Below are 140,350 nucleotides of genomic sequence, written 5' to 3'. Positions count from 1 at the left end.
GGGACCAAAATCGAACATTGGTCCCTGGCACTGTGAGTGCTAACCACTATGCCACCATGCCGCCCCACTGCTGGCTGTAGCAGGTCAGATAGCTCGCCTTAGGGTAAATTCATCCCTACTCTGTCCGTCAAACCTCAGCTGGTAACACCATTGCAGATGTGGTGCATTATGCATTGTTACGTCCCACCCTTGTACTCAAAGCTAACACTCACCTTGAGATCCACTCCGGGAATCAGTCCTATGGATGTTGGGGCCCTGTGGTCACAAATGAATGGGACTTTGTGCTCTCGCATCAATGAAGCTGCAATTGTTGCCATTGCTCAGTTTGAGTGTACTGCTCCCTGTCCTCATTGTAAGTGACAAGAGTAGGCAGCTGCCAGGACCAAAGATGGAGCTGCTCAAATTGTCACTTCACTGTTTTGGGCAGCAGCGCCATTTTGTCCATCCTTAGGGTGTCTTTAGTAGCTCCATAAAGTTAACTCTACAGATCCAAATCCAGTCGACAGGGACAATCTGTGGGATTCTACGGCTTCGCTTGAACAAGATCTTAAAATCCCACCTGAGGCTAACAGAGATTTCCATTCCGGGAATCTCGCCTGTCCGGAATTGGGTGGGTGAGGAGGTAGAGTTTCATTTAACTATATCAATATGTATACAACCAATTATTTAAAATCACAGCATTTTAATCCCAGGGAGACAGAAGTGGATGAAACAGACAATTTGGAGAAAAGTTCTGAATTGTCACCTGTTTCATTTTCCTACATATGAAGTTTTTCTAGTTTCAAAATGTCTGTGCAGTATTTATAGAATAACATGTTGCTGCCATGTGGGAGGCACGGTGGCACAGCGGTTAACACTGCTGCCCCTTAGCTTCAGGGACCCAGGTTTTATTCCATCTTTGTGTGACTGTGTGTGGAATCTGCATGTTTAGCAAGAAATTGCCCCTTAGTGTCCAGGGATGCATAGGTTAGAGGGATTAGTGGGTATAATATGTAGGGATATGGGGGTAGGGCTTGGGTGGGATTGCGTTCAGTGCAGACTTGATGGGCCAAAGGGCCTCTTTCTGCACTGTACAGTTCTATGTTCTATGTCTCCGTGGGTTCCCTTTGGGTGCTGTGGTTTCCTCCCACAGTCTAAAGATATGGAGGTTAGGTGGTTTGGCCAAGCTAAATTGCCCCTTAGTGTCCCAACATTTGTAGTTTAGGGGGATTAGAGTGGTAAATATGTGGGGTTTGTGGGGATAGGGCAGGGATGGGCCTGGGTAAGATGCTCTGCCAGAGAGTTGGTGCAGGCTTGATAGGCCGAATGGCCTCCTCTGCACTGTAGGGATTCTCATGTCTCTGAGGAGGCCTGCACGAGGGTGTACTGACGTCACAGCACATGCGCAGAGAGATTTGTTTTTATTCATTCATTGGCTAGCCAGCATTTGTTGCCCATCCCTAGATGCCAAGCTATTGAGAATCAACGCCATTGCTGTGGCTCTGGAGTCACATGTAGGCCAGACCGGGTAAGGATGGCAGCTTTCCTTCCCTAAAGGACATTAGTAAATCAGATGGGTGTTTCCAACAATCAACAATGGTTTCACGGTCAGCAGTAGATTCTTAATTTCAGATATTTTTTATTGAATTCAAATTCAACCATCTAGAATAATATCTGGGACAATATCTTTTAAAACTCAAGTTGGTTGGTGCTCGCTGTTCCCCTCTTTGCTCTCGGTCTTTGCCTCTCTCTCTCTCTGTCCCCTTCCCGCTTGCTCACACCGGCCGTTGAACCTGGAACCCTGGGTTTTGGATTAATAGTCGAGTGATAATACCACGAGGCCATCTCCTCTGGCGGCTTGGGGCTGGGCACAGTGGAATGGTGTCATTGGTTTCCTGCACATGTGCAAACTGGTATTGGCAGCCATCTTGCATTGCAAAAGGTGACACTGTGTACAAACAGCACTCTGACTTAGATCACATCATCTGCCACACCATTTCAAGAAGGCGTTGAGTGAGAGAGGCAATGACAGAGGTGGTGGCACACCTCAGGCCACACTCATCTCCGAAAGCTCAGAACCCTGTTAGTCACAGATCGGACTAGGTTATCAGTCTGTTCTCTGAGCCTGGGATGGCAATTGGAGATTGCCACTCCTACCAGTATTAGTGCATAGACTGCACCGAACTAACCTACAACTCTTTTCTGACACATCCACAGGTTGGCATCACCAGTTTTGGAAGGACGCCTATTTGTGGAGTGAACTTCATGGGGTTTTACAGTCGAGTACCCAAACTGATGAGGTGGATTAAAGAGAGAGTCACAGACCTGGAATATGAATAAACAGTCAACAAGCACACACACTGACTGAATATACCACGGGCAGGTGCTTTATAAACTGGAACTTCCTGATCAAAGGCTGAGTACCTCAGCTATGCAACCCAATCTAGACATTTACAGAGTTGTGAATTAAATAATACTAGTTAAAAATTACAGCCTAAACGTTACTGCTGGTGATGTTGGAGAACAAATAATCAACATATTTTTGTGATATTCCTTATCGGTTGTTTTAACACAAATGTTAACTTGTGTATTTTAAGTCAGTTGACATAGACAGAGCTATTTTACACTGTGTGTTACATATTCATCCACCGAGACCAGCGACTGTCATGAAAAAGCTTAATCGAAAAAAGTCTTGCTTCATAAATCCATGATGTGAAGATAAGCCTGGGAGACCTAACCGGAAACTCTGTGTCAGGGATACGAAGCAAATGTGAGATTTTGTGTAAAGATGAGAAGTGTTTGTTTTTAGACAACTCCATCACCACAGACAGACAGATTTATCTCTGCTTACTGGAGTATTGCTAACGTAACGAGGCAGCCATTAGCATGGAGGGTGGCAACACAATTATCCCACATGATGTGGAGATGCCAGCATTGGACTACAGTGGGCACAGTAAGAAGTCTCACAACATCAGCTTACAGAGCAACACTTGGAATCATGAGCTTTCAGAGCGCTGCTCCTTCATCAAGTCAGTCAGTGCTCCGAAAGCTTGTGATACCAAATAAACCTGTTAGACTTTAACCTGGTGTTGTGAGACTTCTTACTGTTCATAAATGCAAATATTTGAATCAGATTGATGAGAATCATTTAAAGAAGAGAGCAGTGCTTCAGGTCATTCGAGCACTATTAGGTACATGTCACTGAGCTGGTCCACACCTATCCCCCTGTATCCTTTATATTCTCCCTTATTCAATCCACTTTCAAATTATGTTTCTAATTCAATATTGACTTCAAATAATGCAATCTGTATGGACATATGGATTAGGAACAGGAGTAAGCCACTGGAGTCTGCTCCACCATTCAGTAAGATCATAGACAGAAAGAATCATAGAAACCCTACAGTGCAGAAAGAGGCCATTTGGCCCATCAAGTCTGCGCCAACCACAATCCCACCCAGGCCCTACCCTCATATTCCTACATATTTACCCACTAATCCCTCTAAGGACACTAAAGGAAATTTTTTTTTTAGCATAGCCAATCAACCTAACCTGCACATCTTTGGGAGGAAACCCACACAGACACAAGGAGAACGTGCAAACTCCACACAGACAGTAACCTGAGCCGGGAATAGAACCCAGGTCCCTGGAGCTGTGAAGCAGCAGTGCTAACCATTGTGCTACTGTGCCACCCAATTCTTGGCTGAACTAATTGTAGCCTCAATCCCAAATCTACCTACCCCAATAATCTTTCACCCCTTTATCTTATCAGGAATCTCTCCACTTCTGCCCTAAAGATTTTCAAATAATCTGCCTTAACCACCTTTTGGGGGAGAGAGTTCCAAAGTCTCACAACCTTCAGCGAAAGAACATTTCCTCATCTCCATCTTAAATGGGTGGATCCTTTATGTTAAACAATGGCCCCTTGTTCTCCCACAAGAGGAAACATCCTCTCCATATCCACCGTGTCAAGACCTGCCAGGATCTTACCTGTTTAAATCAAGTTATCTCTTATTCTTCTAAATTCCAGTAGGTACTTTCCTAGCCTGACCAGCCTTTCCTCAGACAATCCACCCATTCCTAGTATTAGCCGGTAAGTTGTCTTCTAACTGCTACCAATGTGTTGACATTTTCTTCTTAACTAAGGAGATCAAAACTGTACGCGATACTCCAGATGTGATCTTACCAATGCCCTGTACATCCGAAATATAACCTTCATACTTTGGTATTCAGTTCCTCTCACAATAAATGATAACATTCTATCCAAATTACTTTTTGCGCCTGCATGCTATTGCCATTTTGGCAACCTTTTTGCCATCCATGCACTTGGACACCCACATGCCTCTGCATCTCCAAGGTCTGCAATCTCTCACCCTTGAGATAATATGCCTTTTTTTATTTGTCCTGCCAAAATGGACAACCTCATAGTTTCCCCTATTATATTTCAGATACTTGCCCATTCACCTAACCTTTTGTTGTCCCTTTATGTCCTCTTCGCAATGTACTTTCTTACCTATCATGGTGTCATCAACAAATGTAGCAACCGTATCTTTATCTCCTTCATCCAAATCATTTGTATAAATTGTAAAAAGTTGAGGCCCCAGCACTGATCCTAGTGACACACCCCATGCCACATCTTGCCAACCAAAAAAAAGACCCATTTATGTCTAATTTGTTTCCTGTTAGCTAACCAATCATCAATCAATGCCAATATGTTATCCGCTTTCTAATAACACTCTGCATTATTTCTTCCTCTCTCCTTTGTGTGAGACCTGGGATGTATTCCACTTTTAATATTTTATGGACAGCTATTTACCATTTTCCAACTTTTCAGAATTTTGAAAACTTCCATTAAATCTGTTCTTCTCCAATTTTTCTTGAACCTTTCTTTATCTCTGTGATCTCTCATCCTAGTGTCGTTCTAATGAATCTTTACTATAATCTCACCCAAGTTGGACAATCCATTCTGTAATGGAATTGTCTGCATTGCTTATAACATTCCAAACTTGGCCTTAATAACGCTTTGCCCAAATTCAACATCAGTTTCGGCAAGATTAAGGAACGTGTTTAAATGGACAGCACAGTATTGTTTATTTTTGTACAAAAACAGTGGCCGGAATTCTCCAGCCTTGCCCTGGACTGGGATTCTCCAGTCCTGCTGCAGTGAACAGAGATTTGGACAAGCACCAAATTCTCCATTCTTGCTGGCAGAGGTGATGGGGCATGCGAGATTGGAGAGTCCGAGCCGGTGTGTTGTTATATGAAGATATACAGATCAAACACTGCCGTGTTCCTGGGATGATCTGTGCTGTAGTTACTGAGCATCAATCTAGAGTTTTAGTGGACATTGGTACTTACGCATTGGAGCAAAGATAAATCTTCTATTAATTGGTATTTAACCGCTCCTACTGGTGGCCATGACTGAGTTTATATAGACATACATTCATCTCTCTCAATGTAAATACAAGCTCCCCCTCTTACTGTTAAGTTCAATAACTACTCTGAACTAGTTCCTCCGATAACATGATTGGCGCACACTGCAACAACTAAAACTAAAATAGATAAAGCCTGCACTTATTCAATGATTCAAACCTCGGAAAATGTTAATGCTCATGATGGAAGGAACTTCCTTCCCAGTGACTGAACAGGCAAAAATCCCCACTTGGTGCAAAGGGTTTAGCTCTTAAAGGGTAATTTCATCACAGCTACCAGTGTGTTTCCCAATTACAATTACAGCTTTCGTCATAAGCTTCAGGTGAGGACTGAGTTCACATGCCACTCAGATCAGATTCGCATCTGCACTCTGGAATTCCATGGATTTGATCATTTCTAAAGGACACATGTTTACAGGATAAAACTGCCTTTTATCATCAGTGTGAGAGTTCTTAGCTCAGACACCAAGCGCTAGATGTTCACGGAGTTGTCGAGACTCCACACCTTATCCCTCCAATTTTCAACACATCCTATTTTTTTTGAGTATGGGATTGGGGGCAGGAAAGGGGACTGACTCACACATGGGAAACCCAAACCCAGCCATTTGACCTCGGCGCAATCATTTTGCTGGAGTGAGGATTTTATCCCACCACATGTGACTTGCAATATTTTTTAAGAGTTGACGTAAATGCTCATAAAGGGAGGATAATGTCTATGGAACTGTCAAGCTTCCAAGTTATTTAAATTCCCTGCCCTTTAACTTCTGAAAAAACATGGCTTGTCTGTATCACTGACTTGAAAAGAATTGCTTGCAATCTCAACATCAGTTTGTTGACTTAACCCCAAGGGTTTTTATAGTATTATTACTGATTCCCCAACCCTGTCATTATCACAGTGAGGGACAGGGGTGAGCTTTAAATATATGGTTTGATAACTACAATAATTTATTAAGGGTTTAGTTGCCTTTGGTGTAGGGTTATGAATACAAATGTTTCTTAAGGGATGAAGTATTTGTGGGCATTTAAATGTAGTGAGTAAGGTGAGTGCTAGAGAACAGAATATTGAACAATACAAGTAGAATGAAGTCCTAGGGACCCGAGACTCGACAGTCAGCAACCTCTGTGTCTGCCTCTGAACTGTCAGACTCCAGAATGCACCCACCTCACAAATGTAATCCCACAATTTGGGCACATTTTTTTTTGAGGTGGGTGCAGTGAGCCAGGAAACAACCCAACTCTGCACACCCATGTCAGAAACAAATCCAGAGAAGAGTCATGTTTGACTCAAAATATTAACTATGAGCCAAATTCTCCCAAAAAACAATTGTGTCATCTTCAGCGGGAAAAGCAGTGAGAATTCCACCGGGTGGGCCAATGCAATCCAGACCATAATGCACCAACCCTTAGTCATGTTATTGGAGCTTGGGTAGATTCCCGTCGGCAAAGTGCAGGACTGAAGGATGCCAGCAAGACCAGCTCCTTGGAGATTGAGGCTCCATTTTTAATGCTGTGGCCCTGATTATCCGAGGGCTACAATGATCATTGAGGCCTCACCAGTGTGGTCGTCGCATTTGGTCTCTGTTTGTGGAGACCTGTAATGAATCCTATCAGCTTCCCATTATGCTGGTGGGTTGGTGAACTGGCTGAATCTGGCTAAACCTTGGAAATGCATATTTAAATCCTAAGTTAAATACTCTAGTGTGGCTCTCACCCTCCCTGGCTGTGAACCATGTGGGTGGTGGTCAGGGAGAAACCCAAAGCAAGTGCAAATTGTATTTGACCCATCTCGCACAATTCTCTGGCCCTCACAGGATGTGTGTCAGGCCACACGGGGCCTTGGTGTTTCACAGGATACGCACCATGGAAAAGTCAGCCATTTTACTGTCGGCAGGGTGTTTGATTGGCTCAGGATGAGATTTCCACCCACATCTTGGGAGGAGGTCCCACCTGAGAGAGTTGTCAGCCAATCTGATTGGTCGACAGTTCGACGATGCCACAGTGCCAGCTTTGAGCACTGGTAGGTGCTGGGGCTATAGGCAGTGCCCTGAACAAAAGGAGAGCGTGGGAATGGGGCTGAACATAATCCTGGGGCATTTTTGGGGCCAGGCTGGCATTCCTCAGCAAGAGGCTTGAGGGAGGTTGGTAATGGAGGAGAGAGGGGAGGGGAAGGTTTGAGAGGCTGAGGGTAGGTTTAAAGGTGGAGTATATCTTGTGGAGGGTGGGGGGGTAGTGGAGATGTATCTGATAGATGTCGCAAGGAGGTTTCCCCCACTTCTTGCCCGACATCACCTTGCCCAGTACAAGCTATCAGGCTACTTGCTAGGCCAGAGTCTCCCCCAACCGTGGACACAATAGAGGTGGAGTGGGATGAGGCCCTTTATTGGCCACCAAAAGTCCTCAAAGTGGCCAAGCGTGGGCAGGCCACCAAATACCCCAAAACCCATGCCTAGGGCTAGGTTGAGGGTCGAGGGTGGAGGGAGAAGCAATGGGTATCTTATCAGTTGCCCTCCAAAATTCTCCACCACCATCAGCCTACCACCCTCCTCCTCACCCCACCACCCTCAAGCACACCAGTGCAAAAATCTAACCCAATGTTTCAGAACTTTCATCAGAATTATTCTGCTGATGAAACAGTTTTGATAAAAGGTCACCAGGCTGAAGCATTAACTCTGTTTCCCTCTCCACTGGCACTGTTGGGTCTACTGAGTTTCCAACATTTTCTGGGAGTTTTTTTGCCAATTTAACTGAAGGGAATGCAGATTCTCAAAGTACTGTCTGGACTGGAATTTCTCTGGCTCAATCCCAAACTTTCAGATCACTAGCTGAGCAACATAACCACTACACTACTATATAGCTGCACATAGACTCTGGAGATGTGAAACACAGAAACCCTACAGTGCAGAAAGAGGCCATTAGGCCCATCGAGTCTGTACCGACCACAATCCCACCCAGGCCCTATTCCCGTAACCCCACAGATTTACCCTGTTAATCCCCCTGACACTAGGGTCAATTTAGCATGGCCAATTCACCAAACCCGCACACCTTTAGACTGTGGAAACTGGAGTACTTGGAGGAAACCCACACCGACTCAGGGAGAATGTGCAAACAGACAGTGACCCCAGGCCAAAATTGAACCTGGTCCCTAGTGCTGTGAGGCAGCAATGCTAACCACTGATGAAGGCATGTAAAATCACCGGCTCCACACACCCCTCGTGATGAATGAGCTCAATGCATTCTACACCCGTTTTGTACAAGAGGTCAGCAAAAGCATGGAAGCCCTGGGTGAACCTGTATAGGGGGCCACCATTGCCAATGTCAGAGCAACTTTCTCAAATGTCAACACACACAGAAAGTGACTGGCCTGCACTCAGATCCTGTGTGGATCAGCTGGCGGGGGTATTCGCAGACATCGTCATCCTCTCTTTACACCAATCTGAGGTCTCTGTCTGCTTCAAGAAGACGACCATCATCCCGGTTCCTAAGAAAAACCAAGCAGTGTGCCTTAATGACTATTGGCCAGTGGCTCTGACATCCATCATTATGAAGTGCTTCAAAAGGTTAGTCATGACACAAAGCAATTCCAGCCTCCCGGACTACCTGGATCCACTACAGTTCGCTTATGACCGCAACAGATCCACAGCAGACACCACCTCTCTGGCCCTGCACTCAATCCTGGAATACCTAGATAACAAGGACACCTATGTCAGACTCCTATTTATTGATTATAGCTCAGCCTTCAACATCACTATTCCCACAAAATCTATCTCCAAACTCCATGGTCAGGGGCTCTGCTCCTGACTCTGCGACTGGATCCTGAACTTCCTAACTCACAGACCACAATCAGTAAGGATAGGCAGCAGCACCTCCTCCACAATCATCCTCAACAGCCGTGCCCTACAAGGCTGTGTTCTCAGCCTCCTACTATGTTTGTTATGCAGCTATGGCTGTGTGGCCAAATTCCCCTCCAGTTTGATTTTCAAGTTTGCTGACAATACCACAGATCTCAAACAATGTACAGGACAGAGTACAGGATGAGATAGAGAATTTGGTGAACTGGTGCGTCAACAATAATCTCACTCTCAATTACAGTAAAACAAAGAGATTGTCATCAACTTCAGGAAGCGTACAGAAGAACATGCCCCTATCTACATCAACTGAAATGAAGTAGAAAGGGTCGAGAGCTTCAAGTTTTTAGGCATCCAGATCACTAACAACCTATCCTGGTCCTCCCATGCTGATACTATAGTTAAGAAAGCCCACCAACATCTCTATTTTCTCAGAAATCTAAGGAAATTTGGCATGTTAGCTACTCTCACCAACTTTTACAGATGCATCATAGAAAGCATTCTTTCTGGTTGTATCACAGCTTGGTATGGTTCTGCCCAAGACCACAAGAAACTACAAAAAGTCATGAATGTAGCCCAATCCATCACACAAACCAGAATCCCATCCATTGACTCTGTCTACACTTTCCTTGGCAAAGCAGCCAGCATAATTAAGGACCCCACGCACCCCAGACATTCTCTGTTCTACCTTCTTCCGTCAGGAAAAAGATACAAAATTCTGAGGTCACATACCAACCAACTCAAGAACAGCTTCTTCCCTGCTGCCATCACACTTTTGAATGGACCTACCTTGCATTAGGTTGATCTTTCTCTACACCCTGGCTATGACTGTAATGCTACATTCTGCACGCTATTCTTTCCTTCTCTACGAACGGTATGCTTTGTCTGTATAGTGTGCAAGAAACAATACTTTTCACTGTATGTTACAATGATAAATCAAATCAAATCAATATCAAACCACTGTGCCACGTGCTGCCCTGAGAGAAAGGGAAATTCAGTGTGTCCATACAGAAAAGCCAAACGCTGAGAATTGTAAATAAATTCTGATTTTCTTGCAATGTTAGAGTGGGTAAACAATCTGGAAAAGAAATGGGCAGGTTAACCAGAGCTCCTGCTTACGACACTTTGAATCTTTCAGATACACACGGACTTTACTGAATTTCCACTATTATAAAATGTACCAGTTGGTAGTTTGAACACTCACCAGATGCCGATTTCCTCCCCATCTTTGACCTTCTGCTTTTTTTTTGTAAAGTTTCGTTATCATCAGGAATAGTAACAATTGTGAAATGAGCTTTGAAAAACACGCGCACTCTCGACCACAGCACCATCCTGGCCGGAAGGTGAAGAACATCAGGACCTATTGTCCAGTAAGTATTTTGCAAAATTTAATCTTTCAGTGAGTATTTGTCAAACAGAGGAGAATAGGAGAGTGAGGAATCTAACACAGGAATCTTTATTGGTTCAGTATTTGGAAGACACTGGATTGGAAACCACAGAACATGGTGTATGCATTAGTTTGTCCTGGATCAGGACAACTGTTTGAAGCACAGGCTGATGTATGGTTAAACGGGGAGAATTTGGATGTGAGTGTTAAGAGAGGAATAATCAAAGGAACCAGCTGGGACAAGCCAAAATCAATAAGATCACTAGTGTAGTAGGGCAAAACCTAGGGAGCATGGGCTGCAGCAGGAGAGGAATGTATGGAAAGGGTTAAATAGACAGCACTGGAGTATCCACACTCACTACAGACAGGACAAAATACCAGTAACCATATCTCAGAGCGCACTAAAGCCCAGGTGGTATTGCTGCAACGTTACAACATGGTGGCATGGTGACACAGTGGTTGGGGCGACAGGGTGGCATAGTGGTTAGCACTGCTGCCTCACAGTGCCAAGGACTTGGATTCGATTCCCAGATTAGGTCATTGTCTGCATGGAGGTTGCATGTTCTCCCTGTGTCTGTGTGGGTTTCCTCTGGGTGCTCTGGTTTCCTCCCACAGTCTAAAGATGAGCAATTTAGGTGGATTGGTCATACTAAATTAACCCTTAGTTTCGGGGTACTGGTTGGGGTAAGTGCATGGGGTTGTGGGGATAGGGCTGGGTGGGATTGTGCTCAGTGCAGACTCGATGGGCTGAATGACCTCCTTCTGCACTGTAGGATTCTATGAGACAACCATTTGAGAATTGATATCAATTATCAAAAGCCCAAAAGGTCTAGAGGAACCATTGTGCCTCCGAAAATTTAATCAAATATCCAGGAGATGGGACAATTAACACCCCATCAAAATCAGTTTGACAAACGCAATGCTTTGATATTATAAACAGGAGGTGCCCAGAAAACAATTAAAAACTAAAGCACACAAGACAATGGAACTGTATGATGTAATCAAAAACTATTTCAAAGTAACAGTATGACAACCTGAAGTGGATGTAATGCTTTGTAATGTAAAGAAAGGTCTATAAGAACCTGTAAGAACCAATGCTGAATGGAGGAGCTTAGAAGCAAGATATACTTACAGCCACATGTTCTGCTCTCCCTCATGCATGTTGAACAAAGCTGTTTGTGTTGAAGTTCCAGGTGGTTCGTTCATTCCCTCCTACAACCAGGGAGATGTGAAAATTCAAACGGAACACCTGGGTTTGATGACTAAAGCTAAACTGAAAGGTATACAAGAAAGGGAAACAGCCGACAGAGGCACAAGTTAAGATGGAGGCTATGGGCGGGATTTTGCCAATGAAGGCTTACCATTGTAATCCATTGTGATCTTACCAGGCTGGCCCACTGGTCGATTGTTGCGTCAAGCTGGTATGAGAGGGCAAGAGGCGAAAAACCGAGTTCGTGCCCGGTTTCTTGCCTCTCACAATCTTACCGGCACTGTTTTGACAGAGAAATCGGCCTTGTGACAGAAAGGGCGTGAAGCCAATCTTAATATTAATGAGATGATTCACATGCCATTAACATGTCCCAGATGCCATCATCCAGGCTCACTTACCTTTGCCCCCTCACCAGTCGAGCTCCTCACCGACAGGAATCACTGATGGTCCCCACAAATTGGGGGTGGGGGGGGGGGGGTGCAGGGTTGGGCAGGCTGGCAGTGCATTCCTGGCACCTTGGCACTGCCCACCTGGCAACTTGATGGTGTCAAGGGAACAGGGGGTGGAGCCTGAGAAGGAATGGAGCCTGATGGTCGAGAGGTAGGGGAAGCTTTGTACAGCGGGGATGGAAGGGGTGAACTCTGCAGAGGAGGCAGTTGATTGGTGGAGGTGGTGATTGGGGGGGGGGGGGACGGTGGTGGCTGGCAGGGTGGGGGGGCAATGTCTATGGGGAGGGGTCATGTGGTGGACTGACAGGGAGATCTCCCACTGGGAGATCAGGGTGCCTGCACTGTGGCACCCTAGGGTTCAGCAGCTGGTTTCACCCCCGAGCTAAGCCACCTCCTCCTCCTACTGGTGAGAATCACTTGACGGTTTCTATTTTGCATAGAGTGCCATAAATTCCTGATAGTTGCCTCACTTAAATAAAAAACGAGAAATCCTACCTTTTCTCACCCATTAGAATTTTTTAGAAAAATCTTTGGCCTAAGTGTCAAAACAGCAAGAAACTGGAATGATCCGTGCTGGTCTGCCAAGCTCGCTCTGGACCAGAATTGTCCCACACACCCCTACAGACGTCATGCTCCCCCCCCACCCCCACCGCACCAGCGGGATGCTTCCCTACCCAGCACTGGGGCCCTTGAGATTGCCAGATGCAATAGATGGATGAAGCAATGTGGAAAGTGTTAATCAGTAAGTTTAGAGAGCAAGTTTTTGCGTGGAATGTTGTCATCGCTGGTTTTGTAAGGCTGTTTGGTGTCTCACTAAGAAGTCTAGAGGTTTGTAATAGTTGTACACAAACCACTCATCAGTAACTCCTAATTATATACATATCCCCAAGGTGCAAACGTTGCCTGGGTGCAGTCCTATTGCTGGCCGCTTCTTTCCTACATCTATTTATTCTTTCATGAGATGTGAGATCAGTATTTCTTGGCCATCCCTAGTTGCCTTGGAATTGAGTGTTTTGCTCGGTCATCTCAGAGAAGCAGTTGAGAGTCAACCACATTACTGTGACTCTGGAGTCACATGTAGGCCAGACTAGGTAAGGATGGCGGATTTCCTTCCCTAAAGGGCATTAGTGAACCAGATGGGTTTTTACAACAATCGATGATTGTCATAGTCGTCATTACTGGGACTAGTTTTCCAATTGCAGATTCCATTAAATGAATTTAAATTCCACCAGTTGGTGCAGTAGGATTTGAACCCATGATCCCAAAGTGTTAGCCTCTAGATTACTAACCCAGTCCCACTATTTCACTGGCTCCCCAAGGAAGGGACATGTGTACAGACAGAAGGAGGGGTGGGAGATGTTGAGGGTTGAGGGTGGATCTTAGCGATTTTATTAGTTTCAGGAAATGAGCTTTCTCAGGTTAATGATATGACCAGATTAACATCAGATCTTAAAGGTGAACAGAACAGCCAGGAACTGTGGGGCAGCACCGTGGCACAGTGGTTAGCCACATACCATCGGGGACCCAGGTTCAATTCACGGCTTGGGTCACTGCCTGTGTGGAGTCTGCACATTCTCCCCGTGTCTGCGTGTTTTTTTCCCACAGTGCGAAAGACGTGCTGCTTACGTGCTTTGACCACACTAACTTCTCCATCAGTGCACCCGAACAGGCGTCAGAATGTGGCAACTAGGGGATTTCCACAGTAACTTCATTGCAGTGTTAATGTACGCCTACTTGTGACACTAATAAATAGACTTTAAATTTAAAATTAATGACAATGTAAAGCCAAGGAAACAGGCAAAACAGGGTGGAAATCCTAAGTAAAATCCTGAGAGCTTTTTGTTTGCAAACAGAGATCAGCCACTGCCAAACATTGATAAAGTTGATTAAGTCTCAGCAGCAAAGACAGTCAGAAAGGGCGAGAGAACCAGTTTGCACAAAGATATCTGCTGGAATTTACTGTCCTTCCACTGCAAGCAAGGACAGAGAATTTGGCGCTCAGCTCTATTCACTGCAGCTGGCCTGGAGAATCCCACCCACATGAACAGCAGGTAAATTCCAGCCATCAGAGCTAAATCACAGAGTGATCCATGTGAAGGAAATTCACGGCTCAGGAAAATGATCCAGCAACAACATCCCGGCTCACAAAGCAACAGGAAGGGTAAGGAGACTCCAGGGCATGAAAAGTAATACCTGAGGACAGCACAAGTTGGTGGCAGAACATATCAGTACTGTGATGCCGTAGGACCTCACAGGCGCGTGCCAGCAATCTGCTGTGCCGTGCTGGGACATTTGGAAAGATGTGTAAGTTAGAGACATGGGGAGGATCCCAAAGGAGTCCTGGATATAGACAAGTCACAACATGAAACCCAATAACACTTCTTGGGACAAATCAATGATCCCAGATTCACATCTTGGAACACTGGCATATCTGTAAATGGTCAAGACGCAAATTTCAAGTTAGACACAGAAGGCAGTATGATGGTCCTGTCACATCAGGAACAGTGGATAAAAGACCTCTGGCTACAGACAACAGACTTATCTCCATAAGGTCCCAAAGGAATCCAAATACCAGGCTTTGGCACGATTCAAGAGCTGCTCTGCTGTGGCAACAAGCAAATAATTAACATTCTATATGTCATCCGCAATCCTGAGCACAGATGCCTGTGTTGTACACCCTCCTCAAAATAGCAGAAGATGTCAAAGCAAATATTGTAGTCAACTACTTTAAGTTGGAGACTCCTGAGAGGTCCACCAGTGCTGATGCTCTTCACTAAGGCTTCAGTTCAGAATTGTCTTCAGTCTTTACAGAGGCAGTGGTTTCAGATCCTCTACAGACAGCAGAAAATGTTCTTCTTTAGTCAGAGCAGTCAAAGCTCCAGACAAGCATCAACATACTTCATACAGAAGATACGGAGGAGAAGGAGCAGTAGCAGAAATTTGAGCCCGAACCTCAAAGACAAACAGTTACTGTCACAGAACCAGGAAAAACTACAGTAATGAATCTGAAGCTAATCCTGGAGCATGAAAATAGTGACCATCTCACCAAGACAAAACTTAGAGAGGTACACGTTTACAAAACAGTATGACTGAGATGGTGCTTTCCAGTCCATTGAGGAGGGTAAATACGTGGGGTTACCGGGATAAGGCCTGGGTGGGATTGTTGTCGATGCAGACTTGATGGGCCGAATGGCCTCTTTCTGCACTGTAGGGATTCAATGGTTCTTTCTTTGCGGGAGTGGCCACTCAACTGGTCTGTGGGAAGCCCCACGGTGTGATGTGACAAGCTTCAACTTCCAGAACGCACCAAGAGAAGTCCCACACAAAATTAAGATAAAGACAAAATACTGCCGATACTGGAATCTGAAACAAAAACAGAAAGTGCTAGAAAATCTCAGCGGGTCTGACAGCATCTGTGGAGACAGAATAGAACCAACATTGAGCCTTTGTCAGAGCCCAGCTGAAAGCTTAATGTTGTCGCTGTTCTCTCTCCACGGATGTTGTCAGACCTGCTGGGATTTTCCAGCATTTTTTGTTTTTGCTTGCCACACAAAATCAAACCTGAAGGAACAGGGATTTGAGAGTAAACTCAGGGAATGGAGAAGGAATTTAATGGACAATACATGTTAATTGTGGTCAGAGTGGAGGAAGGGGGGGAACATTGATCAGGGTAATGCAGGATTCAGTAATGGGGCCATTACTATTTTGAAATTAGATTACTACCCTGAACTCAAGAACTGAGCAGATTGCAAAGGCCTATTAGGGCACATATTAACTAAGAAAGCTTAGGGATTATAGAAGACAAGTGTGTTTTCTGTCAACAGTTGTGATATTATTTATAATTATTAAATGCAGAGAATCGCAGTCAAACACATCTCCTGACATTCACTCTGTGGGTGCTGGAAATCTGAAATAAAAATGGGAAATGCTGGAATGGCTCAGCATGTCCGATAGCAGCTGTGGAGAAAGAGAAACAGTTCATGTTTCAGATCATGACCTTTCATCAAGAACTCTGGCCATTATCAGCAGGTTCTGATGAAAACCTGTCGCTGTGAAAGAGAATTTTTAATGAGCTCTATTCACATGCAGCAGAACATGAGGGGGAGAGGAAGGTGGTCAGACCACGGGCTGTGAACCAGATTCCTGCTGGGACCAGCCTGTGTGTGGTTCCTTCACATGGCTGTTTGTAACCAGCTTCCTGCTTTCTCCACCAAACACAGATGTTGATGATCTGTCAGTGGAAAGACTTTTAAAGGCTCAGAATGGCTTCATTTGGTCACAGGAATAGAAGACCAAAGGCTGCCTTCTGTTTCATAGAATCATGGAATCCCTCCTGTGCAGGAGGACGTTTGGCCCATCGTGTCAGCGCCAACTCACCAACAGAGATTTTACCCAGGCTCACTCCCCCGCCCTATTCTTGTAACCCCATTCATCCCACTAATCCCCTTAATCTACACATTTTGAGACACCAAGGGGCAATTTATCCTGGCCAATCCACTTAACTGTCATATCTTTGGACTGAGGGAGAAAGCTGGAGCATCCAAAGGAAACCCACACAGACATGGGGACAATGTGCGAACTCAGCACAATCACCCAAGACTGGAATCAAACCTGGGTCCCTGGCACTGTGAGGCAGCAGTGCTAACCTGTGTGCCGCCTGTGTCTCTGATGCTGTGAGGGTCCACAGAGAGGGACTGTTTCCTGTGGACAGGGGGAGGGGGCTAGTATGGTTGGAAGTGGCAAAGAGATAGGGGTCAGTAATGAACACCCTAACAGCTTTCAGTGCTGCAGGGGGTTCAATAACTTCACACGGGCAGGAAAAGTAAGTGATATTCCCCAATCAGATTCCAAAGCCACCCCTCCAACATTCCCTGCACGGCACTCCTCAGACCAGCACACCTTTCAGTTCCACTGGTCCCTCTCTCATGAGGAACTTCCTCATATCCCCATCAGCCTGATCTTACTAATGTTGCTGGACTACTAATCCAGAGGCCCAGGCCAATACTGGGGTGGAGGGGCCGGGGGGTGGTGGGGAGGGTGTCGTAGGTTCAAATCCTATCACAGCAGCTTGTGGAATTTAAATTCAATTAATAAATCTGGAAATAAAGCCAGTCTCAGTAACCATGACAACTATTATCGGTTGTTGCTAAAACCCACCCATCTGCCATCCTTACCTGGTCTGGCCTACATGTGACTCCAGACCCACAGTGATGTGGTTGACTCTTATACACCCTCTGAAATGGCCTAATAACTGCTGAGTTCCACGCAGCTCAAGGACAATTAGGGTAACAAATGTTGGCCCAGGCAGTGATGCCTACGACCCATGAAAGAATTTTTTAAAAATGACAATAACATCTCACACTCACCCCCACAGTCATCCCCCTCAAAATATTGCCTTCCTCTCCTTTCCACATAAACCATTCCTCTATCACAACTCTCTACTCTCTCTTCCTGTAGGAGTTACAGGAATAGACCAGGTGGCACTGAGTTTATAGTCACCTCGATGGTCATTGGCAATACTACGTGCCCACTTGGTCTGCTGGAAAGATATTGTACCAGGTTACAGATATCCCAATGACCAAGAGAAGTGAGCCTTCCCAGACACTGGTGCTCGGACTTAAAATCATAGAATCATAGAATGCCCGTAGTGCAAAAGGAGGCCATTGGGCCCATCGGGTCTGCACTGATCACAATCCCACCCAGACCTTACTGTCGTAACCCTGCCTGCTAGTCCCCCTGACACGAAGGGGCAATTAAGCATTGCCAATCCACCTAACCTGCATATCTTTGGAGTGCTGAAGGAAACCGGAACACCCAGAGGAAATCCACATAGACATGAGGAGAACGTGCAAACTCCATATCTACAGTAATCCGAGGTTTCTGTCAATGCATTCATAAGCAACAAAATTGGTGTCATTGCCATGGAGACACAGACTGGGTAGAGGTCTTGTACCTTCTTCAACAACATTTCCTTCCCAAAGTTCTGAGTTGTCATTGCTACACAATTCTATGCCCGTTCCTTCCCTTCTTCAAATTTCTATACTCCATCATAGAATCTCTACAGTGCAGAAGGCCATTCGGCCCATTGAGCCTGCATAGACAACAATCCCACCAAGGCTGTATCCCCGGAACCCCCATGTATTTACCCTTAAGCGTGGCCAATCCACCTAACCCGCACATCTTTCAGACTGCGGGAGGGAACTGGATCACCCAGAGGAAACCCATGCAGACACAGGGAGAATGTGCAGACTCCATGCAGACAGTGACCCAAGCTGGGAATCGAACCCAGGTCCCTGGCACTATGAAGCAGCAATGCCACCGTGTCGCCCCATTTGTTGGGAGGACAGATCCTCTCTGGCTACGTACACAGGATTGGGAGGTTGGGGATATCTCCTCCTTTGAGCTGTCTATCCCCTTAGTCACGGGGAGTGATGTTTGGCTAAGGGCGAAACAAAGCTGGTGTTGTGCTGCTGTTTTTCCTGCTTCTCCCTAAGTGTTGGTGTCACTGCTCCCTGTCAGCAGAGCTCCCAGGATGCAGTGAAGACCAGCAGTAGGGATGTGCCAATCGATGTGAGAGACACCCATGGTTTCCAGACTGTTAGAAGTCACCCATAAAGCAGTGAAACAATGCTGTCATAACAAATCTTTCAGATAGGTAAGGAAGCAGGTATGTTGTATCAGACTTTCAAGGTTTGCCAGCCTGTATATTTCACAGAGCGATGAATCACCATTGGGCCCTTGCTGTCAAAACCAGAATGCTGGGTTAAAATAAAACTTAAGTGCTTTGTTGCAAATTCAGATAACAGACTCTTTTCTTTGACTGCCCCACACTTGCACCAGTTGAAGTGAAAGTAGCAGGGTTACGTTGAGTTTCCAAAAGGCCAGCATTCCGTAAAACCATAAGATATAGGAGCAGGATTAGGCCATTCAGCCCATTGAGTCTGCTATGCCATTTGATCATGGCTGATAAGTTTCTCAACCTCGCATTAGACATCAACATAGAATTCGTACTGTGCAGAAGGAAGCCTTTTGGCCCATCAAGTTTGCACTGACTCTCCAATAGAGGATCTTACTCAGGCAAACCACCAGCCCTATCCCCATAGCCCCACACATTCACCCCACTAATCCCCCTAACTTGCACATCCTTGGACATTACGGGGCAATTTTGCATTGCCAATCCTCCTAGCCTATACATTTTTGGACGGTGGGAGGAAACCGGAGCACCCAGAGGAAACTCTCAGGTTAATCTCTCTACCCCAGTTTAGATCACTCCTTGTACTAATCCCTCTACCCCAGTCTAGATCACTCCGTGTTAATCCCTCTAGCTCAGTCTGGATCTCTCACGGTGTTAATCCCCCTGTCCTGCTCTAAGATCCCTCCTGCCCATCCTAGCTCCCTTGGTGGGCTCGATTCTCTTCTCCTCATTGTGCCTGTGCCTCAAGCTTTGCTTATTGAAGAGTGCAGGCACCATTGCTCAGAGTTTGCCTGCGTAGTGTTGAAGAGAGTTACAGTGAGCTGGTGCGCATGGTCTGAAAGCAGTGAGTCGCCCTCAGGGGAAGATCAGTTTCTTCCTCAGGGTGTGTCGGAGAACCAGGGGGATGGGCTCCTCCCCAGCCAAGTGGTGGTTTCTCAGCATTGTTTGCCTGTTCATCTCTGTTAGCATCAACACCACATCACACATTCTCCTGCCTTTTCCCCATAATCTTTGATCCCCTTACCAATCAAGAATATGTCTATCTCTGTCTTAAATACACTCAATGACCTAGTCTCCACAACTTCTGTGGCAATGAATTCCAAAGATTCACCACCCTTTGGCCGAAGAAATTCATCTCTCTTCATCTCGATTCTAAAGGGTTGTCTCTTTACCCTCTTTACTCTGAGACTGTGCCCTCAGATCCTCATCTCTGCTACCAACGAAAACATCCTCACCACATCCACTCTATCCAGGCCTTTCAGTATTCTAAGTTTCAATAAGATCCCCCCTCATCCTTCTAAACTCCATCAAATACAGAATCCTCAAACCCTCCTCATTCCCATGATCATTCTCGTGAACCTCCTCTGGACCAAAGGCCAGCACATCCTTCCTTAGATACAGGGCCCAAGATTGCTCACAATACTCCAAATGGGGTCTGACCAGAGCCTTTGCAGCCTCAGCAGTACATCCCTGCTTTTGTATTCTAGTCCTCTTGAAATGAATGCTAACATTGCATTTGCCTTCCTAATTACCAACTCAACCTGCAAGTTAACCGTTCTTTGAATCTTTAAACCGAACGCATAAATCTGTGTCCACCTTGCCACTTAAAATTCTGCCATAGCTGCCTTGTGTATCCAATGTTTTCTGTTTCTATCCCAGAGATATAGCACTCTTTTACAACACCGTATTCGCTTGGTTCCCAAAGTTAGTACAATCTACCACAGCATTGCTGCGGGATCATCAGTCAAGAAGTTCAATAAATGACTCGTATTTTTGCATTTCTAGGTTGCTCCTCCTGAAGAAATGAATAATTCACTTGTTACAATTGCAGCCAATGCATCATGTCTGTTGGATGAGACGTTCCTCACATTAATGATGCCCCCAGCCCTTTCAATCTTCTTCGTTTTAGCTGCCAGCTTCAACAGCCTCACCCTCTGGATATTGTGCTTCCATGTAAAGAAGAAGACTCCCATTGATATTCTGATGGTCAATTTATGTGTGGGAGACCTGCTTTTCTCGCTAACCTACCCCTTGGTCGTTATTTACCACAGCAACAACAATCATTGGATATTTGGAAACTTCATGTGCAAACTCCAAACATTCCTCATCTACTCCACTCTGTTAACAAGCGTCTTCTTCTTGATGTTTATCAGCAATTATCGCTGTTACATGATTATCCAACCATTGCAGTCCCGGTGCAGAATAACTAAGAAATTCACCATCGTCCTGTGTGTTGTGATCTGGTTGTTGGCTGGTGGGTTCATGAGTACAACCTTTCTGAGGGTCAGGGTCTTCGAAATGAATGGGAAACTCTATTGCATGAGTTTCAATCAATCAAATGTACTGAAGCAATTCCAATCTTCCACTTTTCTATTATTTGTTCTGACCTTTGTGATTCCGTTTGGATCCCTGCTGGTCTCCACTTTGCTTATCCAAAAGAAACTGGCCAATTCTCCAGTAACATCCCAATCCCAAAGAGGCCAACATGCTATTAAGATGCTGATAGTAGTATTGTGCATCTTCATTATATGCTTCCTTCCTGCAAATATAATACGTCTCACCCTGGCTGTTGTGGACCGTAGTGACTGCGCCCTGTTACAAAAGCTTGTGATAGTTTACTACTCATGTGTTCTCGGCCTCTATTTCAACGGTGTCCTGGACCCGATTGTGTATTTTTACGCTGGCACCAAATACAGGTCAAAGCTCATTCAGGTTTTTAAAGGCTTTAACTTTTGTAACAAACTCTCTGCAGTCTCCAGCAGTACCCACTCTACCACTGAGGGAAAACCGTGACGCAGTCCTGCAAATAGCCGTGGATTTGGAACGTGTTAACATAGAACCAGATTCACTTCAAAGGAATGTAACTTTTGCAGTAATTCCATAACTTTAGTTACACCATTAACCTACAGACCAGCTTTAAACTAAGGCCAGTTGTCCTATTCCCATGTTTCACGATCAACCTTCTGGAACATAAGTTTATTCATTTTATCAGGTGTGGGTATCCCTGGCTGGGCCCAGCATTTACTGCCCATCCCTAATTGCCCTCCATTTCAGAGGGCTTTTGAAAGTCAACCACATCGCTGTGCCTCTGGAATCACATGTAGACCAGACCAAGTAAGGATGGTAGATTTCCTTCCCTAAAGGGCATTAGCAAACCAGATGGTTTTTTACAATAATCAACAATAGTTTCATGGTCCAGATTTTCAATTCCACATTTTTACTGGATTCAAATGTCACCATCTGCTGTGGTGGGATTATGAACCCTGGGTCTCTGTATTCTAGTCTAGTGACAAGACCACTGCACCATTGCTTCCTCATAGAGGAAGGGCAAATTCACACAGTATCCTGGCCAACATTCTTCCTGTTACTAACAGATTAGCAGGGCATTCTTCCCATTTATTAGTGGCAACTTATTGCTCTGTGCATAGTGGCTGGCGTATTCACCCAATAACAATGGCTTGAACATCAAAACTGAATCATTATGACTAGCTTTGGAAAACCTCTGAAATATGCAAGAATATTCTCTCTAAATATATATATATGGAAATTCTTTGCAAAACTGTGACTACATTTTTGGCTTTATAATATACCAATGTATTTTTGCAAGTACTTTTGTTATGTATCAATAAAATTTTTGAATCCGGCATATTTCCAATCTGAAACTGTTATTAGGATTAGAGCTGGTTTAAACAATTTATATTTGCATTGTGGATATTAGAAATAAAATATCAGTTTACGTTTGAGCTTATTTGGTGTTTCTATATTTGTGTGTTACGAAAAGGTTGAAATTTCAGTTGGCCTCACATTTAACAAAGATGCTTGCATGTCTATAGATTTTAGTTTCACTTTAAATTGCGAAGTCAGGTGCAGAGCGAGGTTCCCAGTTAAAGGCAATGCTGCAAGAGGCAGGCCTTGTGAAGTTGGCTAGCAACAAGCCAGAAGTCTGAAGTAATCCTAAGGTTAGTATCACCTTAATACAGCCTGTGAAGCATTGGTGTTGTTGACGTGATTGGGTACCTGAAAAATTACGTGGAGGCTTGAATACACATGGCAATCCAGAGCAGAGGAGTACGGAAAGAAGAGATTGAAATCCTGGAGATGGATCCTTGGTGAAGACATCGAAGAGAAAGCCTCGTGTGGAAGAAAATTTCAAGTGTTCTTTGAGAATGGAATTTGGAAACACTCGTATGGAAATCAGAGTTCCAGTGAGACCAGTTGGTTCACAGTGTAGCATCTAGGGGAATTTGGTGAGAAATTTACAGATGTTGTACTGGGTGGCATCTGTCTCTTGGTTTCAGAGTACAGTGTGTCAGACTACATTTCACCTATTGGTTTATGTGGACTGTGGACTTACTGAGATCATTAGAATAAAAGATATGTTGTGACATGTATAATCTTTTATTAACCTGTACATAACTATAAAGGTATAGTGGAGTGAAGGAGCAGTGTAATATAGCTAATCTTTTCTTGCTTAACAAACATTCATTCTTTTGTTAAAAGTTAATTGGCATCCTGTGACTTTTTCATCCACATTTCTAAACAAAGACAAAAGTTATGATTTACTGAGCTAGAGTTCCACTCTGGGACCTGAGTGTTCAGCTGGGATCCTAACCCTGTGATTTCAAAGCCATCACAATAACAAATCAGGTGAAAATAAATGTCATTGGTTAAATATGAAAGATACAATTGAGTAATATAGCAATTTTAGTACAGAACACATAATATGCCATCAAGGACAAATTAATAAAATGTTAAGGGAATTTTAGAGTGCATTCTAAGGAGGCTTGATTTAATACGTTGGAGCTTTCAGAAGATTTTAAATGGAAGCGAGATGGCAGTAGGGCAGCACGTTGGCACAGTGGTTAGCACAGCTGCCTCACTGTGCCAGGGACCTAGGCTCAATTCCCAGCATGGGTCACTGTCTGTGGAGTCTGCATGTTCTCCCCATGTCTGCATGGGTATCTTCTAGGCGCTCTGGTTTCCTCCACAGTCCAAAAGACATGCCGGTTAGATGCATTGGTCATGCTAAATTTTCCCTCCGTGTATCCGGACAGGCGCCAGAGTGTGGATTTTCACAGTAACTCCATTACAGCGTTGATGTAAGCCTACTTGTGACACTAATAAATAAACTTTAAACTTTAAAAATGTTAAGGCTTAGAGAGAAGCTTCAGAAAGCAGAACAAAACTGGTGGGATGAAACTAAATACCTAAAATCTAATTTTAAGGTCATACGTTCTTGTTCTGAATCTCATTACCAATGGAAAACATTATTTCAGCATCTATGTTATTCTTTGGTGGGATATGGGTGTCACTGGTTAGACAAGTGTTTGTTGTTCATTCATAATTGCTCTCGGGAATGTGCTGGTGGGCCGCTTTCTTGAACTGCTGTGGTCTGTGTGGTTCCTCTATTAGTTACAGCCCCTTTCATAAAGTTTAAGGTTTATTTAGTATTGGCATAAATAGGTTTACATTAACACTGCAATGAAGTTACTGTGAAAATAATGTTAGAGTCAGATCTTGCTCCATTCAAAGAGAAGGTCACACAGCTCCGTACCACTGCTTGAGCTGCTGACTGTTCCTGAAAACATTAGGATGATAATTGAGAAGAACACACTTGCTTGACAATTAACTTTCCAGGAAATGGAAAGATGGTGAAAAGGGGAAGAGATTTTCCCTGCTGCATGCTGCAATAAGTACAATACATGCGATACATAGGTGGGTGTGGTTAGCACTGCAGCCTCACAACCTCTGGTGGTTATCACAAGCACATCAGTGGGAGATTGGACACTTTCTAAATTAAGATACTGAGGCAGCTAAGGTCTTTCTTCACCGTTCAACTATTGGTGAATCTCAGTGAGAAAGACAGGTGAATATATTGATCAAAATTCTTGACCAAGACATTAAGCTGCCTCTTTATTTAACAGCATTTCTGTTTCTGTTCAAAGAAGCAGCACTTTCCATTGCCCAGTTTGTCAAATCAATGGTCCACTTCTGACCTGTAGCCTGAAATGCAGAAATCTTTCCCAGTCTAGGCTGACACTATTGAGTGCAATATTGAGAGTGCTGCACTGATCGAGGTGCCATCTTTTGGGTGAGATGTTGATCCAAGGCTCCACCTGCCATTCTGGTCAACGTAAGAGATCCCATGGCACTATTTTGAAGAAAAAAGCAACGGTATTTAAATCTTGTCCGATTTTCCTTGTGTTCAGCTCTGACAAAAGGGTCATTCTGATGGCTCTTTCCCCGCAGATGCTGTCAGACCTGCTGAGATTTTTCAGCATTTTTTGTTTTTGTTTCAGGTTCCAGCACCTGTAGTAATTTGCGTCCATCTTGGTATTTAATTGCCAATGTGCTGGTCAATGCTTACCCTCAACGTTGCAAAACCAGATTGAGCTGCCACTATCACTGTTACAATCATGTCAGAAGTGGTAGAATGGTTCTCGTCTTATCCTACTCTTTGTTTGACTGTACCAGCTTCTTTTTAAAGAATATGTTTGCCAATTCAGTAAATGTTTTAACTCTATGTGCTGTGACTGTAAAAGACACACACGTACAGGTTTTTGAGAAAGCTTTCAAAAATAGCATTTATTGCACATAACACCCTACCTAAACAAAAAATGCTTTGACACATCACACAGACAGCAGTTGCTGGGCTGATTTTTAAAACACTGCTTGCAGTGTGTGGATAGTCAAACAGGCAGGATGGATGGAGAGAGAGAGCGACTGAGAGTGAGAGAGAACCCATACACAGGGTCCTGTTTCTTCTGCATCTCATTTGCTTCTGTTCTGTGGCTTGAAAAAAAAGTTTCTTAAATCACAAAACAGGGTCAGTTGTCGCATCACAAATTCCCTCGAGCTAACTGACCAGTTCCCAAGCATGGTCATAGCAAGTTGATTCCAGATCATGAATAGATTATGGCTGTAAGTGTTCCCATTTCAGGCAGGGCCCATTGTCCTAAGCAATTATTTCTAATAGCTTGTTCCTCACCCAGTTGAATACACAGGTGATTGTCTGAATGGCCAATTTCCTGAACCATTCACATTCTTCGAAGGTGACTGTCTCTGATGGGTTCTTCCAGAAACCCAGATTCCATTTTAATTGCTTTTGAATTTGCGGATTACTGGGTGTCCTCTTGGAAGCTGCTGCCTTGATTCACTGAAATTCTATTGCTCCATTGAAAACTCAGCTCATGGCTTCAGCCCAATAAATAAAAGTGTTTTTTGATATGAGGCACTGATTGCCACCAGTCACTGTGCTGAGTTTCCTGTGTGCATATTGGCTGCCTCATTTCCTACATTACATTAGTGACGTCAAAACTTACTTCATTTGCTGAAGAGTGCCAAACACTACAGAGGTGTTTTTTTTCCAAATTATGTCATCACTGTTGAGAGGTATAGTAATAATTGCAAAACAAAGTTCAACGTTCATTATTTGCAGCATTATCACGCGTGTAAGCTGAAGCACAGACAGAAGACAATCTGGTAAGGTGATTGAATTTTGTCACTTCTATCAGTAATTGCAAAATAGTGAAATGTGTTTATGCTTGTCCCCCAACAGGACCAAAATAAAACTCAGTAGCAAGGTTTTAGGTTCAATGTCACATTCAGTTAGAAGTCTCACAACACCAGGTTAAAGTTCAACAAGTTTATTTGATAGTAAACCCACAAGCTTTCGGGGTTTGCCCCTTAATCAGGTGAATGGAGAGTTCTGGTCTCAATAGAGCATATAAAGGCACACACAATTTACACAATACCGTGTTGTGAATACTGTGTAACCTGGTGTTGTAAGACTTCTTACTGGGTTGACCCCAGTCCAACGCCGGCATCTCCACATCATGATATTCAGTTAACCAGTGATGGGGGGATTTCAGATAACTGCAGTGCAACTAGGCAAAGGAGGGATAAATGTTCTTTTTTAAAACTCTGTAATCCCTGTACCAAAAGTTTTGTTTTGTGAATGATAGATGATTGAGAGAGAGAGAGACACGCACAGAGAGATAGAACGAGAGAGAGAGAGAGAGAGAGAGAGACACGCACAGAGATAGAACGAGAGAGAGAGACACACACACAGAGATAAAACAAGAGAGAGAGAGAGACACACAGAGAGAGATAAAACGAGAGAGAGACACACAGAGAGATAGAACGAGAGAGAGAGACACGCACAGAGAGATAGAACGAGAGAGAGAGAGAGAGAGAGACACGCACAGAGAGATAGAACGAGAGAGAGAGACACGCACAGAGAGAGAGACACGCACAGAGAGATAGAACGAGAGAGAGAGAGAGAGACACGCACAGAGAGATAGAACGAGAGAGAGAGAGACACGCACAGAGAGATAGAACGAGAGAGAGAGACACGCACAGAGAGATAGAACGAGAGAGAGACACACGCACACACACACAGAGATAAAACGAGAGAGAGAGAGAGACACACAGATAAAACGAGAGGGAGAGAGAGAGAGACACGCAGATAGAACGAGAGAGAGAGAGACACACGCACAGAGATAGAACGAGAGAGAGAGAGAGAGAGAGACACGCACAGAGAGAGAGAGAGAGAGAGAGAGAGACAGGCACAGAGAGATAGAACGAGAGAGAGAGACACGCACAGAGAGATAGAACGAGAGAGAGAGAGAGACACGCACAGAGAGATAGAACGAGAGAGAGAGAGAGAGAGAGAGACACGCACAGAGAGATAGAACGAGAGAGAGAGAGAGACACGCACAGAGAGATAGAACGAGAGAGAGAGAGAGAGACACGCACAGAGAGATAGAACGAGAGAGAGAGAGAGAGACACGCACAGAGATAGAACGAGAGAGAGAGAGAGAGACAGGCACAGAGAGATAGAACGAGAGAGAGAGAGAGAGACACGCACAGAGAGATAGAACGAGAGAGAGAGAGAGAGACACGCACAGAGAGATAGAACGAGAGAGAGAGAGAGAGAGAGACACGCACAGAGAGATAGAACGAGAGAGAGAGAGAGAGAGACACGCACAGAGAGATAGAACGAGAGAGAGAGAGAGAGAGACACGCACAGAGAGATAGAATGAGAGAGAGAGAGAGAGAGACACGCACAGAGAGATAGAACGAGAGAGAGAGAGAGAGAGAGACACGCACAGAGAGATAGAACGAGAGAGAGAGAGAGACACGCACAGAGAGATAGAACGAGAGAGAGAGAGAGAGACACGCACAGAGAGATAGAACGAGAGAGAGAGAGAGAGAGACACGCACAGAGAGATAGAACGAGAGAGAGACACGCACAGAGAGATAGAACGAGAGAGAGAGAGAGACACGCACAGAGAGACAGAACGAGAGAGAGACACGCACAGAGAGACAGAACGAGAGAGAGAGAGACACGCACAGAGAGATAGAACGAGAGAGAGAGAGAGACACGCAGATAGAACGAGAGAGAGAGAGAGACACGCAGAGAGAGAGAGAGAGAGAGAGAGAGAGACAGGCACAGAGAGATAGAACGAGAGAGAGAGACACGCACAGAGAGATAGAACGAGAGAGAGACACGCACAGAGAGATAGAACGAGAGAGAGAGAGAGAGAGAGACACGCACAGAGAGATAGAACGAGAGAGAGAGAGAGACACGCACAGAGAGATAGAACGAGAGAGAGAGAGAGAGACACGCACAGAGAGATAGAACGAGAGAGAGAGAGAGAGAGACACGCACAGAGAGATAGAACGAGAGAGAGAGAGAGAGAGAGAGAGAGAGACACGCACAGAGAGATAGAACGAGAGAGAGACACGCACAGAGAGATAGAACGAGAGAGAGAGAGAGAGAGACACGCACAGAGATAGAACGAGAGAGAGACACGCACAGAGAGATAGAACGAGAGAGAGAGAGAGACACGCAGATAGAACGAGAGAGAGAGAGAGACACGCACAGAGAGAGAGAGAGAGAGAGAGAGAGACAGGCACAGAGAGATAGAACGAGAGAGAGAGACACGCACAGAGAGATAGAACGAGAGAGAGACACGCACAGAGAGATAGAACGAGAGAGAGAGAGAGAGAGAGACACGCACAGAGAGATAGAACGAGAGAGAGAGAGAGACACGCACAGAGAGATAGAACGAGAGAGAGAGAGAGAGACACGCACAGAGATAGAACGAGAGAGAGAGAGAGAGAGACACGCACAGAGAGATAGAACGAGAGAGAGAGAGAGAGAGAGAGAGACACGCACAGAGAGATAGAACGAGAGAGAGACACGCACAGAGAGATAGAACGAGAGAGAGAGAGAGACACGCACAGAGATAGAACGAGAGAGAGACACGCACAGAGAGATAGAACGAGAGAGAGAGAGAGACACGCACAGAGAGATAGAACGAGAGAGAGAGAGAGAGACACGCACAGAGATAGAACGAGAGAGAGACACGCACAGAGAGATAGAACGAGAGAGAGAGAGAGACACGCACAGAGAGATAGAACGAGAGAGAGAGAGACACGCACAGAGAGATAGAACGAGAGAGAGACACGCACAGAGAGATAGAACGAGAGAGAGAGAGACACGCACAGAGAGATAGAACGAGAGAGAGAGAGAGACACGCAGATAGAACGAGAGAGAGAGAGAGACACGCACAGAGAGATAGAACGAGAGAGAGACACGCACAGAGAGATAGAACGAGACAGAGAGACACACAGACATAAAACGAGAGAGAGAGATAAAACGAGAGAGAGAGACACAGACATAAAACGAGAGAGAGAGAGAGAGAGAGACACAGGAGATAAAACGAGAGAGAGAGAGAGACACGCACAGAGAGATAGAACGAGAGAGAGAGAGACACACGCACAGAGAGATAGAACGAGAGAGAGAGAGACACGCACAGAGAGATAGAACGAGAGAGAGACACACACACACACACAGAGATAAAACGAGAGAGAGAGAGACACACACAGAGATAAAACGAGAGGGAGAGAGAGAGAGACACGCAGATAGAACGAGAGAGAGAGAGACACACGCACAGAGATAGAACGAGAGAGAGAGAGAGAGAGACACGCACAGAGAGATAGAACGAGAGAGAGAGACACAGAGATAAAATGAGAGAGAGAGAGAGAGAGACAGAGATAAAACGAGAGAGAGAGAGAGAGAGACACAGAGATAAAACGAGAGAGAGAGAGAGAGAGACACGCACAGAGAGATAGAACGAGAGAGAGAGAGAGAGAGACACGCACAGAGAGATAGAACGAGAGAGAGAGAGAGAGAGACACGCACAGAGAGATAGAACGAGAGAGAGAGAGAGAGAGACACGCACAGAGAGATAGAACGAGAGAGAGAGAGAGAGAGACACGCACAGAGAGATAGAACGAGAGAGAGAGAGAGAGAGACACGCACAGAGAGATAGAACGAGAGAGAGAGAGAGAGAGACACGCACAGAGAGATAGAACGAGAGAGAGAGAGAGAGAGACACGCACAGAGAGATAGAACGAGAGAGAGAGAGAGAGAGACACGCACAGAGAGATAGAACGAGAGAGAGAGAGAGACACGCACAGAGAGATAGAACGAGAGAGAGAGAGAGAGAGACACGCACAGAGAGATAGAACGAGAGAGAGAGAGAGAGAGAGACACGCACAGAGAGATAGAACGAGAGAGAGAGAGAGAGAGACACGCACAGAGAGATAGAACGAGAGAGAGAGAGAGAGAGAGACACGCACAGAGAGATAGAACGAGAGAGAGAGAGAGAGAGACACGCACAGAGAGATAGAACGAGAGAGAGAGAGAGAGAGACACGCACAGAGAGATAGAACGAGAGAGAGAGAGAGAGAGACACGCACAGAGAGATAGAACGAGAGAGAGAGAGAGAGACACGCACAGAGAGATAGAACGAGAGAGAGAGACACAGAGATAAAACGAGAGAGAGAGAGAGAGAGACACAGAGATAAAACGAGAGAGAGAGAGAGAGAGACACAGAGATAAAACGAGAGAGAGAGAGAGAGAGACACAGAGATAAAACGAGAGAGAGAGAGAGAGAGACAGACACAGAGATAAAACGAGAGAGAGAGAGAGAGAGACACAGAGATAAAACGAGAGAGAGAGAGAGACACAGAGATAAAACGAGAGAGAGAGAGAGACACAGAGATAAAACGAGAGAGAGAGAGAGACACAGAGATAAAACGAGAGAGAGAGAGAGACACAGAGATAAAACGAGAGAGAGAGAGAGAGAGACACAGAGATAAAACGAGAGAGAGAGAGAGAGAGAGACACAGAGATAAAACGAGAGAGAGAGAGAGAGAGACACAGAGATAAAACGAGAGAGAGAGAGAGAGAGACACACAGATAAAACGAGAGAGAGAGAGAGAGAGACACACAGATAAAACGAGAGAGAGAGAGAGAGAGACACACAGATAAAACGAGAGAGAGAGAGAGAGAGACACACAGAGATAAAACGAGAGAGAGAGAGAGAGAGAGAGACAGAGATAAAACGAGAGAGAGAGAGAGACACAGAGATAAAACGAGAGAGAGAGAGAGAGAGAGACAGAGATAAAACGAGAGAGAGAGAGAGAGAGAGAGACAGAGATAAAACGAGAGAGAGAGAGAGAGAGAGAGACAGAGATAAAACGAGAGAGAGAGAGAGAGAGAGAGACAGAGATAAAACGAGAGAGAGAGAGAGAGAGAGACAGAGATAAAACGAGAGAGAGAGAGAGAGAGAGACAGAGATAAAACGAGAGAGAGAGAGAGAGAGAGACAGAGATAAAACGAGAGAGAGAGAGAGAGACACAGAGATAAAACGAGAGAGAGAGAGAGAGACACAGAGATAAAACGAGAGAGAGAGAGAGACACAGAGATAAAACGAGAGAGAGAGAGAGACACAGAGGTAAAACGAGAGAGAGAGAGAGAGACACAGAGATAAAACGAGAGAGAGAGAGAGAGAGAGACACAGAGATAAAACGAGAGAGAGAGAGAGACACAGAGATAAAACGAGAGAGAGAGACACAGAGATAAAACGAGAGAGAGAGACACAGAGATAAAACGAGAGAGAGAGAGAGAGAGAGACACAGAGATAAAACGAGAGAGAGAGAGAGAGACACAGATAAAACGAGAGAGAGAGAGAGACACGCACAGAGAGATAGAACGAGAGAGAGAGAGAGAGACACGCACAGAGAGATAGAACGAGAGAGAGAGAGAGAGAGAGAGAGACACGCACAGAGAGATAGAACGAGAGAGAGAGAGAGAGAGAGAGAGACACGCACAGAGAGATAGAACGAGAGAGAGAGAGAGAGAGAGAGAGAGACAGACACGCACAGAGAGATAGAACGAGAGAGAGAGAGAGACACGCACAGAGAGATAGAACGAGAGAGAGAGAGAGAGACACGCACAGAGAGATAGAACGAGAGAGAGAGAGAGACACGCACAGAGAGATAGAACGAGAGAGAGAGAGAGACACGCACAGAGAGATAGAACGAGAGAGAGAGAGAGACACGCACAGAGAGATAGAACGAGAGAGAGAGAGAGACACGCACAGAGAGATAGAACGAGAGAGAGAGAGAGACACGCACAGAGAGATAGAACGAGAGAGAGAGAGAGAGACACGCACAGAGAGATAGAACGAGAGAGAGAGAGAGAGACACGCACAGAGAGATAGAACGAGAGAGAGAGAGAGAGACACGCACAGAGAGATAGAACGAGAGAGAGAGAGAGACACGCACAGAGAGATAGAACGAGAGAGAGAGAGAGACACGCACAGAGAGATAGAACGAGAGAGAGAGAGAGACACGCACAGAGAGATAGAACGAGAGAGAGAGAGAGACACGCACAGAGAGATAGAACGAGAGAGAGAGAGACACGCACAGAGAGATAGAACGAGAGAGAGAGAGAGACACGCACAGAGAGATAGAACGAGAGAGAGAGAGAGACACGCACAGAGAGATAGAACGAGAGAGAGAGAGAGAGACACGCACAGAGAGATAGAACGAGAGAGAGAGAGAGAGACACGCACAGAGAGATAGAACGAGAGAGAGAGAGAGAGACACGCACAGAGAGATAGAACGAGAGAGAGAGAGAGAGACACGCACAGAGAGATAGAACGAGAGAGAGAGAGACACGCACAGAGAGATAGAACGAGAGAGAGAGAGAGAGACACGCACAGAGAGATAGAACGAGAGAGAGAGAGAGAGACACGCACAGAGAGATAGAACGAGAGAGAGAGAGAGACACGCACAGAGAGATAGAACGAGAGAGAGAGAGAGAGAGACACGCACAGAGAGATAGAACGAGAGAGAGAGAGAGACACGCACAGAGAGATAGAACGAGAGAGAGAGAGAGACACGCACAGAGAGATAGAACGAGAGAGAGAGAGACACGCACAGAGAGATAGAACGAGAGAGAGAGAGACACGCACAGAGATAAAACGAGAGGGAGAGAGAGAGAGACACGCACAGAGATAGAACGAGAGAGAGAGAGAGACACGCACAGAGATAGAACGAGAGAGAGAGAGAGACACGCAGATAGAACGAGAGAGAGAGAGAGACACGCACAGAGATAGAACGAGAGAGAGAGAGAGACACGCACAGAGATAGAACGAGAGAGAGAGAGAGACACGCAGATAGAACGAGAGAGAGAGAGAGACACGCACAGAGATAGAACGAGAGAGAGAGAGAGACACGCACAGAGATAGAACGAGAGAGAGAGAGAGACACGCACAGAGATAGAACGAGAGAGAGAGAGAGACACGCACAGAGATAGAACGAGAGAGAGAGAGAGACACGCACAGAGATAGAACGAGAGAGAGAGAGAGACACGCACAGAGATAGAACGAGAGAGAGAGAGAGACACGCACAGAGATAGAACGAGAGAGAGAGAGAGACACGCACAGAGATAGAACGAGAGAGAGAGAGAGACACACAGAGATAGAACGAGAGAGAGAGAGAGACACACAGAGATAGAACGAGAGAGAGAGAGAGACACACAGAGATAGAACGAGAGAGAGAGAGAGAGACACACAGAGATAGAACAAGAGAGAGAGAGACACACAGGAGATAAAACGAGAGAGAGAGAGAGAGAGACACAGATAAAACGAGAGAGAGAGAGAGAGAGAGAGACAGATAAAACGAGAGAGAGAGAGAGAGAGACACAGATAAAACGAGAGAGAGAGAGAGAGAGACACAGATAAAACGAGAGAGAGAGAGAGAGACACAGATAAAACGAGAGAGAGAGAGAGAGAGAGAGACACAGATAAAACGAGAGAGAGAGACACAGATAAAACGAGAGAGAGAGAGAGAGAGAGAGACACAGAGATAAAACGAGAGAGAGAGAGAGAGAGAGACACAGAGATAAAACGAGAGAGAGAGAGAGAGAGAGACACAGAGATAAAACGAGAGAGAGAGAGAGACACACAGAGATAAAACGAGAGAGAGAGAGAGAGAGAGAGACACAGAGATAAAACGAGAGAGAGAGAGAGAGAGACACAGAGATAAAACGAGAGAGAGAGAGAGAGAGACACAGAGATAAAACGAGAGAGAGAGAGAGAGACACAGAGATAAAACGAGAGAGAGAGAGAGAGACACAGAGATAAAACGAGAGAGAGAGAGAGAGAGAGAGAGACAGAGATAAAACGAGAGAGAGAGAGAGAGAGAGACAGAGATAAAACGAGAGAGAGAGAGAGAGAGACAGAGATAAAACGAGAGAGAGAGAGAGAGAGACAGAGATAAAACGAGAGAGAGAGAGAGAGACAGAGATAAAACGAGAGAGAGAGAGAGAGAGAGAGACAGAGATAAAACGAGAGAGAGAGAGACACAGAGATAAAACGAGAGAGAGAGAGAGACACAGAGATAAAACGAGAGAGAGAGAGACACAGAGATAAAACGAGAGAGAGAGAGAGACACAGAGATAAAACGAGAGAGAGAGAGAGAGAGAGAGACACAGAGATAAAACGAGAGAGAGAGAGAGAGAGACACAGAGATAAAACGAGAGAGAGAGACACACAGAGATAAAACGAGAGAGAGAGAGAGACAGAGATAAAACGAGAGAGAGAGAGAGAGACACAGATAAAACGAGAGAGAGAGAGAGACACGCACAGAGAGATAGAACGAGAGAGAGAGAGAGAGAGACACGCACAGAGAGATAGAACGAGAGAGAGAGAGAGAGAGAGAGACACGCACAGAGAGATAGAACGAGAGAGAGAGAGAGAGACACGCACAGAGAGATAGAACGAGAGAGAGAGAGAGAGACACGCACAGAGAGATAGAACGAGAGAGAGAGAGAGACACGCACAGAGAGATAGAACGAGAGAGAGAGAGAGACAGAGATAAAACGAGAGAGAGAGAGAGAGACACAGATAAAACGAGAGAGAGAGAGAGACACGCACAGAGAGATAGAACGAGAGAGAGAGAGAGAGAGACACGCACAGAGAGATAGAACGAGAGAGAGAGAGAGAGAGAGAGAGACACGCACAGAGAGATAGAACGAGAGAGAGAGAGAGAGACACGCACAGAGAGATAGAACGAGAGAGAGAGAGAGAGACACGCACAGAGAGATAGAACGAGAGAGAGAGAGAGACACGCACAGAGAGATAGAACGAGAGAGAGAGAGAGACACGCACAGAGAGATAGAACGAGAGAGAGAGAGAGACACGCACAGAGAGATAGAACGAGAGAGAGAGAGAGACACGCACAGAGAGATAGAACGAGAGAGAGAGAGAGACACGCACAGAGAGATAGAACGAGAGAGAGAGAGAGACACGCACAGAGAGATAGAACGAGAGAGAGAGAGACACGCACAGAGAGATAGAACGAGAGAGAGAGAGAGACACGCACAGAGAGATAGAACGAGAGAGAGAGAGAGACACGCACAGAGAGATAGAACGAGAGAGAGAGAGAGACACGCACAGAGAGATAGAACGAGAGAGAGAGAGAGACACGCACAGAGAGATAGAACGAGAGAGAGAGAGACACGCACAGAGAGATAGAACGAGAGAGAGAGAGACACACGCACAGAGAGATAGAACGAGAGAGAGAGAGACACGCACAGAGAGATAGAACGAGAGAGAGAGAGAGACACGCACAGAGATAGAACGAGAGAGAGAGAGAGACACGCAGATAGAACGAGAGAGAGAGAGAGACACGCAGATAGAACGAGAGAGAGAGAGAGACACGCACAGAGATAGAACGAGAGAGAGAGAGAGACACGCACAGAGATAGAACGAGAGAGAGAGAGAGACACGCACAGAGATAGAACGAGAGAGAGAGAGAGACACGCACAGAGATAGAACGAGAGAGAGAGAGAGACACGCACAGAGATAGAACGAGAGAGAGAGAGAGACACGCACAGAGATAGAACGAGAGAGAGAGAGAGACACGCACAGAGATAGAACGAGAGAGAGAGAGAGACACGCACAGAGATAGAACGAGAGAGAGAGAGAGACACACAGAGATAGAACGAGAGAGAGAGAGAGACACACAGAGATAGAACGAGAGATGAGAGAGACACACAGATAGAACGAGAGAGAGAGAGAGACACAGAGATAGAACGAGAGAGAGAGAGACACAGAGAGATAGAACGAGAGAGAGAGAGAGAGACACGCACAGAGAGATAGAACGAGAGAGAGAGAGAGACACGCACAGAGAGATAGAACGAGAGATAGAACGAGAGAGAGAGAGACACGCACAGAGAGATAGAACGAGAGAGAGAAAGACACGCACAGAGAGATAAAACGAGAGAGAGAGAGAGACACGCACAGAGAGATAGAACGAGAGAGAGAGAGAGACACGCACAGAGAGATAGAACGAGAGAGAGAGAGAGACACGCACAGAGAGATAGAACGAGAGAGAGAGAGAGACACGCACAGAGAGATAGAACGAGAGAGAGAGAGAGACACGCACAGAGAGATAGAACGAGAGAGAGAGAGACACGCACAGAGAGATAGAACGAGAGAGAGAGAGACACACGCACAGAGAGATAGAACGAGAGAGAGAGAGACACGCACAGAGAGATAGAACGAGAGAGAGAGAGACACGCACAGAGAGATAGAACGAGAGAGAGACACGCACAGAGATAGAACGAGAGAGAGACACGCACAGAGATAGAACGAGAGAGAGAGAGAGAGAGACACGCACAGAGAGATAGAACGAGAGAGAGAGAGACACGCACAGAGAGATAGAACGAGAGAGAGAGAGAGACACGCACAGAGAGATAGAACGAGAGAGAGAGAGAGACACGCACAGAGATAAAACGAGAGGGAGAGAGAGAGAGACACGCACAGAGATAGAACGAGAGAGAGAGAGAGACACGCACAGAGATAGAACGAGAGAGAGAGAGAGACACGCAGATAGAACGAGAGAGAGAGAGAGACACGCAGATAGAACGAGAGAGAGAGAGAGACACGCACAGAGATAGAACGAGAGAGAGAGAGAGACACGCACAGAGATAGAACGAGAGAGAGAGAGAGACACGCACAGAGATAGAACGAGAGAGAGAGAGAGACACGCACAGAGATAGAACGAGAGAGAGAGAGAGACACGCACAGAGATAGAACGAGAGAGAGAGAGAGACACGCACAGAGAGATAGAACGAGAGAGAGAGAGAGACACGCACAGAGAGATAGAACGAGAGAGAGAGAGAGACACGCACAGAGAGATAGAACGAGAGAGAGAGAGACACGCACAGAGAGATAGAACGAGAGAGAGAGAGAGACACGCACAGAGAGATAGAACGAGAGAGAGAGAGAGACACGCACAGAGAGATAGAACGAGAGAGAGAGAGAGACACGCACAGAGAGATAGAACGAGAGAGAGAGAGAGACACGCACAGAGAGATAGAACGAGAGAGAGAGAGACACGCACAGAGAGATAGAACGAGAGAGAGAGAGACACACGCACAGAGAGATAGAACGAGAGAGAGAGAGACACGCACAGAGAGATAGAACGAGAGAGAGAGAGAGACACGCACAGAGATAGAACGAGAGAGAGAGAGAGACACGCAGATAGAACGAGAGAGAGAGAGAGACACGCAGATAGAACGAGAGAGAGAGAGAGACACGCACAGAGATAGAACGAGAGAGAGAGAGAGACACGCACAGAGATAGAACGAGAGAGAGAGAGAGACACGCACAGAGATAGAACGAGAGAGAGAGAGAGACACGCACAGAGATAGAACGAGAGAGAGAGAGAGACACGCACAGAGATAGAACGAGAGAGAGAGAGAGACACGCACAGAGATAGAACGAGAGAGAGAGAGAGACACGCACAGAGATAGAACGAGAGAGAGAGAGAGACACACAGAGATAGAACGAGAGAGAGAGAGAGACACACAGAGATAGAACGAGAGATGAGAGAGACACACAGATAGAACGAGAGAGAGAGAGAGACACAGAGATAGAACGAGAGAGAGAGAGACACAGAGAGATAGAACGAGAGAGAGAGAGAGAGACACGCACAGAGAGATAGAACGAGAGAGAGAGAGAGACACGCACAGAGAGATAGAACGAGAGATAGAACGAGAGAGAGAGAGACACGCACAGAGAGATAGAACGAGAGAGAGAGAAAGACACGCACAGAGAGATAAAACGAGAGAGAGAGAGAGACACGCACAGAGAGATAGAACGAGAGAGAGAGAGAGACACGCACAGAGAGATAGAACGAGAGAGAGAGAGAGACACGCACAGAGAGATAGAACGAGAGAGAGAGAGAGACACGCACAGAGAGATAGAACGAGAGAGAGAGAGAGACACGCACAGAGAGATAGAACGAGAGAGAGAGAGACACGCACAGAGAGATAGAACGAGAGAGAGAGAGACACACGCACAGAGAGATAGAACGAGAGAGAGAGAGACACGCACAGAGAGATAGAACGAGAGAGAGAGAGACACGCACAGAGAGATAGAACGAGAGAGAGACACGCACAGAGATAGAACGAGAGAGAGACACGCACAGAGATAGAACGAGAGAGAGAGAGAGAGAGACACGCACAGAGAGATAGAACGAGAGAGAGAGAGACACGCACAGAGAGATAGAACGAGAGAGAGAGAGAGACACGCACAGAGAGATAGAACGAGAGAGAGAGAGAGACACGCACAGAGATAAAACGAGAGGGAGAGAGAGAGAGACACGCACAGAGATAGAACGAGAGAGAGAGAGAGACACGCACAGAGATAGAACGAGAGAGAGAGAGAGACACGCAGATAGAACGAGAGAGAGAGAGAGACACGCAGATAGAACGAGAGAGAGAGAGAGACACGCACAGAGATAGAACGAGAGAGAGAGAGAGACACGCACAGAGATAGAACGAGAGAGAGAGAGAGACACGCACAGAGATAGAACGAGAGAGAGAGAGAGACACGCACAGAGATAGAACGAGAGAGAGAGAGAGACACGCACAGAGATAGAACGAGAGAGAGAGAGAGACACACAGAGATAGAACAAGAGAGAGAGAGACACACAGATAGAACGAGAGAGAGAGAGACACAGAGATAGAACGAGAGAGAGAGAGACACAGAGAGATAGAACGAGAGAGAGAGAGAGAGACACGCACAGAGAGATAGAACGAGAGAGAGAGAGAGAGAGACACGCACAGAGAGATAGAACGAGAGAGAGAGAGAGAGAGACACGCACAGAGAGATAGAACGAGAGAGAGAGAGAGAGACACGCACAGAGAGATAGAACGAGAGAGAGAGAGAGAGAGACACGCACAGAGAGATAGAACGAGAGAGAGAGAGAGAGACACGCACAGAGAGATAGAACGAGAGAGAGAGAGAGAGAGACACGCACAGAGAGATAGAACGAGAGAGAGAGAGAGAGAGAGACACGCACAGAGAGATAGAACGAGAGAGAGAGAGAGAGAGAGAGACACGCACAGAGAGATAGAACGAGAGAGAGAGAGAGACACGCACAGAGAGATAGAACGAGAGAGAGAGAGAGACACGCACAGAGAGATAGAACGAGAGAGAGAGAGAGACGCACAGAGAGATAGAACGAGAGAGAGAGAGACACGCACAGAGAGATAGAACGAGAGAGAGAGAGAGACACGCACAGAGAGATAGAACGAGAGAGAGAGAGAGAGACACGCACAGAGAGATAGAACGAGAGAGAGAGAGAGAGACACGCACAGAGAGATAGAACGAGAGAGAGAGAGAGAGACACGCACAGAGAGATAGAACGAGAGAGAGAGAGACACCCACAGAGAGATAGAACGAGAGAGAGAGACACACAGATAAAACGAGAGAGAGAGACACACACAGACATAAAACGAGAGAGAGAGATAAAACGAGAGAGAGAGACACAGACATAAAACGAGAGAGAGAGAGAGACACACACAGGAGATAAAACGAGAGAGAGAGAGAGAGACACGCTCAGAGATAGAACAAGAGAGAGAGACACGCAGATAGAACGAGAGAGAGAGAGACACACGCACAGAGATAGAACGAGAGAGAGAGACACACACAGAGATAAAACAAGAGAGAGAGAGACACACACAGAGAGATAAAACGAGAGAGACACACAGAGATAAAACGAGAGAGAGAGAGAGAGAGACACAGATAAAACGAGAGAGAGAGACACACAGGAGATAAAACGAGAGAGAGAGACACACAGGAGATAAAACGAGAGAGAGAGAGAGAGAGAGACACAGATAAAACGAGAGAGAGAGAGAGAGAGAGAGACACAGATAAAACGAGAGAGAGAGAGAGAGAGACACAGATAAAACGAGAGAGAGAGAGAGAGAGAGAGACACAGATAAAACGAGAGAGAGAGAGAGAGAGACACAGATAAAACGAGAGAGAGAGACACACAGGAGATAAAACGAGAGAGAGAGACACACAGGAGATAAAACGAGAGAGAGAGAGAGAGAGAGACACAGATAAAACGAGAGAGAGAGAGAGAGAGAGAGACACAGATAAAACGAGAGAGAGAGAGAGAGAGACACAGATAAAACGAGAGAGAGAGAGAGAGAGAGACACAGATAAAACGAGAGAGAGAGAGAGAGAGACACAGATAAAACGAGAGAGAGAGAGAGAGACACAGATAAAACGAGAGAGAGAGAGAGACACAGATAAAACGAGAGAGAGAGAGAGAGAGACACAGATAAAACGAGAGAGAGAGAGAGAGAGAGAGACACAGATAAAACGAGAGAGAGAGAGAGAGAGAGAGAGACACAGATAAAACGAGAGAGAGAGAGAGAGAGAGAGACACAGATAAAACGAGAGAGAGAGAGAGAGAGAGAGAGACACAGATAAAACGAGAGAGAGAGAGAGAGAGACACAGATAAAACGAGAGAGAGAGAGAGAGAGAGAGACACAGATAAAACGAGAGAGAGAGAGAGAGAGAGAGACACAGATAAAACGAGAGAGAGAGAGAGACACACAGATAAAACGAGAGAGAGAGACACAGATAAAACGAGAGAGAGAGACACAGATAAAACGAGAGAGAGAGAGACACAGATAAAACGAGAGAGAGAGAGACACAGATAAAACGAGAGAGAGAGAGAGAGACACATAAAACGAGAGAGAGAGAGAGAGACACAGATAAAACGAGAGAGAGAGAGAGAGACACAGATAAAACGAGAGAGAGAGAGAGAGAGACACACAGATAAAACGAGAGAGAGAGAGAGAGACACACAGATAAAACGAGAGAGAGAGAGAGACACACAGATAAAACGAGAGAGAGAGAGAGAGAGACACAGATAAAACGAGAGAGAGAGAGAGAGACACAGATAAAACGAGAGAGAGAGAGAGAGAGAGACACAGATAAAACGAGAGAGAGAGAGAGAGAGACACAGATAAAACGAGAGAGAGAGAGAGAGAGACACAGATAAAACGAGAGAGAGAGAGAGAGAGACACAGATAAAACGAGAGAGAGAGAGAGACACAGATAAAACGAGAGAGAGAGAGAGAGAGACACAGATAAAACGAGAGAGAGAGAGAGAGAGACACAGATAAAACGAGAGAGAGAGAGAGAGAGAGACACAGATAAAACGAGAGAGAGAGAGAGAGAGAGAGACACAGAGATAAAACGAGAGAGAGAGAGAGAGAGACACAGATAAAACGAGAGAGAGAGAGAGAGAGACACAGATAAAACGAGAGAGAGAGAGAGAGACACAGATAAAACGAGAGAGAGAGAGAGAGACACAGATAAAACGAGAGAGAGAGAGAGAGACACAGATAAAACGAGAGAGAGAGAGAGAGACACACAGATAAAACGAGAGAGAGAGAGAGAGACACACAGATAAAACGAGAGAGAGAGAGAGAGACACACAGATAAAACGAGAGAGAGAGAGAGAGACACACAGATAAAACGAGAGAGAGAGAGAGAGAGACACACAGATAAAACGAGAGAGAGAGAGAGAGACACACAGATAAAACGAGAGAGAGAGAGAGAGACACACAGATAAAACGAGAGAGAGAGAGAGAGACACACAGATAAAACGAGAGAGAGAGAGAGACACACAGATAAAACGAGAGAGAGAGAGACACACAGATAAAACGAGAGAGAGAGAGAGAGAGAGACACAGATAAAACGAGAGAGAGAGAGACACAGATAAAACGAGAGAGAGAGAGAGAGAAACACAGATAAAACGAGAGAGAGAGAGAGAGACACAGATAAAACGAGAGAGAGAGAGAGAGAGACACAGATAAAACGAGAGAGAGAGAGAGAGACACAGATAAAACGAGAGAGAGCGAGACACGCACAGAGAGATAAAACGAGAGAGAGAGAGAGAGACACGCACGCACACAGAACGAGAGAGAGAGAGACACGCACGCACACAGAACGAGAGAGAGAGAGAGAGACACGCACGCACACAGAACGAGAGAGAGAGAGAGAGACACGCACGCACACAGAACGAGAGAGAGAGAGAGAGACGCACGCACACAGAACGAGAGAGAGAGAGAGAGACACGCACGCACACAGAACGAGAGAGAGAGAGACACGCACGCACACAGAACGAGAGAGAGAGAGAGACACGCACGCAGAACGAGAGAGAGAGAGAGACACGCACGCAGAACGAGAGAGAGAGAGAGAGACACGCACGCACACAGAACGAGAGAGAGAGAGAGAGACACGCACGCACACAGAACGAGAGAGAGAGAGAGAGAGAGAAAGACACGCACGCACACAGAACGAGAGAGAGAGAGAGAGAGAGAAAGACACGCACGCACACAGAACGAGAGAGAGAGAGAGAGAGACACGCACGCACACAGAACGAGAGAGAGAGAGAGAGACACGCACGCACACAGAACGAGAGAGAGAGAGAGAGACACACACACGCACACAGAACGAGAGAGAGAGAGACACGCACGCACACAGAACGAGAGAGAGAGAGAGAGAGAGAGACACGCACGCACACAGAACGAGAGAGAGAGAGAGAGAGACACGCACGCACACAGAACGAGAGAGAGAGAGAGAGAGAGACACGCACGCACACAGAACGAGAGAGAGAGAGAGAGAGAGACACGCACGCACACAGAACGAGAGAGAGAGAGAGAGACACGCACACATAGAGACAGAAAGAGAGAGAGAGAGATAGAGTGAGAGGTAGAAAGATGGGGGTTGGTTGGGCGGGCGGGCGGGCGGGCGGGGGGGGGGGGGGGGGGTGGGGGAGGCAGGGGGAGAAAGACATCAGGCTAACTGTTCTGTAAAGCTGAATAACCTCGTTAAACTCACCATTGAGGCAACTTAACAGGCATCAGAGGGAAGTCAATGCTGAAAGAAATACACTCCAATGGATAAAGCACCTTCAGGAGGGGAGGAACATCCTTGGGAGAGGATAGAAGGAATGAAATGGGAGATCAGCAGATATTTCAGTTGGCTGTTCTCCAGTGTGCACAGTGGCAGATAACCTTCCATCGCTCTTGCAAATCCCAATCTTAGATGGTGCAAAGATAATTGGATTAAGTCAAATTGGCATGGCTCTACATTTAATCCAATAACCAGTTACACTTTATTAACAGTAGGCAGCAAGCACCTCCTGACTAAATCTATCTGGAATCATTGCAACATGTAGTTCATGTGAAAAAGGACAACGTTTTGCAAGATTATTCAGTTGTGTCTATAACATGTATAAATTAAAAAGGAAAAACAGCTTATAATAGACCATCTTCATGTGAATGAGTTAATAGCTAGTGGTTTCTGTTTACCAGGTATTGTAGAGGTCCTTACCTCATTCCCCTGTTCTGACTGACCTGCTATAGACATCTTCAACATCCCTTTCAATCTCACCATTCACTCATGCTCCCCTCATCTGTACAGGGTCTAGCAATCAGCACACAAAATGTCAATTCATTCCTTCTTCAGGCACTGTGGGACCATGTGTCAGTAACTTCAATCAGCAAAACCAATCAATTGGTCACCACACTGATTGCTATTTGTGAAATCTTGCTGAATGCTTTATCTCCACCTATTATACAAATTACTGGGCTCCACAACAACTGACTGCTTTAAAGCTGTGCTCAGGTGCTATTCAAAATGCAAATCTTTTCTATTTATTCAAGAGTACAGATGCTGTTAAACCTTTAAATGGTCCTCTATTTGAAAGAGAATGGATATTTCTGGTGAAGTTAAACACTGCGCTTGGTGTGCTACTGAGTCATGGAGACAAGAGAATCGCATTCAATCCTCAAGCTGTGTTAGCTGATTTCAAAGTTGAAAGTAGGGATGTTATAATTTGCTCCAGTGGATTAGAAAGGGGGAAACAAAGATGGTCATAGTTCACACTCTGGCTTGTTGTCTAGTGAGGACAGGTTTGAACCTTACTTGTGGCTGAATGGCTTGGTGATACAGCACTTGAGACCAGTGGACCTCATAATTGTCATCCATCTGTCCTTCGCCTATGGCTCTTGGCAGCTTTGCTTCTTGGGATCATCAGTAAGCAGGGATTGGTGATGCCTGAAAGAGCACAGAGGGAGGCAGGGCAAAAGATGGATGAGGGATGGGAGGAAAATGAGGAGAGGACCTGGTAAGTGTCAAAACAGGCAGAAGTAACTAACTCAGGTCTTACATCACATCCAGTTTTTGCCCACATACGGTTGCTTTTTTGTGGCAACCATAAATTGTAAAAAAGAAAAATTGCCACTAAGGGGGCAATTTCACATGGGCAATCCACCTAACCTGCACATCTTTGGATTGTGGGAGGAAACAGGAGCATCCAGAGGAACTCCACACAGTCACTCAACCCCAGAATCAAACCCGGGTTCCTGGCGCTGTGAGGCAGCAGTGCTAACCCCTGTGCCATCCAAAGAAATGTCCTGGGACAAATAAGGATATAAAAGATGTGTCAAGAGAAGGTGTGAATAGCAGGATAACTATCATCCACACATCAAGTGAAGGAAGTAGGAGGGAAGCGAAAGTAAAAAGCAAAGCCAAAAAAATACATGAAATAAAATTGGGGGCTAAGTTGGTGAAGGTAACGTTGAGGCCAGAAGGCTGTAAGATGCCCGGTTTAAAGATGAGGACTGTTCCTGCAGCATGCACTGAACTTCATTACATCAATATAGCAGACAAAGATCAGAGTGGGAGCAAGGTAGAGTATTAAAATTTCTGGTGACTTACAAATTGAACAGAAATGTTCGACAAAGCCAGTGATCTCTCCAATGTAGAGGAGGCAGTGAATATAGTATACAAAATTAAAAGAAGCACAAGGAAATCAAGTTTCACCTGGGAGGAGTGGTTGGTATCCCGGACAGTGAGAAAGGAGAGGTACCAGGGTGGATATTAAATCTCTTGTCATTGCATGGAAAGGAGTCATGAGAAAGGGTAGGGAGTTTTGGCAGTGATCAAGGGGTTGTATTAGGGTGTCTTGGAGCAAACAGCTCCTTCTGAAATGGTGAGAGGGGGAGACACACCGTGGGCGGCACAATAGCACAGCGGTTAGCACTGCTGCTACACAGCTCCAGGGACCTGGGTTCGATTCACAGCTTGGGTCACTGTGTGGAGTTTGCACATTCACCTTGTGTCTGCGTGGGTTTTCTCCAGGTGCTCCAGTTTCCTCCCACAGTCCAAAGATGTGTGCATTAGGTTGATTGGCCATGCTAAAATTGCCCCTTTGTGTCCTGAGATGCAAAGGTTAGAGGGAATTAGTGGGTAAAATATGTAGGGATATGGGTGGGATTGTGGTTGGTGCAGACTCGATGGGCCGAATAGCCTCTTTCTGTACTGAAGGGTTTCTTTGATTTCTATGAGACATTTGGCAGTAGCATCATTCTGCAGATAGCAGACGATAATCAATTGAATATGGAGGTTGGTGGGATGGAAGCAGAGGACAGACAGAACGTTATCAAGGCTCAGGGATGGAGTAAGGGCAAAGTGTGAAAGCACTTGGTGAGGAAGAATAGACACTATGGAGGGTCCTGCAAACTATGGTGGGAGGAATTTAGGGGGAGATTATCACTGGATTATTAATCCAGAAATTCAGCTAATATTTTGGGACCCCGGGTTCGAATCCCACCATGGCTGATGGTGGAATCTGAATTCAATAAAACAAAAATCTAGAATTAAGAACCTACTAATAATCATGAAACCATTATCGATTGTCAGAAAAATCCATCAGATTCACTAATTTCCTTTAGGGAAGGAAATCTGCCATCCTTGCCCTGTCTGGTCTACATGCGACTCCAGACTCACAGCAATGTAATTAACTCTCAACTGCCCTCCAAGGGCAACTAGGGTGGGGCAATAAATGCTGGCCAGCCAGTAACGCCCATGTCCCACAAAGGAATTTTTAAAAATCTTGGCTGAGGAAGAAAGGAAGCACCAATATGCAAAATTGTGCCATTGGGAAAGATGTGACAGAAACAGAGAAATGGGAGAACGGAATGAAGTCCTTACAGGAAATGGGATGTGAAAAAGTGTTGTTAAGCTTGCTGTGGACATCAGTGATTCATAGTGAATATAAATCTATCCCCAGAAATGGACAAAAGATGACAAGAAGGAGCCAGAGATGGCCATGTGAAAGTGAGAGAAGGTTACAAATTGGAAGCTTTCCAGTTCAGGGAAGAGCAGGAAACAGCGCTGATACAATCACCAGAAAAAAAAGTTGAGGAAGGGGCTGGAGTAGAAGTGGAACTCAGAGTATTCCAATCCACAAAGACAGACATAGCTGGGAGCAGATATTCATGGCAACATCTTTTATTTGGGGGAAGTGAGTTGGGTTAATAAACAGATACCGTTTTTGTCTTTGTTTTAGATTCCAGCAACTGCAGTATTTGCCTTTATCTGAGTTAATAGAGAAGTTGTTCACATTTAGCTGGGAAGAGGAGGGTGGTGGTGTACGCTGACTGTTTGGGGCTTCTATTCAAAGAAGTGAAGAACTCTTTGGTGAGGATGAAAATGTAGAAGAAATGGACATCCATTTTGAAAAGGAAATGAGTTAGGGCCAAGAAAGTGCAAACTGTTAAAGAAACAGAGGGCATTGGAACAGTCACTGTGGCGGATGGGGAGACACTGGACAAGGGAGAAAATATAAATAGGAAGAAAATACCAGCCTCAACAAATAGTGAAATGCTAACAATGCAGCAATCTACATTTACATCACCTTTTAATAAAAGAAGCTTCACGTCCTGTTCTATGAGGGCAGAAGAAACACCTCAGCATACACCCATAAGAGAAATATCAGTTTATAACTCACTCACTACCTCTCTGTCCCTTATTTGAGATTAAAATTAAACTTGTTCAGGGTAACAACCGGACATAACTCACCCTATCAAAATCAAAACACAGGTTTAATAAAAACAGCAGATTGAGACACAGCAACATGCTCACACACACTGAAGCACAGTGGGAATATTTTCAGGGATTGTGGTTTGGGAAGTAACGGCATGCTGCCGTCTTTGTTTTTTTAGTTCATTTTAAAACTTTCTTTTCCCATTGATTATGTTCCTTTAATTCACAAAACCTGATCTCGATACAAGGTGCTGAAATACTTGCAGTCAGTCCCAACAATGCAAGCAGTGGAGAGAGAGTAGGGACATGGTACTGATCTATGGATTGACCACATCCATGTTTCAAGACTCTTTGCAAGTTATGTATGGTACGGGCAGTACGGTGGCACAGTGAGGCTGCTGCCTCATAATGCCAGGAACCTGGATTCAATTCCTGGCCTGGGTGACTGTGTGCAGTTTGCAAGTTCTCCCTGTGTCTACGCGGGTTTCCTCTGGGTGCTCCAGTTTCCTCCCACACTCCAAAGGTGGGCGGGTTAGGTGGATTGGCCTTGCTAAATTGCTCCTTAGTGTCAGGAAGACTAGCTAAGGTAAATGCATGGGGTTTTCGGGATAGGGCCTCGGTGGGATTGTGGCTGGTGCAGGCACGATGGGCCGAATGGCTTCCTTCTGCACTGTAGGATTCTATGATTTGTATGGATAGCACGCAAAACAATACTTTTCACTGTATCTCAGTACGTGACAAAAAGAAATCAAATCAAACTAAATGTGTAACCAAAGGGATGGATTCTAAAGGCAAGTGTTAAAGGGAAGAAGCATATGTGGTGTGTACAGTTAGCCTGGCATCAAAGAGGCTGTGGAGACTGTGAACAAGGTCTGGAGAATGGATCGAGGCAGTAGCACAGACCAGAGCCATTGTGGCTTTGGTTTTCCCAAGTTTGTGGAAGGAAACTACAACTCATCCAAGACTGCTTGCCAGATGAGCAATGTAACAGCGCAGCAGCAGCAAACAAGGTCAAGTGGGGTGAAAGAGCAATCCAGGAGCTAAGTGTAAAAAGACTTTAGTCTGACTGACGATTGTAAACCACTTAACTCCTGTTTGAGAACAACATCCTCTCACTCGACTTTGCTCAGCTCAACTTTCAGCAGTGGTGTGGAGTTGCCGGGTCGGGTAGGCACTGTAAGTACTCACCTGATGAAGGGGCAATGTTCCAAAAGCTCGTGCTACCAAATAAACCTGTTGGACTTCAACCTGATGTTGTGAGACTACTTACTGAACTTTCAGCAAGGCAATGCCACTGGAAAGAACAAGTAGAAATACCGAGAAGTTAACTTTTCAAAACATACCAGAAAATGACAAGAGTCTAAATAATTTGATAAACATTGCAGCAATGCTGATTAGGCTACACAAATATACTAAATACCACAGTACTGCGAGATGTTTCATGATAGAAACATGTTTTTTTTTACAATGCTAATTTTGCTTTCCATCCAAAATGGCTGTGTCTGGTTGTCACATTTTAGAAACTGGCATTCTAACACAGTATATGGCACTTCTATCTTGCAGAAATAGGCTGTTTCAGCTGAAGAAATGGGCAATTCATCCGTCACAAGTGCAGTGAATACAACATGTTTGTTCGATGAAGATTTCCTCATCACAATGATGCCTCCAGTGTTTACAATCTTGTTCATTTTAGCAGCAAGCTTCAACAGTTTCTCATTATGGATATTGTGCTTTCAAATAAAGAAGAAGACTCCCGTTGACATTTTGATGCTCAATCTGTGTGCAGGTGATCTGGGGTTTTCACTCACCAATCCCCTTTTGATCATTTACCACAGTAAGAACAATCAGTGGATGTTTGGAAATTTTATGTGCAAACTCCTAGTATTCTTGATCTTTTCCAGTATGTTGGTCAGTGTCTTCTTCCTGGCGTGCATCAGCAGCTACCAATGTTACATGGTCATCAGACCCATCCAATCTCAAAACAGAATTACAAAGAAATGTACCATTGTCCTCAGTGTAACAATATGGTTGGTGACTTGCGCTTTCATAAGCATGGCCTTTTTCACAACCAACGTTTCTGAAAAGAATGGAAAACTGCATTGTCTGAGCCTTAATGAAGGCATTACATCAGGCAATTTACTGTCATCAACTATTACACTAAGTATTTTGGGTTTTATGATTCCGTTTGGATTTCTGTTCGTGTCTACAATATTAATCCGACAGCAATTGTCCAATCCGGCATTAACATCTCAATCTCAACAAAGAGGCCAACATGCTGTCAAGATGATGGTCATCGTATTGTTCATCTTCATGGTCTGCTTTTTCCCTCCAGTTGTGACACGTCTTTTGGTCGCCACCATGGATCACGGGAACTGTCCACTTTTCCAAAAGGTTGGCAAACTTTACTATTCAAGCCTTCCTTTCCTTCACCTGCATGGCATTCTGAATCCCATTGTGTATTGTTACGCTAGCACCAAGTACAGAGAAAAGGTCATTCAAATCTTGAGAAGGTGGAAATGCGTTAAGAAATCAATGGCTACCAGCAGTAACCTGAATGTTATTGAAGCAAAGCTGTGACACACTTACGAAAACTGGGATGGTTTTGGCACATTGACAACTAGCCCAACAAAACATCGCTACAGTGTCAAAATTCACTCATCTCTGATTTCTCAAAATTATTTGTACCTCTGATATACTATTTCTTCTTTGAAACTTTTCATGTCAACCATGTGGATTATTACATTAGACATTTACATCTGCATGCTGTTCCGGTCTGTAAATCTTCTTTCCAATATTATTAATCTTTGCTCACACTGGTGTTAAATTTTCCAATTGTCGCATATAACAAATTCTGTACCGTGGGGTGGCACACTGGCTCACAGCTCCAGGGAACTGGACTTCAATTCCCAGCTTGGATGACTGCCTGTGTGAAGTTTGCACATTCTCCCACATGCGTGGGTTTCCTCCGGGCTCTCCAGTTTCCCCTCTGTCAAAAGATGTGCTAGATAAGTGTATTGGCCATGCTAAATTGCCCTTTGGTATCACAGGATGTGTAGGTTAGAGGGATTAGCAGGGAAATTGCAAGGGGTTGCAGAGATAGGGCCTAGGTGGCATTGTTGTTGGTGCAGACTCGATGGGCCAAATGGCCTCCTTCTGCACTGTAGGGTTTCTATAATTTCTACTAGCATGATGATCTTATTGAATGGTGGTGCAGGCTAAGTGGCTTCTCCTACTCCTAATTCATATGTCTGTATATAGCATCATAACCCTTTCCAAAGCGAATCACCTCACTTTTTCCGCATTAAACTCCATCTGCCACCTCTCAGCCCAGCTCTGCAGTTTATCTATGTCCCTCTGCAAACTGTAACATCCATCCTCACTGTCTACAACTCCTCCAACTTTAGTGTCATCCGCAAATTTACTAACCCATCCTTCTAAACCCTCATCTAGGTCATTTATAAAAATGACAAACAGCAGTGGCCCCAAAACAGATCCTTGAAGTACACCACTAGTAACTGAACTCCAGGTTGAACATTTCTCATCAACCACCACCCTCTGTCTTCCATCAGCAAGCCAATTTCTGATCCAAACTGCTAAATCACCCTCAATCCCATGCATCTGCATTTTCTGCAGTAGCTTACCATGGGGAACCTTATCAAACGCTTTGCTAAAATCCATATACACCACGTCAGCTGCTTTACCCTTATCCACCTCTTTGGTCACCTTCTCAAAGAATTCAATAAGGTTTGTGAGGCATGACCGATCCTTCACAAAACCGTGTTGACTATCCCTAATCAAATTATTTCTCTCTAGATGATTATAAATCCTATCTCTTATAATCCTTTCCAAAACTTTGCCCACAACAGAAGGCTCACCAGTCTATAATTTCCAGGCTGGTCTCTACTCCCCTTCTTGAACAAGGGGACATTTGCTATCCTCCAGTCTTTTGGCACTATACCTGTAGCCAATGGCATAAAGACCAAAGCCAAAGGCTCTGCAATCTCCTCCCTAGCCTCCCAGAGAATCCTAGGATAAATACCATCCGGCCCAGGGGACTTACTTATTTTCATACTTTCAAGAATTGCTAACACCTCCTCTTTATGTACCTCAATCCCATCTAGTCTAAAAGCCTGTATCTCAGCATTCTCCTCGACTACATTGACTTTTTCCTGCGTGAACACTGACAAAGTATTTATTTAGTGCCTCTCCTATCTCTTCAGGCTCCAAGCACAACTTCCCACTACTGTCCCTGACTGGCCCTAATCAATCTTTTATTCCTGATATATCTATAGAAAGCTTTAGGGCTCTCCTTGATCCTACCTGCCAAAGTCTTCTTATGTCCTCTTCTAGCTCCTCTTAACTCTCTCTTTAGCTTCTTCCTGGCTAAATTTATAACTCTCCAGTGCCCTAACTGAGCCTTCACGTCTCATCTTTACATATGTCTCCTTCCTCTTCACCAGAGGTTCAACTTCCTTAGTACACCACGGTTCCCTTGCTCGACTACTTCCTCCCTGCCTGACAGGAATATATTTATCAAGGACTTGCAGTAGCTGCTCCTTGAACAAGCTCCACATTTCAATTGTTCCCATCCCCTGCAGTTTCCTACTCCAACCTATATATCCTAAATCTCACCTAATGACCTCATAATTTCCTTTCCCCCAGCTATAACTTCTGTCCTTCGGTATATACCTATCCCTTTCCATCACTAAGGTAAACGTAACCAAATTTTGGTCACTATCACCAAAGTGCTCACCTATCTCCAAATCTAACACCTGATCTGGTTCACTACCCAGTACCAAATCCAATGTGGCCTCACCTCTTGTTGGCCTATGTACATACTGTGTCAGGAAACCTTCCTGCACACATTGGACAAAAACTAACCCCTCTAACATACTTGAACTATAGCTTTTCCAATCAATATTTGTAAAGTTAAAGTCCCCCATAACAACTACCCTGTTACTTTCGCTCCTATCCAGAATCATTTTTGCAATCCTTTCCTCTACATCTGTGGAACTTTTTGGAGGCCTATATAAAAAAAATCCCAGCAGGGTGACCTCTAATCTTCCTGTTTCTAATCTCAGCCCATACCAACTCAATAGATGAGTCCACATCAAACGTCCTTTCTGCCACCGTAATACTGTCCTTGACTAACAATGCCTCTTCTACCACCTTCCCTGCTCTGACTGAAACATCTGAACCCCAGAACCGGCAACAACCATTCCTGTCCCTGCTCTATCCATGTCTCCAAAATGGCCACAACATTGAAGTCCCAGGTACTAATCCAGGCTGCAAGTTCATTCATCTTATTCCGTATGCTCCTAGCATTAAAGTATACACACTTCAAACCACCCTCCCACCTGCCAATACACTGCTGCGACCTTGAAACCTTACCATTTAGTCCCTCAATGGCGCAATCCAAAGATCCTGATAATGAAATACCTCCTTGTGTGTACTGGATACTACAATCCTGTGTATTTCTCCCATCTTCCAGAAGGCAGACTAGTGTGCACCTGTCAACTGCAAAGTGAGCAAGCTTACTTCACTATAATACTAATGAATTGAACACATCACTTTTGTGACTTCAAAAATAACTTAGCCCAACACAGACAGAGACACTTCTAAAAGCCAACAATTGCTGAAGACATTCTAGGGAGATTTTCTCCTTTAGTCAATTATACCTTGCAAACATCATGGCAAATTCAACACTTATCATCCATCCCTTGAGGAACCACCTTCTTAAAGTGGGGCAGACTGTGAGGTGTGAGTACACATAAGAGAGCTCCAGGATTTTGGCAGTGATGTTGAAGGAATGACAATATATTTCCCAATTCAGATGGTGTGTGACACAGAAGAACCTGTAACTGGTGACATTCTCATGTGTCTGCTGCCCTTACTCTTTTAGGTGCTAGAGGTCATGGGCTTGGAAGATGCTGTAGCAAGTTTTTGCAGTGTATTTTGTAGATGCTTCACACAACTACCAAAGAGAAGTAGAAAGGTGGAGAGATTTAGGGGCGCATTGCCCAAACCTAGGGCATAGGCAATTGGGAGGCCCACTGTCTATATCAAAGCAATTAAAATGGGGAATACTCAAGAGGCAAGAATTGGTGCAGCAGAAGCATTGGTGGAGTATCTGGTCACTGGAGGATGCCGTAAGGCCGGTTATGATTACAGAAATATGGAGAAACAAAGCCACAAGATTATTTCGAAAGTCTATTGCTAAACTGGAGGTCAATATAGGTCAGCTTTAGATTGTGATCTTTCTCTTCGATCTCAAACACCATTTTTATAAAAATACCCCATACACATATTGCCTCATTGAAATCACCCTCCCCCACCAGGCCATCTGCCTTTTGTTCTTAAAGTTGCTGCTTCTTGTTTAGCAGTTCAGTAAGACTATCAACTAGAGAACAAGGATCTCACTGGCGAGATGAGCTCAGAGAGGGCATATGGGGAGATGGGAGTGAAACTAGATGATGATAAAATTCAGGGTTAAGGCTGAAGCATGTGGATCAAGTTCTGGACTTTGACTGAAGATGGTTGCAAATACTTCAGCCATAGATTTCTCACACATATGCTGAAATCTGCCTTCAAGGATGCGGATGCTTGTGGAGGATCTTTTTCCTGTCAGTTGTTTAATGGTCCAGCACCATTCACAACTGGATATGGAACTATTCCAGTAACATAATCACTGTTTTACAGGAACATGCGGAATAGAAACATGGCAGTTAATCCTTTCAGCCTGTCCTACCATAGCGAGGTTTGATTAATCTGGACCTAAAATCCATTTGCTCCACACCTTTACATCTCAAAATTTACTTTTAATCATCACACAGCCTCAGGAGTACTTTATTAGTTGTGAATTCCTTTAGGATGTCTTGAATTCATGACAGGCAGTGAACTCGGGAAAGTCCTTCCTTTGTTAATGATCTTGTCTTTCACTCTTTCCCATGTCCAAACATGTCACTTTCCCAAGCTCCGGTGTCTGAATTCTGATAGATATTTTGCTCTCTCTTATCTCCCCAAATTGGACAGAAGTCTCAATCTGCTGTAAAGTACTCCCAATTAATCTTGCTTACTAAATCTGATCTTGTGTTGCTCAAAGTTATTAGATATGTTGGCTGGAATTTTCCAGCCATTCATGCCGACGGGAGTCTCTGGTCCCACTGCAGTGAACAGAACATCAAATTCTCCGTCCTCGCTTGCAGCAGTGGCAGGATGTGAAAAGCCAGAGAATTCTGCCCATTGTTTGCCTTCTCTGTGTTGAGTTGCTGGGTGCAACTCTGCCACTTTCCCCTCTTTCCCTTTCTTTATCGACTGTTCTCTGGTCACCAGTATTCACAGCACACCAACCATACGACATACCGTCCCAAATTGCCCCCATCCTGCCTGCTGCCCCTAGTGTTTGTCCATTGGTGATCATTCTGTCCTTTTAGACTCCACATTCTCCTCTTGTTCCTTTCTCATGTTTTGCCTCTGCCTGACCTCACCCTTTTTCTTTCTCTGTTCATCTTCTTCTCCACTTGATCTTTATTCTTCATCCTGCTTCCTTTCGTTTTATTGTTCCCTTCTTTTTTCACCACATCACCCATCCCCCAAACTCCAATTTTCCCCCATTTGTCCATTTGACCCCTAAGGCAGCAAAAGCAGTCTGAGGGAGTTAGGTGTATTTGGGTGACAAAGAACACAGCCAGCAGTTTGCAGAGCCAGAGTCGCTTGTCGGATTTATTTTTGTTGCTACCTTGCCCCCTCACCTGCATTATTAAATGGTGGCAAGTTAGTCTGTTTTTATTAAAAGTATGCTACTTACTGATGTGGAAGGACCAATTGCTCATGACATACTGATCCTCAGAACAACCCAGAAACTGGTTAAAAAAAAAATTACATGAAGTCTTGAACAGTCTAAAACAAAATACATTTTGCATTTGTCAAAGTTAGTCAGTAAACACAAATGTCAGCATTGGGCATACAAATCACTCCAATGAGATGCACTCTTGCAGAGAAATCTTTGTCAGACAAGGAAAAATTTGGGAAGTTTTGGACAGAACGCCAAACAATTTTGCACCCACCTCCCCCCCCCACAAAAATCCTTATTCACATTATTGCAAACTGAGCTTCAATAGGGTACTTTGTAAAGCTGCAAATAGGAGGTACAGAGAGCTGGACAAGAAATAATCTTGAGTGAAGAGAAAAACAGGTTAAAGCAATCCATCCGTTGTGGCTGAAGGAGGAGATCCCTGATGGAGTATGGTTGCAGGAATCCAACAACAAACAAAGTCCTGTGTGCCCATTTGAAGCAACCAATAGTGCATAAGCTGGTCTTGGATTGGGAAACAGAAGAACTGAAATTCAAAGAGTAAGTCAAGAAATTATTTGTCCATCTCCTATTTGTCTTGCAGGCACCAATTCACACCAGGGCACGGATCCACAGTGTCTTGTCCGAGTAGCAATTCTCCAGGTGCTTAGATGTTACCACACTAGGTGGCAGGTGAGACATCACAACTAAATCCTTACATAACACCCACAGGGGTTACAGGAGAGTGATCGGGAACAGGAAAATCCCAGGCCAAGGAACATGGAGGCCATCTATGATAACCCCAACTGCTGCTTGACTAAGACCAGCTAACGCAGTATAGCCCAAAGAATCAAACTATATGGCTCTGAACCACCCCAAGCCATCCAATGGGTGGACCATCAAGCCAAGAGGGAAAAACACCTTCTGCAAAATTTTACCTGAATCCTCGTCTTCAATTAAACCTTGTTCCACAATTTATCACCTAATTTAAGTTCAAGAATCAAAAAGGTCAGGTTATATACAAATGCATTTGTATTGTCAAAAGTCATTCCAAATCGATGTACTTTTAGGGATACTGTAGAATTCAACCAGAAGAATACAATATTTCTGTTAGCTGTAGAAAGTCTCGGTAACTCCAGGTTAAATGCTAGCAACGCTTTACAAGAAGTTGTGCTTCACACTTTGTTCTGTAAGGTAGCATCCCCATAATGACTGTGGGTTGCAATGTACATTCCCATGGCCTCAAATCCAGAGAAGTACAGCATCACAGTACAGTAATCACCTGTATGTGTCACAAAAAAGGAGTGTTAAGAAAGTGAAGGCAATTGCAGCGTCTCCTTGCCTCAGTCTTCCTATTAGGCAAGTCTACAAATGTACACGATGCTAAGCACAGAATTCCAATGTGCCAACATCATTCACTCCCCATGACACAGAAGTCTTAATTACAGGTGTAAAATTTCTTGGAAAATGTACTCAAGTCTGAAATTAGAGATCTTCACCATCTTGTTTTGAGCAGTTATGCTGGAGATTAAAACCTATCAGCATGGCGGAACCAGCTTTCTTTTCTTGATGCACTCCCAGATCCAATTCACAGACACACATTTGGCACATGTATCACCCTTTATGTCACCAACCACATGTGTTGCTGTAGCCAGGTCATATTCTGCAACCAGATCTCCATCGTATGCAATGAAGTACCGGCGGAGTCTGCTGAAGTCTTGCACTGATGCAGGCAAGTAAAGCTTTACTCCTGTAAATATGTTCAGCAGGGTCTGAGGAAAGATAATATTTTGTGAATACGTGAGTTCTCTCAATTTTTAGAAATGATTGAACTAGTCCTGCCCTAATTTCAAATGTCTACTATCAATTACAAACTTTAGCACCTAACTCAGACCAGCAATTACCATCTAGGAGGTCCTAGAAGATCGGGCAGTGGCAAATGTGACAGCCTTACATGAGGAAGGGTGCGAGGGCAGTGCTGGCAAAGCAGGCTGGTTAGTTTAATGTCAATGTTGAGTAAGATTTTAAAATCAAAACCGTGGGAATAAAGTAATAGGCACTTGGAGAGGTTTGAGTTAATTAAGAAGAACTAGCATGGTTTCAGAAGACAGATCATGCTCCACTAATGTAGCTGGATTTTTTTTTTATGAAGTAACAGTGCAAGCGGCAAAGGGAATGAAATGGATGTTGTCAAACACGTCTAAAAGGCTGGTTAACAAAATTGTGACTTTTGGAATTTGAGGCCCAATGTGATCTTGAGTAATAAACAGTCAAGGACAGAAAACAAAGATTTGTGGCAAATGGCTATTTTTCAGGCTGGAGAGTGCTGAACAGTGGGAATTTAACACCAAGAAGTGTGAGTTGATTCATTTGGCAAAATAGTCAGGGTGAGGCAATATTGACCTAATGGTGCAGTTATGAAGGATGAGGGACGCATCCATGGATCTTGGAAAATGGCAGGATACAAAGAGAGTGGTTAGCAAATATAATGTAACATGTAGGTCATGAATTTACAGCACAAATCTTTATAAACTATAGCATTAAGTTAATATTGCTTGGCTTTGCTTACTTTCTTTTACATACAATTTTTTTTAGTATTAAAAACAAGAAATCTTAGGGGGCATAGTTCTACCAGTTAGTGTTTGGATTTCCCCAAATGTCAACAGGCCCTAACAGGAATGTAACACAAAGAATACGGGATCTTGGGCTTCATAAGTAGAGGTCTGAGCAGGGGAACTTTATTGAACTTTTGTAAATTTCTGCTCAGGCCACAGCTGGAGTATTGCATCCAGTTCTGGTCACCACACTTTATGAAGGATGTGAGGTCCCTTTAGCACGGTGCAGACGAGGTTGACCAGAATGCTTCCAGGAACGGGGGATTTTAGCTACAAAGGTAAGTATATTGAAGATGTTCAGGGATGATGAACAGTTATTTGAATTTATTGGTAATATTTGAAGGTCAACTGTAGCTAATGCACTCAGAAATTTAAAACCTTCCTCAGTTCTACAGCACAAGGAACACAGAACACAATTTTTTAAAGAGGAAAAGTAAACTTGCTAGCAAACCTTTAAATTAGGACATCAGGCATGTTGCAACGTTAAGAAAACATCAATGTGCTATGCACATGAGGCAATCAAACTATTTTTGCAAGGCTTTAGCTGCACAGGATATTTAACTGAACATAGAGCACTCAGTGAATTCTACAAATCTCATGAATGAAGAAGTACAATGCAAGTTCCCCCATATAGTTATTGCCACATAACCACCATGACACTATGCCATGATCAAAGTCTAGCAGTGAAATTGCAGAACACAGCAAAGATCTCAGTGACCCAATGCGAATTGAGTCCTAATCTGGTTGGATTTGAACAATGCAAGGATAAAAGAAATTCTCCCAGAAAAGTTCTACAATACCATTTATGATAAATGGCTTAGCATAAACTTTTATTTTAAAACCATAATGCCAGGTGCTGCAGGCCCGAGACTTCTTGAGCAACAATGCCTGCATGGAGTTAATTGGAGTCACTGGGATCACTGTCTGTTTGCACGTTCTCCCCACGTCTGCATGGGTTTCCTCCAGGTGCTCTGGCTGCCTCCCACTCTCCAAAGATGTGCAAGTCAGGTTGATTGGCCATGCTAAACTGCCCTTGGCATTAGGAGGACTAGCTAGAATAAATACATGGGGGTACAGGGATAGTATCTGGGTGGGATTGTGGTCAGTGCAGGCTTGATGGATGAAATGGCCTCCTTCTGCACTGTATGATTATATGAGTAGTATCTACTGCTTCTTGTGGAAGATAATTCTGCCCTTTGCACAAAGTGTTTCTTCAATTCTCTCCTGCCTAACTCCAATTTTAAAATCATTCCCCCTTGTCCTAGACTCCTCCACTGCAGAAAAATAAACTTCTCCCCATCAAAGCTGTCCATTTCTTCCAAAGTGTTAAAAGCCTTGTGGACGTATTGTTGGAACCCACAGTGTAAGGACTGCTAAATAAAAGGCAGAATAATGAAAATTGTAACATTTGAGCCAGATTTCTTCCTTAAAAAAGAATAAAATACCTGGTTAGGAGAAGAAGGCAGAGATGGACTGGAAAAAAAAGAGCCGTTACTCTTTCTGATGCCAGGTGATTTGACCTGCTGTGGAAAATAAAATGTAGGTCAAGTTAAACAGGCACAAATATATTTCCAGTTAAACTCTGTAGGCATGCAGGATGAATTTTAACCAGGTTTCATTTAGGTGTTGTGGTTGAGTGGTCGTGGGCTGATGTGGCAATTCAACAAGTAAATGTCCAGTCTTTCTTCCGCATGAGTCGAGGCCATCAGAAGAGATGGGCACTGTTGTGCAGGGCAGCAGGATAAAGTGTGGATCCTTTAACAGAATGGGGCAGATTAATTTAAGATCCCACTTTTAGTTATTTTATCAATTCTGTGGTCAGTATGGTACCATTGCGATTAAATTGCTCCTTTCAATGTTCACCTCTTGTTCCCACCAAGTTGCGAATTCAACTTCTTCCAAAACACTTCTCTACCACTGGAGTGAAATTAAGAGTCATCACACTGTCTCCTAGTGCAACATACCCTGTACCAGAGTCTGAAAGCTGAGCAAACCCTTTACCATCTTAAGATCATAAGACATAGGAGCAGAATTAGGCCACTCGGCTCATCGAGGTTGCTCTGCCATTCAATCGTGGCTGATATTTTTCTCATCCCCTTTCTCCTGCCTTTTCCCCATAACCCCTGATCCCCTTACCAATCAAGAACCAATTAAAGAAACTCAATGACCTGGCCTCCACAGCCTTCAGTGGCAAAGAGTTCCAAAGGTTCATCACTCTCTGGCTGAAGAAATTCCTCCTCATCTCTGTTTTAAAGGATCGTCCCTTTAGCCTAAGGTTATGCCCTCTGGTTCTAGTTTGTCCTATTAGTGCAAACATCCTCTCCACGTCCAGGCCTTGCTGTATCCTGTAAGTTTCAATAAGATCTCCCCTCATCCTTCTAAACTCCAATAAGTACAGACCCAGAGTCGTCAACTGTTTCTCATATGACAAGCTCTTCATTCCAGGGATCATTATTGTGAACCTCCTGTGGACCCTTTCCAAGGATAGCACATCCTTCCTTAGACATGGGACCCAAAACTGCTCACAATACTCCAAATCTTTCTTCCAACACGTTTTAAGTTGTTTAGAAATAAGCTTAGCATCATTTCAAACACTATTTCCAGCTCTGCTCTGTCTTACTCTATTTTATTCTTTCTAGTCTTGGTTTCTCAATCTAAGAAGCATCTGCCAGCATGGCGACTTTAACATCCAGTCAAAAGGCAACATTATTGTATCTTCCTTCCTCATTTTCTCCCCCATCACTTCTTCTCAGACTCCCTGCTCTGATACGATTTCACATACACCAGCCACCTTGCACTACCTACCTTATTCTGAGTTTTGGCACACATTTGGTATGGGGTATGATGCTGACGTTTCAGGCAAGTCAGGTCCCCACATCATCTAAATCCAACACACGTTCCCAGACATTGGATCAGAGAATCCTGACTAACTGTCCCACCGTCCCCAAACACAACGACAGTGAGTTCTCCTTGCTCTTAATGGTCCCATGAGATTAACTAGCTTTATTGAGAGCAAGCAGAAAGCTGGGGTAACACCAAAGCTCAGTCACTGGATAATCTCACAGCCATTTGGGAAGTACTGTAAACAGCTAGATCAGTATTTACCCTTGGAGAAAACAATAGGGACAACACAACCCAACAAAGTCTGTGGCCTTTCTCCCCATAGAAAAGCTCGTCATCAATCTTTCTGTATGACAGCACAGCTACAAGTGGCATCTCAGTGTGGAAGCACAGGCACTGACCCCAGTCCCCTCCAAGCACCAAAGAATGGGCTATAAAATTCAATCGCTAACACAATACACAGGAACAAACTTTCTCCCTGAAGAAATGAGTTTCACCTTCTTCCCGTTCTGTTCGATTGCCGGTAATTTCCTCTTCACCCCTTTTCCTACTGATGAATCGGGAGTTTCAGATGGTGATTTTTTGGAGGCGCTGTTAGCTGAAATGGTTTCAAACAGAAACATTACATTTTGACAATAACAAAGGAGACATTTTAAAGAAACAGTTTAATTGGGATATAACATAGAACACTACAGCACAAACAGGCCCTTCGGCCCACGAGTTGCACCGATCACATCAACACCTACCAATCTATAGACCTATCTATAACCCCCAATCCCATTAAACCTCATATACTCATCCAGAAGTCTTTTAAAAGACCCCAGCGAGTTCGCCTCCACCACCACTGACGGCAGCCTATTCCATTCACTCACCACCCTCTGAGTGAAAAACTTACCCCTAACATCACTTCTGTACTTTCCTCCCCACACCTTAAATCTGTGTCCTCTCGTAGCGACCATTTCAACCCGGGGAAATAGCCTCTGAGAATCCACCCTATCTATTCCTCTCAACATTTTATAAACTTCTATCAGGTCGCCTCTCAACCTTCGTCTCTCCAGGGAGAAGAGTCCCAGCTCCCTCAACCTAACTTCATAAGGCATGCCTCCCAGTCCAGGCAACATCCTTGTAAATCTCCTCTGTACCCTTTCAATAGCTTCTACGTCTTTCCTATAGTGAGGCGACCAGATGGGTGGAACTTGTGCAGTTAGTAAAACATTGTTACAAATCGGATGTATGAATCGGAGATGCTCAATTCTCTGCTAGTTTCCATTACTCAGAATTGTACCCTACATCGAGTATAACTGATGTCCACCTTTAATAGAAGTTATTTCACCAGAAGGAGCATTATTACTCAGGTCATAACTTGATGCAAGATTTTAATTATATAATTTACTTAAATTCATGTCAGCTTTCCTTTTCCTCCTTAGCCTTTGTTCCCTCACACTCTTTCTCACACTATAATTGTTTGTTTAGTACAGTACTGAGGGAATGCTGTGTTGTCAGAGATGCTGTCTTTCAGAAGGACACTGAACAGAGGACTGGTTTGCCTTTAAAATTACACCTAAAAGATTCCATTTTAGGGAGAGGAATAGGAAGTTCTCCTGGTGTCATCAAGCAATATCCCTGAAACACAAACAGTTAACTACATCATTCTTTGTAGTATACTGTGGGTGGGATTTTCTGGCCTTGCTTGTCCCGAAACCATAAAATCCCTCCTGAGGTCAACTAACCTTTTCATGGTCCACTCCTCACAAGCTCCGGTTTCCGTGGCAGGCGGGGCAGTAAAATTCTGGCCTGTGAGTGCAAACAGGCTGCCATGTTTCCTACATTATAACTATGATTACAAGCAGTCTTTGGCTATAAAGCACTTTTAAGATGTTCTGAAGTTATGAAAGGTGCCATATAATGGAGAATTTCTTTCTTTCATAGAACATAAGAAATAGGAGCAGGAGTAGGCCATCCAGCCCTTCGAGCCTGCCCCGCCATTCAATAAGATCATGGCTGATCTGTCGTGTCTCAGTTCCACATTCCCGCCCTCTCCCCATAACCCTTAATCCCCTCTCTCATCAAAAACCCATCAACCCGCGTCTTAAAAATATTTAGCGAGGCAGCCTCCACCACTTCAACGGGCAGAGAATTCCAGAGATTCACCACCCTTTGAGTGAAGAAGTTCCTCCTCAACTCCGTTCTAAACCGCCCCCCTTTTATCTTGAGGCTGTGCCCCCTAGTCCTACTGTCTTTTTTGAGTGGGAAGAGTCTTTCCACCTCTATCCTATCCATCCCATTCATCATCTTATACGTCTCAAAGAGATCTCCCCTCATTCTTCTAAACTCTAACGAGTACAAGCCCAGTTTATTCAGCCTCTCCTCATAGCTCAACCCCCTCAACTCCAGTATCAGCCTAGTAAACCTCCTCTGCACTCCCTCCAAGGCCAAAATATCTTTGCGCAGGTGCGGCGCCCAAAACTGCACACATCCATCCTGTCCATCAGTCTAGATTGGATTCAAACTCGAACCCCAAGGTTTAAGCTACTGCATCATCATAAAATTAACTTGCTGAACAAGGAGACACTCTCTCACCTTCTTGGTTCTTACTTTTCTTCCCAGGTGATTTTGAAGGGGCTTTTGAACCTCGTGGTGTCACTTCAGTGTTTCCAGAACCAATTGAGGGCCATTCATCATCATCTTTCCCAGAAGTCACAATAATATCAGTCTTTTCTTTAGAAACCCGGTATAATTCCTGCAAAATCCAGTTTATTGAGAAGCTCAGTAAAAGCAAAGGGAATTTTTTTTTAAAAAATGGCTAATTCTTTTAACAATGTGTAATTAAACTTCTATTATTTACAAGTAGACAGAAACACAGAAACCAGTTGGAAGAGGTCACATGAGTGCAACTGCCATGATTAACATCCAGCTGGTATAGCATGATTTGCAAGATATCCAAAAGAATACCCAGCATTCGATTTCCAATGCCACAGACAAACCTCAAAGCTCCAAGCACAACCCACCACCTTCCACTCTCTGCAAGTGCACAGGGGAGTCGATGGCCGAATGGTATCATCTCTAGACTATTAAGCCAGAAATTCCACTAATGTTCTGGGGACCCAGGTTCAAATCCCACCACCAGATGGTGGAATTTGAATTCAATAAAAATTAGCTGCAATTAAGAATCTACTGATGATCATGAAACATTGTCGGTTGTTGGAAAACCCCAGCTAGTTCACTAATGTCCTTTAGGGAAGGAAATCTGCCGTCCTTACCTGGTCTGGCCTACATGGGATTCCAGAGCCACAGCAATATGGCTGACTCTCAAATGCCCTCAGGCAACTAAGTATGGGCAATAAATGCTGGCCAACCAACAGCGCCCATGTCCCACAAATGAACAGAAAACTATTTTACTATTTTGATTCTGAGTGCTGGGCAGACTTGAAACTGGGAGTGTTTCATACCTGTTCTCACGTGCTCCCATACACACACTGCCTGCAAAAATATCAGCAAGTCCGAGTCACACTGCACAAGCCTGTGGGCTGGGTTTAACGCACCCGAAACTCTGCAGTTCCAATCAGTGCCTCCAACTGCGCATGTGCAAGAAAAAAAATAGAATGCGGCTCCCCTGCCACATCCCTCCCATGCTGGATAATGCCTCCCCCTGGCCCCCACAGACATTGCCCCACCCCCACAACATTACTGACCCCCTTATTCCACTGCCCCCCCCCCCCCCGCCACCCCCACCGGCACCCAGACTAATCACAGACCCCTCCCTCCTTTGCTCCTTACTGATCTCAGGCAAAGTGGCAGCGGTCTCCCATCCTCACCGATCTCAAGCAGAGAGCCGTCAGACACTCAGCATTTACCTCCTCACTAACCAGAGCACCCGAATTGGACTTTAGGAGAGCATGTCAGTATCATGCCGAATCTGGATGGGCAAATGCGGTGGTTGAAAGGGGGAAGTGCCCGTAAGGTCGGGCATGCAGCCTACTTTCGAGCCTTGGTAAAGGGGGAACCGGTGCTGAGGCACACGCAGATCGTGCTATTCGCCTCATGCCTGAATTCATCAAGTTTTCGCACCTGAAAACTGGAGCAACTTGATGGTAAAATTGGGCCCGAAGTCTCTCCAAGCATCAGAATGGATGGGAAAAAGTAGGTTGACAACATCAGAATCCAATTCTTAACTCCTGTCAGACATGTTTTTTTTAAAATGTTTTCATAACCTGGACAGTCAATATTACATCTGCAATTGCTTTTCATATTTATCCTGAGTTCTTTGTGAAAACACACCATCAGAATGTTGCACAGTTTGTAAATGCCATTTACCCTGAGCTGAGGGAGATTGGTTGCAGTTTGCCAGTCTTTGTCATCGCGAATGCGTGTGCAACGTGGGAAGCGAATCGAGATGCCATCTGCAGAGTGGGCCTCCGATTTCGAGAACTCAGCCCCCGTGATTTCCCACACTGGCGCTTTCTGCAAGACAGAAATAAAAGCAAGTCTTGAGAGAGGAACTTGTACAGAATTCTGCTGAAATAAGCCTAGAGGACACAGATCTCTTCTTGGAGGAAGTGAAATTTGAAAAAAAGAAACCATAACCCCTACTTGGACATAACAAGTGACAAAAAGAGGGATATTTCACCTAACGCTCAATAGATCAATCCTGTAGAGGGGCCCCTACGGCAATATCTAACGTAGGAACAGATGACAACTTACCTTTGGATCTCTGACAATAAAGTCGGGTATATAGTTCTTACTGACATTTAGCCAACCTGGCACCTTGCTTGGATCCTGCACCAAAAGAACATTTATTCAAACAGCTATAATTAGAAACCAAATTTAATTTTAGCATTTCATAAAAGTTTAAATAATTCTATTAACTTATAGCAGTAACAACAAAAGATCAGAAACATTGCTTTACCTTGCTAATTTTTACCATATCCAGTTCATTCTGCAATCGTGCCAATGTTGCATCATCATGGCCACCTCCACACTTCGTCACTGTGCACCACTGTGAAGAGTCAGGATCGTAGCAGCCCATCAAGAAAATGGACATCATCCCACCTGAAAGAAACCCAATGAATCCATTAAGTTGACTCAAAGTGGGATTCAACAGTAATTTAATAGCTGAGGGCATGTTGCGCAGACAGGACAGTGGAGATCAGTCCACAACCAGATCAGACAGGATCTGATTAAATGGTGGAGTGGGCCCAGGGGGCCAAGTTACCTACTCCTGCTCCTACGTCCCATGTTTCTATATTCCTACTAACTCCACTGACTCACAACCATCCATACAGCAAACGGGACTTGTTTAGGGTAGGAATTTAAAAGAAACATGGAAACAGTGAATAGATCGATCCATCGATGACTGGGGAGAAATAAAAATAGAAACACCTCCTTTGTTTCCAAGAGAACACTAAAAAGCCTGGATAGAGTGAATGTGGCAAAGACGTTTCCATGAGTAGGAGAGACTAGGATCCAAGGGCACAGCCTCAGAGTAAAGGGATAACCTTTTAAAACCAGGATGAGGAGAAATTTCTTCAGCCAGAGGGTTGTGAATCTATGGAATTTATTGCCCCAACAGGCTGTGGTGGTCAGGTCACTGAGTGTATTTAAGACAGGGATAGATAGGTTCTTGATTAGTAAGGGGATCAAAGATTATGGGGAAAAGGCAGGAGAATGGGGTTGAGAAATGATTGAATGGGGTTCAGCTATGATTGAATGGCGGAGCAGACGCGATGGGCCCAATGGCCTAACTCTGCTCCTATATCTTATGGTCATAAGGATTTCTAGAGGTGACTGGCCAATTTGAAGATACATTACCACTAGATTTTCTCACTAAAATTCCTCAACTATTATTTGGTTCACATTAACGGCGATGATGTTCTGTCAATAAGAGCCTTCTCATTAGTTCAACGTACAGGTCTGATTCCTGGCCTCTGCTGAGATTTCACATTTCTACTGGGGCTGTTGTGAGGCTGCTAAAATTGGTTCCAACATTTCTGAGTCGGGGCAAGGGTGGCAAATACAATTCAACTACTCGCTGGTTAGGCCAAAACTGAAGTACTGTGTGCAGCATTAAAGGAAGGATGTGACTGCACTGGAGGGGGTGCAGGAGGAGATTCACCAGAATCTCCAAGCTGAGGGTCTGAGCTCCAGGAAAAGATTGGATTTGCTGGGGCTGTTCCCCTGGGAGCAGCAACAGTTGAGAGCGAACCTGACAGAGGTGTACAAGATTACAGAGGGCATTGATTGGATAAGATGACACTTTTTCTGAGGGGTCAATAACCAAGGGCAATATAATTAAAATAAAAAGTAGAATGCTAAGTGGGGAGTTGAACAAGAATGTTTTCACCCAGAGGGAGGAGGGCATCTGGAACTCACTACCTGAAAGGTTGGTGAGTCAGAAATGCCTGTAACATTTAAAGAAGTATTTAGATATTCACTTGCGTTGGCGTAATCTCCAGGTTATGGCCAAACACTGAAAAATGGGATGATCTTTGTTGACCATGACACAATGGGCCAAATAGTCTCCTCCTGTGTTGTAAACATCTATGAATCTGAGTGACTCTGCTGGAAATGTATACAATTTCACATTGACATCAAAGGAATTGTGACTCCCTCATCATGTCTTCCCATAGTACACAAACTCCTTCCCACACTAATTCCCTACTTATGATGCATCTTTAGCTAAAAGTGGTTAGGGTGGTTTTTGGAAGGCAGCACTGCGGACAATCCAACCATACAGTTTACTGCTCAGAGACAAAAGCCATAAAGCAGCATGCAGTATAAATATTTTCTTTCATGCAAGTGCCACCATTACCTTTATTCCCTTGCCCGTAGAACGCTCCCAGCACCACAAGGTCTGCAGTATCAGCCATCGCACCTTCATTCAGATAGTCCTTCTTTACTTTCAGCCAATGGCGTTTACCCGGTTCATACAGACTCTACACACCAATGTCAATCACAATCAGAACAATAAGAATGAAAACATTTCAAAAGGGGTAACATTTCCAAAATTAACTTTGTTACATCAATTTTGTTCCAAACTTCTCAAATATGAAGTTATGCCTGCATGCTACATGTAACTACAATGCAGCAGCAAGTGGTCACTCAGCGAGGACAGTGGAATCCTTAAGTCATTCACACTTGGGCATTCCTAACCAGTAACATTTAAGAAGAAAGATTTGTATCTGTAGAGTGCTTTTCATGACTTCAAGATTGCAAGAAACATATTAGCCAAAATTCTCCCAAAACAAAACTAACTGCCCAATGAGTGGGAAAATGGGAGTATTTCCCATTCAGTTTTTGGGTAAATTTACTTGAAAGAATCTCTGACACTCTAGCACTGCAGAGTGACTCAGCGGGATGCCCTCTGGTAAATGGGGGTGGGGTCTAGTCCCGCCCAAGAAGCCGGCAACATAGTGCTGAGTGGGCCATTACGCATGCGCCAATCTGTCAATGTGGAGATTGGCGCATGCGCACTGGCTCTCCCGTCACCAGCCTCCCATGTCTTGTCTTTAATAAGATCGAGCTCCTAGTGAATTCTTATTTAGTGTAGTCCTGTACACAGTAAAGATAGGACCATTAGAGAAAATCATAAAGGTCATGACATTCACTATTTCACGATTTGTTACAGTGTCACAAATGGGAAGTGGCAAGTCCAAGAGCTGTGGGGCGGCCTGCTCAAAAAATCTTTTGGATAATTGGTGTTTCCAAATTCGAGAGATTATAGTGCGGGGAATCTTGCCAAAAAGTGACAGTGTTGTTTCTGGCAAGAAAACCAGCATGTTTCCTCTCCGGACTCTACCACACCCTGCCAAAAAAAATTCAAGGGGGCGCAATTCACACCATCAGAGAGTGGATGCCGCACTAAAACACACTGCCAAAACCTGGCTGCTCAGAGATCAGAATGCCATCTTTAAAGGATGCCCTGATCACAACTCTAATAAACCTCCCCTCACCCCACACTGAAGCTATTGGAGCTCCCCTCCTTACACCCAGAGCCAGCATTCGCTTCTCCCCATCCTCACCCCACCCCACCATGATCATCAACCCGTTACACCACCCCACACCCCATGATCATCAGCCCCTTCTCCCTCCTGCCCCCGACCCCTGTGCCCCCATGTGATCATCACCACCCCCACCTCTCCCAGTCAGAGCCTGGTACCCCAAATCCCACCCACCCACAATGGCCTTGTGATGGGTCATAAAAACCCAGCTGGTTCACCAATGTCCCTTAATGTCCCAAGGAAGCAAATGTGCACCTTTAACAAAGTAAAATGTCCTGTGATGCTTTACAGGAGCAATTAATTATCAGCCTTAAAATTTGACAGCAAGCCACAAAATGAGATATTAGGGTGGATGGTCAAAGGTTTAAGCAAGAACAGAGATGTATTGATGCAATCTTATTTATAAGATAAAGATGATCTGCCTGAAGGGATTCAACATGACTTCCAAAAGGGAACTCAATACTTGAGAGAAGAAAATGTTTAGAGCCAAAAGCACTGACCAACAGAAGTGGCATTAATAGGACAGAGCAGGCACTGGCATTTTGACCCACATGATCTGCTACTGTTCTCCATGATTCAAACAAATCAAATTGTGGTAAAAGCTAACCTATCAACTGGCCAAAATACAACTCCAGTCTCACAGCAACATGGTCAACTCTCAACATAGAAAGATAACAAATAGGAGAAGTCGGCCATTCAACTCAAGCCTTCTCCGCCAATCAATATGATCATGTCTCACCCTCTATCTGAATGCCACACTCCCACTCTCCCCATTCCCCTTAACACCTTCATTGTCTAGAAATCCATTTCTTTCTTAAATACATTCAGTGATCCACAGCCTTATGTGGTAGAGAATTCCACAGGTTCACCACCCTATGAGTGAAAAAATTTCTCATCTGTCCTAAGTAGCCTACCCCACACTCTGAGATCATGGCCCCTTGTTCTAGTGCACCGGGGAGAGGATACAACATCCCTGCGTCCAGCCTGTCAGAAATTTATACATTTCAGAGATCCCCTTTCATTCTCCTGAACTCCAGGACATACAGGCCCAGTCAACACAAGCCTTCCTCACATGATAATCCTGCCATCCCAGCAATCAGTCTGGTTCCACCTGAGATCGGAAGTGGCCGAGCAAGCCAGTCAAGTTTCACAAGAATAGCGAGGAACGAGCATCCTTGCCACAACCCGAGAATGAACAATTTAAAGAAAAGACGTACAACTGGCAATGTAGATAACAGGCACAGTTTGATTATTTTAATACATCTACACTTTGCCCATTAGTCCAGCCAATTCTGCCCACTTAAAGAAGACAGGACTACAGTAACATACCGTGTTGAGATTATCTCACCTTAGCATCCTTCAGTACCAATCCCTCCAGGCCCTCTCTAATAACTCGATTGATCATTTCTCTCAGATCAGAAGCCCTCTGTCAAAACAGGATGCAAAGATTTTTTTCAAAAGAATCAGTAAAATGTACACGTATATCAAATAAACCAATTAGCCACGGAGATGGCCTAAGATTAATTTATTTCATAATGCATCAAAATTGCAACTTTGCTTGATTTGAATTCCGTTTCAAGTATTTGAATAAGCTAACAAGTTCCCCTAGAACAGTTTGGTTTCTTACAATTTTAGAGTGAATGAACTTGACTAGAATGAATGAAGGCATCAGTTGTTTAACACAAGCTGAATCTATAGAACTCGCCAGCATCTAACTTAACAGAGCCAAGATCCACTCCTTAAAAAAGGAACCAAAGATAAAAGGCACATCAAGTACATCACAGGTTATGTGAAAAGACAGGAGACTAATTGGAGAGGCTAACTGCATACGGCTTTCTGACAGTGACATAAGCAAGAGATTTTCTTATCAGAACCTGTCAGATTTATACATAAGTAACTTTCAGGATTACATTGCCACCTCTAATAAATAGTTCTATCCAGCAATCAGTAGATATACAATATGTACAGTCTTGGTTTCCATTTTTTGGCACTTTTTTGTGTTCAGGATAACCAACGTTAACGAATGTTACGATTGCAGAATTAATATGAGGCTAGATGGAGAGCAGTAGAATCATCAGTTAACAGCAAGTTATCACAGAATCCTACAGTGCAGAAGGAGGCCATTTGGCCCATGGAGTCTGCACCGACCACAATCCCACCCACGCCCTATTGCCATAACCCCATATATTTAACCCACTAGTCCCTCTGACACTAAGGAGCAATTTAGCATGGCCAATTCAACCCACATATCTTTCAACTGTGGGATGAACCACCTGGAGGAAACCCATGCACACGCAGGGAGAATGTGCAAACTCCAACCAGACAGTGATCCAAGCCAGGAATCGGACCCTGACACTGTGAGGCAGCAGTGCTAACCACTGTGCCACCCCTAGTGTTTAAATAACACTTTATCTGGGAAAGCATCCCACAGCACTTCACAGGTGCACAGAGCTAGAAACTGAAATATTACAATATTAGGAAGGGTGACTAAAGGCTTGGTCAAAGAGGTGAGTTTTGAGAAGAGAGAGATCAATGCTCCCTTTAAGCTGTACCTCCACCATTTTTTTTTGCCAGTAATTCATATTTGTTTGTATGGTGGGACATGTTTAACATGTGGCAAAGTTCCATTCGGTTCCAGCAGATTATGGCACCTCAGTGTGTTGAAAAAAAAAATCTGTATAACCCACTTTAGAAAATCCACTGGCATCAACGTCTGAAGCTCTGGCTGAAGCCACAAACCAATTAGTGCATAGGTTTCAACCAAAATATCAGGAAAAAACCTAAATACCTGGCAATATAAAAAAGTGAAGTAACAAGGAGTAACACAAGAGTATTCAGATCATTTGGATCTGTGTTGGGGTGTACAAAGGCAGTAGAAGGGATTCTCTGGCCTCCCCACAGCCGTTTCCCAGGGGCAGGAGGTGGGCTAGTAGTGTGATCTTTCAGTCCCGTCACTGTCAGTGGGGTATTCCATTGAATCCCCACGTTGCTGGGAAACCTGCAGCAGGCAAGCACCGTTGGTGGGACCAGGGAATCCCACTGGTGGTAAATCCCACCCTGCGGAGCAGATTTTATGAATTTATTCTTTGGCAAAGGAGTATGATAGAATTACAGATTTGCCACTCAGAAAACCAAGTCATTACCAAACAGAAACCTTCTGGGATATGCAGAGCATCATACCCAGATTCTCAATATGCACTATCATCATGCCAGAGAACGCTAAATTATATAAAATCTATCTTAAGGTATTTCCCTGCTAAAAAAAACCCTTCAAATAAATTGGTGTTATCTTCATCAGTGAACACCATTCCAAAAAGCAAACAATGAAAATCCAGACCGTTCCAGTAATGACCACATGCAGCATTGAGAGGCATTTGTAAAAGGTACCACTTTAAAACATGACTGTACTCACAGTCACATACTTCATCTCTGAAAACATGATCCGGTTGGGGATTTCAACCATGTTGTCATTAAGAAACTGCTTTCGCTCACTGATTGGTCTGCAAAGACATAAAAGGCATATGTAAATAAATCACAAGGGATAAAGGAAGCCAGTAGGCCAGTCTAGCTCATTCTTCCACTTATCATAAGTGCAGGTTTCTGTGGAGATGATGGAAGCTATTGAGCCCCACACTTTTTTATACAGAGAGCCAAATTTCTAAATGACCCAAGAGAAAATGTTGGAATATCCACACAATCTGGAGCACCACCAAGGATAAATCTGCCGATTTCACCAAGGCTGGTGTTCCAAAGTCAAACTTGCCTTACTGTTGAGGGTGAAAGGTCGAGGCTGTCAACTCCCAATGGATCTTAGTACTTCTGCGCATATGCAGCCCAGGAGCAGCTGCACACATGCAGTTCTGCACTTTTGTGTACTTTGGTCCCCGTGCAGGAAAACGATGGCGTGAAAACACAGGTTATGTGACCAGGAGCTAAGCACCATTGCCAGCAAGAGTCCAGGCAGGAAGCAGAGAGAGGACCCAAAACAAAGTCCTAGGCAGAAGACAAGAAACAAGAGATGGACACAGGTCCCCGTTAAGGTAGAGAGGTGAACGGAGAAATGGGTTCCAAACCGAAAAGGGCCACAGTTATCAGCCTAAATGAAAAGTGCTCAGGAAAAGCCATGAAGATCCGAGAAGGCAGCCGCAAGATTGGTGACTCAATGCTACAGGCCGTTGGGGCAATAGCGCTCAGCTCAGTGCGGCTGAAGAGCCTGTGAATGGATGTTTCAGTGCTAACTCAGGAACAGAATCTGAGGAGTTGAGATTGGAATTCAGCAAGGTGGACCATTGTTGATGCTATCTGAGTTGGAATGACTTTTGGTGCAAATTCCCAGGTTAGATCTTTGAAGGTGAAGAGGGGAATCCCTTGTGAGAGAGGGAGAAAGATCAACAGAATTTCAGTGATAGTGACTGATTCTCAGTGTTACTGACATCTGGGTTGGTTATTGAGAAATGTGGACTCTGTCTTGATCACATCTGTTACCCAGAGTGCACTGTGTTCACCCACAATTGCCTGTTAATTCACATGTACCTCATATTTACCCTGAATGCTTGAATATGTGTTGTAAATTGTTAACTTTCTGAACTGTATGGTAAAGTTCATTACTATTTGTTAAAAACCCATGGATTTATTCACTGAGCAAATGGCTTCAATCACAAACGTGTCTACTTTAAACAAAACATTATTGGTTCCTAAGCAAATCTGACCAAATAGCTTGTGGTCTCATCAAGGATCATAACACTGATGAACAGAGACACTTATCTACTTTTGTTTTTAAGAAGATCTTTCTGGTTGCCAGCTTTTGGATATTTAAGAAGTTTATTTTTTGGGACTGTTTCATCAGCAACTTGAGAGTGTAAAGTGAGTGTCACTAGCACAACATAAGTACAGTAATCCAATTATACAATAAGCTCCATTGTGTCTGTTAAGGCCCAGGATCACAAGGAAATTCCTGCTGTACAGAGACTTAATGAGGGATGTACAAACCTGTTCATGAGGCTGACTCCATTGAAGTAAATACAGTCGAAGACAAAAAGACAAACATTAGCATCCTTGAAGGCGGCTTTCTGGAAACAGAAGAAAATAGAATTCAAACGGCTTGTTCTACTGTTCATCTGTCCAAAACAACGTTCCACTTCCTCCTAGTTGGTAATGGTGGAGGCGCAGGAAGATGATGTGATCAACGCTGTCAAAGGTTGCAGACAGATTAGGAAGAATGAGAATGAACAGTTTACTTTTGTCAGTCAATTCGGATCCATGTGCGACTTTGACGAGAGCTGTTTTGGTACTGTGAGCAGGGCAGAAAACTGATTGTTTTGGAGGGATTCAAACAGAGTTCCGATAAAGAGTACTGGAGGCAACAAGTTTAAGGACTTTGGAGAGGAACGGGATTTTGGAGATGGTCATCTTATGAAGAGAGGGGCAATTATGGCAGCGGGGCCAGGAGGTGGGTGACATGGACAAGATTAACTCAGATAAGCTATGAGGGAAGACAATGAAGAAACTAGAAGGCTTTGCAAATTCAAGGCTGCGAGTATGGGAACTTTCATGAATGTTAGGGAAGACGCAGCTAATTGATGGTCTCAGCCTTAGATAGAAAGGAATGGATGAGTTTCTGCATTTTTTTTAATTTTATTTTTATTAGTGTCATTAACACTGCAATGAAGTTACTGTGAAAATCCCCCAGTCACCACACTCTGGCACCTGTTCCGGTGCACGGAGGGAGAATTTAGTCAATGCAACTAACCAGCATGTCTTTCGAACTGTGGAAGGAAACCGGAGCCCCCGGAGGAAACCCATCCAGACAGGGGGAGAACGTGCAGACTCTGCACAGACAGTGACCCAAGCCGTGAATCGAACCCAGGTCCCTGAAGCTAAGAGGCAGCAGTGCTAACCACACGCCACCTTGTTGGAGGCAAGGGTAAAAAATACGAGTAAGGCAAGTTTACGAAGATGGCTTGCAGTAGAGAAAGGGAGCTGGGGGAGGGTCATCATTGCATTGTAGGGTGATCCTGGTAATGAGCAGTTTTAACAAACTAGAGCAAGAGACAAAGTGCTTTATGTGGTTCAGCCAGATCTGGTGGTGCATGGCTATTCCATATGGCATGCCATATTCATTCAAGTCTGCATTCATTGAAGCTAAAGGGAGAGCGAGAGAGCATGATGGTCTTATTATGGACTAGAGCATTAAACTGAAGATGATGGTGGAGTTGAGCAAATTAGCTATTGCAGAAATGTCGTAAGTAGTGGGCTATATTCACAAATGGGATTTTGAAATTGCAGAATCAAGTGAATTACAGGATAACAGTTCCAGGGCAGACATGGAAGGAAGTTAGATAGAGGAAAGGGGGATTTGCAGTGGAGAGGGAGTGATTGCAAATGGCATTATCTATGATTGCTTTGATGGTAGTAGTGAGGTCACACGAGATGGCAAGTCCAAGGGAGGGAGAATGAATGTCAGTTATTGTGCTTACATGGAGGGAATTAGGGATAAGTGGCAGTGAATTCATAGGACAGAGTTAGAACATGAACATGATGGTTAAAATGATATACAGAAGCTGTTCGATGTTCAACAAATTGTATTGCTTGATTGAAGAAGCACAACAATTAGACAGCCTTGTCCTCTGTTGCTCTGTGATCTACCCTGACATATTACTTGGATGCAGCGAGATGAATATCCTCTCAATGATCCAAAGTGAGAAATTTGCAGATACAGAAACAGTTTCGGTTTTATTAGTTTAGGAATGATACCTTATTCTCTGCAGACAATATATCTCTTAAATATCAAAAATTTTCCATTCAGCAGCATTGAGTTCAGAAGTCTGAATCCTTTCATACAAAGCTCTGTAGTTAAAGACCACATTCACTATGGCAAATAGATCACAGGAGTCCAAGTCAGGTGCTAGAACATGTGTGGTTTGCAGTTCTCAGCCAGCATGGTCATAGAGAGGGTTATAACTGCCAGCCTCATCAGCATGCGTGTGTCCATTTCCAAAATCTCTGAAGCAGCCAATCAACGTAAACATCACAGGAACAAATTAGATCTAGACCCTTTAATCACATTACCTTGTGCACACCTAGTGTTCCAAAGGGGAGTGGTTTCCCAGTGTGCGTATCAATCAGCAGCACCTCAGAATCCAAAATCATACTGTCACCTCCTACAAAAGCTTTGGGAATAAAATCCCTAAAATGAGCAACCTAGGAGGGAAAAATCAAAAAAGGCAAAGTTAGTTTCTGCAACAATGGAACTACGGAGACGGGTCCACTTTCATCATAACACAATACGAGAGCATACCTAACATCACAGATTTACAAAATTATTATGGAGCTGTAGGAGGCCATTTGGCCCACCGTGTCTGCACCAGCTCTCCACACGAGCAGCGTACTTTGTACCAATACCCCACCTTCTCCCTGTAACCCTACACATTCTTCCTTTTCAGCTAAAAGTTTAACATCATAACTATGCAAATTGCATAACCAGGGAAGTAGAGATGGCTTTAAAGTAATAAGAGGGTAGGGAACAGTTTCTGGAAAAGGATGGGTAGGCTTACAAGGTAAAAGGATATGTAAGAATTGCAAGGTAGCTATTTAGACAATTACAGTGTGACAGGAAAGGACAGAGTGTATATACATAAAAAGACAACAGGGCCAAAGCGGGAAAAGAATGGCAACAAGGAAAAATTAATGGCTCTTCACCTATATGCATGTAGCATTCAGCATAAAATAAATGCACAAATTGAGGTTAATGGATATATACAGCCATTACAGAGACGTTGTTACAAGGAGATCAAAGACGGGAACTAAACATTCAGGGGCATATGACTTTTTGTAATACAAGGTCTTGAGAGGAAAGGGAGGGTGGAGATGGGGCACCAGTTTGCAAAGATAGAGGTGTCAGTTGAAAAGGGTGATGCTGGCAGATTTCAAGGAGGGAGGAACAGAAGCCAAGAAGAGAGAACTGTTAACTTGGGAGCCAGCAAAGGAAGCTAGGGTGGCACAGTGGTGAGCACTGCTGTCTCACAGCACCAAGGACCGGGGTTCAATTCCCAGCTTGGGTCACTTTGTGTGGAGTCCGCACGTTCTCCCTCTGTTTGCATGGTTTTCTCCAGGTGCCATGGTTTCCTCCCACAGTCCAAAGATGTGCTGGTTAGGTGCACTGGCCATGCTAAATTGCCCCTTAAATGTCCCAAGATGGATAGGATAGGAGAATTAGCGGGATAAATGTGTGGGGTTATGGGATAGACAGAGGGGTGGGCCTTTGTCAGATGCCATGTCAGAGAGTCAGTGCAGGCCCGATGGGCCAAATGGTCTCCTTCTGCACTGTAGGGGTTCTATGATTGCTCAATTTTTGTAATAGCTTCGAGAAGTGAGAGAAAACATGAGGAAGGACACACCACACACTGAGATCAGGTTATCCCAGCAGTCACACTGATCGTATTCCTAGGGCTATTCCAACACAAGACACTGAAATTCATAATTATGAGAATACTGGTCAAAACTATAACGTGTGTAGATAATAAGGGAAATTCATAATTGAGTGTATTGGTCAAAAAATGTGTAGGTGCTTTGAGAGGTTGAGTGTTTTCAGTATTCTACCACAACAATCACCAACATACCTATGCACTAGGGACAGATAACAGCTGCCAGTCTGCCAAAGAATTTCAGAGATAGGAGAAATTGGGTGTAGAGCACTGTCTTTTTACTTCAGAAGCTTATTGGAATGAAAATCTCCTCCTTTGCACACCATAAGCAAACAAGTGTGGCAGTCTCAAGCCATCAGGAATTGGACACAGGTCTATATTATAAACTGTCCAGGTTGGACACAATTCTCACTAAAATGACAATCTCGCTCAGGAAGGCTGGTGTGAAGAAGTCACTTCTAAAACACTGCTGCTGACATAAACATAACTGTTCAAAATAAATGGAGAGTAATTCAAACAGGTTAAGATAATTTTAAATAATCAAGCATATTAAAAACTGCAACCTGGTTAGTTTAACTGAATGGAATGTCATGCTTGTTAATGCCAATAAATATCAGTGTTGGAGAATAGAACATTTTCCACTTTCTGCACGTAGCATCATCAGCAAGCAAGAAGCCCTAGGCACTTACAATAATCAGATACTGTGTGAGCCTCCCTTCATTCTCCTGTAATTTGCTTCAAAATATTTGAAGGGGCCGACAGCCCAGAATTAATTACCATCTTCGGAAGGAACTTGCTTAGCAGTGAAAGTGGAAAATTAAAATCAGGAACGCCAAGGTAAGTTGTAAACTTTCAAATATGTCACCTCCCCAACCAGCAACGGAGAGACAAAAAAAATTCAAGAACAGTTCCTTTCTTGCTGTCATCAGACTTTTGAATGGACCTACCTCATATTAAATTGATCTTTCTCTACACCCTAGCTATGACTTAACACTACATTCCGCACTCTCTCGTTTTCTTCTCTATGAACGGTATGCTTTGTCTCTATAGCGTGCAAGAAAGAATACTTTTCACTGTATGTTAATAAATGTGAGAATAATAAAATCAGTCAAAAAAAAACATTCTCTTTCTCCAGCAAGAAATGGGAAAAGGGTAAAGATTAGCTCCTTTGGAAGAAGGAATGAATTACTCACTTTATGTGGCAACACAGGTTTCAGGCTCCTGCTGTAGTATTGGAAAGTGTCCCCATTCTTATGCACTTGAACTCTCTCCCCATCATACTTGATTTCTGCATAGATTCCATTTGGGCATTTCTTCATGGCATAGTCAATTGATTTGCAAGCTTCAGCCTAAATAGGGAAACAAATTTAGATTTCTTTTAAATCTGCAGGAAGATAAAATGCTCAAAAAAATTTCTTGTCACAGAGTCAAGTACCTTCCAAAGGATACTGCAATCAAAAATTAAACACTCATCCTTTCGGTAACGTTTATTTTCTACAATACAGTATTCTCATCATGAAGAACTACCTGTGTTCAAGCCAATCTTGCAGGGAAGGGAATGAGGTGAAATGCTGAAAAGTTGCAGTTCAGGTATTTGAAATTGTGGCATTGTATCAGGGTTTCTGGGGGAGCAAGTTGGGAACATAAAGCTAATTGTTGAAACTGATACTAAGTTTCTGCATTCCTGGGACTGGGAAACAATTGTAGTGGCTCCATTCTCATCAACGAGCCAGATCAATTTTTACAACAATCTGGGGGTTACATGGTCACTTTTATTAGTACTAGCTTTTTAATTTCAGATTTAGTTCATCAAATTAAATTCCCCACCTGCCATGGTCTCACCACCACAATTTCCCAGCAAACCCCAACATAACCTCAGGCCTGTACATCTCTAATCTGGATCTGAAAGTACTGGGTTGTAAATAAAACCATAAGCCGAAACTTAATCTGCTTAACACAGCTTGGTGTTTAATTTACAATATATTTCGTTTTGGTTCAGCCAAATTAATATTTGTAAAGAAAAGCCAGAATGGGGGAGAAAAAAAACGTTGAGGTTATCATCACTTCCTTACCAGCATAGGCTGTACTGGGGTTAGAAGGTTGGCCTTGACGCTGAGCATTTTCTTCATTCCTGGTACTTGCTCAGATTCTTGTTGATTCTGGAGAACACGGTCAACCACATCTTGCAAATTACGTGAGGCTTTGAATGCATCATAAGCATTGGGGTCCAAGGCATCCAACCTAAATGAAAATCAGCAGGAAATTGGACACTCAACCTGATTAGCAACTTAAAAGAATGACCAGTGAAGTTAGTGCATTTGATCAACACCAGTCAAACAGTGCTAGTTAACCTGAAAATTCAGGATATCTGAAAGAACTGTCAAAGTAGATTGGAAAGTTGGCATAAAATTCCAAATCTTGAATCTTTGATTTGAGTGCAAACCCCATGCAATAATAAGCAAAAAGTCTTGAAAGAATGGGTAGGGCCACAATCAATGAATTAGTTAATGGGGAGGGGAACCCACATTAACAATAGCATACTTCCTTTTAGAAGAATGGGCTGATGGAATAGCAACTGGTTACACAACATTGAAACTCATAGTAAAATGTAACCTAGACTGTAAAATGTAACTGGTTTGAATAAGCCCATATGAAAAAAACAGGACAAATAGGTACTGCTGGATATAAGAACATAAGAAATAGGAGCAGGAGTAGGCCATCTAGCCCTTCGAGCCTGCCCCGCCATTCAATAAGATCATGGCTGATCTGTTGTGGCTCAGTTCCACTTTCCCACCCTCTCCCCATAACCCTTAATCCCCTCTCTTATCAAGAACCCATCAACCCGCTTCTTACAAATATTTAGCGAGGCAGCCTCCACCACTTCAACGGGCAGAGAATTCCAGAGATTCACCACCCTTTGAGTGAAGAAGTTCCTCCTCAACTCCGTTCTAAACCGCCTCCCCTTTATCTTGAGGCTGTGCCCCCTAGTCCTACTGTCTTTTTTGAGCGGGAAGAGTCTCTCCACCTCTATCCTATCCATCCCATTCATCATCTTATACGTCTCAATGAGATCTCCCCTCATTCTTCTAAACTCTAATGAGTACAAGCCTAGTTTATTCAGCCTCTCCTCATAGCTCAATCCCCTCAACTCCGGTATCAGCCTAGTAAACCTCCTCTGCACTCCCTCCAGGGCCAAAATATCCTTGCGCAGGTGCGGCGCCCAAAACTGCACACAGTACTCCAGCTGCGGCCTCACCAATGCCCTATACAGCTGCAGCAAGACCTCCCTACTTTTATATTCAATCCCCCTCGCTATGAAGCAATATGTGTGGCAATGAAAGGAATTAATCATCTGAACAGTGACCAGGCTTCTCCCAATTACTAATGAAGCAACTGAATGCACAAAAGAAATAGTATAGCACTACAGCTGGGGGAATGTTGAGCATTCATGCTTCAGTACAACCAGACTGGTGAGTCTTGCCTTGCTGTTGTGAACTAAATGATATTGCAATAGCAAATTGCCAAGTATTCTGTAATAATGGAAAAAAAATCATTTTAGATACAGCAAGACTAGAAATCACAACTTTTCAAGATGAAGGGAATGGATGAAATGGAGTCTTGAGTTTCAAAGCCAAAGACTGAGCTAAAGCAGCAGCAATAGTTTGAAGTGTCACAATGGTTAACCTAAGTGAGGACCAAGACGATATAGGATAGTAAAGAATAGAAAATGCAACAACACCATTGTAAAATACAAGTCTCAACGTGAAAGACAAAAATGCTTTCATTTTAGTGTTTTTATGCGATCGCTTGGGGGTCTCCAATGAAGTACTTTTAATGTGTGATCACTTAAGTAATGAGTTGGCTAAATACCAAAAAAACCTGCGGGGGTGGGGAGGTGGTAGGGTGCACGACCTTACCAGCTCATCACAGCGGTCAGTGCGGTGAAATGATAAGATTGCGAAAGAGGTGAAAAACTGGCTTTGGGCCTGGTTTCTCACCTCTTGTGGTCTGAACAGCCCTGGATTTCCGGCATGACTTGTGACTGCGTGGGTTTCCTCTGGGTGCTCCGATTTCCTCCCACTGTCCAAAGATGTGTGGGTTAGGTTGATTGGCCATGCTAAAAAAAATGCCCCTTAGTGTCCTAAAATGCTTAGGTTAGAGGGATTAGCGGGTAATGATATGGGGGTAGGGCCTTGGGAAGGCGGCGGTTGGGGCAGTTTATTGGGCCAATAATTGGCCCGGGGGGGGGGGGCGGAATTCTCTCTGTTCCGTTGCACAGAACATAGAGATATGCGCAATAGTGCACTCTAGTGTGAGCAGCTGACTTTTCAGCAGGAATAGACTCCATCCACCCCCTCTACTGCATGAATCACACTTTTTTGCACTTAGTGCCATATGATCACTGAGAAAAATGGATGTGATTCTCTCCCGTTTTCATGCTCATTTGGCTCATTTTTAGTAAGATTGCACCCCGCCCGGTGTTTCGTCGTAAAATATTGACGTAGATAAATATTATGAAAACTGAAAAACTTAAAAAAGGAGACTTAAAATGTTAAAGGTGAGTCAACATTGTCATTCCCAATTAGAACACCACACAATGCAGTTGTGCATTTACACAAAAGCAGCAATGTAACATGGATTCAGTTAACAACCCTGAACGTCAGGTGGCCCACAGCCAGCATTGTGGGATGCAGCAAATCATAGAAATCTTACAGTGCAGGAGGAGGCCATCCGGCCCATCAAGTCTGCACAAAGTCTCTGACAGGGCATCTTATCCAGGCCCCTCCCCCACTCTATCCCTGTAATTCTACACATCTACCATGGTTAATCATAGAATCATTGAACCCTACAGTACAGAAAGAGGCCCTTCGGCCCATCGAGTCTGCACCGACCACAATCCCACCCAGGCCCTACCCCCATATCATTACCCGCTAATCCCTCTAACCTAAGCATCTTAGGACACTAAGGGGCAATTTTTTTTAAGCATGGCCAATCAACCTAACCCGCACATCTTTGGACAGTGGGAGGAAATCGGAGCACCCAGAGGAAACCCACGCAGACACGAGGAGAACGTGCAAACTCCAGACAGACAGTGACCCAAGCCGGGAATCAAACCTCGGACCCTGAAGCTGTGAAGCAGCATGCTAACCACTGTGCTACCACGCCACCGGTTAATTAAATCGATCTAATTTATAATTCTTGGGGCACTAAGGGGCAATTACTATGGCCAATTCACCTAACCTGCACATCTTTGAACTGTGGAAGGAAACCGGCGCATCCAGAGGAAGCCCACACAGGGAAAACATGCAAACACCACACAGGCAGTCACTCAAGACCAGAATTGAACCCGGGTCCCTGGCACCGTGAGGCAGCAGTGCTACCCACTGTGCCACCTAAAGTCTTGCACTGCTGCATATTAGACATTATTGAAAGCAAGCAAATAAAAGCTTGCCAAGCAACCCATTGAACTTGGTGAAAACTCAATATAGAGTCTTTGAAATGTTAGGAGAGAGCTAAAATCTTCTGAATGCTCTTTTCTAAAGTTAAAATTAAACCTTGAGGGAATAAAGTTCTCTGGTTGGCAATGCTAACAGTATTACCAAGGTCAGTCAACTGCTCATAATACAACACAGGTACCAGCTGGGGCAAAAACAACACAGAAAGAGGCCAGTCAGCCCATCAAGTTTATGCTGGCTCTCTATAGAGCAATCTAGCAAACTCTCTCAGCTGAGGAATGGTGCACCAAAGTATTTCCGCAGATAAGAAATGAGGGTCTTCAGGATAGTTTGAAGAAAAGGATTCACAAACAAATGAAAACAGTACATTAAAATGTCCCAATTTAAACCTAGAATTATAGAACATTATTAAAAAGTACTCCTTTCCTAATTATAAATGAACAGGCACTTACACATGTTTTGCTCCAGAATTCATTCTGAGATCATGCTTGATCAACCTGATAATACATTTCAGGTCATTGGCTGTACATCTGGAAGACAGAAAAGACCACACTGTAGTTTCATTCAGAAGAACACAGGGAATAAAAGCAGTAGATTCTAAAGTTCCTCAAGCCAGTTCCACCATTTAATGGGATCTTGGCTGAACTTTAACCTCAGTTCTACTTTGCCACCTAATCTCTATACTTCACAATTTCCTTATAGCCCAAAAATCTCTCTCAGCTTTGATTATGCTGTATTCGAACACTAAGCAACCTAGCCCTCTGGGATGCAGAATTCCATAGATTCACAATCCTCCAAGAAATCGCTTCTCATCTCAATCCTAAATGGCAAATCCCTTTAGACTCATCTGCCAGGAGATCAGTCACTTGGCATTTACTATGTCAAAGCCTCAGAGCCTTACTTGATTCAGAGTGCTCACTTCTCATTCTTCTGAACTCCACAAAGTACAGGCCCATTCTATTCAATCACCCCTCATCCCAGAGATCAATCAAGTAAACTTTCACTATACTTGCTGGAAGACTAATAATTCTTCCTTTTGGTACAGAAACCAAAATTGGCAGTGCAATTTTGTGGTCTTATCAAAACTCTATGGAATTGCAGAAATAATTCCTTACTGCTGTACTCCAACCCTCTTGCAAAACAGGCCAATATGCTACTTGCTCTCCTAATTGCTTGCATTGCTGACGATGTTCTGTGTACAAGGACATCCAAATCCCTTTGAACACTGGCAATAGGCAATAGCTTCCACGAGTGGTAATTAACAGCGATCTGCCACTCCATGCTGACTTACCGACACAAATTTTTAAAAGCCTGTCTCACCTGCCCAAGCTTCTGAATGCAGGCTGGGTGACGTTTAAGCAGTAAAACAGACCCATAGCTCCAGCTACAAAGTGTTGAAGGCAAGGAGCAAAGGAGGATGGCAATAGTTGCCTTAAAGCAGGTATGTTTAAATGTCCCATTGAAAATACCAGGTCAAGGACAAGAGAAGTGACTAAGATAAATGAATGGCAGTCTGAGGTTGTTATAAACAGTTACATTGAAATTAGAACTGTTTTTATTTCTTCTATCTCCTTCATAGTAATTATTAATATAACATTGGCAGAACTATCTTAGGTTAGCGATTTAAATTGCTTTATCAGATGGTTCCCAGTGAAGCACAATTGTCCAGGGGAAGTTCATGCCTCTGGACAATTATTAGGTAAATACTTCCACCCTTATCTGGGAACTTCCAAAAGGGATTCCCCAGTGCATCTCTGGGGTACCCCCATTCAAATTTGATACTGGAGGTTACAGACCATTTTAATAGTTTCTCACCATTTAAAAGAAAACTTTCCTCATTGTATCAAAGTCAATAACCACACATTTCCCCAAATTATACTCTATCATACATCACAGAACCCCAGCAGTGCAGAAAGAGGCACTTCGGCCCATTGAGTCTGCACCGAAAACAATCCCACCCAGGCCCTACCCCCATATCCCTACATATTTTACCCACTAATCCCTCTAACCTACGCATCCCAGGACATTAAGGGGCAAGTTTCTAGCAAGGCCAATCAACCTAACCCGCACATCTTTGGACTGTGGGAGGAAACCGGAGTACCCGGAGGAAACCCACGCAGACACAAGGAGAATCTACAGACTTTGTTACTTGATGTGCCAGGTCATTGGTCCTAGCCCAGTTGAAGTGGAGTCAGTCCACAATGGAGCAGCTGCCTCTTACCCGAGGATTTGTGCCAATGCTGGGAGTCCGTCTCCCACACAACTCTTTGAATCTGTCTCCTTCTTACCTATCTATTTCCCTTTGCATGTTTCCTATGTTCTCCTCAATCTAGCGTTGTACTGTCAGCAAATTTGGATATATTTCACTTGGTCCCTTCATCCAAATCATCAATATGGATTGTAAATAACAGAGCACAGACCCTTGCAGAATCCCAATAACAATAACTCATTATTCCTGCACTGTTTTTAGTGCTTTAACAAATTTTATATCCATGATAATATATCACCATCACCCTCATGAGCCCTTATTATCTTTCATACAGCTTCTTTTTATACTAGACCCAGTGTACATGAAAATGATTACATTAGCTTTGTTCCTTCTGTCACATTCTGCTCATTACCACACTAGCCTACAATCTTGACTTTTCTCTTGAGATTTTCAATGTTTCTCTACCCTGAACTTACCACCCCTCCACAGCCCCATTTTCTTTTAGTTTAAAACCCAATCTACAGACTTTGTTGCTTGATGTGCCAGGTCATTGGTCCTAGCCCAGTTCAAGTGGAGTCAGTCCACAATGGAGCAGCTGCTCTTACCCAAGGATCTGTGCCAATGCTGGGAGTCCGTCTCCCACACAACTCTTTGAACCATGCATTCAACTCTGAACTGTTTGACCCAATATCAATTTGCACAAGTCTCAGGTTGTATTCCAAAGATTAATAGTTATGAGGTTCTACTTATTAATTAGAAAATAACTCCTCAGTTGCCCTCAGCACAACCTCATTCATATTCCTATCCCAAATGGACCAAGGCACCTGCAACGTCCCCTTAAGCTCCAAGTTCTCTTCCAGCCATGAGAAAACACCCTTAATTGTGGCACCGGGAATACAACACAGCCTTTGAGATTCCCAGTCACAGCTGCAGAGAACAGTATCTATTCCTATATCATTTTATATTTTTGATTCACAAAGGTCAATCATTATACTAAAAGGACACTAACTGGAATAGAGAAAAAGGAAAGTTTATTGCATGCATTCAAACTGCATGTCAAAGCAGGTGGTACACTTCAACGGTAAGTCATTAATTAGGAATAGTGACTATAACATGACTGAATTTGAAAGGTGAGAAAGGAGGATTGTACAGGTAAACTTTGACAGGATGAGGAAGAAACGAGTTGATCAATCTATGGACCAATGCTGGAATTCATTCACAAAGCTACTGAGTAGAATATCAAAGAAATACACAAACCCTCCACCCACAAACTCTGAGATGATGCAATTGTGATTCCTTTAAGTAGATGGGGCCAATATAAAACAGAAAGAGAAGGCTCATAAAAGAGCAAAGGACAGTGACAAGAAATTCAAATCCAGAGCCTTGCTGATAGTTTGGGTGGCATTTCATTTGGCCCTGCTGTACACAAGGAGTCAGTATGGACCCTTCAGAGAAATTGGTCAGGCTATGTAGCTGCAAGAATTAGATAATACTATATTTCAAAGATCAGCTATTAAATTGTTTAGCATTAAGATTGAACATTTATTGAGTTAAATTAATAACATCCACTCAATGTTTACTGTTGTGCAATTTGTTCAATAAATATGCTTGATAATTAATCTGAAACAAGGTCTGATATTGTAATGCTGCAATTTATGAAGATCTGAAAAAGATCCTGCAGAGATACTGGATAGACTCAGCATCTGAACAGAAGAAAACGTTATCTGTGTGTTTAATCTGGGCACATTATTATAGGTTATCCAAGTATAAAGGTCAGTGAGGGTAATCTAGAGTTGAGGAGTCAAGACCCTGTATATAAAGTCACAATATACAAAATCTGAATTATCAGAGTGGGATAGAAAAAAGACATCTTGTACTTGTTACAAGCTGCACAAATGGAGAAAGCAACGAGAGTCTAAAGTGATGGATGAGGTGTCAGTAAGCTGACTTTGTCCTGGAGGGTGTCTATCTTCTAGTGTTGTTGGAGCTGCATTCATCAAGTATTTCATCACACTCCTGAACTGCATGCATTCAAACTGCATGTCGTAAAGCAGGTGATACACTGTGATGAAAAGTAATTAATTAGCAATGAGTAAGCTTCTTGGAAATAGTGACTGAATTTATTTTGTTTACTTGGGCCTTGTACATGGTGGACAGATTTGGGAAGTCAGGAGGCAGGTTACTCACTCCAAAACGTCCAGCCTCTGATCTGGTCTTGACACCACGGTATTGGTATAGGTCCAGTTAAATTTCTGATCAATATGATAGTAACACCACCAAATGTCAGGAGAAGGTGGCTAGATTTGTTCTTGGAGACTGTCATTGCCTGGCACAAATGTTACTTGCCTCTTAGCAGCCAAAGGTTGATAATGATGTAGGTCCAGCTGTATACAGACACAAACTTCTAAATTATCTGATAAGTTGCAGTTGAAACAAAACACTGCAATCATCAGCAAACATCCCCAGTTGTGACCTAATGCTGGAGGGAAGGTCATTGATGGAGCAGAGGATGACAGTTGGGCCTAGGACAACATCCTGAAGAGCTCCTGCTGCTCATCTCTGGGACTGAAATGACTGGCCTTCAATAACCATTTCCTGCTCTGCTCCATCCGTCAGTGAGGAACTTACCCCAATTCCCACTGACTTCAGTTTTTACTGGAGCTCCTTGAAGCCACGTTCAATCAGATGCTGCCTTGATGACAAGGGCAACAGCCACCCTGATCACATTGGTAACTAAATGCCACACGATAGAACTGTCAATGACACTTTCCCTCACTTTGTAGATAGCAGAGTAGACTGATGGGGTGTTTGGATACGATCTGTCTGGCTTTTGTGGGCAGGGCTTACATGGACAATTGTCACAAAAGTGCTTCATTTTGGCTGTTTAGGAACAGCTCAGTTAGAGGTTCAGCTAATCTGGACCACAAGACTTCAGCACCGCAATAAGGATGCATTCAGGGGTCATTATCTTTGCGTTATCCAGTACACTTCTCTGAATAATACATAGAAGGAGGTGCACCGACAGAGATGGGCTGTGATGCTGAGGACCTCAGGAGGACTTCACTGGGGCGCTAGACATCTCTAAAAGCCAAGACTTACTTTGAAGCAATGATCTGAAGCTCCTTCTGTTGGTCTTCTTCTCTGGTCATTTTCGACAGCTGGGTGAGAGCTGCCTCCACCTCCTGAATTGTCATTATGCTTTTATGAGCTGGACGGAAACTCTGACTCCCCTCAAAAAAGATGCGCACAGTTTCAGAGACATCACCCTAGAGTGAAAGCAAGAAAGATTTATTTATTTGGTGCATTTTGCAACATTATGGTGTTCTCAAGAGAAACACAACTGCATTGCCATTGAGCAATGGCTAGTATTTAAAGAAGATACCAATAAGCATGAGTAATCAAACAGCCAAAATAAGAATAGTCTCCACAAACAGCATGGAACGTGGAGCTACTTGCTATGCCGGGGTGGGGGGGGGGAGAGAGAGAGAGAGAGAGAGAGAGAGAGAGAAGGGGGGGAAGAGAGAGATATGAGAGAAATGGGAGGGCAAAAGGAATTGATTGAAGGGTTACCTTGGCCACTCTAATAAAGGGGATTTTCACAGTAACTTCATTGCAGAGTTAATGTCAGCCTGCTTGTGACATTAATAAATAAATATAAAAACATTCCCTAGCAGTACAAAACCTCCTGGCTGCAGACCAAATTGGGAATAGTGCACCACCTGGTGGTAGGACACAGTGAAAATAAATTTCTGATTACCCTGGGCAGTGTCCCTTATCTTCATATATAAGCCAGTTTCTGAATCAAATGGGAAAGTCTTCAAATAAATATAGACAACGAAAGCTTGATTGGAAAAAAAATCATTCCCAGTCATGTACAAGACACAGGCAGGGAGCATTCACTCCCTTTTCATCAATGTGCTTAGTTTTCATTGTCAGCGCTGGGTTAGAATATTTTCACATTTTTAAATATAGGTGCAATTTTTTCGTCAAAGTCCAACAACCAAAAAAAACTGTTAAATTTACAATAAAAGTGAACAACAGTACAGATTGTTGCCTGCCTTCATTTTGGTGTTTGTACAAAACTTCCATCCATAAGTCGCTTGTGTACAGCTGTAAGGTTGCAGCACAAATGCGACCAGTCAACGTTTATTTATAAAAAGGCCATTTTATTGGACAGCTTTAAACAATTTGGACTGCCTTCTGAAGCACTCCAGATTGCTCCTTTCATTCTAACAGATTGCCAGATTTATTCTGGTGCAGTTTGACTGAGCCTGGCAGCCAGTGCTCCAAATGAAATGGGTTTGTGCAGTTACACCCCAGTTGTCAGTGTTCGAGTACACAACACAGGCAGGCCATTGTTGCAAAATGTCACGCTGCAAATCTCTGCCTAAAACAGCCAACAAAAAAAAAACAAAACTTCCAATTTAGTTTAGCTAAACTGGAGTTTCCAGGTCTTAACTGAACACTGCCTTTCTGAAAGTTTATATTTATTTGCTTAAATTTCCTTTATACAGTAAAAAAGTTTTTCAATGGTGGAGCTGGTGAAAGAAACACACAAGAACTACACAGAAGGTTCAAGATCAATTCTCAGTCTCTGCAGGGTCAATCTTGGTTAGCAGTAATCATGGGGCTACTGAACGTGACAAAAGGCCAATTCTAAAACCCCCCAGTGCCCCGACACACTCCCCGACACACAAACCCACCTCCCACCACCCCCCAGGACAGAAACAGACACACAAAATCCATGCTGCTGCGCACTTTCGAGATTTGTAAAATGAACCATTAGACAGAACATCCACTGGTGCCCAGCGGATAATATCCCAGTACCTTCAGAAAAGCAAGGTGGAGAAGGGGGAGGAAATTACATCAAATGTTTGCGGTTTCGGCTACACTATTTACACGTTAAAAACCCTGGACATAATTTCACTTAAACATCCCTCAGACTGACACTATGCATTTGCAGTTACAATTACACTTAGGTTTTAAAAATAAATTAAATCTTGTAAGTTTGGAGGAAAATAATTTGTTCCGAAGCTAACTTTTCAGCAGCCTTCAGTTTAAAAAAAGCAAGTTGAAGCAGACAGTGCAGCATACACACAGCTCTATGTCATGGTGGAAGGGAATATTGCATTTCTTTTTGTGTTTCCGATCTGCTATTTTTACAGTACAGCTTGGTCTGTCGCCAACACCACCCTCCCCTCAACCACACCTCCTCCTTCATGGTGTTGTGTTTTTCTCTGCATGGATCTCTCCTGTGGCTTTTCATCTCTCATTAATGACATACTTACCCCTCTTTCTAGGAATAATACTGCCAACGAACTCACTAGTCATCTTCATTGCACCAAAAAAAACTTTTATCTAGTAGTTTGCTGCTCACTTAACTCCTCATCTCCTCTCTACAACTAGTGTATTTGTTGATTCTGCTCTTTTTCACTTTATAACTTTATTAAAATATCTTTCTATTTTTTAGTGCCTAGTTTTGATCAGTGCTTCATACCAAAAAACGTCTTCACTTGTATTTTCTCTTTACACACCTGCAATACCAACATCTTCTCTCTTTACACGTATAAACGGACCTATTCCACACTTGCTGTTTTTATACAATGCCAACGAGTTTGAGCCAAACATTGAAACGAACCTGCTCCAAGTCTCGCACCATATCGTCCAGGCTGCAGTTAAATATCCGACTGAACAGTTTGACGATCTGCTTGTCACTCAGGTTGTAAACGGTTTTTACCACACCAGGTAAGAGTAATTTTATGGTGAGGTAGACATCCCCATGGAATTTTCCTAGAAAACAGGTTATCACATCAGGCACCATTATATAGCTTACATTGAATTGTAACTCTATAATTCCATCCACATTGCTGTTAGGGTACAACATCTAATCACCAGGAAGAATTTCTCTACCAACCTTCAAGTTCAAATGTCATTTAATTTAGGCATCTATAGGAGAATTCTGACCAATCACACAAGCCAAGTATGAATAAGTCTCAGGGTAGATGAGAATGTTAACACTGGTGCAAGAGATTGAAAAATAAGTCATTGCCGAGGAATATAAAACAGTTCCTGGTGTATTGTGCACTTAAATACAAACTTAAGTTTTAAAGTTTACCTTACAACAACACTGCAATTAAGTTACTGTGAAAATCCTGAGGTCGCCACACGCCGGCATCTGTTCAGGTACACTGAGGGAGAACTTAGCATGGCCAATGCACCTAAGCAGCACATCTTTCAGACTGTTGGAGGAAACCGGAGCACCCGGAGGAAACCCATGCAGACTTGGGGAGAATGTGCAGACTCTGCGTAGACAGTGACCCAAGCCGGGAATTGAACCCTGGTCCCTAGTGCTTTGAGGCAGCAGTGCTAATCACTGTGCCACCGTGCTGCCCTTAAATTCCCCCAGTTCTTCTCCAGGCTCAAAAATAAAAGGAAAGAGCTGGAAAACAGGCAGCATGCACGGTACTGTACACCAACACAAGCCCCCGCTTCAATGTGGGGGAAAGTTGGTCTGCTTTCCCCAGCCTGGCAATGAAACTACAAGCCCTGCTCTTGACACAGTACAGCTATGAGATTGGTATCCACCACTTTCAGGCAAGCCTGTCTCATTTATGACACTGAGGCAACTTATAACATAGGAAGACCACAATGTAAAACAGATCAATACAAGTGGAATAATTAGCAATGGGCAGATTACAGTTTCTCGAACACAGACTTTTAAGAAAAAAATCCATAACCACATTAATGAAAATTAAATGGTTTACTAGGGGCCACAGATTTACACAATCTATGCGAGATTGTAAAGAGATGGGACTCACCATCCCCACCTGTGCCCTTCCTCAGAAAGTCCTGGATGATCTGTGTTTTAGTATTATAGCTTGGCTTATCTGCAATCATGGCACAGAGCTTTCTGAATTCCCGCAACGAGCAATCCTTGTGATTTGGGTCGCACACCCCAACTGACAGTGGACCGCTGGAGGTCGAGGGCTGTTCATCAGGGGATCCTGTTTTAGCTGTGACGCGTGTATTTTTATAAAAGCAAAAACAACACAGGAAGAAATATCAGTTGCCACAAATGCATTACAAGTCAAGAGGTCTGTAAGAGAAAGTTAACAGTTTGGGTGATGCCTTGCATCAAGATGGCCCTTACACAAAACATTCATCTACGTTTCTTACCTGGCTGCTGACTGACAACACAGAGAACCTATTTTAATCGAGAAGAAATTGCACTTAACACTTGCTTCAATCACTATTCTGCCCCTAAATTCATTTGAATAAGAAAAAATGCCTTTTTACAGCACCCTTACATTGAAGTTACAGAACAGAAAGAGATAAGACTGTGTTGGTGTAGCTGTGGCTTCAGTTCGGAAATACTGAGGGAAATGGGAACGGGCCCTGGGTGGGATTGTGGTCAGTGCAGACTTGATGGGCCGAACGGCCTCCTTCTGTACAGTAGTGATTCTATGAAATCAAGAATCACACGAGAATGAGGAACTTAAAAAAAAATACTGGAGAAGTTAATCAGACTAAAAGTCAAAAAATGCACTGGATCTGGAGGCCAGTTTTAAAAGATAGTGGGCGCAAAGATTCTGATCTTCCATCATTCCAGATATTTCCCATGGGATTGGAAGGTAGCAGGCGTGACTCTACCGATCACAAAAAGGAGGGAGAAAACAAGGAATGCCACATTGGTAACAAGGAAAACGTTGGAATGTATTACGTTAGGGATGTGGTAACACAAGTCAATACATATGTATGAAAGGGAAGCAATGTTTGTTCAGAATTTTTATTGAGGAAGTAATTAGCAGGGTTGATACAGAGGGAAGAACTGGATGTAGTGCACTTAGACCTTTAAAAATTATTTAATCAAGGTGACACTCGAGGTTATTAAGCAAAATTGAGGCATTGGGGAAAATGGATTGAGGGTTGGTTTGTGGACAAAAACAGAGTAGGAATAAATAGGATATTTTCAGACTGGCAACGTACAACCAGCAGGGATCAGGGCTTGGCCCTCGCTATTTACATAGATATTAGGTGAGAGAAATGAAGGGTCATGCTCTCAAAAATAAGGTAAGAAGTCTGACAACACTTCTTACTGTGTTTACCCCAGTCCAATGCCGGCATCTCCACATCTCATTTCACATCACATTTCGGCACTGAGCTGAAGTGAAATTATTTAATTTGAAGGGGTTGTGAATGTTTGGAATTCTCTGCTCAGTTGCTGAGTATATCCAATACATGAGTTAGATTTTTGAATACAAAGAGAATTAAATGACATGGGGATAGGGGAGATGAGGTAGAAGATTAGCCTTGGTCTTACTGAAAGATGGAGAGGGCTCCTGTTACTATTCCTTATGTTTTGTTCTTATGGCTAAAATTGGCTCCAGCACTCGACTGTAGAGGTGGTTAGAGAAAGGAGTTGTCACTCATGGTCAATGAATGCATGTGCCATCGTTAGGCAAGAATAAAACAGAATTCTGCTGCGCTGTCAGCTACTTTGAGAGAGTCAGCATTGTGAACAACAGCCAAAATACATTAAAATGTCAACAAGATAGATACAAGCTACACTGCAAAACACAGTACTCCTTCACTGCCAACCAGATGTTTCTGGTGCTCCAGAGAAAGCTTCACAAGTGTACCATCTGGTATACCATCCTCTCTTGTTTCTCAAAATGCAAGAGAAACGTTTAAAGTTGACATCCACAGGAGATACATGGGAGAACAAACAAACATTCATGTGTCATTTATTTCAATTACTGTTGTTAATAGGGTGCAAACTGATTGGTAAAGGCATCTCATTACTGAACAAGTCAATAAACTCTGATCAAAGAAGAGCAAACAGATTGGTAAAGAGTAGGAATAAATAGGATATTTTCAGATTGGCAACGTACAAGGCTCTTCTTTGATCAGAGTTTATTGACTTGTTCAGTCTCGCAGCGCTTCTCCCACATAACCCAGTGTCCCAGCTATCCCATATTTATACTCAAAAACAATTAATATTCATTGTCTGTTTCTCTTAACCTTAACAATGCAATTGACAAGGCATCAACTAGCATTACGAAAAGACAATTAGTGAAGCAGTGTCCCCTTACCTGAGAATCCAGAAAATTTACGAGGCGATGGAGTGACTGCAGCTGGTTTATTCTGAGAGGGTTTGATTTTTGAAGACAGCAAGCCATTCTTGACTGCAAGTTCTAGCAAAAAATTTTTAAAAACATATTAGAACTATTCCCATAAACTTGTTAATTTTCCATTGGGATTGCTAATCATTTGTTTTTAAAACAGGAAGATCGGGCACTATGTAAATGTTCCCTTGACATTTCAGAAACTAGCATAACCAGAGCACTGCATTGGTGCATTTCCTGAATTTAGTCACCAACATTGACACAGATACTCCTGAATAAGGCAAAGCTTACTCTCACTTTCTTATGAAGGAGCTACCCCAAATGTCCAAACATTTGCCTTAGTGACTGTTCTTCATGTGTGAGCAGAAAACAAACAACGTTGGGGCTATTTAATCAAAGGTCTGGTCCTGTTCTCATCTAACATCCATTCATGTTTTCTGGGAGGAATGATGGATAGTGACCAGGAACATTGGCTATTTCCTGCCCAATCCCTCAGCCGAGGGAAACTAATCCTAGGTTCTGCTCAATACAGACTAAGGCTCAACTGCTGAACTTTCGATCAATCCAGCTTAATGTACAACCAAGGAATACGCTTCAGCTATTAAGACTTTGGAAACAAGAGTGTAAACAACAAAGCGAAACAGACTGTATGATTTTTATACAAAGTATAACCCACTCTCCAGGTCTCAGCATCCTGACCTTTAATGTGCTGGTTGATCAGATCTCTCTCTGCATCCTGAAGCTCTTCATAACCTTCTAGGTCTGTCAAGTCATCGATTTTCTTGGTACTTAGTCGGGCGCGTTCCAGCTTCTCAAACATACATTTGACGTGGTACCATTCCTTCATCTCCGCTCCCTCAGAGAAAGGGTTTGGCATGATCCTGCCAATCCGCACCAGTCCTTTTGGGAGTTTCTCCCTGCACTTCTTACAGCCAGCTGTGCCACGCTTGGCATAGTCCACACAGTACCTCTGCACGGGCATCCCTGCTTCTGATGTGCACAAGGGGCAGCTAGGGACCCAACAGAAAGTCAAAGCAATTGGGTTGGAAACACGCAGTCTCAGGCCTCGCTTCACTGCAAGATGCACAGAGAAGGGATGAACAAGCCAAACTTGGTGAGAATATGGGTGCAAAGTGCAGCTTCTCTGGCTTTCAAGCACAGATCTTTCTACTTGACTCCGTACTGGACAAATCTTCTTGAGTCTGATCAAATGCTTTGTAATGTGGGAAAGCAGCCTGTACATGGAATTCTCACAGTTAACTGCAATTAAAAAGGAGAAAAAAAAACCTTAAATAAGACACGACAGCTCATCATATTACATGTCACTGTTATCAGGTTAGTCAGAGGGCAGGCTGATTTGTAACTAGATCAAACCAATTAATGCACAAAATATCAAACAGTCTCAATCTCCCAAGATGCTGTTTACAGACAGAAAGCTGTGCCGAAAAGCAAATTACTGGGGAAGCTGGAACCTGAAACCAAAAGAGAAAATGTTGGAAAATCTCAGCAGCTCTGGCAGCATCTGTCAGGAGAGAAAAGAGCTGATGATTCGAGCCCAGGCAACCCAATAACTCAATAATTTAAATCCTCTCACTTCATTTAACTTCATAGTCCTTCTTACAAAAATCACCATGCAAACTTATCTTGGTTAGTGGACTAAACATAAAATAATTGTTTTAGCATGTAAGAAAATTGCAGCTTACAGGCGGATGTGTGCGTGTGTTAGTACAAGCCTGTGTGTGCGCATGAACATGAGCATGTGGTGGCCAGTGAACATGAGTGTGTGTGTGTGCACGGATGTGCGCGCACAGGTGCGTGCACACGTTAGCGGAGGCGCATGTGCGTGGGCCCAGGTGGGCCAGGGCGAGACCAGACAAGCGTGCGCGAGCGTGTGTATGCACGCAGCATGCGAGCGAGTGTGAGCCGCTGCATGCGTGAGCCTGTGCGAGCATGCATCCATGCGTATGCGAGCAAGCATGTGTGTGTGTGTGCACATGCATGCACATGAGAGCTTGTGTGTATTGATGGTGGGATGGATATCAGTCTTCTGCAATAAATTGTCTTTGTTGACTATTCTGACTGACTGGGAAAACTCCTCCTTTTGCCACCTCTGATCAAAGGAGATAGGAGACTGTCTTCCGATTCTTTCATTATAAATCACATCATGGATATTCATATATCCTCTGAATTGTGCTTCATATCTAAAGATGATTTAGACTTTCAGCATCAGCTTTAAACTCACCCAGGTTGTCAGAATTAATCATTGTCTACTGTCTTGTTAACTTTTCCTTTATGTTACTCTTTCCAACCTGAAGATCCATGTCTTTCTTGCAATATTTTTGCCATAACGTTACATCAGTGTTGGATTTTGCATAACAAAGCCTTCTTTTGCTCTCAAAGGACAACAATTGACAGTTTACATGTTGGGAGTTTAACCCATTGGTAGTTTAAAGGCAATGAAGAAAGGCAAGCAAAATTAGAATATCCTTCTCAGCACAGTCCAAGAGGTTTATGTTCAGGATGATTAGAAACACTGGTACACAAATCAAATCAGCAGACGCAACACATCTTCCCAAACAACATTTCAGACACATTCCAACACGCGTTCAGATAAGCTCTGACAAAGGGTCATTCGACTTGAAATGTTAGTTCTATCGTGTCTCCATAGATACTGTCAGATCTACTGAGATTTTCCAGCATTTTCCGTTTTCATTTCAGAGACATTCCTGCTCCATTTGAAAATTATAACAGTCACTTGAGGGAACTCCCCAGTGTACAGTATTAGTGTATCATTGCTGAAGGTGCTGAATACAATAATCAACCAGGGAGGCCAATTACCTCAGAAAACGAGCACCGCAATACTTTCAGGAATGCTCGGATCCTCGAGGATCAACCAATACAAGTAAGATGTCAAACAGGATCAGAGATGGTGGATAATGTCACCTAACCTCTTATCAATTGTGTACTGGCATTGCTTGTGGCTTCTTTGTGAAAACGCTGAGCAAAAGCCTTAGGGAAAAATCAATTAATATACATTTAGTTCCTTCGTGAAGTAACCTATTGACAGCTTCCGTCTGGGAGCACAATGAAACCAGCCATGATGACTTCTCTCTTAATCAGTGTTCCCGAGTGATTTTGGAACACAAAACATGATGCTGAAACAAGCCCCAAATACATATTACAGCGTCAGTTCCAGCTCAGTCATAAGGTTCTAGACTCAAATCCTGCTCCAGGGCTCGAGCACAAAATCCAAGAGCAACACTCTCAATGTAGTACCTCAAGAGGTGCTGCACTGTCACAGGCACTGTCTTTCAGATGAGACATTAAAGTGACGCCCCATTTGCTCAGATGGATATATGAAATCCCACGAGGAACAAAGGAATTGTAACCCAGTATCCTGGCTAATGTTTACACCATCTCCTCCACAAACACCACTAAAGCAGATCACCAAGCCAGTGCCACATTGCTGTTTACATTGTGTACAAATTGACTGCTGCACTTCCTACATTATAACAGTGACTAAAGTTCAAGGCTAATTCACTGGCTGTGATGTGCTTAGAGGGGTCTGGTGGTCAAGAATATTGCCACAGAAGTGAAATCAAGCCAGGGTAGCTTTGTTGCTGTAAATTACCCTCTGATAAACACCATGCATAAATGGTTCCAATCTTTTCACTTTCTCTCCCATCATCTGTTTTTAATACACTTTCTAATATATCATTACATTTCACACCATAAGTGTTGCTCAGATCCAGCTCGGCCTGTTCTCTTACTCATCGATCCAGTCCAATTTGGCTATCTCAGTCAGTACAATTGCTCTCTCTCTCTTCACAGTTAATCGGCAACCTCTTGCAAAATGATCCTGGGCGGAATGAATAATTTTCTCAGACACGATCGTTTTTAACTTCCCTCTATTGTCACCAAAAACAGCAAACTTTCAAGCTAAAGAAAAAGCCAACATCACCCACACAGGTACTTCTGCTAATCCCACCTCCCTCACTGCACTATCAACATTTTTCTCACGCCCATCCCCATATCGTTGGCTGTTCCCAAAGTCTCAAATACATCCAAACTAAAAGACAGAGGCAGGGCCCTGATCTTGTAAGGAAAAATCTAAAACCAATGGTTTTAAATAGACAAGTAATCATTAATAAATCCAATACAGAATTCAGGAGAAACATCTTTGCAAGGAACTTGTTACCACAGAAAAGTTGGGGTGGACAGCACAGATGCACTAATGGGAAGCCAGATAAAAAGGAGAAGGTTGCACTGATCGGACACTATAGGTCAATATGATTTTAGATTGCTCTGGGAACATGCTGGCACACACAATGGGCCAATCATTATCTTCTGTGCTGCAAATCTCCATTTCAACCTGTCTCTGTTCTCAGACATTGTCCTCATCTTCAAACTGCTTACTAATTAACCATTCTTTCCAATTACTGCCAGATCTTCAAATTTCTCTCACTCACCGAAATCCCCAAAATGAATACCTTGCATTGCCCCCGCCCCCAACATTCCCAGGTCAAGACCCTCAAGTGTAACGATAAAGCTGCCACAGTCCAAGGTGACCATGGGCTGCTTTGCCCTTTGACGGGGGAGCTGACAGGCGGCGATTTTAACCTGAGGATCATCACACCTCAGTGGAGGGGCAAGGTTGAGAAAGCGGGGTCTTCACGAATAACCTCAGACAGTACAGGAATTGAACCCGCCCTGGTGTCACACTGCATCACAAACCAGTCATCCAGCCAGCTAGCATCCACCTCACCCACACCTACATTGCCCTAATCAAAGTCACAATATATATTCTTCATGAGCGTAACGATGATTTACTGTTCTTTCATTCTCCAACACATTTGGCATACACTGACCACTATCACTCAACTTTCGAGTCAGCCCTCTCTCTCACTGTTCGCTTCATACATCACAAGCATTACACCTCCAAAACGTTTCCGCCTCAAAGGCAAAGCAGGTCCCCATCATTTACAAGCCTCATGATTTTGTATGAATGCAAGAGGTCAGCCACCAAACATCTGCTGATGACACTCATCTGTAACTCCATTCCCCAAGCCATAAACCAATTGTGAGGCTGTTGCACAACTGTCTAAATGCATGTGTGACAATAAGGACAAGATAAGACAACTTCCTCCAGCTCACAAACAGTAGAGCCAAAGTTTTACCACCAACTGATTGCCACTGGTTGATTAGCGCTCAAAATTATATCACTCGTAACATGCAAGGGATAAGCAATGCCAAAAGATTAATAATGATCAATGATAATATTTCATGCACAAAACACCATGCTGTACAAAACAAATCATTCAAGGTAAATCTCAAATTTATTTACAAGTTTTACAGTTACACAGAAGTAAAAGAAATATAACATGTCATCAACAACACAATGCTCATCTTACAATGCCCAATGCTTTAAGCATTCAACATCTTCAATCTTTCTCAGAAACTTGCAACAAACTCAGATGAGCACCAGATGATCAACATGATCAACAGAGTATCAACTCTTCTGATGTGGAAAAAAAACAAATCTGAAGCAGAGATACGCCAGATTGGAACAAGCTGCAGCAATTACACTATTCTCAGCAAGCTCTCAACATCACAGATCAAGGCAGTGATTTCATGCAAAATTGAGGCACTTGTCAACAGACACGTAGATGGTTCATTCATTAAGTACTCCCTATCACTCAAGTGAATGCAATGTGAATGGATCGTGAGAAAACATTTTACAGATGCACCACAGAAAGTATTCTTTCTGGGCGTATCACAGCTTGGTATGGCTCCTGCCTTGCCCAAGACCATAAGGAACTACAAAAGGTTGTGAATGTAGCCCATTCCATCACGCAAACCAGTCTCCCATCCACTGACTCTGTTTACATTTCCCACTGCCTCGGCAAAGCAGCCAGCACAATTAAGAACCCCACTCACCCCAGACATTCTCTCCTCCACCTTCTTCCTTCGGGAAAAGGATACAAAAGTCTGAGGTCACGTATCAAACGACTCAAGAGCAGCTTCTTCCCTGCTGCAGTCAGACTTTTGAATGGACTTACTTTGCATTAAGTTGATCTTTCTGTACACTCTTGCTATGACTTAACAATACATTCTGCATTGTCTCGTTTCCTTGTCTATGAACATTATGTTTTGTCTGTATAATGTGCAAAAAAATACTTTTCACTGTATGCTAATACATGTGACAGTAATAAATCAAATCAATCCATAATCGTTGCGATCCATAATCGTGTGACAGTTGTTCTGAGAGGTCAGAATCATTAACGATAAAGAAACAGAGAATCGTATATCCAAGTCTGTATCTGACACTAAATTAGAAGGAACAGCAAGAAGTGAAAAAAGTTGCAAAGATACACAGATTAACTGAAGGGGCCAAACTTTGGCACATGGAATCTATTGCGAACAAGTGTGAGGTCAACTACTCTGGACCCAAGAAAAATACATCAGTCTTTTTTTTCTAGACATAAGAAATTTGGACCTGGACAGAAGCAGAGATTTGGAAGTTCATGCACACAAATCATTAACGATATTCGACAAGTACTAATAAATTAGAACATAATAAGAACATAAGAAACAGGAGCAGGAGTAGGCCATCTAGCCCTTCGAGCCTGCCCCGCTATTCGGGCAGGCTCGAAGGGCTAGATGGCCTACTCCTGCTCCTATTTCTTATGTTCTTATTATGTTCTTATTCAATAAGATCATGGCTGATCTGTCGTGGCTCAGTTCCACATTCCCACCCTCTCCCCATAACCCTTAATCCCCCTCGTATCAAAAACCCATCAACCCGCATCTTAAGAATATTTAGCGAGGTAGCCTCCACCACTTCAACGGGCAGAGAATTCCAGAAATTCACCACCCTTTGAGTGAAGAAGTTCCTCCTCGACTCCGTTCTAAACCACCCCCCCTTTATCTTGAGGCTGTGCCCCCTAGTCCTACTGTCCTTTCTGAGCAGGAAGAGTCTCTCCACCTCTATCCTATCCATCCCATTCATCATCTTATACGTCTCAATGAGATCTCCCCTCATTCTTCTAAACTCTAACGAGTACAAGCCTAGTTTATTCAGCCTCTCCTCATAGCTCAACCCCCTCAACTCCGGCATCAGCCTAGTAAACCTCCTCTGCACTCCCTCCAAGGCCAAAATATCCTTGCGTAAGTACGGCGCCCAAAACTGCACACAGTACTCCAGCTGCGGCCTCACCAATGCCCTATATAGCCGCAGCAAGACCTCCCTACTTTTATATTCAATCCCCCTCGCTATGAAGGCCAGCATCCCATTCGCCTTCCTGACCACCTGCTGCACCTGCAAGTTGGGTTTTTGCGACTCATGCACAAGGACCCCGAGGTCCCTCTGCACCGTCGCCTGCTGCAGTTTTTCTCCACGTAAGTAATAATCCCTCCTACCATTATTCCTACCAAAGTGGACCACCTCGCACTTGCCAACATTAAATTCCATTTGCCAGTTCCTGGCCCATTCGCCCAGCCTATCTAGATCCTTCTGTAGACTCTCCACACTCTCCGCGCAATTTGCCGTTCCACCAATCTTGGTGTCATCAGCAAATTTAGACACCATACACTCGGTTCCCTCCTTCAGATCATCTATATAAATGGTAAATAGCTGAGGCCCCAGCACCGACCCCTGGGGCACTCCACTAGTCACCAACCGCCAATCCGAATAGCACCCATTGACCCCCACTCTCTGCCTCCTATTTGACAACCCGTCCTCTATCCACGCTAACACCCTACCCCCAACCTTCTGCAATAACCTCTTGTGAGGTACCTTGTCAAACGCCTTCTGAAAATCAAGAAAGGCCACATCCACCGGCTCTCCTCTATCCACCGCCCTAGGCACATCCTCATAGAATTCCAGTAAATTTGTCAGACACGACTTCCCCTTAACGAAACCGTGCTGCGTCTGCTCTATCAAGCAATCCCCCTCAAGATGCCTCAAAATTATCAAAAATCCTAATGAATGTTGGCCTTTAACTCAAGGGGGCTGGAATACAAACAGAAGGGATGCTTCACTTGTGAAGTTTTTAAAGTTTATTCATTGGCTTAAGTAGGCTTACATTAACACTGCAATGAAGTTATTGTGAAACCACCCCCCCCCCCCCCCCCCCAGTCGCCACACTCTGACACCTGTTCGGGTACACTGAGGGAGAATTTAGCAAGGCCAATGTACCTAACCAGCGCATCTTTTGGACTGTGGGAGGGAACCAGAGCACCCAGGAGAAACCCACACAGACACGGGGAGAACATGCAGAGTCTGCACAGAGAGCATCCCAAGCCAGGAATCAAACCAGAGTCCCTGGCGCTGTGAGGCAGCAGAGCGAACCACTGTGCCACCATGTATAGAGCCTTTCTTGAATACTGAGCTCCAATTTGGATGCAACAGCTCAGAAATTACATACAGGAGGTGCGGTGTATTATGATGTCTTGACTTAAAAGAATCGCATTACAAGTTGCATAAACTGGGCTTGCATAAACATGTTTAAAATGTTAAAAGTGATTCAATAAAGCAAATGCAGTGAAATTATTTCCTCCAAACAAGGAAACATAATCTTTAAACATCAGAGTTAGCCTTTGAGGAAGAAAATCAGGAAGCGCTTTTGTTTAAAAAAAATACACACAAAGGATATTAAAAATCTGGAATTTCCTCCCCAACAGACTGTGAAAGCTGGGACAACTGGAGCTTCAAAACTGAGATCAGTAGATTTTGGTTAGGCATGTCAAGGGAAATAGAGCAAAGGTAGGCAAATGGAGTGGATGCACCGGTCAAGCGTGACATATTTCAATGGCAGAACAAGCTGAAGGATCTGAATATTCTCCCCATATTCCTACAATGGGAAGTCAGAAAGCTGTGGGTTCAAGTTCCACTCTGGACACTTGAGCACAAAACCTGGGTTGGCACTTCAATACGTGGCGATTCTTACAAATTTAACAAAGACACAAGAATAAGGAAAATTATTCATTAGGTCTAGAAGCCATCAAATCCTGATGCTTTATGTCTGGCAGAGGGACGTGTGGGAGAATGAATTCAATTTGAATTCCAAACCATTAGATTTAAGTTTGTTCCTTAAGTTATGGGACAGTGTAGTTATCGCTCCTGCCCTTCAGCGTGCACTGAGGGGAGCAAGGTCACAGATGCAATCTTCCATTAATAAAACAATATATTTTAAAAAATCCATTCCAATTGCAGGGGAGCATTCTGACAAAGGGTCACCCCGACACAAAACAATGAACATAAGAAACAGGAGCAGGAGCAGGCCATCTAGCCCTTCGAGCCTGCCCCGCCATTCAATAAGATCATGGCATTGGCTCTATTCTCTCTTCGTAAATGCTGTCAGATCAACATTTTCTGTTTGAGCTCTCACCAGCAGTCAAAATGGTACGGCACAGTGGTTAATACTACTGCCTCACAGCAGCAGGGGCCAAGTTCAATACTCGGCTATGGCCACTGTCTGTGTGGAATTTGCACATTCTCCCGATGTCTGCAAGGGTTTTCTCCACGTGCTCCGGTTTCCTCCCACATTCTGAAAGACACACTGGTTAGGTGCATTGACCCAAACATGTGCGGAAGTGTGGCGAGGAGGGGACTTTCACAGTAACTTCACTGCAATGTTAATGTAAGCCTTACTTGTGACTAATAAATAAACCTTACTTCCTCCCACAATCCAAAACTGAGCACGTTAGGTGCATTGGCCATGTTAAAATGCCCCTTAAAGTCAGAGGTACGAGCTAGGGTTATGGGGATAGAGTCCGTGTGGGATTATGGTTCAAGCCAACTGGCCTACTTCTGCACTGTAAGATTCCATGAGCTGGAATCTTTTCTATTCTTTTATAAAACAAACTATCCGGTCATTGTCACAGTGCTATTAATGTCACCTTACTGCACACAGACTGGTTGCCCCATAGTGGTTAGCACTGCAGTGCCAGGGACACCGGTTCAATTCCCGGCACGGGTCACTGTCCGTCTGTGTGGAGTCTGCATGTTCTCCCCATGTCTGCATGGGTTTCCTCCCACAGTCTGAAAGACATGCTGGTTCGGTGCACTGGCTGTGATAAATTTTCCCTCAGTGTACCCGAACAGGCGCCAGAGTGTGTGGTGACGAGGGGATTTTCACAGTAACTTCAATGCGGTGTTAATGTACCTTGTGACGTTAATAAATAAACTTTAAAGATGCTGATAACAGGAAAATACACAGCTTGTGTTGGTTGGTGTTTATAAACTCTGCATGTGTAAGGGGTCAAAATGCTTCTCCAAATGTCCTCCCTCCTCCACCTCCATCAGCTTCTCTGACCTGCGGCGGGGAAGGGGAATCCGCCTCTGCCACAAAATCGAGGCCCAGGCTTCGAGGCCCAGCGGCACAAAACCGGATTAAAGTTAACGAGGCAGGCGGGCGGGAAGGCCGCTCTTCACCCAGAGCGGGTAAATCAGTGTCTAGCCCCGAGCCGGCCTGTATTTCCCCTCCCTTCCTCCCCCCAGCCCCGCTGTCTCCCTCCGGCTGACTGACTGACCTGCTCCGGCCTGCCCGCGGCCCGCTGTCCCCGCCGCCAGGAACCTCCCCTTTAATCGCCGGCCCTCCCGCTTTGTCTCCGCCGCAGCCGCCCTGACGTGGCGCCTGTTTAAAGGCGCCTGGCAGCCGACGCTCTACCGACACAAATAGACCGTCTATATACACACACCATTGTTAGCACTGTGCAGGCAGTAAAGCCTGGAGGCAACTCCCTCAGAGTGGGCTGCACTGGAAACCACCTGAGCTTTAAATAAAACACAACGCTGGTCAGGCAGCAAAGTTTAAAGTTTATTTATTAGAGTCAAAAATAGGCCGATATTAACACTCATAGAGTCCCCACTGTGCAGAAGGCAGCCATTCAGCCCATCCAGTCTGCACCTACAACAATCCCGCCCTATCCCTGTAACCCCACATATGTACCCTGTTAATTCTGTTGACATTAAGAGGCAATTTAGCATGTCCAATCAACTTAACCCGCATGTCTTTGGAGTGCGAGAGGAAACCAGAGCACCTGGAAGAAATCTTATGAGGGTTTCACGAGAAACCCCCAAAGCCAGAATTGAACCCAGGTCTTTGGCGCTATGAGGCAGCAGTGCTAACCACTGTGCCACCCACTGCACTGAAGTTACTGTCAAAATCCCCTAGTTGCCACACTCAGGTCCCTGTTCAGATACACTGAAGGAGAATTTAGCCTGGTCAATGCACCTAACCAACACGTCTTTCAGACTGTGGGAGGAAACCCACACAGACATGGGGAGGATGTGCAAATTCAGCACAGGCAGTGACCCAAGACAGGAATTGAACCCGAGTCCCTGGTGCTGTGAAGCAACAGTGCTAACCACTGTGTCACCGTGCCACCCCACAAGTATCTGTGAGAAGAGAAACACAGTTAATGTTCCAAGGCCATTGGAACTGGAGAGAGGTAGAAAGGTGATGGGTTTTAAATGGGTGCCACGTCAGGTTGGCCAGGTCAGGGAAGGTCAGGGATAGGTTACAGGGCTGGGGAGATTAAATGACAAGTTTGTCATGGAGCAAAAGACAAAGAGAGTAGTAATGGTAGGAGTAAAGGAATAAAGCAGCTGGTGCATGGTAGATGTTAATCGCAGAATTAAAAGTTAGGAATGTCTCAAAGCAAAATATGAGAAGAAGATAAGCTGGCAGAATGGTTAGCACTGCTTCCTCACAGCATTCAGTTCCAACCACGGGTCTGTCTGGAGTTTGCACCTTCTCCCCATGTCTGCATGGGTTTCCTGCTGGTGCTCTCGCAGTCCAAAGGTGGATTGGCCATCCTAAATTTCTCTTAGTGTCCAAAGTGTATTTGTTAGGTGGATTAGCTATAGTAAATGTGCAGGATTACAGAGATAGGACGTGAAGGATGAAGTTCTTTGCAGAGTCGGTGCAGACTTAATGGACTGAGTGGCCACATTCTACACTGTTGGGATTCTATTCTATTCAGATTGGCACGAGGTAAAAATACAAAATGTTTTGTCTGAAATGTCTGCTCTGATGTTGTTGTCTGAGTCTGAAGGCTGCAAAGAGTCTAATTGGGAGGTGAGCTCCTGTTTCTCAAGCTGTTTGCATTGAACTTCATAGGAACAGCCAGAAGGACAGAAATGTGAATATGAAAGCAAGTTGGTGAATTGGAATGACAAGCACCTAAAAGGCCAAGATTATACTTGCAGACCAAGCAGAGGTGTTGGAATCATAGGGTGGAATTTTACAGCCCTGCCTGCCACAGGAATTGTAGAGGGCGGGACATGGACCATGCAAAGGTCCATTGATCTTGGGCGGGATTTTCCAGTCTGGAGGGTGACCGTGGCCAGAAAATCTCACCCTCACATTTTTACAGTATGGAAAGAGGCCCTTTGGCCCATCATATTCATGCCAGACATCGAGCACAAATTATTCTAATCCTACTTTCCAGTACTTGGCCCTGGTCTTGCATACCATGGCCTTTCAAGTGCAAATCTAAATACTTATTAAATGTTGTGAGGATTCCTGCCTCTACCTCCATTTCAGGCAGTGAGTTCCAGATTCCCATCACCCTCTGGATGAAAAGGTTTTTCCTCACATCTATAAACCTTCTGCCCCTTAAGCTAAGTCTATGTCCCCTGGTTATTGACCCTTCTGCTAAGGGGTAAGGTTCCTTCCTATCCATCTTATCTATGCCCTCATTTTATGCACCTCAATCAGGTCCGACTTCAGCCTTCTCTAGTTTGAGGAAAACTCCAGACTATCCAGTGTCTCTTGATAGCTAAAATGCTCCAACCCAGGCAACATCCTGGAAAATCTCCCCTGTACCTTCTGTAGTGCAATCACTTCCTTCCTGTAGTGTGGCCAGAACTGCACACAGTACTCCAGCTGTGGTCTAACCAATATTTTATACAGCTTTATCATAACCTCCTTGCCCTTATATTCAATGCCTTGATTAACAAAGGCAAGTATCCATCTGCTTTCTTAACCACCTTATCTATCTGTCCTATTGTCTTCAGCAATCTATGGGCATGTACACCAAGGTCCCTCTGATCTTCTGTATTTCCTAATGTCCTACCATTCATTGTGTATTCCCTTACTGTTAGTCCTGCCAAAATTCAACACTTCACACTTTTCAAACTTAAATTCCATTTGCCACTGCTCTGCCCATCTGACCAGCCTATTTATACCATCCTGTAATCTAAGGCTTTGCTCCTCACAATCTGATTTGATTTATTGTCACACGTATTTGTATGCAGTGAAAAGTATTGTTTCTTGCACGCTTTACATATAGAGAAGGAAAGGAGAGGGTGCAGAATGTAGGGTTATAGTCATAGCTAGGGTGTAGAGAAAGATCAACTTAGTACGAGGTAGGTCCATTCAAAAGTCTGATGGCAGCAGGGAAGAAACTGCCCTTGAGTCAGTTGGTACATGAACTCAGACCTTTTCCCGACTATTTACCACACCATCAATTTGTGTGTCATCTATGAAGTTAATGATTATGCCTCCTACATCCATATCTAGATCACTAATGAACAGCAAGGGACCCAGCACCGATCCGTGTGCTACACCACTGGACTCAGCCTTCCAATGGGTAGGCAATGGCCTCAAGGTATTATCGCTAGATTATTAATCCAGTAACTCAGCTAATGATCTGTGGCCCCAAGTTTGAATACCACCATGGCAAATGGTGGAATTTGAATTCACTGAAAAGTGGTCACCCAGTCTGCTTTATAAAGTTTATTTATTAAAGTCATACGTAGTTTTACATTAACAATGCAATGAAGTTACTGTGAAAATTCCCCAGGTGCCATATTCCTGTGCATGTTTAAGTACACTGAGGGAGAATTTAGCATGGCCAATACACCCAATCAGCACATTTTTTGGATTGTGGAAGGAAACCAGAAGACCCAGAGGAAACCCACGCAGACACGGGGAGAACATGTAGACTCTGCAGAGACAGTGATCCAAGCCAGGAATCGAACCCAGGTCCCTGGCACTGTGAGGAAGCAGTGCTAACCACTGTGCCACCATGTGTCTGCATTTGGACTCCCCAATGTTTAAATAAAACTGCTGTCAGGTCCTAAAGTACACATGTCTGCTCTAATCTAAATGTGTTCACCAGATCAGCAGGAGGATTAGGCATTTGCTCCTATGTATCTATATTGAGGAAATCCTGAAGCTTTTTAACAATTCATACCACCTGACTAACAACCCACCCCACCACTCTCCCTCCCCCCATAGAAGTCCCCGTTTCTCAGCCCACCATAGCATTACCCCAACCCCTCGACACTCCACCCACAAAACACTCCACCTACCATCCTCACCCCCACCCTCCAACCAGCACCCTCCCAATCCAGGAGCCCAACTCTCACCCCCAGCCTGACCCCAAACCCAGCTAGACCCGACCCAACCCATTCCCCTGACCCAACTGAACACCCCCTCCACCCCGCTTTCTCCCAGCTGACCAGGTCTGGCTAGACCCACAAACTGACCCCAGGACCCCCACCGCTCATTCCCCCATGCAATATCCAAAGTGCACCCCCTACCCGATCCAAACCTCACTCCCCCAACCTCTCAAACGTTACTCTCACTCTCTAGACCCCCTCCCCAAGATGTCATCGCACTCCCAAATAAACCACCACCACCCATTGCCAATCCCAATCCACTGAACCTCCTCCTAACTCAATATCCCCGATATCCCGGGATATCTGACCTTCCACCATTGTGCACAATCCCCAAGCTTCCTCCAGATATCCATTGCCCACTCCCTCACCCCCAGTTTCCATCCCAGCCCCCGAATCCCACCCCCCCGACATAGCTGTAACAAAGACAACAACCTGTGGTCCGACCCTAGCCTCTGATATCCGACCCACCTACACCCCTCCCTCCTCCAAATGTCCAACCTGACTCCCAACCCCTGACTGGACATCCCAACCAATCCAACTCGCACGCCCCAGACATCCCCCAATGTCCGCTTGGCCCCACTGCCCCCCCTGCTCCCTGACCTGACCTTCCAAGCCAACCCAACATCCCAGTCCCCACCACTCCTCCGAGGTTTGACCCCCACCTTCCCAACCTCTGATCTCCTGCATCCCCTGGTGCTCGACCCCCACCTCCACCCCACTCCTGATCTCCAATCACCTGTCACCACCCCTCCCCTTCCCCCTACCTGCCCAAAAACCTATCCATTTCCCTGAGACACTTACCTTCTCCCCAGCCTGTCGTTTTCAATCGATCTTTCAAAAGTACCTGCTTTACGGCAGGTGGTGCAGTGAAGAAAGGCGCATGTCCCCCTTCACTCTGACTCCCACCCGGCCTGAGTCAGGAAGCTCAGGCGAGAGGGGCACTGAATAAACTTGGCGCAGGTAAGCAGGTACGCAGTGGCACTCTGGCACTGATTTCCACTCCGAGCAAGTCGCAACCCTATAAAAGTGACTGTGCTTCGAAAGGTGCTTCAGTTTCAAACATTTAGTAACATCCTGTGGTTATGAAAGGTGCTACATAAATGCGGTCTTGATTTGAGGTGATTGCTGGATTACGCGTTCAGACTCCTCAATCTACTCTGTCAAAGGAACAAATTCTACCGATCTATCTGGGCTTGACTAGTGAGCGCTGACACCCACATTACCCCCCAGGCACACTAATCTCAGCAGATTCAAATCCCTCATGTTCTGCAGAACTGCGTTGACTGCTGACTAATGTCTGAAGCGCTTAAAAATATCAATCCATTGATTTAGCCAAAAATACAGTCAGTCTGCCGATTAGCAAAATTCAAATTTTGAGTCTTCCCAGACTGAGGCAAACTTGTTGTGAGAAGTTGTTTTCCCAATTCTCCACATTTAAAAAAGGAATTCTCCCATTTACGACACTTCCTACGGCCAGCAGGAATTTCAAAGCACATCACAGACAATGAATCACTTCTGAAATGTAGTCGCTGTTGTAATTTAGGAATTTGCACACAGCAAGCCAATTCGCACACAGCAAGCTCCCACAAACAGTCGTGTAATCGATGATCAAGTAACCCACTTTTCTGATGATGATTGAGGAATAAATATTGGCCAGGGTGCGAGGGATTCCTCCCCCTGATCTTCTTTGAAATGGTGCCACAGCATCTTCTACCTCCATCTGAGAGGACAAACAAGGCCTCAGTTCAACATCTCGTCCAAAAGACAGCACCTCTGACAGTGCTGCAGTCTCTCAGTCCTGCGCTGGAGTGTCAGCCGAGATTTCTGTGCTCAAGTCCTGGACTGGCACTTGGAACACGCCACCTTGTGACTCAAGGAAGAAGTGCGATTAACTGAGCCAAGGCTGACATAACACAGTCAAAATTATACAGGGTTTTGGCATAGCAAGAAGGGTGGTAGGATGATGAAATTATTTCCTCTGATATGATGGTCACAAGGGATCATCGATAGATCTCCCCATGGGCTTCATGGAGTATGAGCTGCCTTATTGAGCAAGCCCAATGGGAAAGGGTCTGTGTGGGTTTTTAAACCTATTACTCTGACCCGGGCTGTTGTTGTAGGTCCCGAGTTGGAGGCTGTCTGACTGTAAGCTACAGTCGCCGCCTTTTTCTCTGGTGCACAGTAAAGGGTATTGGTGACAGGAAAACTGGCATTTGGCTGAGTTCCTCGTTAGTAACCAGAGTTTATAGATTTAAAATAATTGACAAGAAGGACTAAAGGGAAAAGAAGAAGAAATCTCAGAGGGTTGTGGAGATTTGGAATGCAGTGGTGAAAAGGGCACAGAATTGGATTGCGTAAGAACTTTCAAAAGACAATCAGACATGTATTTGATGAGGACTAATTTTTGATGATATGTTTTTCCAGTAAAGTAAAAGGTGCACATTTCCAGGGGCAGTCTAGCCAGTTCCATAGAATACCACAGTGCAGAAAGAGGCCAGTCAGCTCACTGAGAGTGCACCGATCACCCAGGCCCTATTCCCATAACCCCACATATTTACCCTTCTAATTCCCCTGACACTAGGGTCAATTTAGCACGGCCAATCAACTTAAACCGCACATCTTTGGACTGTGGGAGGAAAACAGAGCACCCAGAGGAAACCCACGCAGACATGGGGAGAAAGTGCAAACGCCACAGAGATGTGACCTGAAGCTGGAATCGAACCCAGGTCCCTGGCACTGTGAGGTGGCAGTGCTAACCACTGTGCCATCTCTGAAAGACAAAAGGTTTCAAAGTGCTGATTTAACTGCACTGCCAATGCAGACTGGGCAGCAAGTTCCAGCAACAACCACCCCATCTTTCAACAAGGGAAGGGCAATCATCCCAACTCATTAAATACCTGATGCTGGATGAGGTTGGCATTACACCACTCAAGTGATAGCTTTGCTAGCAGACTAGCAAGTATCCATTATCACTCCAACACATAGAATTTATCAAAAGCATTGCACTATTTTAGTCAGAGGGAATTACATGATGCTTGATTCAGTTGTGGCCTGACATCCTAGAATGTCCAGAGACATCATTGTGACTGAAAGGCGCGGAGGGTAGAATCAGCTTGGTCCTGAGTTTCAGTGGCAGGAGTGAGACAGAGACTGTGCATCAAGTCAGCCACCTGACATATCAGGCAAATTAGGAGCTAATTGAGGGCAAAGTTGCTACCACTGCTGGGATATTCCTGGGGTCAAACCCTGTTGGATATGAAAATTTACAGCAACTTAGAGGCTGCAGCTTCCCAGAGACAGGCTGGACAGCCATCAGGTCCTCCCATCACTGGCACCATGAATGTACCACAGACTGCAGTCTTGGCCATAACACCTCCTTGATGGAGGCCAGGGGTGGATGTGTGTGTGTGATGGGCAAGTATGAGTGTATGTGTGACTGTGTGTGTGTGTGCGTATGTGAGGGGTGTGTGTGTGTCTGTGTATATGAGGGGTATGTGAATGTGTGTGCGAGAGGAGTGTGTGTATGTGAGGGGTGTGTGTGTATGTGAGGGGTGTGTGTGTATGTGAGGGGTGTGTGTGTATGTGAGGGGTGTGTGTGTATGTGAGGGGTGTGTGTGTATGTGAGGGGTGTGTGTGTATGTGAGGGGTGTGTGTGTATGTGAGGGGTGTGTGTGTATGTGAGGGGTGTGTGTGTATGTGAGGGGTGTGTGTGTATGTGAGGGGTGTGTGTGTATGTGAGGGGTGTGTGTGTATGTGAGGGGTGTGTGTGTATGTGAGGGGTGTGTGTATGTGAGGGGTGTGTGTATGTGAGGGGTGTGTGTACATATGTATGTGAGGGGTGTGTGTGAGAGAGGGTGTGTGTGTGTGTGTGTGTGTGTGTGTGTGTGTATGTGAGGGGTATGTGTATGTGTGTATGTGAAGGGTGTGTGTGAGTGAGGGGTGTGTGAGAAAGAGGGTGTGTATGTGAGGGGTGTATGTGAGAGAAGAGTGTGTGTACATATGTATGTGAGGGGTGTGTGTGAGAGAGGGTGTGTATGTGAGGGGTGTGTGTATGTGAGGGGTGTATGTGAGAGAAGAGTGTGTGTACATATGTATGTGAGGGGTGTGTGTGAGAGGGTGTGTGTGTGTGTATGTGAGGGGTATGTGTATGTGTGTATGTGAAGGGTGTGTGTGAGTGAGGGGTGTGTGAGAGAGAGGGTGTGTATGTGAGTGTGTGTGTGGATGTGAGGGGTGTGTGTGTGTGTGAATGTGAGGGGGGGTGCTTTCCTCTCCATGCTGATTACCCTATGGGCTGTGGACTATCTGTTTCTTCAGATATGACCCAGGTTTCCGAAGGTGTCTCCATTCACAGGTGCCCTCTCATTCCTCCACCTGCCTCAGTTGCATCCACTCTGCCAGTGGGGCTGATGTCCGTACAGTGTTCAGGCTCTCTGACTGGGCCTCTGCTCACCATCCTCAATTAGACAGTGATGTTGAGATGGTCTATTCATTGAATTAGTCCCGATTCTTGAAACGTTACACAGTACATACGATTGCAAACAGTCATGAATGCTACCAACTGAACCACAGAAAAGTCATACTTCCATTTGCTACAAGAGCTAATCACCTACACTGCGTATTTACAGAGGAGCATGATCAATGTAAAACAGTACAGAGTGCGGTTGTAGTTTGATCATATTTGCAGTTATTGATTTTATTGATTATGTTTCCGCCACTCACCTTTGTCAGGCAGAGGAGAGGCAGTTTAGGAACCTTCGTTACTCTTCTAATTCATTGCAATTTTTAGTACCAATTCTATACGCCTTTACAGCAGAATGGAAGGATATTTCTTAACAACAGTGGAAGCCAGTATGCTAACAAATATTTTCGACTTTGACATCGGCTGTTCAAAGTTGGTAGATTCTTCTATTCCCTAGCTATTATATCATTTAAATATCGATATGATTTGGGATTACAGAAGCAGTGACAGCATCAATATGGAACCGTGTAAGTGACAGAAATCAGAGAATTGGAGTGAATTCTCGTCCTTCAGACCGGGTGGAAATATAGGGTGGTGTGTCCCACAACTTTCTCTTTTTCGATACACGTTAATAATCCAGTCTTGGGTAGGAACTTGAAAACAATGAGAAGGATAGGAGCAAACTTCAGAAGGGCAGAGACTGGTGAAATGGGCAAATAGATGGCAGATGAAGTTTAGCACAGAAATGTGTGGCATGATGGAGAGACAATATAAACTAATTTGTACAGTTTAAAGAGGGTGAAGGAACAACACTGGGAATTTATGTACAGAAATATTTGCCAGTGACAAGACAAGCTGATGAGGCTGTACGAAATGTCACATGGGGCAGTTTTTCAATATGGGGTTGGGAATCGTAGAATCATAGAATCACTACAGTGCAGAAGGAGACCATTCGGCCCATTGTGTCTGCACCAACCACAATCCCACCCAAGGCCTATTCCTGTAACCCCACATATTTACCCTGCTAATCCCAAAATACTCGTGTCAATTTAGCATTGCCAATCAACCTAACCCGCATATCTTTGGACTGTGGGAGGAAACTGGACCACCCAGAATAAAGGGAAGAATGTGCAAACTCCACACAGACAGTGACCCAAGTCAGGAATTGAACCCGGGTCCCTGGCACTGAGGCAGCAGTGCTAACCACTGTGCCAATGTGCTGCCCAAATCTAACATTACGACCCCATTTCTGATATATGCCACATTGTGATTTTTAAATGTAAATAGTCTATTTGGACCAGAGGTGAGTTCAGGCTCAAGATGTGGCGCTCAGCACTTCCAGAAAACTACTTTTCGATCCAACTCTGGGTAGGCCTCTTAATAATCTGGGAGATATTAATGGGCAACAGGCACCTTCCCTGCTCCATCCCTCCCACCATTCCTTGGAAAATCCAAGCCTATCCTAAAGATGTCGGGAATCAGAGGCAACCTTAGGGACCCCAACTTTCATTGCCCTCCCACACTGGATCCTGACCTCAACTCCTACTGAAAATCCCAGCCATGGTATTCTTGGCTTTATAAATGTACAGAGTCAAAAACTAAGGAAATGATACCATCACTTTACAAATCATTGGATAGGCGCCACTTAAAGAGTATTATGTACAGTTCTGGGCACTATTGGCAGCACGATGACCCAGTGGTTAGCACTGCTGCCTCACAACACCAGGGACCCAATTCTGGTCTCGGTTCAAAGAACAAAGAGAACAAAGAACAACACAACACGGGAAACAGGCCCTTCGGCCCAATGAGCCTGCGCCGCCATCTTAACAATGTGTTTTTCCTCCTCCACCCTTGACCCATGCCTATACTATGGTACCCCCACTGTATGTTCTCCCCGTGTCTGTATGGGTTTCCTCTGGGGGTTTTGATTTCTTCCCATAACCCAAAGATGTGTAGGTTAGGTGGATTGGCCATGCTAAATTGCTCCTTAGTGTCCCAAGATGTGTAGGTTAGGTGGATTATCCATGGTAAATACGTGGGGTTACGGGGATAGAACGGGGGTGAAGGTCTGGGTGAGATGCTCATTTGGCAAGTTGGTGCAGACTCAATGGGCCGGATGGTCTCTTTCTGCACTGTAGGGATTCTATAGTTCCATGGAACACTTTTGGAAAGATGTCAAGGCCTCGGACAGTGTCAGGGATGAGGGTTTTCAGATTTGCGGAGAGATTAGAGAAGCTGGAGGGTTTCTCCTTAGAGAAGCAGTCAAGATTAGATTTAATAGGAACAATGAATAATTAGAGACTGTTTCAATCGGCAGAATGATTGGTAACAACACAGAATAAGGTCATTAGCAAATGAGATGGAGGTACGATGAGGAAGAAATAGTTTTATGTATCAGGTTATTATAATCTGGAATGTGGTGCCTGAAAGAGCTGCAACAGAAATTTCTTGAAGGGAAGAAATTAGTTGGGCTGTTAGGGAAAAGAGATTGGGAATAATTGGATAGCTCTTTCAAACAACTGACACGGGTAAAATGGGCTAAATGTGTTCCTTCTGTGCTGTAAGTTTAAGTTCATTTAATAGTATCATAAATAGGCTTACATTAACACTGCAGTGAAGTTACTGTGAAAATCACCACACTCGGGTCCCTGTTCGGGTACACTGAGGGAGAATATAGCATGGCAATGCACCTAACCAGCACATCCTTTGGACTGTGGGAGGAAACCCACACAGGCACGAGGAGAATATGTAGACTCTGTACAGACAGTGATCCAAGCTAGGAATCGAACCCAGGTGCTGTGAGGCAGCAGTGCAAACCACTTTGCTGCCCTGTAAGATTTTATGATATGATTATAGAACTCAATGTATAATATATAACAAACATCTTGCATCCAACACATGTCTGTTACATCCTAATACTTCCCAATTTTCACCCAGCAGACACTGTGTACCAGACATCATTCCTTGTTATAGATGGAAACAAACAAACTAAAATGAGATAGAAAGCCAAAACTTTTATGATTGGCTCTTTTGACCAGAGCCAGTAATTTATCAACAGTGACTTTCCGAGCATTTTGACAACTTACACAAAACTACTGCCCCACACAGTTCAGCAGCCAGAGAGCGATAGGCCCCACTAATCCATTTGAAAGCTAAACATTGCAAGTATTTCAGACCACATTGGAGATATGCTTGCAATTTGAAAACAAGGATCTCATGAACTAAACGTTGCGTTTCATTGGGCAAACCATGTTCCAAATCAGGTGGCAGTAATTATGATACCAAAATAGCCGTCATGATATCATACTGAAGTTATCGACCATGCGTGTTGCTTCTAGCAGAGCGGCTGGAGGCGTTTATACACGGCAAAGTGTGATAGGTGCCAAATCAGTTCTGTCAACACAGCAAAGGTCAAAAATGGGATAAATCTTCCCCTGAAAGTCTGCGTCAAAAGTGTAGATCAAGCTGAGCTCATCGGGATTATCCACGTTGTAGAATGAGAGTCGCCTTCCCTCATAATCCAGGAACACGCCAATCTTCCGCGGCCTCACAAAGAGAGTGAGCTGGATTTTGGGATTCTTGTACGCCTCATAAATCTTTCCTTCCTTCACTCCAATCATCCAGACTCCATTCTCTGGAGTCTTGTTCAGCCTTCCTTTGCGGCCAGTAGTCCCTTTGATGACACCAAGACGCCACTTCATCTTGTCGTTGACAATGACTTGCCAATAGTGCTTGCCAGAGGAAAAGCCTTTGTTGGCCAGGACACAGGTGTTGTAGTCAAATCGCTCCTGTATTATTGACAAGCGCTTGAGGTACGTCCCACATTCTACCTTGGTGCTACCGTTGGTTATGACCAGAATTGGGTGCGCGCTGCTGGGATCCAGTTTTAATTCCTCTGGTTCTGAAAGCAATCAGAAAAACAATTCCACAGAGTAATCTATCAACTTGGAGAAAACTTCCAACCTGAATTACAGAAGATAAATATTAAATTCTAGGTATGGATTTTATGAGTTTACATTCACTACTGGTTATACAACATCAATGATCATCCTTTGGTTGGAGTGGGGGGGGGGGCGGCGGGATGCTAAAATGGGGAGCATGTTGAAAAATTGTTTTATTTTCAAATTCATTTTAGGAATGCACCTAACAAGGGCAACATTTATTACCCAACCCTGATTGCAACTGGAAAGGTGGTGATGGGCCTTTCTCTTGAACTGTCTCAGAAATTAAGAAGGAAAATGGCATGTTAGCTTTTACTGGAAGGGGACTGGAGTACAAGAATCAAGGCAACTTGTTACAGTTGTACACAACTTTGATGTGACAACAATTTTCACCCAGCAGACGACATGGACTAGATATCACGGGGAGGCGATGGCCTAACAGTGTTATCGCTAGACTATTAATCCAGAAACTCAGCTAATGTTCTGGGGACCTGGGTTCGAATCCCGCCACAGTAGATGGCAAAATTTGAATTCAATAAAAAAATCTGGAATTAAGAATCTACTGATGACCATGAAACCATTGTCGATGTCGGAAAAACTCATCTGGTTCACTAGTGTCCTTTAGGGAAGGAAATTTGCCTTACCTGGTTTGGCCTACATGTGAATCCAGAACCACAGCAATGTGGTTGACTCTCAACTGCCCTCTGAAATGGCTAGCAAGCCATCAGTTCAAGGACAAATAGGGATGGGCACTAAATACTGACTAGCCAGTGATGCACATGTCCCTCAAATGAATTAAAAATAAACCTGAGAGTAATTTTCGTCTCATATTTAAGGTAGGATATACTTGTTTTGGTGGTGGTATAGTGAACGTTCACTGGATTGGTTCTTGGGGTGAGAGGGTTGTCCAATGACGAGAGGCTGAGTAAATTGGACTGATACTCTCTGACGTTAATATGAATGAGAAGTGAACTCATTGAAACAGACAAGAATCTGAAGGGGCTCGAGAGGGAGGTTGTTTCTTCTGACTGGGGAATCTTGAACAGAGAGGCACAGTATCAGGTTAATTTAGGACGGATGAGGAGAAATTTCTTCATTCAGAGGATGGTGAATCTTCAGAATTTTCTGTCTCAGAGGGTTGTAGGAGCTTTATCATTGAGTGTTTTTAAGGCTGAGACAGATGAACAGCCTGGAGGGGGAAAATACAGACAATTGTCTCATCTCCAATGCGCAATGGGCACCCAGAGAGGGAAGTCTACCAGAATTTAACTCCTAGTCCTGCAGTAGAGTATAGGATAGATTCAATTAATTAAAATCTCTTTCTGCTGACTCAGGTCTGTAATGAGTGTGGAACATCCCAGTTCTAAGTGTAGAACAACAGCCCAAAGCTGTTCTAAATTCAGAACTAATCTGGTAGTTTCAATTCCTGTCACATCACAGTCATGTGGATTGAAACATATCAGGAGCACATCTCCTCCGTGTCTCCTTTGTGTATTTGGTGTATTGTCTTTCACTGCATTACCCCACAGGAGGTACAGACTATTACACTATTATTTTTCGATCATTTACTTGAGGATGGGACTGACACTGGCATTTCTTTCCCCTCTATCCCGAAGAAGGAGGTGGTGAGCTTTCTCCTTGGATCACTGCAATCTTGGTGCTGGTGGTTTTTCAACACTGGTTTCAGATTTGGAATTTGAGGATTTTGGCCACAGCATTGATAAGAGAATGACACTGTGGATGTAAGGATAGCAGAGATATAAAATGGGCTGTCAAACTGCCCATTTTACACTACGACAATAAGTCAGAGAGAAGTGTGATTTACATGTTGTGTCATAATTACACCACCAAAGCAGGTTATTCAACACTAGATCAGGGTTTGTGAGCCTCATTATTTTATGTAACCCCAGCACGATCCTCCTATACATATGGGGCGGCACAGTGGTTAGCACTGCTGCCTCACAGCACCAGAGACCCAGGTTCAATTCCAACCTCGGGTCACTGTCTGTGTCAGGTTTGCACATTCTCCCCGTATGTGTGTGTGTGTGTGTGTGTGTGTGTGTGTGTGTGTGTGTGTGTGTTTCCTCCGGGTGCTCTAGCTTCCTCCCACAGTCCAAAGATGTGCGGGTTAGGTGGATTGGCCATGATGAATTGCCCTTAGTGTCAGGGGGATTAGCAGGGTAAATATGTGGAGCAACAGGGATAGGGCCTGGGTGGGATTGTGGTCGGTGCAGACTCGAAGGGCAGAATGGCCTCCTTCTGCATTGTAGGGATTCTATCCTCCTGGAGGTAACATTGATCATGAACTAGCAGTAGTACCTTTTCTGATAAATAAACGAATCTGTAAGTTCTATTGTTATTGAAGCACCAAACATACTCAGTAATAATCTCTTTACTCACTCCTAACTACTCACCTGATGCCTTTACTCACTCTTACCTGTTAAAAACCATTCTTCTGCATAATTTCACTTGTTAACATGATCCCACCAGTCAAACCCACCTGGTAAAATCCTCTTCTGCAGCTTTTTCCAGACTGTCAGTTTGATGTCGTCATGTCTAAAGCCAGGCTTGAAGGAAATGGTGCTGAAGTTTTTGTCTGACTCAGGCTGTGGCTCCTGTTTGCAACTAAAAAAGAATCAAAAACACGTTAGTTTGCGATGCTTCATGCCTTTTTGAACAGGTGACAACAAGCTGATTGCACTAAGTTGATCTTTCTCTACACCCTAGCTATGACTATAACACTAAATTCTGCACTCTCTCATTTCCTTCTCTATGTACAGTATGCTTTGTCTGTATAGCACGCAAGAAACAATACTTTTCACTGTATACTAATACATCTGACAACAACAAATCAAATCAAAGATTGATCTACTGTTAGTGAATAAGGATGAATCCACAATTAAAGGGGAAATATGTTTTGTAATCTTTATTGTCACAGAGGGAGACACCAGGAATTCTGCATGTCTCTGAGTGTCTTGCATTCACAGAATTCGAGAGTAATAGCACAGTAACAGCACAGAAAGAGGCCATTCGGCCTGTACTGGCTGTGTAAAAGCTACTCAGCTAGTCTCAGTCCCCTGCCTTTTCCTCAGAGCCCTGCAAATGATGTTTTCTTCAAATAATTATCCAATCCCCTTTTGAAAGCCACAATGAATCTGTCTCCATCCCACTATCAACATTCTGGGTATTACCACTGACCAGAAAGTGAACTGGACCAGCCATATAAATACTGTGGCTTTGGGTCAGGGGCAGGTCAGAGACTGGGAACCCTGCAGCAAGTAACTCACCTCCTCACTCCCTAAAGCCTGTCCACTATCTACAAAGCCCAAGCCTGGATGAGCGCAGCTCCATTTGCACTTAAGAAGTTCGACACCATCCAAGACAATGCAGCCCACTTGATTGACAACTTATCCACCATCTTAAACATCCAATCCCTCCACCTTTGACACACAATGGCAGCAGTGTGTACTATCTACAAGATGCATTTCATCAAAGGAGCTCACTAAGGCTCCTTTGACAACACCTTCCAAACCCACAACCTCTACCATCTAGAGAGACAAGGGCAGCAGATGCATCACCTCCTGCAAATTACCCTCAAAGCAACACACCATCCTGATTTGAAAATATATCACCATTCTTTCACTGGCGTTGGCTCAAAATCCTGGAAGTCCCTTCCTAACAGCACTCCAGGTGTGCACACAACACATGGATTGCAACTATTCAAGAAGGCAGTTCACCAACACCTTCTCAAGAGCAATTAAGGTTGGGTAATGAATGTTGGCCTAACCAGCGATGCACCAAATCCCGTGGAAGTATTTTTTAAAAATAGTTTCCCCTTGTTTAATGACCTCACCACCCATTGTGAATAAGGAATGAACATCAAGACCGCAGTCCCTGTGCAAAGATGCAATTAGGGATGGACAATAAATATCGGTATAGTCATCGACACTGGAGGATGTCCGGAGGAGATTCACAAGAATAATCCCAGGGATGAAGGGTTTGTCATATGAGGAGCAGTTGAGGAGTTTCGGCCATACTCGATGGAGTTTGGAAGGATGTGGGGGTGATCTAATTGAAATTTACAGGATACTGCAAGGCCTGGATAGAGTGGACATGGACAGGGTATTTATTCTAGTGGGAGAGACTAGAACTCGAGGGTACACCTCAGAGTGAAGGGACATTCCTTTAAAACTGAGATCAGGAGGATTTTTTTCAGCCAGAGGGTAGTGAATCTGTGGAACTCATTGTCACAGAGGCCTGTGGAGGCCAGGTCATTGAGTGTCTTTAAGACAGAGATAGATAGGTTCTTGATCAATAAGGGAATCAAGGCTTACGGGGAGAAAGCAGGAGAATGGGGATGAGAATCATATCAGCCATGATTGAATGGTGGAGCAGACTCGATGGACCGAATGGCCTGATCTGCTCATACCTCAAGCAGTGCATTCCAGATCCTAACCACCCACCATGTAGAAGATTTCCTCATCTCACCTCTGGTCTTTTGGAAATTATCTTAAATTGGTGTCCTCTGGTTCTCAGCCCTTCCACCAACAGGCAAGGTTTCTTGCTATCTACTCTGTCCAGACCCCTAATGATTTTGAACACCTCAATCAAATTTCCTCTGAACCTTCCCTTCTCTAAAGGGAAGCTTTGCCAATCCACTACATTCCAGACTCGTGCCCAATAGATGATGGACAGACTTTGGAGAGTCAGAAGGTGAGCTGCCCACTTCAGAATTCCAGTCTGTGGTTGTAGCCACACCGTTCACACTGCCGCTCCGCTCCACACCGTTCACACTGCCGCTCCACTCCACACCGTTCACACTGCCGCTCCACTCCACACCGTTCACACTGCCGCTCCACTCCCCAGTATCTATACTGCCGCTCCACCCCCCAGTATCTATACTGCCGCTCCACTCCCCAGTATCTATACTGCCGCTCCACTCCCCAGTATCTATACTGCCGCTCCACCCCCCAGTATTTATACTGCCGCTCCACTCCCCAGTATTTATACTGCCGCTCCACTCCCCAGTATTTATGTTGCCGCTCCACTCCCCAGTATTTATGTTGCCGCTCCACTCCCCAGTATTTATACTGCTGCTCCACTCCCCAGTATTTATGTTGCTGCTCCACTCCCCAGTATTTATACTGCTGCTCCACTCCCCAGTATTTATACTGCTGCTCCACTCCCCAGTATTTATACTGCCGCTCCACTCCCCAGTATTTATACTGCCGCTCCACTCCCCAGTATTTATATTGCTGCTCCATTCCCCAGTATTTATATTGCTGCTCCATTCCCCAGTATTTATACTGCTGCTCCACTCCCCAGTATTTATACTGCCGCTCCACTCCCCACTATTTATACTGCTGCTTCATTACCCAGTATTTATATTGCTGCTCCATTCCCCAGTATTTATATTGCTGCTTCATTACCCAGTATTTATATTGCTGCTCCATTCCCCAGTATTTATATTGCTGCTTCATTACCCAGTATTTATACTGCTGCTCCACTCCCCAGTATTTATACTGCTGCTCCACTCCCCAGTATTTATACTGCCGCTCCACTCCCCAGTATTTATACTGCCGCTCCACTCCCCAGTATTTATATTGCTGCTCCATTCCCCAGTATTTATATTGCTGCTCCATTCCCCAGTATTTATATTGCTGCTTCATTACCCAGTATTTATATTGCTGCTCCATTCCCCAGTATTTATATTGCTGCTTCATTACCCAGTATTTATACTGCTACTCCACTCCCCAGTATTTATATTGCTGCTTCACGACCCAGTATTTATACTGCTGCTCCACTCCCCAGTATTTATATTGCTGCTTCATTCCCCAGTATTTATACTGCTGCTCCATTCCCCAGTATTTATATTGCTGCTCCATTCCCCAGTACTTATACTGCTGCTTCATTACCCAGTATTTATATTGCTGCTCCACTCCCCACTATTTATATTGCTGCTCCACTCCCCACTATTTATATTGCTGCTCCACTCCCCACTATTTATATTGCTGCTCCACTCCCCACTATTTATATTGCTGCTCCACTCCCCACTATTTATATTGCTGCTCCACTCCCCACTATTTATATTGCTGCTCCACTCCCCACTATTTATATTGCTGCTCCACTCCAGTTTCACGCCAATGGCTGATTCTTTACTTTGATGACTGCAATTATTTTTTAAAATCTCACGCCACTGCTGCCCAGAAGCCTCGATCTATGTAATCCAATACAACGAAACTGCCATTTCTCCATTTTCTATTACATTCTCTGGTGTGAAATATAGATGTTATAGTTTGCCTCAATTCATGATCAAACTTTCCATGTTCAATTAATTCTCAAATGTAAAACCTTCTTCTTCCCCTTTCATTCTTCTAGTGATATTCCAATCCAATTCACCAATGAGTGGCAACAATTGTCAGCTATTCCCTCTCTCCAGTACATTGAGAATTTTGAAACTCCTTTATAACAGTGAAAAATGGTTCTAAATTTGAAACTTTTTTTTTGTAACTTCATGATTACTTATGTATCATCCCTGCACCTTTCCAACATCCTTCCGAGAATGTATTGCCCAGAACTAATCTAACACTGGCCAAAGCAATGTCCAAGTTTAACATTATCTCCTTGCCAAAAGAGACTTGACCTCCCATACATACTTCTTTCAGATGGTCACAGTTGCATTTAGCACTGAAAACACTCCACGGAGTCATATGAGCAAAGTCACTGCACTAGAAATAGTAAACACCTTTTACTATGTAAATACTGTAATCATTCACTGGCTGAGCTAGTAAGTTTATTTGTGTGATAAACTGTTTGCTCTTGGCTTAGTCGGAGTGCATGAGTAACACTTATTGTGTAATGGGTAATGACTTGTGTAAGCACTGAGGCTGTGATAAGAATCATCTGCAGTTTTACACAGCAGGACCAGCCTGATACAAAGGAACTCATCTAATCAATGAGGAATTCATACACCCATACACACTTGTACTAAAGCAAATACATTTTACCAATCTCCAAATTTGATGACCTCTCTTATCTAGCGGTCATCTCTCTTAACATTAGCACTTGATCTTACTTAATTATTGCTCACACCAATGTTCATTCACACAGACGTAGTAGCTATTTCAATCTAATGGAAGAAAACGTGTTAGGACATTATGTCTTGAAACAGGTCGGGCACAAAGTACAAAAAAGTACAGCACAGGAACGAGCAGGCCCTTCGGTTCTCCAAGCCCATGCTAATCATGATGTCCTAACTAATCTAAAAAAACCCCTTCCGTCCTTACTCGGACAGTATCCCTCAATTCCGCCCCCATCCATGCACTCATCCAGATGCCTCTTAAATATGCCTACTTCCACCACTTCCTCTGGCAATGCATTCCAGGCACCCACCATGCTCTGCATGAAAAACATCCCCCCTATATCTCCCTTAAACTTTCCCCCTTTCATCTTGAACCTGTGCCCCCCTGTAACTGACACATCCATCCTGGGAAAAAGCTTTTGACTATCCAACTGTCTATGTAGACCTCTATCTCCCCTCAGCCTCCATCTTTCCAGTGAAAACAATCCTAGTTTATTCGACCTCTCCTCATAGTCAACACCCTCGAGACCAGAAAACATTCTGGTGAACTTTCTTTGCACTCTCTCCAAAGCTTCCACGTCCTTCTGTTAGCGTGGCAACCAGAACTGCACACAATATTCCAAATATGGCCTAACCAAGTTTAATATAGCTGCAACATGATTTGCCAACTCTTGTATTTTTAATGCAGCCTACCAGCAGGACACAGACACTTCCAATCAGCTTCACAATTTTACTCTGTGTATATTCCCACTAGGAGTTAACATTAACCAGTTTCTGATTATTCCCAACTTCTGGATTTCTATTCTGGTTAGGGATGTTTCAGTTTTTATAATTGTTACTCTAAAATCTTCAAACTGCTCCAGCGTGTGAAATGAAGAAGTGTTATCACGACCACAATTAATGAAAAACTGACAGTAAGGAGAGACTTACTTTACCTGATAAGAGTTTCATCAGTGAATTTACGATGCATTCGGAATACACATGGAAGGCAGTGGGGTGTAGGATAATGACTTACTTAAACAGTTTAAAGGGATTAAATAGCCAGTTCCTTCAGTGATGAGGAATTTGCAAACATTGAATCAATAACATAAGAACATGAGAAATAGGAGCAGGAGTAGGCCATCTAGCCCTTCGAGCCTGCCCCGCCATTCAATAAGATCATGGCTGATCTGAAGTGGATCAGTTCCACTTTCCTGCTTTCTCCCCATAACCCTTAATTCCCTTGTCTATCAGAAACCTATCTACTTGTGACTTAAATATATTTAGGGAGGTAGCCTCCACCACTTCAACGGGCAGAGAATTCCAGAGATTGACCACCCTTTGAGTGAAGAAGTTCCTCCTCAACTCTGATCTAAACCGCCCCCTCCCCCCACCCTTATTTTGAGGCTGTGCCCTCTTGTTACCCAGTAATGAACATCTTACTGCAAACCATTGATTTATTATCGGTTTAGAGAACCATTCCAGCAGTCACCTGCTAATCTGCTCAGTAAAGGGCTGATGGACGCTCTTGAGTGCACAAAGACAACCTGCAAATTTGTTAATGTGGGTGGCCAGCACAGAGGGCACACAGTCCTTCCCACAAGCAGTGCTCAAGGCTCATCAGCCCTCTCTGAAAGATGTTTGAACCGGTGGTGGAGAGGTTGCTGCCCATAATGGGCCTGAGGCGCCGGAACAGCAGGTCACACATCCAGTCAGAATGAGCACCAAGAGGGAGGCACCAAATAAAAACAATGACTCGCTTATCACTGTATCACTATCCCAACCACACTGCCGCTACAACCACCATCCTATAGAGTCTTCTTCCTTCACTTTCTCCACTGCTTCCACCTTAGCCCAGCCATCCTTTTCCCTCCTGCTTGCCAGTAGAAAATACTCCCAATGTGAGTGAGTGAGAGTGTGTGTAATTGTTCGTGCCTGAGTAGTCATCAGCCTATGTGACTGTGGCCGGTACTCAGACTTGCTCCGAAGGCAGGGTCACAAAGCAGTGATCAAGAATAAGAATCTTTGCTAAATTTTATTTGCTGCATCCCAAATAAAGGGTGCCAAGGCCAGTGTTGGGCTCAGTTATTTCTGAGCGGCCTGGGTTGGGAGTCATATCACCTGGCACTGCACCAGGCATCGGTGGTTTGCTCCCTCCGAACATCGAGAGGTTTCTCAGATTTCAGGTAATGGCAACAAGAGTCTAGCATCAATACAGTCAAGAACCCCTTTAACTTCATCCCTCCCCAGCACCCAATAATGTAACAGAGAAATCACAGATTACTCTTACCTTGAAACAATTGAACTGTACTTCTGAAAAATGTATAGAAAATATAATTAAAAGATTTGGAAGAGATAAATACAAAGATCAGATGTTAACTCTTACTTATCTATTAATCTCACCTCCATAATCCAAGGACACACGCCCTGCAAATCCAGGAAACCAGCGAGTGAGTTAATCACTGCCAACATCAGCCACAAGTCGCTGATCCAACAGAGATGCTGGGCTCCAATTTTGTTGGGTGATTCGAAACATTGGCCCTAATTCTGTGTGGGTAACGGGGCTGGGAGCGGCCCTGGGTCGGTTGTCAGTCACCTTGGCAGCCAATTAAGATGCTGCTTCCAGGCATCCCAATTGGGGACCAACTGTGATTAAATGCATTGGCTTCATCACGTGATTTGCGCCCCCCTGCTGCCACCACCACCACCACAGCCATTATTAGGCTGACACATCCTCCCTTGGGACACACTGTCTTCCTACATCAATTGGAAAGCAAAAATCCCCTTCATCCAATTTGATGAAGCTTGGCTGTCAGTCAAACAGCCTTTCCCCCACATTTCCAATCAAAACTGGCTGGCAAAGAGAAATGTTCACAGTCAATGACACAGAGGCAATCTTTTTTGAAGGTCCCAATGGTTTTTCCCTCCAGGGATGCCCATAGCAGTGTCGAGGGGATTGATCTTCAATTGATCGCCAATCCTTAAGGGTTGGCGATCCTACGCCAACCCTTCAGCCACAAAATGGAAGATGTGACACTGTTGGAGAAGGGGGAGACTGAGAGAGTGCTTCAAAATGGAGGAGATAATGAAGGCCAGCACCTTTTTTGATTAAAGAAGGCAGCCAATTCTGAGGAGCCTTAGGATGAAAGGATGCTCTTGTGCCCCCCTGTAAGTCTTGCTGGCATTCAAGTATAGCCTGTGGGTGGCCCATTAACCTCCTGGTGAGAAGTTGCCGCTGATGAGCTGGCAGGCCGTTGAAAACTGGTCCTTAAGTGGGATCTTAATTCACTATCTTCCTCTGGGGTTGCCGAGTCCCACCCTGGGAAACTCCCCCAGTGGCAGGAAGGAGCATCCTGATGTGGTTTCCCTGTATTACCCCACCACCCACGACTCCGACCGAGGTTTTGACAATTCATCCTGTGCTGTCTGATGTGTGTGTGCCCCACTCAGAGTTCCTGCAGGTAGGGGGAGAAAAGTAAAAGTGTTCAGGGTCAAACCTGTGTTCCGACAGAATACTGCGCCATGCCAATGCTTTGATGCGTAGTACCAAGCCGCCACATTTCACAAAGTTGAAATCCTTCGTTGCTTCCAACTCCAAACTAATGGATGTGCCAAGTACGAAACTTTGAGCATTCCCGTGTCCAGTGACACGTGAGACAGGCAAGTCACAACCAGGGGTTTCTCCCGAGTTACTGAATTAACAGGATTTCATACATGACGTATCAACCATACAAGTATTTTTCTTTGTATTTCATGGAAATAAGTTTATCTTTGTAATCTGTGGATTATTTCACACATCCATTGCTCAATATTGGGGGAAAGTCTAGGTCAAATGATAGGAAATTGGCTTTTAGCAAATTTGGCGGGTAACATATAGTTTGGAGCCCAGTGAATTTGTGAAAATTGCTGACATAATGCAGCTGGTAAGGTTCCACCAAAGGCATTTATGGAAGTGAGGTTGCAAAGGCCATATGACTGGTAATAACACAGATAAACTCTGATTGGTCAAACATATTGTACACAAGTTAGACAACTTGTTTTCTAAAGCTAAGGATAGGGAGGAGGACAGCAGAGCTGAGAGGAATAGCATCAGAATAACTTCAGAATAAAAACTTAAGGAACAAAATATTCATTCGGAAACCTAACAAACATTGCACAGTCCAAAAACCCATTGTGAAATGTGACAACCACACACTTTGAAACCAGCATGGTCGGAACAAGAGAAAATCTTAATCACAGAAAACAAAATGGACAAAAGTGGACATGTCAGTGTTGTGCATCACATACTGGACTGTAGATAAACTTCTCAAACATTGCTGCCTATTATTTTGGATTATCACATGATTAATGTTTTCAAAATGTCCTTTTTCCTTGCTTGAGACTTGTATCTCTTACCAGGCCTGGCACAGTTGCACAGTGGTTAGCACTGCTGCCTCACAGCGCCAGGGACCCGGGTTCGATTCCTGGCTTGGGTCACTGTCCTTGTGGAGTTTCCATATTCTCCCTGCGTTTGCGTGGGTTTCCTCCCACACTCCAAAAATGTGTGGGTTAGATGGATTGGCCGTGCTAAATTGCCACTTAGTGTCAGGGGGACTAGCTAGGGTAAATACATGGGGTTAAGGGGACAGAGCCTGGGTGAGATTGTGGGCCAAATCAATGGGCCAAATGGCCTTTTTCTGCACTGTAGGATTCTATGATTCCATGGGACAGGAAGACGCTACTCGATTGGCCACTTTGTGCATGAGCTTATATCACAGATGTTGATAAGCTGTTTAATTATGTAGGGTGTCTTACCTGCCTTTTCCAACAATCACTGGACAATAATCAGGAATCAAATCCCTCGCTAAGCTTCCCCCACAACTTAACCAAGAGAGCTGAGGCCACTGGAATATTTTAGTCAAGACAGACGAAGACAACAAAGAATTGAACATGACCAAAATGACTCAATACCACATCAATTGTGCAGTTAACCATGAGCCCTTGGGTTTTCTTCAATTATGAAGTGTTTAATCCATTAGACTTGGAGCTTTCCCATGCCCAGTGACACATGAAGCAGGCAAAGAACATGTTTACCTTTGTCTCCTTAGCTAGTTATTCATCACAAGTCTGAGGCTTTAGTTTGAGAGGCTCCACTCAGCACCAAGAATAGCTTGGCCAGAACACCCTCCCACCCTTACCACCTGCTTTAGGATTGCTGGTAAGAAATCACAGGATGATAACTGATCTGCTTTGACCACGGTATGAACACATCTTCTGTGGCCATCAAGTCTTGGACTGGGATTCAAACCAGGAGCTGAAATCTCAGAGGCTGGGAATGGTAACCACTGCACCTCAAGACCGCCTCACATTTGATTCATTAGTGCTGTGTTAAACGTAATCATTTCACTAGTGAACCTGATTAGTGGTTGCTTGGTGCCTAATCACCATTTCCCCATGTAGCCTTTCATTTTACTGAGGTGCTAATCTATATATTCAACTTACTTTCCATCCTAATTGCTCAACAGTAAGAAAACTGACCAGATCCCAAGATCAGGCAATGTGTTTCTATTAAGCATTCTGGTCTGGATATTACTTTATACTCTAAATGTGGTCTATTTTTGAATAACCCTAGCAAGGACCAATAGGATGTCTTCAAGGAACATCTTAATGACATTTGTGGATGGGATTAGAATTAGTGGACCTTCTAATTGTATGTTAACTTGCCTCTTAGTGACTCGCTAAGGTAAATGCATGGAGTAATGGGGATAGGGCTTGGGTGGGATTGTGATTGGTGCAGATTCAATGGGCTGAATAGCCTCCTTCTGCACTATAGGATTCTATGATTGTATGATTCTATGTTCAGCACTACACCACCACATTCCCTGTACCCAACAACTTTCTACATTTCTTCCCAAATTTATTTTCTATTTGTTTTCTTCCAAACATGAATCCATTTCCACAGCTCCGTTATCTTGTGTGTTAAATCTCATTCCAAGATGGATTGAGGCAGATTAATTGTACTCACTCTTATGAAATCCAAGTGATTTTCGTTGCTCAGCTTTTTCAAAGAAATTTCAACTTCAGCAAACTGCTTTAAAATTTTGGACATGTCTTCCAATTGTTCATCGATTGACTCAACAGCACTGGTACATTTGAACTGTATGGTCTGGATGATGTTGGCCTCTTCGTCATCAACAAAACTTCTGAGTTCCTGGAACTCTTTCTGAATCACCAATTTAAAGACATCAGATTCATTCTGGTGAAATACAGACAACATAAAAGGTAGGATTCTCTTGAGGGAAATCTGAATAAATATTAGAAGCACGGGAAGCCAGAGGGTTATGGGGAACACGTGGAGCAGTAGTGTTAGCATTTAGGACAATTGTACCTGGTGCTCAGGAGGAATATGATGAGAAACGTCAGAGGGGCCATGACATAACATAAGATGTAGTAGCAATGAGTCATTCAGCCCATCAAGCCTGTTCTACCACTCAATAAGGTCATGTGTAATGACTCAGGATGGCCAACTGGAAAGGAACATAGCTTATTACTGAATGCAAAGTAAAACCACTATCGTGGTGTATACACACTAGTCCCTGTCTGAGACTACAATTCAGCAGGCCCAATCCTGGAAGACCACTGCCTGTTACCAGGAGAACTTGTATTCAATGGTCCCCATAGGGAGAACAAACAGTGATTCATCAATCACAAAAAGCAGCGTGCAAGTTTAGCAGGTAACAGGGAAGGCAAATGGAAAGTTGGCCTTTATTTCAAAGGGAATGAAGTACAAAAATAGGGAAGTCTTGTGGGCGCCACAGTGGCACAGTGGTTAGCGCTGCTGCCTCACAGCGCCAGAGAACCAGGTTTAACTCCCAGATTGGGTCACTGTCTGTGCGGAGTCTGCACATTCTCCCCGTAGGTTTCCTCCGGGTGCTCCGATTTACTCCCACAATCCGAAAAATGTGTGGGTTAGGTGCATTGGCCATGCTAAATTCTCCCTCAATGTATCCAAACAGGGGCTGGAGTGTGGTGACTAGGGAATTTTCACAATAACTTCATTGCAGTGTTAATATAAGCCTACTCGTGACACTAATTTTTTTTTAAACTTTAAAAAACTATACAAGGCACTAGTTAAGACCATCTGCAGTAATCTGCTTTTAACTAGTAAGACCACATCTGGAATACTGTGAACAGTTTTTGTCCCCTTATCTAAGGAAAGATATAGTGGCATTGGTGGCAGTCCAGTGAAAGTTCACTGGATTGATCCTGGGTATGGAGGGATTTTCTTGTAGGGAGAGATTGAGTAATGTTTAAAGATTTTATTTATTAGTGTCACAAGGTAGGCTTACACTCAACACTGCAACAAAGTTACTGTGAAAATCCCCTAGTCACCACACTCTGGAGGAAGTTCTGGAGTGGAGGAAGAGCGTAAATGTGGTCTCTTCGAAGCAGCAGGAACTGAACCATATGAACACTCTGCAGTGTTACTGGACTCACAATGACGCGACTCTTGTTGTGTATCAGCTTGCTCATTTGCCTCTCCATGTTGTTCTTTTGCATCTGAGCTCCTGTTATGAGCAAAGCAACTTGTTCCTGTAAAGGAATGTAATATCAATTAGATGGCAATTAATACTTCTTCACAGTCACTCTGTCCTGCCTGCAAGGATTTTAATTCAGGACGTGTTCCCTGCGACAAACTTCTTTCCTTTGTCACACTCACCTGTGAGACGGTGGCATTCATTCTTGCATCTATTGGTTGTAGAAATTTTGAAGTATTGTTGAGGGCGAATGGTGGGATTACAATATGTGCCCATGTTGCATCCGAAGCCACTTCAGGATTCAAAGAAATTCGACTCATAGCTACAATTGCATGGTGTTACATCTGTATTATACATACATGGTGTCAGCATTATATGGTGCTATGGCAGCTCAAAGGGGAATTGACACATGTTCTCTGTCCTAACCAAAATACGTACAATTCTGGCCCAAAATCCTGTGGTCCAGTAGTTTACCCAACCTATCTTAGCTAGCTCCCAACCATTAGCTGGTGCAGAGAGTCAAAATATTGAAAATGGTCTTTTTAAGGAAGTTTCACAAATGTAAACAGGACAGATAGTCAACTACAGAGCAGCAAAGAGGCTCAAAAGTAATAACCATTTTACAGGCGCATGCCATTCAATGAATAATTTTAAATGGGTGAATGTCACTACTAAAATTACAGATAGATGTGGACTATATAAACACGCAAAGCATTGTCCCACTAAACTCAACAGGAATAATTTGTAGAGCAAAGTATTTACATATCACGTTTAACGGATGTTTTGTTAAAGAATAACTTCCAACGAACTTGAAGCATGTACTATTTATTCTCATTGTTTGGAGATACAGTGGTCTCTAACTGCTCAGACTCATCCATCACACATACACGGAGACACGCACTTACACAGACATGAACTCACGCAGACACAGACACACACACACGCTCACACAGTCACACTCACAGACACACGCTCACACAGTCACACTCACAGACACACGCTCACACAGTCACACTCACAGACACACACGCTCACACAGTCACAGACACACACACTCACACAGTCACACTCACAGACACACATGCTCACAGTCACACAGACCGACACACACGCTCACACACTCACACAATCACACTCACAGACACACAAGCTCAAAGACACTCACGCTCACACAGTCACACTCACCGACACACACGCTCACACAGTCACACTCACAGACACTCACGCTCACAGACACTCACGGATATACACAGACTGAGACAAAGGACTTGATAGGGTGAACACCAAGAGAATTTTTCCGCTGGTCAGGGAACCTAAAGCACAGTCTCTGGATAGAGGACCGATCATTTCAGACTGAAAGGAGGAGAAATTTCTTCACTCAAAGGATTGAAAATCTTTGGAATTCTCTACGCCAGAGAGTTACGGTTGTTCCTTAGTTGAATACAGTTAAGGTTGGAATGGACAGATTGTTGGTCTCTCAAGGAATCAAGGGATATGGGGAGTGGGAGGGGAAATGGAGTTGAAGCCCAAGATCCCATGTTGAATGGCAGAGCAGGCTCGAAGGGCTGAATGGTCTACTTCTGCTCCTATTTCTTAAGTCCTTACAGTTTGGTCATTGTTCCCTGCCAGGGCTTAATAATTAACACGGTCTCAGAAATGGCAGTGAATAGGAAACATTAGCCATGATTCCTGCCCTTGTTTACTACCCAATATATGCTTAGATATATGATGAATCGCAGGATTTAATGACTTAAGGTGCACAGGCTGTGATTTTCCTCGCTAGAATGGCAGAGCGACAGGTGGTCTGACCCAGTCCTGACCCCAGCCAACCTCCTGGAGTGTGTCTCATTTTGCATAGGCTTTCAACAGTCATCCCAAATATGCTTGGGAATTTGATACTGAGGAAGGAGTGAGAAATATTGTTTTCTATGTCTCTATAGGCATCAAGGGATGTGAGGAGAGAGGAGGACGATGGCTTTGACAGAGAGGCACAGTAAGAAGTCTCACAACACCAGGTTAAAGTCCAACAGTTTTACTTGGTAACAGAAGCCAGTAGCTTTCAGAACGCTGCTCCTTCGTCAGATGAATCACTCGACTCACCTGATGAAGGAGCAGCGTTCCGAAACCTAGTAATGTTTGCTACCAAATAAACCTGTTGGACTTTAACCTAGCGTTGTGAGACTTCATACTGTGTTTGCCCCAGTCCAATGCCGGCATCTCCACATCATGACTACATTTGAGAGAGAGGGTCAGCCATGATCATATTGAATTGAATGGTACAGCCAGCTTGATGGGCCGAATGGCGACTCCTGTTTCTAATTTCTATGTTTCTAAACGGTCGTTGCTGCTCCAGGGATCAGATACCAGTTGCTGCTAACAAAATTAACATCCTTGGCAACAAAGAAAAATTTTACCTCCAATTACATGGCAAATGAGGTGAAACTATTAATCCAGTGTGCCGCAATTAACTTCTGATTCTCATTTGGATCCTTAAATTCGTTAAGATGTTGCACCTCCATAAGAAACAACTGGTATCTACTTGTTGCTGATACACATAGTTTTTTGATAAGAGAGGGGATTAAGGGTTATGGGGAGAGGGTGGGAATGTGGAACTGAGCCACGACAGATCAGCCATGATCTTACTGAATGGCGGGGCAGGCTCGAAGGGCTAGATGGCCTACTCCTGCTCTTATTTCTTATGTTCTTATGTTACCCAGTGTCACCAAGGCAATGGTCATGAAAATACTCCATCGTTAGTTCTTCACCTAAATGAGCCCAGCCATATTTTGTCCAACTGGTAAAGTGAAGCCTGAACATTTGCCAAGTTCAAAAACAGATAAGGATCCTGCAGCCCTGGCCTTTGCCAAATCATCAATACTGCTAGCCAGATGGAAATCGACAGGGAAATCCCTGTCTACGTTCACACAACATTGGTGACCTGGAAAAGGTCATTTAAAGTCAAGTGCAGAACCTAGAAACATGAGGGGTGGTGGGGAGTCATGTTGGTGGATCGGAGTGGCAAGCCACTAAGATCAAGTGAGAGGCAGAAAACCGGGTTGGTGCCTGATTTGTCACATTTTGCAATGTTACTGGCCGTGTTTTACCGGTGTAATCATCTCGCACCTGGGAAGGGCATGACACTGATTTAAATATAAAGAGCTAACTTCAATTTAATTAGTGGGTCCCAGATGCAATCGTCCAGGCTCACTTGCCTTAATGGCCTCACCACTGGAGGTCCTCACTGGCGAGGATCATATATGGTCCCCATCGAGGGGGAGCGGATGTGATGGCCTCACTGGTGGGTCAGGGCAGGGGTGGGCAGTGGCCCTTGGGCAGAGGAGGGGCATAAGGGGAGGGGGCAGGGCCTGATGGGGAGACAGGAGGGATACCATGCATCAGGGACTGGCTGAGGCTGTGATTAGCTGTGGGTCAGTGGGGGTGAGGGGGATCAGGACCAGCAATCAGCTGGGGTGGGGGGGGAGGGGTCAGGGTCGGAGAGTGGCTGAGTGGGGGGGGGGGGGGGGGGGGGAATCAGGGCCAGTGATTGGCTGGGGGGGGGGGGGATGACGACTGCGGCCAGCAATTGGCAAGTGGTGTTGATCAGGACCAGGGAGTGGTGTGGTGCAATTGGGGGGGGGGGGGGGGGGGGGGGGGGGTTGCAATGTCTGGAGGGGACAATCATGGGGTTGGGGGATGATGGCCAGTGGGGGGGATGAAGGACTGACAAATCTCTCAATGCGTACGCATTAGCGCCCCAACAACTCAGCAGCCAGCTTCCCAGTGTGAAAAGACTCCACCCACTCCCCATACTGGCAGGAATCACATTTTGCCTCTTTTTTTCTAAGTGTCGTATGACTGCATCTGGGAACCTGCCCAAAAAAAGGGTGCAATTTTCTCCTATTTTCATGCTCATTTAGCACTTAGAATGATTTTAGTAAGATTGCCCCCATGGTGTTGTAGTGTAAACACATAAAATGCTCCTCCCAAATTCCACCCACTAATCCAAAACACAGTGACCCCACTGGCAGCAATTCTGGCCACAAAAGTCAAGCAGGGTAAATGCCTGGGGTTAAAGTGGGGGAGTTGGGTCTGGATGAGATGCTCTGCTGGAGATGCGCTAATGGGCTGAATAGCCTCCTTCTGCACTGAATTCCTGGAGACTCCTGGCCAATCCTGGAGGATTGGCCAGCCTATCTTCTCTTGTCCCACTCTAAAGCATTTTGCTTCAGTGAAGACTTAATGTCTTTGGCCAAATGGTCAACACTGATACTGAGTTCTCCTCCCATTATCATTGTCTCCATATATCCTCCGTGCTTTATGAACCCATTGTTCCTCCACCCGCAATCCACAATTCTGATAGAATCTATTATCCTCATCTCTGTTGTTTATGATGCCTCTTGATTAACTAATTCCCCACTGTGAACCTTAAAAAAAAATTCTGGATTCTTTTTGCCTTGACTTCTAAAGGAACAGCAATCTGTTTCAGCCAGGCCTTTGACTTTTGTGATAAAATCACAACAGATATTGCATTTCATGTTTGCAGCTTCAATCATTTCAGTGAATACTCTATCCTGATGTACAAATTTCCACCCATAAATAGCATCTAAAGCAACTTTGCAAAGTCTACAATATCTGAGACTTAATACATAGTGCATACACTGATAATGGTCGTTACCTTCATTCTCTCATACACGCTGGAGAGTGGGGTGATTTTATGCTGCTTGTGTTGTCCGATGATTCCACAGAGCCCACAGATGACCTGTTGGTCCGTCTCGCAGTACAGGCTCAGCGGGTTGTGGTGATCCCTGCAGTTTTCCTGGTCTCCGCCGGACCCACTCATTACTGTCAGGGTGTCAATGACACGGGCCAGTGAGACATTGGGGGAAGAGCTGCTGCTGTCCACTGCCTTCCGGCACACGGGACAAGTGAAGTAGCCGGCCAGGTTTCCAGAAAGAGAGAGGATGCAGTTCTTGCAGTAGCTGTGACCACACGGCAGCATGGAGGGCTGCTTGAAGACCTCCAGGCAAACGGGGCACAAGAGATGGTCCTCCAGCCGTTGAAAATTCTGCTTCGCTGCCATGTTTGAAATTTAAAATGCAATCTTCTCCTTGTGTTGACCAGGTTTAAGCTCTTATCTTTGTTTCAAGGGCAGCGGGAGGTACCAGCGGGCACTGTAATCATATGATCTTGCTTCTATTAAGACTGAGCGATGGTTCTATATGTATTATAGATTCCATCAGAATTAGGTCATTTCACTGAGTTTGAAACATCAAACGCTCTTTAGTTTTATTATTTTCTCCTCCTCTCTATTCTAAACTTTGTGGCTCCTCTCTGGTACCTCATGGTTATGAATTTAAGTTACTTATTACTGTCAGAAGTAGGCTTACATTAACACTGCAATGAAATTACTGCGAAAATCCCACACTCCGGCACCTGTTTGGGCACACTGAGGGAGAATTTAGCACGGCCAATGCACCTAACCAGCACATCTTTCAGACTTGGGAGGAAACCAGAGCACCCGGAGGAAACCCTCCCAGACATGGGGAGAACGTGCAGGCTCCGCACAGTGACCCAAGCCGAGAATTGAACCTGGGTCCCTCGCGCTGTGAGGCAGCAGTGCTAACCACTGTGCCACCTTAGATATTTTCTTGATATACTCTAGATGTCCTGAGGTTGTGGACAACACCATATATGTTTTTTTTCCTTTTTTCCCTCTTTCTTTCACAGGATACTTCGATCACTCACATGACCATCTATCTGTGAAAGTTAGACTGGTAATAGACTGATAATTAAACAAAATGAATTGTCAAGCAGTGAACAAATTCATTTTATATGAAATATATGAATAAATGAAAACTGTTTTACATGAATATGACTTCACAGTAATGTCGAACCAAACAATAAGCTGGCAAGAATTTTTAGGGGTCTGGTTACATGACGAAGGACAAGAGAAATCCATAAGCCTGACCCTTCAGGATTTGATGCAATCTGGGCACAGTTTGTGGCCACCTCTCAGTCACATCTCCTCGGAAAGACAAAAACACATAGGTTAGTTCTGGAAATTTCCTTTCCAATTCCCCAAAAAAAATCAAGGTAGGGACAGGAGATACAAGGAAAAAGAGATGAGGAGAAGAATGGATAATCAGGAGCACAAAGGATGGGAGGCTGGCCAGGGGAACATTGGAATGGTGGAGTTGAAGGGAACAAAAAGACTGGATGCGAGTTCAGCAGCAGGTGGATTAAGGTGGGTGCAGAGATGGGCAGTGTCACAGCAGTGAAACTTCCTCACTATGGTCAGGCAATGGGAATAATGTCATTGGCAATGTCGCTGGAGTATCCTCTCTTGTAGGCGACGGTCATTGCCTGACAAATAACATTATGTTATTTGTTATTTGTCAGCCCAAGCCAGAATTTTGCCCAGATCTTGCTCTTTTTGTGTGCGTGTATTGGCTACTAATTCTGCTCTAAGCAAATCTTGTTTGAATGACAGAAAATACATTTTCTGAATCCAAATGTATTTCCGAATATATTTGGAATCAGGAAAGACATATCCTCACGGGAAAGGAATTGAAGCTTTGTTGCGAGGCTCCAAGGAGGATGAATAAAGGGGAGTTAGCCACCTGGACACAACAGCGTCCGAATGTGACTCAGCGGCAAATGTTGCTTCTGGACACTGATATTTTATGACATTAAAGGTGCTATATAAATACAAGTTGCTCTTGTTGAAACAAGCTGAAAGATATCTGGAGGTTATAACAAACAATAGCTTCAGCAAGGTGAAAAACAATGATGTTTTATAAAAATAGTATTGGTAAATAATAAAACCTAAAACAAAAACACTTGGTAAAGTGCACGTCCCGGGGTGATGTCCCCAGCAATCACATGAAAACATTGATTGCTAGTTACAGATTAACATGAAGTGAGAATATCTATTTAAGGAACCAGGCGGTTTTTGCTCAGTAGTTCTGTGATATGTTATTAATTTTGCTTCAAAACGGGAGATACTTGTGACAACAGCCGATCAGTCAATGACTGAAGTGATCGGAAGAAACACTGATTAACTAAAAAGATGATAAGTACATTGCACAATGCAATAGTCAAATCAACCATCTGCATTGCATAAAATAGGTTGCAATTATGAATGTGCTTCACATATAGTTCATTTTGTTACTGACATCCTGCCTGCCACAGGATTCATAGCGTGTGGTACACGGACCATGGAATGGTCTGTTGACCTTGGCTGGGATTGTCCGGCCGTGGAGCGAATGCGGCCAGAAAATCCCACCCTAAGTGTCTCTATTCTACAGTTTCAATCGTACTGGTAAACTACCCGAGTTGTTCAGCCTCATCCTAGGACTTTTACTGAGGTGCAGACTTAACTTGGACATAGAAGCCTTTTTTCCAGTTTGAAATAATTGCTGCAACACTACCTGAAGTAGTATTATGTAATGATTGAATATGTATTAAAAATGCTAAGTGATTTATAACACTCCATTTAAGTGAAAATGAAGAAGTGTCTACACTGACTCAAGGAAGCTGTTGCTGTTTAAATGGAACCAACTATTGTGACTTGAAAGTTATCTGATTCACACTCGCTAGTTTTTAAACATGTCAATATTTATCATTCCACACACTGGGTCGAATTTTCCTTTCTTTCTCCTAAGTGCCAGACCAGGTGAGGAAAAGCAGCATGTCGCTTACCAGCTGTTCTCACCATATCATCCAGCACTTAAGGAAGGAAAAACTTCTGGAGGCATGTCCCAAGCGGTCACTCTGGGGGGTGGGACCTGAAAAAGCCAGCTAGGTCAGGATTCCAGAGTACAGGGTGTTGTTTAGAGTGTACTGCATTCGCTGGTTAAACAAAGAAGAGGAACACCGCCGTACATAGAGAGCTATGCCCCGCCCCTAACACCCCCACAATATGCATCTAGGTAACTCCCTTCGCAGGAAGGTTCCCAGAGAGACCAGCCCTGGCACTTTCCCTGCCGGGGGCAGTGCTGGAGAACTGCCCATGCATGTCCCTTTCCCCTGGGAACGGTACTTAACCTGGCGGGTTTCCTTCAACAGCTTCCCATTTCTAAAATAAAAGCAAAATACTGCAGAAGCTGGAATCTAAAACAGAAAATGCTGGAAAATCTCAGCAGATCTGACAGCATCTACGGGGAGAGAATAGAGCCAATGTTTCAAGTCTAGATGACCATGCGTCAGCGATCACGAAGGGTCATCTAGATCCGAAACATTGTTGGCCCCATGTTTAAAAGCCTGTTGTGAATCTCTCACACCATTGAGTGGGGAGATCCCAATGGGGGGTGGGTAATGATACAGTAGGTTCTCAACCCTCCAGACCTTTCCTCTTTGCTACACCAGTACTTATTCAGCGTCTGGTACAGAATTCTGACCTCTGATACTCTGGCAATGGAACAAGTAGGTAAACAAAAAGGTGTGTCTCAAGGAGGTGCAAACGCTTCTCATCACCAAGAGCAGCTGTCTGAAGGAAAATGAAAAACAAATTGAGAAAATGTGGGGTGAGGTTACTATCTGAAATTGTTGAACTCAAAGTTGAGCCTAGAAAGCTGTAAAGTGTGCAACAGCAAGCTGAGGTGTTGTTCCCTGAGCTTACGCTGAGCTTCATTTCAGCAGTGCTGCAGGCCGAGGACATAGAGATCAGAATGGGACTGGGATGCAGAATTAAATCAACAGCTCCTAGCTCAGTCCTTAATGCTTGAGACTCAATGGGGATCTGACCCAGAGTAATCTGGAATCATAGAATCATACAGTTGAGAAGAGGCTCTTCAGCACATTGAATATGCACCAACACATTAGAAACACCTGAACTCCCACCTCGTCCCATTTGCCAGCACTTGCCCCAAAGCCCTGAATGTTATGATGTGCCAAGTGCCCATCCAGGTACTTTTTAAAGAACGTGAGGCA

The 140,350-nt window shown here is 44.3% G+C and overlaps 4 protein-coding genes across 10 annotated transcripts; 2 read left to right on the top strand and 2 right to left on the bottom strand.

The window, feature by feature from the left end:
• The first annotated feature begins 11,761 nt into the window (after positions 1-11,761).
• On the top strand, positions 11,762-24,032 carry LOC145339412 (P2Y purinoceptor 8-like). Its single transcript, XM_080183862.1, has 2 exons — positions 11,762-11,920; positions 20,779-24,032. Exon 2 carries the CDS (start codon positions 20,797-20,799, stop codon positions 21,784-21,786), a length of 990 nt encoding a protein of 329 aa, XP_080039988.1. The 5' UTR covers positions 11,762-11,920; positions 20,779-20,796; the 3' UTR covers positions 21,787-24,032.
• A 24,241-nt stretch (positions 24,033-48,273) lies between these two features.
• On the top strand, positions 48,274-51,066 carry LOC145339413 (P2Y purinoceptor 3-like). Its single transcript, XM_080183863.1, has one exon. It carries the CDS (start codon positions 49,159-49,161, stop codon positions 50,146-50,148), a length of 990 nt encoding a protein of 329 aa, XP_080039989.1. The 5' UTR covers positions 48,274-49,158; the 3' UTR covers positions 50,149-51,066.
• A 4,209-nt stretch (positions 51,067-55,275) lies between these two features.
• On the bottom strand, positions 55,276-116,080 carry lig3 (ligase III, DNA, ATP-dependent). Of its 5 annotated transcripts, none has more exons than XM_080183868.1 (21): positions 115,988-116,080; positions 94,729-95,289; positions 93,997-94,098; positions 91,723-91,917; positions 90,543-90,694; positions 88,004-88,170; positions 83,148-83,225; positions 79,312-79,480; positions 78,433-78,588; positions 75,885-76,016; positions 73,806-73,885; positions 72,229-72,316; positions 70,165-70,242; positions 67,628-67,751; positions 65,726-65,868; positions 65,521-65,595; positions 65,134-65,280; positions 63,400-63,559; positions 61,317-61,417; positions 59,424-59,501; positions 55,276-57,135 (listed from the first exon to the last, which is right to left on the bottom strand). In XM_080183868.1, exons 2-21 carry the CDS (start codon positions 95,270-95,272, stop codon positions 56,902-56,904), a joined length of 3,003 nt encoding a protein of 1,000 aa, XP_080039994.1. In that variant the 5' UTR covers positions 95,273-95,289; positions 115,988-116,080; the 3' UTR covers positions 55,276-56,901. The 5 variants fall into 5 exon arrangements, with proteins under 5 accessions (XP_080039994.1, XP_080039995.1, XP_080039990.1 ...); XM_080183869.1 differs by having other exon boundaries at positions 59,424-59,498; XM_080183864.1 differs by lacking the exon at positions 115,988-116,080 and adding an exon at positions 104,563-104,605.
• An 88-nt stretch (positions 116,081-116,168) lies between these two features.
• On the bottom strand, positions 116,169-137,036 carry LOC145339415 (E3 ubiquitin-protein ligase TRIM50-like). Of its 3 annotated transcripts, none has more exons than XM_080183870.1 (6): positions 136,095-137,036; positions 131,379-131,474; positions 129,907-130,137; positions 126,193-126,215; positions 119,343-119,467; positions 116,169-116,802 (listed from the first exon to the last, which is right to left on the bottom strand). In XM_080183870.1, the coding sequence occupies exons 1-6, from the start codon at positions 136,497-136,499 to the stop codon at positions 116,258-116,260; spliced, it is 1,425 nt and encodes a 474-aa protein (XP_080039996.1). In that variant the 5' UTR covers positions 136,500-137,036; the 3' UTR covers positions 116,169-116,257. The 3 variants fall into 3 exon arrangements, with proteins under 3 accessions (XP_080039996.1, XP_080039997.1, XP_080039998.1); XM_080183871.1 differs by having other exon boundaries at positions 129,907-130,104; XM_080183872.1 differs by lacking the exon at positions 136,095-137,036 and adding an exon at positions 131,602-131,815.
• Between the last annotated feature and the right edge of the window lie 3,314 nt (positions 137,037-140,350).

The sequence above is a fragment of the Carcharhinus amblyrhynchos genome, unplaced genomic scaffold (genome assembly GCF_965287045.1).
Source record: "Carcharhinus amblyrhynchos unplaced genomic scaffold, sCarAmb.v2.hapA scaffold_453, whole genome shotgun sequence".
Taxonomy (NCBI): Eukaryota; Metazoa; Chordata; class Chondrichthyes; order Carcharhiniformes; family Carcharhinidae; genus Carcharhinus; species Carcharhinus amblyrhynchos.
Note: the sequence above shows the minus strand (reverse complement) of the source record. Positions and strands in the feature narration are given on the sequence as shown.

Bases quoted from the DNA above. Each gene is read 5' to 3' on its own strand.
- LOC145339415 (XM_080183870.1), bottom strand. From the start codon at position 136,499: ATGGCAGCGAAGCAGAATTTTCAACGGCTGGAGGACCATCTCTTGTGC. The intron at 131,475-136,094 runs GTAACGACCATT...ATTCCTTTACAG, and splicing joins GCGTGTATGAGAGAATGAAG to GAACAAGTTGCTTTGCTCAT. The intron at 116,803-119,342 runs GTGGGTTTGACT...GATTGCTTTCAG, and splicing joins GCAGAAGAGGATTTTACCAG to AACCAGAGGAATTAAAACTG.
- lig3 (XM_080183868.1), bottom strand. From the start codon at position 95,272: ATGTACAGGCTGCTTTCCCACATTACAAAGCATTTGATCAGACTCAAG. The intron at 76,017-78,432 runs GTGAGTAATTCA...TTTCCCTCCTAG, and splicing joins AACCTGTGTTGCCACATAAA to GTTGCTCATTTTAGGGATTT. The intron at 65,596-65,725 runs GTAAAGCAATGT...CTTTTGGTGCAG, and splicing joins ATATGGTAAAAATTAGCAAG to GATCCAAGCAAGGTGCCAGG.
- LOC145339412 (XM_080183862.1), top strand. From the start codon at position 20,797: ATGAATAATTCACTTGTTACAATTGCAGCCAATGCATCATGTCTGTTG.
- LOC145339413 (XM_080183863.1), top strand. From the start codon at position 49,159: ATGGGCAATTCATCCGTCACAAGTGCAGTGAATACAACATGTTTGTTC.